General features: G+C 43.5%; 3 protein-coding genes across 3 annotated transcripts; 2 read left to right on the top strand and 1 right to left on the bottom strand.

The window, feature by feature from the left end:
- The first annotated feature begins 6855 nt into the window (after positions 1 to 6855).
- On the top strand, positions 6856 to 27064 carry RSPH1 (radial spoke head component 1). Its single transcript, XM_074983413.1, has 9 exons — positions 6856 to 6913; positions 8816 to 8929; positions 9050 to 9155; positions 11153 to 11243; positions 14260 to 14395; positions 14675 to 14746; positions 21649 to 21805; positions 26303 to 26449; positions 26901 to 27064. Exons 1-9 carry the CDS (start codon positions 6860 to 6862, stop codon positions 26972 to 26974), a joined length of 951 nt encoding a protein of 316 aa, XP_074839514.1. The 5' UTR covers positions 6856 to 6859; the 3' UTR covers positions 26975 to 27064.
- An 11867-nt stretch (positions 27065 to 38931) lies between these two features.
- Positions 38932 to 80436, bottom strand: UBASH3A (ubiquitin associated and SH3 domain containing A). The gene is made up of 14 exons (XM_074983414.1): positions 80324 to 80436; positions 76568 to 76621; positions 74236 to 74422; positions 71590 to 71788; positions 69222 to 69391; positions 68440 to 68648; positions 55908 to 56031; positions 53616 to 53724; positions 50342 to 50464; positions 48808 to 48900; positions 46677 to 46821; positions 41593 to 41699; positions 40866 to 40975; positions 38932 to 39584 (listed from the first exon to the last, which is right to left on the bottom strand). Exons 1-14 carry the CDS (start codon positions 80434 to 80436, stop codon positions 39447 to 39449), a joined length of 1881 nt encoding a protein of 626 aa, XP_074839515.1. The 3' UTR covers positions 38932 to 39446.
- Positions 80437 to 82936: 2500 nt separating this feature from the next.
- TMPRSS3 (transmembrane serine protease 3) lies at positions 82937 to 111740 on the top strand. The gene is made up of 14 exons (XM_074988651.1): positions 82937 to 82954; positions 84331 to 84475; positions 86357 to 86467; positions 87629 to 87745; positions 89371 to 89494; positions 91015 to 91140; positions 91675 to 91718; positions 94285 to 94450; positions 95635 to 95804; positions 100269 to 100364; positions 103101 to 103243; positions 105807 to 105959; positions 109538 to 109637; positions 111727 to 111740. Exons 1-14 carry the CDS (start codon positions 82937 to 82939, stop codon positions 111738 to 111740), a joined length of 1527 nt encoding a protein of 508 aa, XP_074844752.1.
- The last annotated feature ends 5905 nt before the right edge of the window (positions 111741 to 117645 follow it).

The raw sequence follows: 117645 nt of genomic DNA on the forward strand, positions 1-117645 counted from the left end.
AAAATAAAGATTTACACTCTTTGCAGCAAAAAGGTCAGACACCCTAAAGTAGCAGTTGTTTATATGCAAAACTATACAACATACATTCTATTCTTATCACTACATGCACATCTTCTTGTCACTTTTAAGTCTGTTTCAACCTGGTTATATTATCCCATGCCTATGATCTTAAAGCACATAAGCTTGATTGGATAATATCCAATCCCTGAATACAAACAGCTCCTTAAAATAAACAAATAAAAACAATTTATCCTCTTAAAGCGGCAAGTGCTGTTTTTGTTAAGAAAAAATAAAAATCTCCTCCAGTTTGTTACTCTCCCTAACAACACCACAGACCACTGCCACATTTAGCACAGCTGCCCTTACTCCTGTACCACCAAGGGGTTGCCAGCAGCTAAATGTGCCAAAAGCCGCCAAATAAGCAAGAACACATACAAGGAATGACAAGAATCTGTGCCCGCCAGTTAGTTACGGAGGAGAACAATGACAGGGAGAGTCAGAAGGCCAGCCTATAGCCTGAGATACAGACAGTGATATGGCCAGGAGTACAAAATTTTTTTAATACTATTGTTTTTAAAAAGCGAGGAGCCTACATAATCCATAGCACTGTGCAAAATGAGTAGGTTCTGCTGAGGTTATCTTTATAGAAGGAAGTACATGTGAGGACTGTGACATGTTGCTAGATAGATAACTCAGGCCATTTCCTTTCTTGCCAATTCTGTAGCAACATTTAGGTTGCTAAAAACTAAAAAAGGTGTGTACTTTTCTTCAGAATTAAACAATAATTACGCTCTGTGTGTTGACATATCCTTGACTACATCTCTGCTGACATCACAGCCTGAAAAAGTAATCCAGTTTCCTGGGTCAAAAAGTCAGTTTGATTTGTACACAACTAAGGTTAACTATTAACTTCTTAAGGCCCTGATTCAGCAAAGTACTAAAGTATGTAACTAGAAGTCAATTGGAGTTATGCGTGTTTTTAGGAGGGCTTTACTGAATGGGTTGCTTTTTTTGAATTGGGGATTTACAACAGGTAATAGGGGATTTACTACAGGCCTGGGATTACATATGCCCTCGAACAGGGTAATCTCTTGGCGGGCCATGAAACAATTTGTTTGTGCCAAACATCCACAGGTATGGCCACCCATAACCCCCACTGGCCGCAGTGCACCTCTTTTCATTTACTCTCACTAAAATAACTAACTTGAATATTGTTTCTTGGGAAATTAGGAAGACCTGAGCAGAGCAGCTCCATTTTATCCTTTCTACTAGCACCCACAGTACCTCCTGCAACTATCTCACAGAGCTGGAAGGGACCTTCACAGGTCATCCAGTCCAGTCCCTTGCCCTCACAGCAGGGCCTATCACCATCCCTAACATATTTTTTTTTATGTCTATTTGCCCCAGATCTCTAAATGCCCCTCCTCAAGGATTGAGTTCACAACCACGGGTTTAGCAGGCCAATGCTCAAACCACTAAGTTACCCCTCCCCCATAAAGTGAGTATTGGGGGGCATGTGTCTCCTGCAGATCCCAGATTTGACTCACAAGTAATTCCACAATGGGAAAAAACCTTATCTCCTTTTTGAAACATTCTGAGGAGAATTCCATAAAGGAATACATGAGGAATTGTTTTCTCCTTTAGTCCTCTCATATGTTTTCTCACCCTGGGATGATAGAACTAGTCTGATTCAATGAATACTGCCATGCTGCAGGAGGTCCCTCACAACCCAAATACTGTTTAATAACATTTCTTACCCCTTGTCACCTTTTACCTTGTGGAATAAAAGCATATATCTACATGCTACATAATAATAATACATCACTTATGTCACACTTTTAATCAGCAGATTCAAAGTCTTTACAAAGGGAGATCGCAAGTATTGTTTAACTAATGGGGGCACAGGGAGGGGAAGTGAGTTGCTTAAGGTCACCCAGTAGTTCAGTGGCACAGCACTAGTAAGTACCATGTTTCTATATACTGAGGATATAAACTGTGTGAACTAATCCGAAAAACATCCCTTTGCATGTGTTGCTGTCCACACATTTGAAATTGATTTTAAAAATTGACGTGCTCTCCATATTGAGTATCATAAGTAGCTGATGTGACACACTGTTATGATTAGCTACTGTCCTCAGTGCTCTAGTTCTTTATACCCGCAGGCAATGCAATTCTCTGTTACCAGCTCATTTTTAGCTTTCTTAGTATGAGCCCATTATCTTTCTTTCTCTTTGAAGGCAGGAATCCTGTACACACCCTGCATTGATTTGACATTGATAGTGAGGTGAGAGTGACCTAACAGTTAAAAGCTGGAGTGTTTGTGCTTGTTTTAGTTACATAAGGCCAATACCTAAATATAACAGAGGGGTTTAGAACAGCAAATCAGAATAGCAAAATTTCCATTACCTATTACTGAGATAAGGTTTACTCTATGGTACGCTATCAGAATCTACTCCAAAATGTAGCTCCCACTGATGTATCTTGCCTGCAATCCTGACTTCATAGCTCTACCTAAATGAGTAATGTAGCACCTAGGCTGATATAATTATTTCAGTGAAGTGTCAGCATAGACCCCTGCATGGCTCACAAGCTTTTTGCTGTTCCATAATGCCCCACAGTGACAGCCAAACTGGGCCAAGCATTCCCGATGAAGATGCACATGGCTGACAAAAGGAGTATAGTGTGGCCATACATGTAATTACTTCTGTGGCTCTATAGTCATGTAACTAAAGTCAACTTACTTTTATAGGTGTTGTGGGGCTAGTGTGCCTGTTCTTTCTTGGGATGGGGTGAGGATAATGATGGCCCCACAGCTTAGTCTATACAACCATCCATTACCTTGGAATAGCTTGTCCTTGGAGTAAAATTTGGCATAGCTGCCCTGGTCAGTGTGGCAGCTGAAGCACTAAAACAGGAGTTTTAATTGCCAATTCTTTTTCTTCTTTCTTTATCCTCCAACACCTTCAGATTCATAGGGCATCCATCGGTTCTACCAGTTATGCTGGTCTTTTGCTGGTCTGTTCAGGCTTCCGAATATTCTTCTGATTGATTTAGATTCTTCCTCTACTGTCCTCTGTAAAGCTTCTCTAATGTACCCTCTTCTTCTCTTTTTAGGTAGAAAAAGTGCTATGAAAGTAATGTTGATGGTATCCTTTAAAGTGTGTCCTAAAAATGTCCATTGACATCTTCTTAAAGAAGCAGCTAACAGAAGACAGTCAAGTAGCACTTTAAAGAGTAGCAAAATAATTTATTAGGCTAGTCTTTAAAGTGCTACTTGACTGCTTTTTGTTTTGATAGTATATAGACTAGCACAGCTCCCTCTCTGTTACTAGCTAACAGAAGGTTTGCCATGGAGTTTACAAGATGAGTTTGAGGAAGCAGCTAGAGACACTTAAAATTCTTTAAACTGAAATCCATCTAAAAAAAACCAAAACAAAACAGGGGGAATGCGGGGGCGGGTGGGGTGGTGAGAACGAAAAAGTCAACAAAGAAACATGCTGCAGGAATAAAAAGATAATGGAGGCAGAGTCCAGCAACTGGCAAGTGCAGAGAAGCATGTGGTTTGGTCAAAGACAATCCTTTAAGGAAGGATTTATTAATGCAGATTCTCTCTATCTTATAAGGAGGATAGAATGGTAATGACAAAATTGGGTGGGATCTAATGGAAAAACAGTTAAATGAAAAAGGATCCCATTCAATTACATCATGTAATCGCAAACAGCTAAAAGTGACAAGTTTTTAAAGTGCTTATATACAAATTTTAGAAGTCTAAATAATGAATGAGTCATGGGAGTCCCATGCTTTATGAATATTGGCTTATGAATATGAATATGCATAACTCAAAGATGCTTTATGTGAAGTACATCATTTGACATGTCATGTTAAAAGTTGTAACCTATTGTATATTCTACTTGTGCATCTTATTTGTATACAAAGTTAGAAATATTAAGTGGGAACCTTTTTTTGTTCATCCAGGTATTTTAGTAAAGGCCACTAGTGACATAATTAGGAACTTAACGGCTTTGGTGATCAAGTCAGTGACCTCTGAATGCATTTGTTTTTCCTGTAAGACCAAACTATGATTGGCTCTACAAAGACAGGCGACCAGGCCACCTGATGCTCGAACCTATTTTAGGTCTGCTACTTTTTCCACTCAAGATGAGAAAAATTTGAACTAAACCCAAAAAATCCCACCTTGGGCAAAAGGGACATAACTGGGGGGTGAGGGGGACCAAAAATAAGGGGAGTGGCCAGGTGTCAGGGGACCCCCTCCCCACTTACCACCCATGATGTCTGCTGGAAGAATCTAAGACTACAAAGAGGGGAAAGACTGGGCCCAAGCTAGGAGGCTATGAAATAGATGATTAGAACAAATATTAGGGTAAGAATTTGCATGTAACAAGTTTCTTAATGTATTAAGATAAGCTGGTGTGTTTTATTTTTGTTTAGTAATTTACTTTGTCTGTTTTCACTTGCAATAACCTAAATCCTTTTTTTATACCAAATAAAACACTTTTGTTTATTATCAAGCCCAGTGTAAATAATTGTTAACTGTTGGGGGAGGAACCATTGTGCATATTTCTTTCATTAATAAAATGGGTGAACTTATAAGTTTTCTTTGTGTAAAAAATTGTGTACAGTCAGATGGATTTATTTGTGGGTTTGGTCCTCTGTGGGGCTGAGTTCATAGGTGCTGTCAATGGCCTTATAGCTCAGCCCTCCCAGAGTTACGGGGGGGGGGCGGTGCTTTTATACCAAATCTGTACCTTGGCTAGGGTAGACCAGAGCAAGACAGCACTTTAGTCCAGCAAGACAGGGCGGTGGGGTGCCCCAGAAGGCAGGCAGGGGGTCTCTGTGGCACCACTAAGATACTAGCAAGATCTTTTGGAAAAACTGGTGTTCTTTTGAAAGATCCCATGGAGTGTCTAAACACAAAATGTGTTCTTTCGAAAGTAAATCAAAAGAATGTGGTACTTCTTTCGGAGGTGCTCTTCCATTCCCAGATCAGGAAGAATGCCTCTTTTTTTTTGAAAGAATCTTTCAGAAAAAAGTATATGTAGATGCCCCGGGTCCCCCCATTTTTTTTTCCCAAAAGAGCAGTCCTCATGGCAACAGATTTTTCAGTTCCTGGACCGTTCTTTTGAAAGAGCCAGGGCCATGTGGATGCTCTCTATTGAAAGAGCGGCTTGATTTTTTTTTTTTAATCTGCTTTTTTTGTGAGTGGATGTGCTATTTTGAAAGAAGTTTTTTTGGAAGCGCTCTTCCAGAAGAACTTCTTTCGAAGGATCGCTGTAGTGTAGACATAGCTTAGGTGATAATCCCAAGGGATCCACCTGTCACATGGTGCGCTAAAGTGCCTCATTTTCATGATAGGCATCACAGAAACTTGGTGGAAGGAGGATGGTCAATGGAACAGTGTAATACTAGGGTACAAAATATATCAGAAGAAGAGAACAGGTCATGCTGATGGAGGAGCGGCAACGTATGTGAAAGAATGTGTAGAATCAAATGAAGTTAAAATCTTAAATGAACTAAACTTTGCCAGAGAATCTCTAAGAATAGAAATTTCTTGCTCTAATAAGCATATGGTAGAAGGGATATTTACAGACTATCTGACCAGGATAATGATAGTGACCATGAAATATTCTGGGAATTAGAGAGGCTCTAAAAATTAAAACAAAAACAAAACAAAAACCAAACCAAACACCTCAGTAATAATCAGGGATTTCATCTATATTGGCTGGGTACTTGTAAGCCCAGGATAGGATGCAAAGATAAAGTTTCTTGATGCCTTAAATGACTGCTTCTCAGAGCAGCTAGCCCTAGAACCCACAGGAGAAAATGCCATTCTTGATTTTAAGTGGAGCACAACATTTCCATGGAGGACTTCAGTCATCGCAAGAATTATGCCAAGGCCCAACAAGCCTTTAAAGAAATTCAAAGAGGAAAAAAACCCCCACAAAACAATTGAAAACAAACAAAAAGGTATGGGGAAAGAGATTTCTATTTATTGGGAAATGATCAGCTTCATGCCACAGCTCCCACACCTATCATGTCAGTAAGAGCTATCTTCTCTGTGCCTCTGGTCCTGCCCCAGAGGCATGGGAAGTAGGAGGGCAGGGGATGCTGCAGCACCCCCAGATTTTTCACTTAGCTTCACAGTACCCAGGGGTTGGTCCTGTTGCACACCCACCCGCTTAGGATCCTGGCCTCCAGGCAGCGCCTCCCAGGTCACACTGCCTCCAGCGGCTCGGCATCCCACCACCGGCTGTCTCCGCAGCCTGCAGTCCCTAGTGTCCAGGCCCCCAGCCTGGCACTCATGGTCCTGCTGCTGGCCCTGGGCGCCACCGCTGGCCCTAGCTATGGCTAGGCTGCCAACTCTCCCCGACCTGCGCGCCTGGGCACCATTTGTGGCAATGGCGCCTGGTCGGGGAAAGTTGACAACCTAAGTTGTGACCCCCGCCTGGGGCGGTGCGGGGCGCGACCAGGTGTAGGAGGCACCGCTCAGCGGCCCCACCCTCAAAGCAGTTCCAGCGCCGCCGCCCTGTGCCCTACCCTGCCCTGCCCGCCTCGGGTGCCCCGGGACCCTGCGTGCCGGGTCCTGCCCCCTCCCTCGCCCGCGCCCAGGGTGACAGGTGGGCGGGGCGCGACGCTCTCAGCACCCGGGACAGCGGCGCGCGCCCGCCGGGGTGCGGGGGGGAGGGGGAGAGAGAGAGGGAGAGAGAGTGTGTGTGTGTGTGTGTGGAGCGGCGGGAAGGAGGCGGGGTCCGTGCGTGTGGCTAGGGCGGCAGCGCGCGCCCGCCTCCTGCGTGGCCGGCGGTTGCCACGGAGACGGGGACGCGGCGGGCCCGGCCGCGGCATGTCGGACCTGGGCTCGGAGGAGTTCGAGGAGGAGGCGGAGAACGACTTGGGGGTCAGTGCGGGCCGCGGCCCCCGTCCGCTCCACACCCAGGGACCCCTCCGCCCGCCCGCCCGGCTGCGCCCCCCGCCACCCTCTCCCCCCACGCCGGGCGCTGCCCGGTGTCACCCGCGCCTCGGCCCCGTGCCTGGGCCTTGGCCGTCCTCCCCCCAGAGCCCGCGCGGCTGGCCCCGCCCCCGGCACCCCCAGCTGTCAGCCTTGCGGGGCGTGGGGGGAGGTTCAGGCCTGACTTGGTTTCAGTGCGTGGGCACGACCGCACGCACCCCAAGATCCGCGCCCTGGCGGTTGATCTTCTGGGGTTCGACTGAGCGCCGGGCGGACCCTGGTACTCCTCGCGCGCGCCGGGGTCAGGGAGTCAACGCGTTCCCCCCACCGACCTCCCACCGTGGGGACAGCAGGAAAAGTCGGGTTAGGATTCGTCCACTCCAGCTATGCAATTCAGGTAGCTGTCTATCTTACATCCATTTCCTCCGCCGTGGAGACTCGGCCTGTGTCAGCAGCCTCCTGGGAAACATTGAATAACAGGTTCTTAAGTCTAGCAGAGGAAGGATCCAATGGTTGGAAACTGTACTAAGACTCATTCAGACTGGCAATAAGACACTTTTTTTTTTTAAGAGAGAGGAATTAACCGTTGGAACAACTTGCAAAGGGTCCTGATAGATTCTCTATCAATGGCAATTTTTAAATCAAGCCAGAATGTTTTTCTCAAAGATCTGCTCTAGGCATTATTTAGGAGAAGCCCTGTTGGCTTGTGTTGTAGAGGGCTCAGACTAGAGGGTCAGAATAGTCCTTTTAAATCTACAGTAAACTCTTTCATATCTAGCAGCCTGGGACCAGGAGGCTGCTGGACATGTGAATATTCTGGAGAACAGAGGTAGACCTAGCAATGCATAGCACTAAAGAAAACCAAGATTAGCTATTAAGAAACAAACAAAAGGTATGCAGAGTACTTTATTTACCAACAACAGTAGTATTGTGGACTGTAAACTTACGCTGCATTCGCTCTATTTATTTATATTTCCTTTCACTATACTGTAACTTACGGAAAATGTAACTAAAATTTACTTACGGTTAAAATGCTGATTATTTGAGAGTTCTGAATGATAGAATGCCAGATATGAAGAATTTACTGTACAAAGTCTCTCTTTTCCTAGCACAGCTCCAGTCCATAACTATGTGGCATACTAATAAGAAAGGACCAATTAGACATTATTACACTAACATATTTTTAGTTTTGTCACCTCCCAAAAGAATTAAATTTATAGTTACTCACTGTTACATATTTTAAGGATCAGGCATGTTCCAATCAAAGTTAATAGAGACATGGACTAGGATCACACAGGATATTGGATTTATAGTATTAAACTATGGGGGAACTAAAAAATATCCCTGTTATGCTGGGATTATCAGAGCCTTGAGATATATATTTCAAACAAAATATTTTTTAAAATAACAAATAGCCTTATAAATACAATATCCTGAGTTGCTGTATTCTTTTGGAGCATATGTATGTACTATTCAAGTACAGTCTTGAAGAGTTGCTAAACTATTGGATTCAATAGAAATTGTAGAAATAAAAAGGACTTGCATGAAGTTCTAGCAATTTTCTATAGTATTTACTGTCTGCTTGAACTTGCTGCATTTATGCAGCAAGAATCTAGATCCCAACAAATCTCAGTAATTTGCGGACAGAAGACAACTTTGATCATCAGGGAGGATTTGGCGGGTTGGTGAAACATACCAATTAACAGTAGATTTCCGAGTGCCTTCTTGGGACTCCTGGAGAAAAGGAGATGTTCAGGACAGAAATTTGGCTTTCTCTTTAAACTCCTATTATTGGATTCAGTTTAGAACCCTTGCCTTTTAACTGCTGATTGGCTTATTCCATTTAACCAGGAATATGAAGGTGAACGCAACGCAGCTGGTGAACGACATGGACATGGACGAGCACGATTACCCAATGGTGATACATATGAAGGAGAGTATGCAAATGGTCTGAGAAATGGGCAGGTAAGATAATTATATAGGATTATTTTGAATGCCATGCATGTGTTTCAGCAGTTCCATTTGTTTAGGCACTTGATTATCATTTTAATTCAAAGTACTATATCTACACCAAATATATTGCAGGGGACCTACAGATTCAAAAATGGTGCTCGCTATATTGGAGAATTCTTTGAGAACAAAAAGCATGGTCAAGGTATTTTTATGTATCCAGATGGATCAAAATATGAAGGTAAAATATTCATCTTTTGCTGATAAATAGAATTATGAAGATGTAAATATTTGAGAATATGAGGTGCTTCAGCAGAATTATGAGAAACAACGAACCAGGTGGCATATTATTGTCTTAAAACTGTCACCATTTTTTTTCCACTTTTCATTCCTGCCTCACCACAAATGTTAGAAGAGTGGGTTAAACTTTTTGGCAAGAGTTTATTCTTGCGAAATCATCTGACCAAGTGGAATGCTTCATTACATTTAGAGTTGAACTAATTCTTCACAGCCTGAATTAGAATCAGAGTACAAGAGAGTATAAATTAGGTTAAAAAAAAACACCCCAAGAACAGCATTACAAAACTATTGGGTTATGTGTAGTGATTATGATGACAGACAGTCAACCTCAGTGCTGAACATTTTCAGATCCTTTCAAAGAGCTTTAGGTTCTAAACATCATAAAAATATATGATTCACTTCACCACTGCATCCAAGCAAATAGCAGAGAGTGCAGGCTAAGGAGGAGATAATCACAGCTCACCATTTCTCAGCCATTAAGGCTACAGTTACACCGGCAAGTTTTGCTGGGAAAACCCAACTTTTCTTGACAAAACTCGTGGCATGTGCACACACAAAATACGTTTTATTAACAGTATCTGGACAAAACACAGCACTTTCACTGGAAGCATTCTGCCCCAAAGCTGTGTCTACACAGCTTTTTGTCAACAGTTTCTGTGCCATCAAGGACCCCATGGATACCTTGGAGGGCACAGAGGCAGTACAAGGAAGAAGTAACCCAGAGGATGAAATTGTGGATGAAGAAATTGAGGCAGATGAGGAACTGGGGCTCCCCTTGGGATCATTGAGTGTGTCTGGCATCCAGGAACTGCTCTCCACGGAACAGGGAGCTGGGACACGGGGTGTGGATACAGAGAATGGAAGTTTGGTTCTGAGAGGTGGCTCAGGGTTGAAAGAGGAGATTGGGATACAGGAGGCGGTGCAGGTTTCTTACCTCAGGCAGCTCCTGTTTGGTGGTGAAATGGGGCTAAGGCAGGCTGCCCACCTGCCTGGGTCTCATGCTGCCACTCCTGGAAGTGGCTGTGGCCGGCACATCCCAATGGCCATGGGAATGATGAGGGAGGGGCCAGCGGGTGGCTACTCAGTCTACTTTCACCTGCGGACACCACCCCCACAGCTCCTATTGGCTGTGGATCCTGGCCAAGGAGAGTCTTCGGGGCCATGCCTGCAGGCAGAGTGCTGAGCTTCCCTGATTGCCGCAAGCCGGCAGCAGCCCTCACAGCTCCAGTTCCATGTTGGGGGAGGGTGGAAGGAAACGAAGGCTCAGGTATTCTGACACAGGCCAGACAAATTAAGCAGGGATCCGAATCCAGCCTGCTGGTTGGAAGTCTCCCATCCCTGGTATAAGATGCAGAAATGGTCGTGCCCTCTCCTTCCATTTGATATGTGTAAATTCTCTCAGATCTTAATGGTGACATGGAAAGGAAAATAATTTGCCTTGTGCTGCCTTTTTTGCTATTTTATGATGTGCAAAGAAGGCCTGAAAGGAAGGGGATTTTGTCCTGTTTTAGAAATTGAAATCTTGGGAAGGCCAGAAAGAACACAGGCCAGCTTCTTACAATAAGGGACAGTTTGAGGAAATGAGCAAAATTCAGTTTTTACTGTGATTGAAATCTTTTGGCTCCAGCTTAAATTTCCCTGTAAAAGGCAGGCAAATAATTCCTCAGTTCCTCCTGTTCCTTGAGTAAGAAAAAGACAAATGAAGCTATGACCTGTTCCCATTTTGTGGGTCTCTGATGTCTATCTAGCTACAGACATCAGCCCTTCCCTCCAAGTTTGTCAGCTCAGGTGGTCTTTAAACTATGTCTCCATTTTCTTTTTTTAATTCTGTATATTCTTCATGCACATAAAAATGACTGGATGTCTAGATGACAATTCTAAAGGCTGACTTGGGTGGCTCTTTATCACATCTCACTGTTTTTATCACATCCATTACAGGAGAATGGGTGGAAGACCAAAGACATGGCAATGGGGTTTACTACTATGTGAATGGAGACACCTATACTGGAGAATGGCTTAACCACTATCGGTTTGTTTCATTACAGTGGTGAACTTTCAAATTTCTTGATGACGTTGAAAAATATTGGGGTTGTCCTCTTGAAAGAGAGAGTTGTGGGAAGGTCTTGATCCACAGGAACAAGAGTTACAGCATCTATAAGCAGTGCTTTCCTCACTGGAAAGGACTGAGTCTGGAATGTCTGGCCACTGGGCATTGAAAGAAGGATCCATGAATGTGAGAGGCTATAGCCCTGAAGAGGTGATCAGAAAGCCAAAGCGTCTGTGGCTATGATGGCATGACTTTGGGTGGCGTCTGAAGCAAGTAGGGAGGAGGCTAGAAAGAAAGGGTTGTGAGATTATGAAGCTGTTTATCAGTTTGTTGTTGGGCATGGGAGGAGCTTTGTAACCCCAAAGGCATCCTTCTGGGCAAGCACCTGACAGGAAGGAGAGGGCTGTAGGTGCATGCAGCCAAAAGGTTTTGTAAGGAAAAGCAAGGAAGCAGCATTATTGCCCAGTGGGGCTTGTGGTGTGTGGTGCTCAAGTCTAGCTGATCTCTCAGAGTTGTGTGCAGGGCTTAGCCCTCACTGGTTCCTCATAAGTATAGTGGTGAGTTTGCAGACCTGCTTTGCCTCTCTGATACTCTGAGTGCAGAAATTGGGGGCCCACAAAAATCTCAAAAATGCCTTGACTCTATAGGCTCTGCCTAAAAGAAGCTCCACAAGGTCACAGATTCCCTGACCCTGGGTTGGTAGGCTTCCATCACTCAAGTGAGAAGAAACTGCTTTAACCTAGACATACATACTTGGGATGTTTCCCTATGGGGTAAACTCCAAACTCTTAACCCTCCCTGGGGAGAGAGCTTGGAAACAAGAAGCTGTAATCTGATAGCTGTACTTTCAGTCCAAGGAATGGATATACACAGACCCTTCTCTAGGACGTAGATATCAAATCATTGCCTTAAAAATTATTTATTCACAAAAACAAATGATGGAAAAATACCAAGAAAGTAAATAAGCCTACTTAGTTGCTAGATGTAATAAAACAGCTCAGAAACATTCTGGTTGCAGCACAAAGAATTACTTTCCTGGGATTCATCTTAAAAGTTAAAGAGTGCAGGGGAACGAATCAACCATTAACAAGAGAAACTCCACACCAAGTCCCGAAATAAAAATAACTTGATTGCGTCTAACTAAACATTTCCTTTCTACTTACATATCTATGTGCTGATTATGACACGGCCAAGAAACTTACTGGATTCATTCAAGTATTTTTGGTCTCTACCTGCTCCATTCGCAGACCCAGACAAAGACCCCTCAGACTGCAATTGTCCTTAGTTTAAAAAAAATTCTCTTCCTCCCATTGGCTTACCTGACCACCCCCCACAACGAGATGCCTCTAAAGGTTAACCCTTTACTGGCTGTCAGTCCGTGACTAAGACCGCATGATTTTGAGCAGCTTCTGGAGCCAGGAGGATAGAAAGAAAGGATTGTGAGAGGAAGAAGGTGTTTGTCAGTTTGTTGATGGGTGTGGGAGCAGCTTTGTGCCCCAAAAGGTATCCTGCTGGGCAAGCACCTGGTAGGAAAGAATGGGCTGTAGGTACATGCAGCCAAAGGTTTTGGAAGGAAAAGCAAGGAAGCAGCATTGTTTCTCAGTGGGGCTTGGGGTGTATGGTGCACAGGTGTAGCTGATCTCTCAGAGGTGTGCGCAGGGCTTAGTCCTTACTAGTTCCTCTTTAGTATAGTGGTGCATGTTCCTTCCTGCCCCATGGGAGACTGGGCTCCGATTCCCGTACAAGGCAGTTGATGCCCTTTAGCATGGAGAGAAAGAAATGTAGTCTTACCCAGCTAGCAATTTCCTCACCTCACCCTTGTATGGCAGCTTGTGTACCCCTCCTTCCCAGTGTTGATTTTCACCTCTAGGGAGGCAAAGCCACTCCTGCCAGCTTGCCCTAGTGAAAGACTCTATGGCAACTTCCACCACTGGGCTCAGCTTTAGAACCTGCCCAGTAGGACATGCTGCAGAGTCACAAAGGGAAATACTCTGGCCAAGGGCAGGTGGACAATGGCCTTGCCAAATATGGTGGCCAGGGACAGAGAAAAGCAGTTTGACCTCCTGTTCTTTTTTCCTTTTGTTACAATGTTAAGTGTGACTGTCATGGGATAAAATGGGTGGCTGCCTCAAGAGTGCAGAGCTGAGCATTTTCTGGTCAGCTGTCATGGCACCTATGGGCTGGCTATTATCATAGATCACATAATACTCTGTGCTATGGCTGCAACTACCTGGACTGGAATTTGAGTCATGGCATCGCTTTTTAGTGAGGGATCTCCTAACCAGCACCTACTGGCTCAGCTTGATTGTGTCCATGTGCAAAAAGAGCCAGCAGATGGTCCCCCATTTTGGCTTGGCAAGAGAAAGTGGCTACGTCTACACGTGCCCCAAACTTCGAAAAGGCCATTCAAATGGCCATTTCGAAGTTTACTAATGAAGCGCTGAAATGCATATTCAGCACTTCGTTAGCATGCGGGCGGCTGCGGCGCTTCGAAATTGACGCAGCTTGCCGCCGCGCGTCTCATCCAGATGGGGCTCCTTTTCGAAAGGACTGGGGAATAAGGGGACTTCAAAGTAGGCGGGGTCCTTTCGAAAAGGAGCCCCGTCTGGACGAGACGCGCGGCGGCAAGCTGCGTCAATTTCGAAGTGCCACTGCCGCCTGCATGCTAACGAAGCGCTGAATATACATTTCAGCGCTTCATTAGTAAACTTCGAAATGGCCATTTGAATGGCCATTTCGAAGATTGGGGCACGTGTAGACACAGCCAGTGAGTGAGGTAGGCAACCAAGCCAGTTTGTAATGAGAGGGGAGTCTGCAGCAAGAATCAGCTTTTGTAAATAGAACCAGACACAGAAGGCAAGAAAGCATGAAGACAATGTCCTTGGGATTGGAAATAAGGATTAATGGGGTATTTCTTTTAGTCATATTTAACACAATAAAATTGCAAAGAAATCCTGCAATTTAAATTTACGGTAATATATTATTATTTGCCTCTTAGGCACGGACAAGGCACATACATGTATGCAGAGACTGGCTCTAAATATGTTGGTGGCTGGGTAAAGGGGCAACAGGAAGGAGCTGCTGAACTTATTCATTTAAACCACAGATACCAGGGCAAGTTTGTGAATGGAAATGTGAGTATGTAGCTGTTCTGATATGCACTGTCTATATAGAAAAATTAACCCTTGGTTCCCCATTTTGCCCAGTATTCTTTGAACTATAAATGTAACAGATATGAATGAATCAAGGAGGATGTAAGGTTTCTCCAAAGATTAGTTGTCACATTGTGTTTTTTACTGAATATTCTGCAAATTACATAGGGCAGTGTTAAGCAATCTTTTTTATTTTTTGTTTATTCTGTTAGAGTTTGCTAACTTTAAAAACTTGCTAACTTCTTGTTTCTCTTTGCATAGCCAATAGGTCATGGAAAGTATGTCTTTGATATTGGCTGTGAACAGCATGGTGAATACACACATGTAGACCAGGTAAACAATATCCTGCTGCGTATACTAAATGTTAGAAAACTCATTGTCAGGTCAGCATTTTCAGGTCTGTTTAGCTCATTACAGGTTCTGTAAATTTAAAGTTTAACAGCCTTAGAAATGTGTGCATTTCTAAACTCCAGAGTCAATAAAATACTTGTCTGGCTACTGTGCTGTTCAAGCCCTGACACATGAAGGCCTTACTGCTGTTCTCATTGTAGACACTAGAAGTTTTACCATTACTTTCAAAGAAAGCAGGATCATATTTTGAAGGTGCTAGCCTTCTGCAATAGAAAAAGCCAGACCAAATTTTGATTAACTTTGGCTTTTATTCTGAAGATGTCATGTCTCTATACCACATATGGGCTACGTCTACACGTGCCCCAAACTTCGAAATGGCCATGCAAATGGCCATTTTGAAGTTTACTAATGAAGCACTGAAATGCATATTCAGCGCTTCATTAGCATGCGGGCGGCAGAGATGCTTCGAAATTGACGCGCGTTGCCGCCGTGCGGCGCGTCCAGACGGGGCTCCTTTTTGAAAGGGCCCCGCCTACTTCGAAGTCCCCTTTTTCCCATGAGCTCACGGGAATAAGGGGACTTCGAAGTAGGTGGCGTGCTTTCGAAAAGGAGCCCCATCTGGATGCACTGCGCGGCGGCAAGGAGCGTCAATTTCGAAGCGCGGCTGCCGCCCGCATGCTAATGAAGCGCTGAATATGCATTTCAGCGCTTCATTAGTAAACTTCAAAATGGCCATTTGCATGGCCATTTCGAAGTTTGGGGCACGTGTAGACACAGCCACGGACTGGCTACAGAGCTTGCTTATCTATACCTATGTGGTCATCATGAGATAATTTAATTGTGTTCTCAGTATAGTTGAGGTTAGGGCTGTGAAGCAATTAAAATTAATCATGATTAATTGTGCTGTTAAACAATAATGAAAAGCCATCTGTTTAAATATTTCAATGTTTTTATATTTTAAAATATTTTTATTTCAATTACCACCCAGTACAGTGCTCACTTTATATTAATTTTTGTTTACAAATATTTGCATTCTAAAAACAAGAGTATTTTTCAATCCACCTCATACAAGTACTGCTGTGCATTCTCTTTATCATGAAAGTTGAACTTACAAGTGTAGGATAATGTATACAAATATAAGACAAAGTAAAACTTTAGAACCTAGAAAGTCCACTCAGCGTAACTTCTTATACAGCCTGTCACTCAGACAAACAAGTTTACAGTTGTAGGAAATAATCCTGCCTGCTCCTTGTTTACAATGTCACCTGAAAGTGAGAACAGGCTTTCGTATTGCACTGTTACATTTGGCAGTGCAAGATTTTTATATTCTGGATATGCTAAAGTTTCAGGGCTGCTGAAGGGGGTGGGTGGGGAGAGATGCTTTGGGGCTCAGCTATTTAAAAGGCCTGGAGCTCTGAGCTGCTGCCACTGCTATGACATCAGCAGCAGCAGCAGCTGGAACCCTGGGCCCTTTAAATCACTGCTGGAGCTCTGTGGGGCACAGTCCAAACAGCACTGAGGACTGGCTGAGAGAGGCTAGCTCCTAACCACATTCCTTCTGCCTGAAGCCTCACCCCTTCACGGGGCACCCAGTGCCGTGCCCCCCCACCCATCCTCACCCCGAGCAAGGTCTGGAAAAGTCAGTCACCAGCCCTGCAAAGATTCATGTTTCTTTTCATGCTTTCACCACCATTCCAAAGAACATGCATCCAACATTGATGATGGGTTCTGCTTGATAATGATCAAAAGCAGCGCTGACCATCATCTGAGTCAGATGCTGTCTGCAGGTTGATTTTCCTTTTTGATGGTTCAAGTTCTGTGATTTCTGAATCAAAGTGTCGTGCTTTTAAAAGATTTCTGAAAGCATGCTCCATGTCATCCCTCTCAGATTTTGGAAGGCATTTCAGATTCTTAAATCTTTGGTCAGATGCTGTAACTCTTTAGAAAATTAATATTGGTCCCTTCATTGCATTTTGTCAGATCTTCAATTAAACCATTCTTGAAATGATCAGCATATGCTGGCTCATCATCTGAGACTGGTATGTAATACGAAATATATGTCAGAATGCAGCTTCAAAAGCAGGAAACACACAGTTCTCTCCAAGGAGTTCAGTCATAAATTCAGCTAATGCATTAATTTTTTAAGGAGAGTTGCCAGCATGGAAGCATGTCCTCTGATACCGTGCCTGAAGCATGAAGGGGCATACAAACATTTAGCACATCTGCTATGTAAATGCCTCGCTATGTCAAATACAAAAGTGCCATAAGAATGCCTATTCTCACTTTCAGGTGACATTGTAGATAAGAACCATGCAGCGTTAACTTCCATAAATGCAAACAAACTTAATTTTCTTAAGCTGGGTCTACACTTGCCCCCAACTTCAAAGGGGCCATGTTAATGAGGGTGACAGGAATTTACTAATGAAGTGCTGCAGTGAATATGCAGCACTTCATTAGGCTAATTCTCCCCTGTGGCAACTTCAAAGCTTCAGACTTCCAAGTGCCAGCATGCGTGTAGCTGCGGGCACTTCGAAGTGCCTGCACTAATTCAAAGTCCCTTTACTCCTCAAAATTTTGAGCAAAGGGACTTCGAAGTACCCACAGGTACCCGTGTGCCGGCATTGCGAAGTTTGAAGCTTCAAAGTTGCCACAGAAGAGAATTAGCCTAATGAAGTGCTGCATATTCACCATAGCACTTCATTAGTAATTTCTCATTGCCCTGATTAACATGCCTCCTTTGAAGATGGGGGAAAATGTAGACAAGCCCTTAGTGATTGGCAGAACAAGAATTAGGCCTGAGTGGACTTGTAGGCTCTAAAGTTTTACATTGTTTTGTTTTTGAGTACAGTTATGTAGATTATAAATCTACATTTGAAGTTGCACTTTCACAATAAAGAGATTTATACTACAGAACTTGTATGAGGTGAACTGAAAAATACTATTTCTTTTGTTTATTTCTAATAAAAATAACAATATAAAGTGAGCAACATACACTTTGATTTTTGAGTTGCAGTTGCAATCAATATATTGGAAAATGTAGAAAAACATCCAGAAATATTTAGTAAATTTCAATTGGGATTCTATTGTTTAACAGCACAATTAAAACTACAAAAATGAGTTACTAATGTGAGTTAATTGCAATTAACCAACAACCCTAGCTGGGGCTCATTTAAATAAGGCAATAGTTGTTAAACTTTAGCAACCCAAGAACCCGCATTTTGATTTAAAAATATTTTGGGACTTCCAAGCTGCATCTCATCCTGCTCAGCCTCTGCCCCGCCCTCTTCCCTGAAACCACACCCCATCCCACCACTCTGAGGCCACACTTCCTGCTCACTCCCATTTCCCCTCCCTCCATTGTTTGCTGTCCCCTACATGCACTCAGTTTCACAAGGTTGGCACAGGAAGTTGGGATGTGGAAGTGGGTATGCTGTGCAGGTTCTGGGAGGGAGTTTGATTGGAGACGTGTGCTCTAGGAGGAAGTTTGCATGGAGATGCAGGGTCTGGGAGGGAGTTTGAGTGTGAGAGAGGGTGCAGATGGGGGTAGGCACTGTGGGATGCAGTTTGGATGTGGGCTCTGGGCTGGGGCAATGTGAGGGTGGGGCAGGGCATTGAGTAGCTCCCTCAGCAGTGGCTCCTGGCTGCGGGGGTTGGGCAGGGAGGTCCCTGCATGCTACTGCCCTTGCAGCTCCCATTTCCCACAGTTCCTGGCAAATGGTAGCTATGGAGTCAGTGCTCAGGGCAGGGGTAGTATGTGGAGAACCCTTGCCACAGAGATGCAGCTGCTTCTGAGAGTGGCACGGAGCCAGGAGAGGTAGGAAGCCTGCCTTAGCCCTGCGGAACTTTTAGCATGTAAGAGGTGCTGGGAAGGTGGGGAAGAAATTGATCAGCAGGGCACATGGGCCCTCTGGGGTATCCTTGGGGACCCCAGGTTCTGCAGACCCAATTTTGATAAATGTTGAAATGAGTATTTTACGCACCATATCACTTCGAGGCTGAACAGAATAATACATTTTAGCATTTCACTACAGAAGACTGGAAAATAATATAGTAGTAATTAATTGTAACATTTAATGAAAAATTACAGGTGCAGTTTTAGAGCCACAGTTGTGACTACGTTTGAAAATACGGCCTGCTGTTGTCCTGATCCAATGAGGCACTAGGTACCCATGACTTCTATTGATTTCCATGAGAGTTATGGGTGAATAGTGTTTGGGAATTATTTTTTTTCTTTTAAATGTGATCTTTCAGATCTGTGTCTGACTTCCTGTCATACGTACTCTAGTTATGTAATAACAATAATAATTCCTAGCCATTGAGAGCAAGACCGATATTTCAAAGGAAGAAATAGAAAGAGCAGTGAAACCACTAAAGAAGAAGAGACCTTGAAATGATAAGATTACAGGAGAGATGATTAAATATGGAGGAGAAAGTATGATTCAGGAAATACACCAACTATGTAATACAGCATGGAAAGAAAGGAAGGCGCCTAAGGAATGGAAAAGATCCTGACTCTTGCCACCCCAACAGGCGTGGTTTCCTGGTTCCTGGAGTGGCGGGGAGCTGGGAACCAGGCGGACACTTGGCTCCTGTCTCCCTGCCACTTGCAAAGCCAGGAAACTGACCAGGGCAGCAGCCTTGGTCAGTTTCCTGGCTCCAGCCAGTGGAGGGGAGCCCAGGCTACTGCCTGGTTCCCAGCTCCACAGGGCTTGCAGGACTTGGATAACTGACCAAGGCTGCTGCTCTGGTCAGTTTTCTGGGTTCTGCAAATAGAGGGGAGCCAGGACCCAGGCTTCTGCTTGCTTCCTAGCTCCCTGCCACAGCCAGGACCTGGCAAGTGCTCCTGTCAGGGTGGGAAGAGTCAGGGTACCACCCCTGACAGGAGCAGGTTCCTGTTCCTGTCAGGGGCGGCAGTCGTGTTAGTGTGAGACACGCATAACTCAGTTGCATGTATCTCAGGGGGTTTACTGTATGAGGAAATGTATGTGTTTATAATGGAAGATTTATGTATGGGATGACATGATGAAACCTTCAGCCACCCAAGAAGCGTGAGCAATATCCATTTATTCAGGCCAGTGCTCTCAGATTTCTGTAACCAAGGAACAACTTGAAGCACCACATCAGATCTCTAAACAACAGTGAGTGGTGATGAGTATACCAGAGACAATCTCTGATGTTAGAGGTCTGTGGTGGAAGAACTCGGGGATCTTGCAGCCAATAACTTTACAGCTCCCCATTGCGTTTGCATCTTCCCAGCACCTGGTCTGGCTACTTTGTGTGTGCCAAGATTTGCCTCTTAGTATATGTCTTTACTGGACCTGGATCTGTAATTTCTAGCTCAGATAGACTTTCCTCTGGTAGCTCTGATCAACCAGTGTAGCCGCAGTGGTGCAAGCAATAGGAAGGACTGGCTGAGCTATGTATAAACCTAGCATTTCAGATGTGATTTTATTTTGAAGGCTGCCCTGATGCCACTTGTGCTTCTGTGGCTACATTACTTTTAGCATCATAGCTTGATCAGCACTCATGCAGCTGTATCTGTCTGAGCTAAGAAATAGATCTCGAGCTCCAGTGTAGACACGCCCTCATTTCTTACATCTGGCTGGGACAGATTGAGATGCATTGAAAATTAGGCTTGGTTATGTCCTGTAAGAGCCTGAACCATATTTGATAAGTGAAGAGGTGCACTGATGGGGTTACCTGAGGACATTATACTTTTGTAAAATGAGCACTTAAAATTAGGCACTTTACTCCATATTTAGCTACCTGGATTTTTACAAGTGCTGGGCACCTAGCAGCTCCCACTGACTTCAGCAGGAGCTTGATGCGTGCTTGAGAACTTTTCAAAATTAGGCCATTTATGTAGGTGTTTAAATGTTCATTCAGAAGCCTAATTTTAAGCTCTCACGTTGGACAATTTTAGCCTTTAACTATAGCAATTACTCTCAAGTGAATCTTGTGATTGTTATTTACTGTAGGCCACGGTGCTACACTCTCCTTCCAGTAATAAGAATAAACAATCAAAACTTTACTTGTTTTCTGTAGTTGAAATAGACATAATAAGATTCATTTTCAAATAGAATTTGTTCAAGAGAAGTTAGCTTTCAGTACAGTTAGCTACTCTATTACGTCAACTCACCCACTTTTGTATAAAATCAGTCATTTTTATTTGCAAAGAAAATAACAGAAGGTCTGACATGGAGAGACCAAAAGCTCATGTACAATACATTCTTCATAGTTCCACGGCTCTTACCTGAGTGCAGACTGCACAAACTTGGGAAGCAAAGAGCAATTTTTTATTGCATCCACACTCTTGCCTGTCCATTTCTGGATGTGATTGGGGCAGAGCTGTATAACATCACTGGGAAAAGCAGGATGCATTCTGGGGTACACAGTGCCTCTCTGAGTTCCCTATGGGTCAGACATCAGGTGTAGGCAGCTGTGGAAGTGAAGTGGGTAAAAATTCTGCTTTCTCTCCTTTCCATCCCCTTTGTGGCATCAGGAAGAGGAAACAGCCCAGTCCCTGTAGGTACTGCGTTAGGTCCAACCCTTCTATAGGTTGCAAAATAGTTAAGGAAGAAGGCTCTTTGTGCCCTTGTAGCACTGCCTGTGTTTCTGCCAGACAGAATCTGAGTGTGAGGAAAAAAAGGAAACTAGAGAGCATTATTTTTGAGACCAACATTTTAACTGACTGCATCAGAGTTTTCTAGCTAGGAATGGTTTCCTGTCTCTTCTAAAGTTAGCAATTATTAATTTTGTTAATGTGTCATTATGAGGTTGGCAAATCAGTTTAAAGGACTGTATTTGGTAAAGAGAATTCAATACATGCAAAGAGGATCCTAGTCATTAACTGGATTGTTTGTTTGTTTGTTTGTTTTTGTTAGGATAAAGGAGAGGAAGAGGAAGAGGAGGAATCTGTGTCAATTATACCAAAATGGAAAGCAAAAAATATTACTACATTAACCCTGTGGACACCAGCAGTTCAAGAACCACCACCTCCTGTAGAGCCTCCAGCAGAAGAAGAGGTGCCAGCAGCTGCAGGTTTGTTCTGAGGATCTGTTGGACACCCCAGGCTCCTTCCCACACCCACCAAAAATGCCCCTAACTGTTTCTGCCTGATTAGTTTGTGTAGTTTATAATAAAAGAGTTGTACTTTTTGCTACCGTACAAGCTGCTGGATATTAATGACAGCTAAAAGTTTGAAGGTTCAGCTTACTACATCACATTCATGTGCTGTACAGTGCATTCTATACGTCCATAATGTGCTATTAGCTACGTCTACACTGGTACGCTACATCGAAATAGCTTATTTCGATGTAGCGAAATCGAAATAAGCTATTTCGATGAATAGCGTCTACACATCCGCCAGGGCTGGTGCCGTCGATGCCAACGTTGACATTGGACAGCACTACATAGAAGTAGGCACTGCAGGGGAGCATCTACACACCAAAGTGGCCCAAATCGAAATAAGGGTGCCAGGAACAGCTGCAGATAGGGTCACAGGGCGGACTAGCACTTCCGGGGCAACAGCAAGCCGCTCCCTTAAAGGGCCCCTCCCAGACACACACAGCCTGCACAGCACACGGTCTGCAGAGCCACAGGCACACACACCCTGTGGAAGCAGTAGGGACCCCCAGCAGCAGCAGCAGCAGCAGCAGCCAGAGGCCCACACACCCGCCCCTGTAGGAGCAGTGGTTGCCCTGCTCAGTGCTATGCAGGAGGCAGCTGACCATCTTTTATTTCAGGAAGATGAGCTGTCCTTGGGGGATGAGGAAGCAGCCCCAGACCTTGCTGCCCTCCCAGCCCGCCCCCCTCCGCCGCACACGCCACTGGCTGTGGAGCTACCCCACGAGCATGGACTGGTGGGAGCGGCTGGTGCTCGGCGAGTGGGAGAATGACCGCTGGCTCCGGAACTTGAGAATGAGCTGGCAGACATTCCTGGAGCTCTGCCAGTGGCTCCCCCCTGCCTTACGTCACCAGGACACCTCCATGCGACGTGCCTTCACCATAGAGAAACGGGTCGGCATCGCTATCTGGAAGCTGGCCGCTCCAGACAGCTACCGATCCGTAGGGCAGCAGTTCGGCGTGGGCAAGGCCACCGTCGGGGCTGTCCTCATGGAGGTAAGAGGACCCAGGGGGAGCGGGGGAGTCCGGGGGGGGAGCCCTGGAGGGTGGGGGGGAAGCCTTGGGGGAGGGCCAGACACACCCTGCACACCCCTCACCGGTGCTCTCTCATGTCCTTCCCTTGCAGGTTGTCCGTGCAATCAATGCCCTGCTCCTCCACAGGCTCGTGCGGCTTGGGGACCCGGATGCTGCCATCGCAGGGTTTGACAGCCTGGGCTTCACAAATTGCTTTGGGGCTCTGGATGGGACCCATATCCCCAACCGTGCCCCGGAGCACAGCGGAGGACGCTTCTTCAATAGGAAGGGATACCATTCCGTGGTCCTCCAGGCCTTGGTGGACAGCCAGGGCCGCCTCTTGGACATTTATGTTAGCTGGCCTGGCAGCACCCACGACGCCCAGGTGTTCAGAAATTCGGGCCTGTGCCGCTGGCTGGAGGCGGGGACCTACATCCCCCAGCGGGAGATCCCTGTGGGGGACACCACCGTGCCCCTCTGCCTCGTCGCAGACGCAGCGTACCCCCTCCAACCCTGGCTCATGCACCCGTACACGGGCCATGTCACAGCCAGCCAGGAGCAGTTCAACACGCGCTTGAACCATGCGCCCCAGGTGGTCGAGCGCACTTTTGTCCGCCTCAAAGGGCGCTGGAGGTGTCTCCTCACCTGCCTGGATGCAGGCCTCACCAACATCCCCCAGCTTGTGGGTGCGTGCAGTGTACTCCACAACCTGGTGGAGAGCAAGGGAGAGGCCTTCTTCCAGGGCTGGGCTGTGGAGGCTGGCAGGGCCGACATCCAGCCACCCGCTGCCCCCAGTCGCCAGGTCGGCCCTGAGGGGATCCGGGTCCGGGAGGCCCTGCGGGCCCATTTTGACCAGGCTGTGGGGTGAACACTGGCAGGGCCAGCTGTGGGCAAGCCACCCACTGCACCACCCCCCCATCCTCCACAACACTCCCTGCCCCCATGCCCACACCACAGAGAACCCGAGAGCACCCCCCCCCACACCTCTGTACAATAAAAAAAAGGAATTTTTTTTAAACAAAACCCTGCAACCCTTTGTATTATTAATATAAAAACAGAAAATAAGGGGGGAACTATGTACATGGGGGGCAGGTACAAAACAGGGGTAGAACAAAAACTATTTACACAAACATGGGGGGAATGAGTCCAAAGGAGGGGGTCTTGGGGGGCAATGTCCTCAGCCACACACCCCTATTGTCCTGCGCCTGTTGGGGGGGGGGGCGCGACCCACGTCTCGGACAGAGGCCTGGTCGAGGCTGTGCGAGGGCCGGGAGAACCGGCAGATACGGCCGGGCGGTGTCCGGAGGCCCATGGTCCCCCTCGGTGGCAGGCCCCAGGACGGCCGATGGTGGAGGGACGGCAGGTGGAGTGGCGGGCAGAGTGGCTGGGGAGGGGAGCCAAGTGCCGTGCAAAGTCCTGGAAGATGCACATGAAGGCCCCTCAAGCCTCCTGGCGCCAGGCCAGCGCTCGCTTCTGGAGGTGGAACCACCACTCCTCCACCTGCAGGCGCCACTCGGACACCTCCAGCTGATGCCAGAGGGTGGCGAGCAGCTGGGGGTCCGTGGACACCCGCAGATGGCCCCGCCGCTGTTGGGCTCGTCCTGGGGCTGGTCTGTGCTCTGCCGAGGGGCTGGCCTGGTGGGATGGCCACGGTGGGCTCTCCGGGACCACTGATGCCACGCCGGTACTCTCCGGGCCCTCCAATGGTGCACCTGCAGAACAGAGGGGGGAAGAAGAGTGGAGACAGCCGTTAGTCTGGGCCCTGACCCATGGCTCTTGTCCCCCCCACCCCTCTGCTGCTGGTTCCCCATCCCCCGCAGATGCTGCTGCTGCTGATGGGTGTCCAACCCCCCCCCCCCCCCGAGGGACCCTAGGTTCCGCTCCCCCCATCCCCAGGGATGGGGCATGGCACTGTCCTGCTGGGGGGGCAGGGGCTGATGGACGCTTCTGAGGGACATGCCACTGCTGTCCTCGGGGGCCATGGTCATCTGGGTGTGTGTGGAGGGCCCTGGTCATGTCTCTTGTCCGCGCCCCTTAACCCCGGGGGTTGTGCACCGGGGGGCGGGGGGGCGGGGTACATACCTGACGCTCCGCTCCCACGGTCAGGGGACAGCCATTGGGCGGATGCCCTGTGGGAAGGGAGGGCAATCTGGAGGCCCCCCCCCCCCCGTCCCTGGAGGCCCCCTGCTCCTCCTCCTCCGGTGTCCCGGGGTGGGCTTCTGGGGGGGGAGGCCCTGGGGTGCAGGGCTGGCCTCCGGGGCAGACTCTGTCTCCGGGGCCTGCTGGGGTTTGTCAGCCGATGTGTCAAGGGTGGCTGGGGGGGAGGAGGTGTACCGGGGGCGCAGGATTTCCCTGAGCTCCCTGTAAAAGGGGCAAGCGGCGGGGGTCAGCCCCAGATCAGCTGGCTGTGTCCTGGGCCCGGGTGTAACCCTGCCGCAGCTCCTTTACCTTACTCCTGACATGGTCAGGAGTGTGGGCAGGGTGACCCCAAGCAGCCAGGCCCTCGGCCAGCCGAGCGAAAGCATCCTTGTTCCGCCTCTTGCTCCCCATTACCTGGAGCACCTCCTCCTCTCCCCAGAGCCCCAGCAGGTCCCAGATCTCGGCCTTTGTCCAGGAGGGGCCCCGCTGCCTCTTCCCCCGCTGGCTGGCAGGCTGGGAGCCCTGGGTCCCTTTGGGGGGGGTGCCCTGTGGGCACTTGGGGGGGGCTGGCTGGATGCCATGGGGTGCAGGGTGCTGGCTTGAGGCTGTGGAGGGACGTGCAGGCTGGGCACGTGGCTGTGCTGCTGCCTGCACGAGCTCTCAGCTTCCTGCACAGGAAATAAGGGGGCGGGGCACTTTAAGGGGCTGCTGCATGCAGCGACCATAGAGCTCAGGGGCTGGAGAGAGTGTCTCTCTCAACCCCTCAGCTGATGGCTGCCATGGAGGACCCCGCTATTTTGATGTTGCAGGACACGGATTGTCTACCCGTACCCTACTTCGATGTTCAACGTCGAAGTAGGGCGCTATTCCCATCTCCTCATGAGGATAGCAACTTCGACGTCTCGCCGCCTTCCGTCGATTTCAACTTCAAAATAGCGCTTACCGCATGTAGACGCGGCGGGCGCTATTTCGAAGTTGGCACGGCTACTTCGAAATAGCCAGCTAGTGTAGACACGGCTATAGTGTGCTAGAAAGCCAGTAACATTAGATAAATTATAATAATCTGATTCAGGGCTTGATAGTTCAATCCTTCTATAAGCATTACCCATGAAATCAGTGGGACTACGCGCATGAGCAAAGGCTACAGGATTGGGTCTAAGATGTTAGCTGTTAAGAATAAAAATAATGGCATTGAGCATATCTATAAAGTTCTTCTTCTCCCTCATAGCTTGGTATGTATCTCCTTGTCTGTCATTTCAGTTGCTGAGGAACCTGCTGAGGTTGTGGAACCTCCTGCTGAGGTTGTGGAACCTCCTGTCGAAGCTACAGAGACCCTTGAAGATGTGTCCCCACCTAAGGATGGAGAAGAGGAGGAAGAAGGGGGCAAAGAAGATCAAGTGGATCAGGGTGAGAAGGAAAGAGAGGAATGAGTGATTATGGTTGGTCATCTGAAATGGTGGAGGTAAACTAACTGTGTAAGGAACAGAATCAGTTCATGCATGTCCAGTAGCATTCTGTTGATGAGCCTAGGACTAAGAGGAGAAGTACATGTTTATGTCTTTATTTACCACAGGGTCCTTACTTTGGTAATGTGAATCCAGTAAGTGGTTCAAAACAGTTGAAATAGTAATGTAGATTTTGTTATATTCCATATATACCTCTTTTCTAACAAGAGTAGGATTTTCCAAAGCAGTCAGCTTAGCCCCACTCTTAATAACTAACTAGACAGTATATGAAAGAAGCATGTATTATGTTTTCTGGGCTAAAGTATTACTACAATGAATGAATGAATGAAAAAAAGATTTCAACTCTATTATTTCATTAAATTTATCCTAAATTTCATACTCTTCCCCAACAGTAAATACTAGTTTAGAAGAGAAAGAGGAAGAATCAAAGGAGTCAGAGGAGGCAGAAGCAAATAAAGAAGAATAAAACTAAATAAGAAAAAAATATCTGGGTACCATAACCCTGGATTATTCTTATTTAATTAAAACCTCTGCTACATTATTTTGAATAAACATATTTTCTGGGTACTTTGTGTAGAAAAAGCCTTTTTTTGAAAGTTTTTCTGAACTCAGAGTTTGAGATTTCCAGCTCCAAGTCCATTTTATTTTATTTGCTACTTACAGCAGGTGTAGCTACTGGTTGAACTCAGTGGGACTTCCCAAATGGATAAAAAAAAACAAGAAGTCCTGTGGAAACTTATAGACTAACAGATGATTCTGAAGTGGGTCTTTGCCCATGAAAGCTTATGCTCCTAATTATCTGTTAGTCTATAAGGTGCCATAGTACTTCTTGTTGTTTTTGAAGATACAGACTAACTTGGCTACCTCTCTGATACTTGTCACCAAATGGATGTTATTCATGTGTAAGTGGTTACAAGATCAGGACATATCATTATTACTTTAAAATGGAGCATACACAAATGAGAAGAAAAATTCTCAGTAATTTCATGTAACTGATCACCCCATTGTTCGCTGAAGTCTATATCTTAAGTGTGGCACTGGTCTATACCTAATTTTTCACAGGAAAGTGAACCCTGGGTCCTGTACTCCTCAAGTTCGTATAAGACCATTCCAAAAAAACCAGGATCTTATGTTGGAAACTAAATCACACCATCAATAATATTTTGGAAACAATGTGTAGGCCCTGATTGTGCAAATACTTCAAGGCTTGCTTAACTTAAAGCATGTGAGCTGTCTTATTGAATTCAAATAGGACTAGTCATGTACTTCAGCCAAGTGTGAAAGTGTAGGCAGGTTTGTACCTAAGAGATTTTACAGGTTTCTTTGCTAACAGTAACAGAGAGGTAGCTGTGTTAGTCTGTATTCTAACAAAACAAACCAGTAGTCATGTAACATTTCAAAGACTAACAAAAGAATTTGTTAGGTGATGAGCTTTTGTGGGACAGACCCACTTCTTCAGTTCAATAGTGTTTCCACTACAAACTGATAGTTATATAGCACAGAGGTTAAAAACAAAATAAAATAAAAACTGACAGCTACATGGAACTGAAGAGCGGGGTGAGATACTAATTGTCTTGCCTGAGATCATTATGAATAGCAAAGGAAGGGAAACAGTCCTTGTAATATGTGAGATAATTGCTTTCTCTATTGAGACCAAGTGGTAATGTATAAACTTTGAGCATGAACTCCAGTTCACACATCTCCTTTTGTAACCTGCTGTTAAAGTCTCTTCGTTGTAGGATGCATATTCTCAAGTCTTTAACAGAATGGCCTTCTCTATTGAAATGCTCACTGACAGGTTTATGTGTATTAAGATTCCTAATATCTGCTCTGTGCCCATTCATTCTTTGGCAAAGTGTTTTCCCATTTTGTCCAAAGTACATAGTAGAGGGGCATTGTTTGCACATGATGGCTTATATATAACATTAGTTGAGGTACAAGAGAATGAGCCCCTGCTCTTGTAATTAACATGGTTAGGTCCAGTGATGGTATCTCCAAAATAAATATGTGGACAAAATTGGCAACGGGGTTTGTTGCAAGAAAATTTCCAGGATAAGTATCAGTGTGGTATGGCCTGTGGTTGCTAGTGAGAGTGTTCATTAGGTTAGGAGGTTGTCTATGGGAAAAAATAGGCCTCTCACCTAGGACTTTCTGGAGTGTAGCATCATGTTCTAGCATAGGTTGTAGGTTTCTGATGATGCACTGCAGGAATTTGAGCTGGGGAATACAGGTGTTCTGTTATTGACCTTCTTGGGCCTATCTTTAAATAGGTGGTTTCTGGGTATTCGTCTGGCCCTGCCAATCTGGTTTTTTACTTCTCCCAGTGGGTAATTAAGTTTTATGAATGCTTGGTAGAGACCTTGAAGTTTTGGGTCCCTGTCGGTAGGATCAGAGCAGATGCGATTGTATCTAAAGGCTTGACTATAAACAATGGATTGTGTAGTGTGTGCTGGATAGAAGCTGGAGTCATACAGGTAAGTGTAGTGGTCAGTGGGTTTCCAGCAGAGAGTGGTATTGATCCGGACATCAGTCATTTGAACTGTGGTGTTCAGAAAATGTCTCTCTCATTGCTATGGTCAAGGCTGAGACTGATGATGTGTTGTTGCAGGTTGAGATAGATGCAGGTTGTTAAAATCTCTATGGAAGTCTTCCAGAGTCTCTTTACCGTGGGTCCAAATGATAAAGATGTCATTGATGTAGCGTAAGTAAAGGAGGGGTGATAGGAGATGAGAGCTGAGGAAACGTTCTAAGTCAGCCATAAAAATGTTAGCATACCGTTGGGCCATGCAAGTGCCCATAGCAGTGCTGCTAATCTGGAGGTATGGTTGTCTCCACATTGGAAATAATTGTGGGTGAGAACAAAGTTACATAGGTCAGCCACCAGATTTGCCATGGTAACATCGGGGATCATGTTCCTGATTGCTTGTAGTCCATCTTCATGTGGAATATTGGTGTGGAGAGCCATTGGTGGCAAGGATGGTGTTGTCAGGAAGGTTTTTGATGTTAGCAGTTTCTAGACATGGTGCATCATGAGATATCAGTGTTACTGAAACAGGATTAAATATTTTAGTCCTAGATTTAAAACCAGGATAATTTGAGTAACTTTCCACATTAAGGGGAAAAGGAGTAAACATTTTAGTGTCAGGTTCTTTTGGTTGTAACAGAGAAGCTATTTGAAGTTGTTGTAGAGGTTTGGAAATTAATAGCAGAGTTTGTTAAAGGAAGGAAGTGATAGGTGTGAAATAAATACAGTATATCACTTTGCAATTTTTCTCCTGCCTACAATTTCTTATTAAGGAGATGCTCATATAATTTTTCCCCTAACCTGCATGGAATTTTGTTTGCAATTTATTACTACATTTTAAGCTGAAATTCTTATATGATTGTCTTGTTTAGTTATTGAATATTCTACCCTCTCCTAACATGACTTCCTAGGCAAATGAAGGTATTATATTTCCTTTGCTTTCTCTGCTAAATTAAGAAAAGCTTGTATTACTAATGCAAATCTTTCTCTTTTAGAAAACTTACATATATTAGAATTCTATTACATATTTAGATTTTAATAGTGTGATGTAAATTTGATGAACAACTGTACAACATATTTAATCAGTCCCTACTATCTCAAGTTTGTCTTCAGTTCAGTTTTATGAGCATATTTTCTGGTGCATTTGGATTGCATTCCTGTTTCTGTAATCCTTGCTGGAGAGTATGGTACAATCTCTATGTGAAGAGCAAACTATAAAGCCTGCACTCAGCCAGAACAAATAAGTATATAGCAACCAAAGTTCAATCCACAGACTTATTTTATATTGCTTTGTTCCCCTTTTCTTCCTCCTGTTGCTATAGAATCATGAGAATCGCATGACCTCTAGTGGTATGACAACAAGCTTCACATCCTCATATGTATAGTGCAGCCAAGACAGCTCAGAACCTTTCCCAGCTTCCTCAGAGACCTGAAGTTATATGATCTTTGTTGTTTCAACATCTTTCAGCAGTGTGTTTCAGTTTGCTTGCAGCTAATGACTAATAAGAGCTTTGACCCTGAGTAAAAACTACACGATTAGGCCTCACAAATACTCAAATAAGATTCTCATTTATTATCAGGTACACGTGGAAAAAAAATTGCTTAGGGAGTTACCCCGGCCCCCCCATCTTCCTCTCCTGTCACTGCCACTGTGCTAGGGAAAGCTCATTTTAGAGTGGTGAGATTGTGACAACCAGTGCTTTTTTTGCGCTGGTACAAATATTTTCTGTTTTAACTATGTTGTAGTACCCAGGTCTTCATCCAGCATTAAAATATTTTTCAATGTTTCCTGAAGCCTCTGTCCTCCATTTACCAGTTCCATCTTTAGTATCGCACATTGAGATCCCATGGCCAAGAGCACCAGTTCAGCCAAATCTAAGATGACCTCTTCCTAGATTTCTAGTCACTGAATAGCCGTGTCTACACGTGCACGCTACTTCGAAGTAGCGGCACTAACTTCGAAATAGCGCCCATCACGGCTACACGTGTTGGGTGCTATTTCGATGTTAACATCGACATTAGGTGGCGAGACGTCGAAGCCGCTAACCCCATGAGGGGATGGGAATAGCGCCTTACTTCAACGTTCAACGTCGAAGTAGGGACCGTGTAGTCATTGCGCGTCCCGCAACATCGAAATAGCGGGGTCCTCCATGGCGGCCATCAGCTGAGGGGTTGAGAGACACTCTCTCTCCAGCCCCTGCAGGGCTCTATGGTCACTGTGTGCAGCAGCCCTTAGCCCAGGGCTTCTGGCTGCTGCTGCTGCAGCTGGGGATCCATGCTGCATGCACAGGATCTGCAACCAGTTGTCGGCTCTGTGGATCTTGTGTTGTTTAGTGCAAGTGTGTCTGGGAGGGGCCCTTTAAGGGAGCGGCTTGCTGTTGAGTCCACCCTGTGACCCTGTCTGCAGCTGTGCCTGGCACCCTTATTTCGATGTGTGCTACTGTGGTGTGTAGACGTTCCCTCGCAGCGCCTATTTCGATGTGGTGCTGCGCAACGTCGATGTTGAACGTTGATGTTGCCAGCCCTGGAGGACGTGTAGACGTTATTCATCGAAATAGCCTATTTTGATGTTGCTACATCGAAATAGGCTACTTCGATGTAGGCTTCACCTGTAGACGTAGCTAAAGTCTGACAGTGTGATAACTACTATCTTTGGTCTCCAGACATCGTAAATATCCTCCTTGGGTTCTTTATACTGTGTTCATCACCATGGCATCTGAGTGTCTTACTTCTGAAACCAATGGGGGCTGTGAATGATATTTTTTTGTTTGTCTGGAGAGCAACCAGGCAATTAGTAGTTGCCCACTTATTTTAAGCTAGCCAATATACATGAATTTTTGAAGTCTTGATTCAATATTCCAAATACGGATCAAATATGAATCTACTTAATAAACAATCATATTCTATAAGTTAAAAACTCACTGTGGGGTCAGAGAATTCTGCCATTTTTAATTTGAATAATTGAACTTTATGCCTTTCCATTATGGAGGAAAGGCATGGCTGCAAGAGCATGAGGCCTCCCCTCATAAGACAAACCCACACAGGCAAGGGAAAGTTACTGCTTCCTGGGTCCACCATTTGACTAGAGATCCCTCAAGACGTCAAGATCAGTGATCTCATGGAAAGCCACCTTTGTCCAGACCAAACTTCCTGCCTTAAATATGAGTTTTGTATCACTGACGGGGATGCAGCACAAAACAATATTGACAGAATGGGTATTTCCCTGCATGTTTGAGCTTCTGTAGAGCTGTTTCCCCTTTTCAGACACTTCCTGACCAGACTGAGACACATACAGGCAGGAAATGCCACTTCCTAACTGCCACACTTTAGCCCAGTGTGCTGATAAACCTTCTTTCCCAGCCCTGTGCATATCTCGATTGATCCCACCCTTGCTTTGTTCTTCTAAAAAGACTTTGCAGGCAACAAAACTTGAATGGGCATCTTTCTTGCTGCTTTCCTAGCAGGATTATGCTATAAAAGCTCCTATAGCCAGTTTCAGGCTTCTATAGAAAGTGTGGGTCTTCCAAGTTAGAAGAATCTTTTCTTTACATGTTCATAAATAACACAAAACTGTGGATCTTCAACACAAATGTGAAGCGTGTGCTCTTGTACGCATGTGAGACCTGGCATACTAAAAAGTCTCAGAAACAGAATCTTGAGGTACATCCTTCACATCAAATGGCAAGACTTTGTCACAAATGAGGAGCTTGGGAACAGAGCAGAACAAGAGTCACTTGACGTTCAAATCTAGAGGTGAAAGTGGGAATGGCTAGGCCACACTCCCAGAAAACCATCATCCAGCATAGTCCCTCAAGCTCTCACATGGAACCCGCAAGTAAAATGCAAAAGAGGAAGATCTTGGACAACGTGGAGAAGATCTACTGAGAGGACAACAACTGGGGTACTCCTGGAGTCACCTAGTAGTTTTGTCTGAAGACAGAGTGAAGTGGGGGAAACTTGTAAGAGACCTATGCTCCACTCGAAGTACAAGGGGTTGATTAGATAAATAGGGCCCTATCAAATTCATGGTTCATTTCAGTCATAGGATATTAACATTTTTAAATTTCATTTTAACTATTTAAACTTGAAGTTTCATGATTTTGTAATTGTAGGGGGCCTGACCCAAAAAGAGTTGTTGGGGAGGAGGGCCACAGGGTTATTGTAGGGGGTGGGTTGCAGTACTGCTACTCTTGTTTCTGCACTACTGCTGCTGACAGTAGCACTGCCTTCAGAGGTGGGCAGCCAGAGAGCAGCGGCGGCTGACTAGGAACCCAACTCTGAAAGCAGAGCAACTGCAGTAACAGCATAAAAGTAAGGACAGCATGGAATGGTATTGCCACCTTTACTTCTGCTCTGCTGCCTGCAGAGCTGAATCCTCAGTAAGCAGTTGCCATGGTCTGGCCGCCGAGCTCTGAAGGCAGCAGTGCATAGTATGGTATTGTCACCTTCACTTCTGCACTGCTCCTGGCAGGACATTCTCTTCAAAGATGAACACCTGGCCAATAGCTGCATCTTTCTGGCCACCAACTACTGCTCTTCTGCCTCCAATGAGGGTAAGGCAGAAGTAAGGCTGGCCCCCCTAAAATAACCTTGTGACCTTCCTGTAACTTCCTTTTGGATGAGGACCCCCACTTTGAGAAACAATGGTTTCCTCTCTGAAATCTTTATTGTCTAGGGGACAAGCATACAAAAAGCAATATTTCACAATGGTAGATCAGATTTTATGGTCCGTGACACATTTGTAAATTTGGTCGGGCCCTGAAGGTTGAAAATAAGGGAAAGATACCAATAATAACACTATTTAAAAGGCTTCAGAGATCAGACATTAAGGGGAAGAAAATGGAATAACGAACCATGAAGCTGCTTTCTGGATTTTATACACATACTTGTGTATATAGGAGCCCATACAGACAGAATCTGTTTTTGAGTTAATTTCCTCAGCTCCAATTTTTTTCATCCTGTTTGCTTCACAAACCGCTCTTCGGAGATTCAAAGGGAAAGAGATTTTTTCAATAAACTGTTAAAAATGAACAGAGTTGGAATTATTGAACACATTTAGTTTCAATGACTAGCATTTTGGAGAAAGGAAGCCTTACTTAAGATCCAGCAGCCTCCCCCTTTTATAAAAATGAAAGTACGACCAATATACGTTCTTTCTTTCAGACGTCCCATCAAGAAAAGCAGTCTGCTGGTTCTAATATTTCCAAAATAGAAAGAGCAACCAGAATGGTAATATAAAAAAAAATTCAGTTTTTTTCTATACATTATACTAAAACCTCAAGAAAGTATGGAAAGCTGTTGAAAAAAATCCCTTTGTAGGTTTCCTTAAAGTAGCTAAACAGAGAAAGATTAAACCAAATTAAAACATGTCTATTTTTAGAGTTTCATAAGAATGAAGAAGTTGGAAAAGGCTTTTTACATTTTATCTACTCACAATAATCAATCTTAAAGCTTTTGAGAAAAGTCCTGGGCTTGGTGAGTACTCAGCAGTTGGTTTCACATTGATGAATGCGTCAAACTGAACAGAGATATTATCACATTGTCATGCAATTCAATTACCTAGTTAAATTCCAGTGAATATCTTCTTACTACAGAGACAGTTGTCAGGCTTAAACGGATACTGGAATATTAATAATGTTGGTTAAAGTTTTTCAAACCTGGGCCGCAACCTGGGTCCATATTTTAGGCACCTAAGTAAAAGAACACTTGATTGTCAAAGGTGCTGCTGCAAGTGTTCAGAAACTTTTAAAGTAGGTGATGCTTATTTTTTAAGTTAGAAAATGTAGGCCACTAAAAAAATTCTTGCAATTTTAGGCAATAACAAGCTATTCTTTGTGAGTTGGCCCCAGTGACCACACAGAGCCCTACTAAAAACCAATGGGGATCAGTGTGGGGGGTCCTCACAAATTGAGCAGCTTGTCCATATCCTTAAATGGGTAAAACTGGAAGATGTTTAATTTTTCATCAATTATATTGTTTCTCTTTCACTTCATTTGTTATGGATAACAGTTGCGGTGACCATCTGTCCGGTATTTGGCGGGACGGCCCCGTGTTTGGGATGCCAAAAAGGTGTCCCTACTTATTTTTTAAAAGGGCCTAATTGTCCTGTATTTGGGTCCCCCCACCACACCCACTGACATTTGTGCGCCTGCAGCTGCTTGCCGAAGAGCACTTGGCTGCTGCGTCCATGCTGCTTCCCCCCGGCGATTTGGCAGGGAGCGCTGGTGGCTGCCGCTTCCCCAGGGCAGGGCTGGAGGCGAGCACCCGTGGCTGCCACCTCCTTACAGGCTCCCTGGGGCTTGGTGGAGCTGGCTCCCTTGGTGGAGCCGCCCCTGCCGCCATATCTCCCTGTCCTGTATTTGAGACAGGGAGGACATGGTTGCCCTAATAAAAGGAAACTGGACAGTTTCACATTGCATGTCTCAAAAATTAGCACAATGCTGAAAGGTTTGTTTTCAAAAAAATCAAAGAGAAATATTTAAATCCAGAAGAGCCTTCTCTTTTCATTTGCATTAAATAAGTTAATGTTCAGGTCTGCACTGAACAATGCATAGGTATAACCCTTCTGCCAGAAGAAGTCAGCAGCAACCAAGGCCGGGTTCAACATCTAGGGGTTCCTCTTCATCCATCTCACACAGAACTGGCTCAAGTCCCCACCCAGTAGCCTGGGAAGTTCACACACCCCTGGGCCCCTTGGAGAGGCAATGCTTCCCCACTCGCAAGCACAGAGTCTGAGTGGAGAAAAGAAACTTTTAATGAAAGAGGCAGAAAAGTCATATGGTGTAAGCTTGGGAAAATACCACACCCAGAGTTCATAACCAATCCTCAAGTAACTGTCCCAGCTCAAATGGATTGAGGAGTGTCCTTTGCCTTTCAGGCTCACCAGCCCAATACAGTAACCAGCCAATCCACACACCCAAACTTTCTTCATACCCCCTTTTCAAATGCCCCACTTACAACTCTGTTCAGTCTGTGCTGGCCCTGACACATCACCCTGATGCATTCCCTCATTGACCCTGAGGCAATGCCACCTTTGTAGCGGTCCAGCATTCCGCTTGCTCCCTGCCAGCTGCCCCACCGGCTGCCTGCCAATTGCTCCTGTTGGCTGCCTGCTGCTTCTCCTACCAGCCATCTGCGTACTGCTCCTCCTACTAACTGGCTGCTAGTTGCTCCTACCAGCTATTCCCTGGTCACCTGCTGCGGTCTCATGTGCTTTGCTGAAGGTAAAGCCCTGTGATTTCAGCTCATAGTGGTAGTCAGCTCTGAGCCTAGTTACAACATCTTAGTATCCCCCAAGGTGGATTTTCACAGAATAAACATAGACTTATCTTTTGGCCTAACTTTGAACAGTGGGGCAGGGTTAGGAGAGGAGGAGGACTAGTCAAACCAGTCTTATAGCTGTATAGCTAAAAGGCTTCCAGCCAGCTAGTTCACCCACTAACCCTGCCCCTTCTTTCACCTCACAATGCTTAGATGTAGGGAGCCCTCTGCAATCCATATCTTATGCAGTAGTGATGACTGTCCTGTAACCCCACAACAACCTCAAGCATTGGTGAGACTCCACAATTCTTACAGCGGGTGGTAGCATAAATTGTGACTTTACAACATGTTGTTTACCATAGATAAAAGCTCATTGCTTCGCCTGCTCTCATCAGACTCTGTTTACAAGGCATAGGCATGCCTTTGCATTTTCATACAAATGAACTCTGAAGGACACATTCCCCAAATCCTTCAGCAGTACTGAGCTCCCGTTGGCACATTCCTTACATATGAAACTGGCAAACTGTGGGATTCCATGTTTAATGTCCCCATGGTTTCCATATCAAGTATATGGTGGTTTACAGATAGCACAATAATTTATAAAAGTGCCAGCCCAACAACCACAAGCTGGAAACTGAGATTCAAAGGAGCTTCATTCTTTCTTACACATCATCCATTACCTGTAAGAAAGGTTTGATAGACATGTCCTTTAGCTACACCTGTGCTCATTCATTAGCTTTAAACTGTGTTCCTCATGACACATGTGTAGTATCCAGAGGCACTGAGCCCTCACGCTCCAGTGAGTGAACTCTCTGCCCTACAGCCTTGGCTGAAAGCTGGCTCATGCAATAGAGCACAGGCCTTTAGCCCCTATGATCACAGGTTTAATCCCTGGTGCCGGCAACCTGGGTCTGTTGGCATTACACCTGTGAACGCTGAGTCCTCTCCTGTCAAGCAATTTGTACAGGTGTAACTGATTGAAATTTAGTGGACAATTGTGTTACTGCTGAGGAGGCAGGAGTAGATTTCAACTCAGTGTCTCTAAGCTCCATTAGCTGTGTACAGGTAACAGAAATAAAATATGGTAGTCTTTATTTCGCTGTTGCAGTCACCAGCTGCAGCTGAAAGAGCAGTTTGGTAGAGTTAGAAGATGGTATTTTTAAATCAGAGCTGGAAGACTTTTAATTATTTCTATGCTTTTTAAGCAAAACCAATTTATGAGTCCATACTACCTGACAATGTGTGTATTATAGGTTCAACCTCCCTAGTCCACCACCCTTGGGACCTAAGCACTCCTGGACCAGGGATTTTGCTGGACCAGGGGAAGTCAGTTCTGCCCCTCTGCTGGCCTTACCCTCTGCTCCTGGGCTCCTCTTCTCCCTGTCACCCATGGTTCCCCAACTCCCTTCACCTCTCTGCATGATCCACAGCTGCTAGCTCCCTGCCCCAGCCGTGGCTTCCCACCCAGTTCCAGCCACAGCTTCCTGGGGATGCGGCTTCTTGCCCAGTCCCAGAGATGAGGTCTGTTAGCCATTGCTTTGTCCAGCCCTGGCCGTGGCTTCCCCAGGCAGCAGCTTCCCACCCAGCCAGCCCTGGCCACTACTCCCAACCCGGGTCGAGGATCTCTCACTGCAGTTTCAGGGCCCAGAGCTCCCTGGCTGCTGCCGCCCCAACACCCCTTGCCACCAGACCAGCTGTGGCTTCTCTGCCTGGGCTCCTGCTGCTGGCCTCGCTGGTCCCCCATCTTCCCAGCCCCAGGACTCTGGCTACATCTACACTAGTGAGCTCTTTTGAAAAAGCCAGGGTTCTTTTGAAAAATCCTGTGGCATGTCCACATACAATGTGATCTTTCAATATCGAATTGGAATACGCAGCACTTTTTCCAGCAGCCCTCTTCCTCTCCCAGATGAGGAGGAGCTCCTATTTCCGAAAGATTCTTTTGGGAAAAAATCATGTGTAGATACCACGGGGGCCCTTTTCTTGAAAGAACAGTCCTCATGGTGCCCGATTTTTCACTCCCTGGCCCATTCTTCCAAAAGAGCAGGGAGCTGTGCGGACACTTTCCATTGAAAGAGCAGATCGATTCTTTCAATCTGCTTGTTTGTGTGTGGAAACGCTCTTTTAAAAGAAGTTTTTTCAGAAGAGATCTTGCAGAAGAACTTCCTTCAAAGGGTCGCTGTAGTGGCGATGTGGCCTCTGGCACTACAAGATTTGTGGTCCTGCTGGACAACGGATGTTGCTGGAGAGAATGCTGCTTTTGGGAGTATCAACCTGTCTGTCCTGAAATCTTTGCATGAGAGACGCTATAGAGGGGTGAGGCATAATTATTTCAAAACAGGTAAAGGGCAATTTCCTGTGTTTTGTAGAGAACAGACCATATTAATACAGAAGTATGTATTTTAAAATTTAAAAAATTCAGATACTGAGGAAGTTTCTCTGTCTCCACGGCTGTTAGTTCCGATAGTATGTCCTGCAGGCAGGAGCCCCACACCCTCTGTGAGCCACTCACATACACACACATATGCCCCACTACATCACAACATGCCTTTTTAGCAGCAGTAAGGCAATACTTTTTTTCTGCTAGTCATTTATTAACAATGGCACAGTATTTTCCTTGCTCAATGGAAAAGCTCCTGTGATGGAACACGCCTATGCATCCAGAGGCAAATCAATAGTCTGTGTTATAGACCATCTCTTCTCATACTCTGGATAAGCTAGAAACAATCAATAAGAAAACAAAATGTCCAAAATAAAATGTCTAATTCTTTACTGATGATGTTTTGCTCTTAAAGATGCAACCCCATGTTTTCATGACTGCGTTAAGCAACAAGGCCTGTATTCATGTATATCAAACATTACAGATGATAGTCTAAATAAAGAGTTTTAAAAATTCATCCTTCAGCACTGGATGAATTATTGCTTACTTTTATGTCAGTTAATTGATTCTTTTTTTCTCAGTCACTGTAACAAAAACAGAACTCAGGCACAAAACCTCCAAAAGTGCTTTTGTGCATTGACAAATCATATAAGTAGTAAAGGAAAATTCCCCCCAAGTTCTAAGCATTTTGGACAGACCACGGACCTGTCTTGAGCCAGGAGGAAAAATGTTCGTCTCCTCTTCTTTTTTGAAATATACAATACATGAGTATAGCTTCTAACTGTCCATTAGGCTATTTCTCCAATTAAATGATGCATTTGATCCATGGGTTAATGTCTTAACTGGAGGGTTAATCATCTGCCATCTATCCTCCTCTTTAATCTCTTCACAGAAACACATGCCCAGTGAAGGTATCTGGAAAAACAGAGATATTGCAACAGGACTTTTTATTAGGACTTCCCTGAAGACACTGGAAATGGAGAAGACGTAGCCTTGGTAGCACAGTGTAATAAAATAGCTTTTCCTGGTGGAAGAGGAGTGTATACCTTGAAAACATTTTAGGAATACAGATCAGGATAGTATCCCACTTGGCCTAACATGAATTGGTAGCACAAGGGAGTCCTAGCTGTTGGACACAAGTGGAGCTTGTGTCAGCTCCACAAGCTCTTCTAGAGAACTAATGACCAAGTTCTGTTCTTTCTATCTCACATAACATCACTAGCAGTAAACACACTACTGACCAAATTCTCCCTTCCCTAACAGCAGCACAAGTATAAGAGAAGGGAAAATTCAGCCTGCAGAATTGTTACCAGTGATTCTGTGCAAACCAGAAGGCACACAGCTTGGTCATCAGATCCCAGGAAGAGCTTGTAGTACTGGCAACACAGCTTTTTTATTCATAAACTGAGCAAATATGATTTGGGCTCACTGAGACACAGATTACATCTATACTAGCCCAGAAGATCAACTTGCTCATGATCAAGATTCTGGGGTTTGATTTTGTGTGTCTAGTAGGGATGCACAAAACTGACCTCTCAGGGGTCGTCACATTCAACCCCTGTACTCCTCGCAAGATGTGAGGAGTTAAAGAAGTCGATAGGAGAACCTCTCTAGTCAACCTTGTTCAGTATGGACGGCCAAGTAAGCTGAATGCAGATAAGTCAATTCTATTTATGCAATTGCCATAGCTAGAAGTGCGTATCTGCGATTGACTTACTTTGTCTAGTGTAGACATTGCCACAGTGAACATGGCACACTGCTGAACTGCTTTACAGACTGACACTTCCAAATGGGAGCCGTGCTTTCCTGAGGTAGGTCACAAAAAATCTTGTGGGTTTGGGGGGGGAGGGACATTGGTACCCATTTTAGTGACAGACAAACTGAGCCACAGATTTTCAAAGGCACATCTGGCAGTGAGGTGTGTTCTTTCAATGGGAACTGAATGCCATGGTTCCTTTGAAAATGGTCACCAAGGTTATGACTTGCCCAAGGTTATATGGCAATGCACTGGTAGAACTCACATCTCTTGATGATCAGCTGTGCGCTAGAACTAATGAACAGAGTTCCCTTCAGAGTCACGGAGTCACTCTTGTATTGAAAAAATAAACAGCCCATTGCCTGAGTAGTCTCCTTATGAGAAAATATACCCAAGAAAAAATGGTGAGCAAGAACTTGCTGTTGGAAAAAAATTCTTACCTTTCTAACCAGTGAGGCAAAATCATTGCTATCTCTGGCTGGGAGTCCTAGTATAGGTCTAGTGAAAGAATCCAGAGATGAGCCATGACCCACTATCAGGATGAGACCTGCTGTGCCAAAATAATTAAAGAAAGGAAGAAAGAAAATTGCAACTTTACTAGTAACTGTGTAATAGTCGTTTATTGGCTATTTTTGTGTGGTTCATCTTTGCAGAGCTGTGTGACATATAGGCTCGGGCAGGTGTACGTAAATATCCTGCTTGGTATGTTACATTCAATTCAGCTGATCAAAGAAAGCATGTTTTTTGCAGTGGTGGCCAAGGTCAGCGAGTGGGGCAGTAAGGAACCTTTCAAAAAAGAAAAAAAAAAGAAAAACACCAACGAAAAAGAAAAGAAGCTTCATTACATCGTCAATGGCCTATTCTCCAAGATGTAGGAGTGTAAGAGGCTTATTGCTACTTACATTGTCAAGTCACATCCTGACAAACTAAGACTCCCACTGCATATAATATGATTTAACAGCGGAGTATTTTATTGCCTTATATTTAGTTTTGTATTTATTTATTTATTTATAAATTTAGTATGATGTTTAATAATCCACCTCAAAGAGAGGGCAAAACCAAGCACCCACACTAAATGTACTTGACATGGCAAAGCTCTGCTTCTGATCCAGCCAGCAAACAAGAGGCACACGAGAACATGAGACCATGAGAATGTGAAATATTTACCGTCGCTTGTACAGTCACTGACAATCTGTTTTACAGCTGTAGAACATCTGCTTATATACTCTTCATAACTTTCCGATGGCACCAGGGAGGAAAGTGGGAAAGTACATCTGATAATGAAAACCAGAGAGGAGTTGTTCATCTAGATATAACATTGTGTGTGTGTGGGTCGGTGGGTGGGTGGGTCGGTGGGTGTGTAAAAGGACATTGTCAACATTATCAAAGCTCTGTAAACAAACTGGCACCTACACAACATCTCTGCCAGAGAGACTGCACTGATCTGAAGCGTGGTGCCTCAGCTCACACCAAACAGTAGTTTCCTCCGCAAGTACTCTCACTTAAGCCAGTAGAGGAACTTACAGAATAAGCTACTGCCACCATGAATAAGGATAGCAGAAACTGTCCTGTAAAAATCTCGCAGTGGATCATGCAGTTTATACAGAATACACTCTAGAAATGCTTGTGTTTGAAAGAAAAACGGCCTACGCCACACAAGAAAAAAAACTCACTGACCAGGTAAGACGAATTTTAAGTTTGAAAACTGAGCCAAATCCTGAAGTCCTTATTCATTTCTTACCTATACAGAACTCCCTTTGACACCAATGATATGACTGATTCTAGGATTTGACCCCCGGCTCTAGTGTCTCTTTAAAAATGCCCACCTGTGCCTGCTTGACAAAATAAATTAAACGATAAAACAAAATCCTTCTTTGCTTTTTACTTTAAAATAAATTTTGTGTAAAGACTAGTATGAATATTTAATGGTATTGAGCCTGTTTTATGCTTTGCCTCTAAGATCTGACCTTATCATGTCTTTCACTTATAGGTGCACCCTGCCTGTAAAAGACAGCGTTTAAAAATTAAGGGCCAGATCTTCAGCTGCTAAATCAGCATATCTCTATTGAAGAGTTGAAGATTTGGCTTGAAAGATTTAGGGTTCTGCCATCCAGTCTGGAATAAAAGAACAAAAAAACCTTTTTATTTCCTTCATTATTTCTTCCTTTGAAGTCATATTTCGTGTTCACTGGAGACCTGCACTGCTGCATGTTGCTCTGTCATGTGCAATGATTATATTCTACAAAACGATACCAGTCAAATTCTTTCAACCACACAGAAGATGAAAATCTTATCAATTTATCTCACCCCTTTAAAACCAGCATGCAAAATGAGCAGCAAACAGGCAGAAAGTAGATTGATGTGTTCTTGATTATTGTACTGTTCCTATTATTCAGTACGAATGTCTTATTGTGTAAGTGAATTTCAGACTGTCATCAGACCTTTTACCCCATGGGAGCATCACTGAATAAGAGATTCAATAAACAGGCAGAGGGTTAAGCATGGCTAGTGTACTTTTACAAGCACTCACTCAACAGCGTATCTAAGCACCAATTCAGAAAGTTCAACCTCTCTAATCTGGTAAGTGATGGAGTAAAAAAAGCAGAGTTTAGTCCTCAATTGGCCTGGACATAAATACAGAAAAGAAACAAATGAAAGACTTGTGAGGATGCTGAAGATCAGGGAAGCAAAAGGAGTTGGAAGGGATGATCTTATAGAATATAGTAATACTAGCAAATGGAATCAGTGGATTTTGATCTTGGTCATGTGCCAGGAACTAATCTTTTTAGTACTGATTTTCCTACTGGGGCTAGGAAAAAATAATCTCTTCCCTGCACACAGCAGCCTTTAAAGCACCATGAACCCAGATTTCCTGTGGCAGGAAGCTGAGAGCGTGCAGGAAGCAGCACACGCACATGCTAGCCCTGCACGCTTTCCAGAGGCCCCGATCTGCACTGCCACCACCCATGGCCTCGAGCCAGCCCCCCAAGCGCCCGCAGGGATTCCCTCCTGAGAGGACCCAGGCACCCCCAGCAGCCAAGCAAGGGGCCAAAAAGAGGTGGGGCCCCTCCTGGTCGGAGGCTGAGCTCTGAGACCTGCTGGGGTGAAGAGGAGGTGCTCCACATGATGGGGAGCAAGCGGCGACACACAGAAGCATTCGCCCGACTGGCCGAGGGCCTGGCCGCCTGGGGTCACCCTGCCCACACTCCGGATCACATCCGGAGTAAGGTGAAGGAGTTGTGGCAGGGGTACGCCCAGGCCTGGGACTCGGCCAGATGGTCTGGGGCCGCCCCATCCACTTGCCCCTATTACAGGGAGCACAGGGCCATCCTGGGCCACCAGGACACCTCCTCCCCCCCGGCCACCCTTGACACCACAGCCGACGAGCCCCAGCAGGCCTCGGAGCCAGAGTCCAGCCCCGCACTCTGGGGCCCACCCGAGGAGCGCCCCCCTTGGGACAGCGGAGGAGGGGTCCAGCAGCGAGGAGGGGGGGCTCCCCATCAACCTCCCCTCCCGGAGCACCAGCTGGGCATCTGCCCAGCGGGGTTCCCCCAACCGTGGCAATGGACGGTCAGGTACGTACCCCACAAAGCACACACCCATGGGCCACAGGGCGTGGGCACCAGACACAACCGGGAGCCTCACACACCCCCAGCGGACCCCAGCCTGCCAATGCCCACCCACAGTATGGTCCCAGGATGGTGGCATGGCCATCAGCGCCCATCAGCACCCGCACCCATGGACAGCACTCAGCCTTAACCCCGGGGGCAGGGGGACAGTGCTATGGCAACAGCCAACAGGGACATCACACCCACCAACAGGGACGGAGACCCAGCACCCAAGGGCGGGGGGCGGGGAGAATGGGCCATGGGCCAGGGCACGGTACTAACAGCCTTCCCCTCCCTCTCTCCCTCTCTCCAGCTGCACCATCCGACACCCCCGGCAGCCAGGTACCCTCCGTCGTCCCTGACAGCCCCCCGGAGGTCAGCCACCACCAGCGCCCAGAGACACCCCCAAGGCCAGCGGGACGGTTCCACCACCACCGGACTCTGGGGATGGCCTCTGTGGACTCCCAGCTCCTGGCAGCTCTCTGGCGGCAGAGGGAGGTGGCAGAGGAGAGACTCTGCTTTGACCAGGAGGAGTCCACCTGGCAGTGGGTGGCATGAGAGGACTTCATGGGGGTCTTTTGGGACATAGCCAGGTCGATCCAGGAGGCCGTCGACTGGCTCCCACCCCCCGCTGCCCCCCAGCCTGCCCTCCCTGCTGTTCCACCCAAGGTCCCCCATGCCACACTGCCGCCACACCACCTGCCTCGCCACCTGCTGCCCCACCCGCTGCCCCACCCGCCTTGTCGCCTGCCGCCCCACCCGCCTCACCGCCTGCAAGCTCCACAGAGCCCACTGGAGCTAAAGAACAGCCAGTGGAGGCATCCCAGCCCTACTTGCTAGTCCTCCTGGCCCCCAGCCAGCCACACCAGGGACTGCAGACATGTGGGGGGTCACGAGCCATACCCGCCAGGGGTCGCGCCCCCCTACCCCCACCCCAGACTGACGGGCCAACGGCCGAGCCGTCCGCCGGGCCCCCATGTATATAGTTGTCCCCCTTTTTGTATATTGGTTGCAGTTTCTGTTGTGAACAAAACAAGTTATCAGGTTTCAGGAAAAAAGAAGGTTTTATTTTCCAAAAAGCTGGAGGCGTGTGCTTGTTGGGGGGGTGGCGTGGGCTGTGGGCTGTGTGTGTGTGGGGGGGTCTTCTGGGGAAGGCCAGGGAGGCCCTCGGGGTCTCCCTGATCGAAGTGGGCCCAGTGGGTGCATGCCCAGGCTCCTTACTTCCATGACGACGGCCCTGACCGTGGCCTTTCCCACTCCAAACAGGTGTCCCACAGAGCGATAGCTGGCTGGAGTGGCCAGCTTCCACATGGCTATTGCGACCCTCCTCTCGATGGGGAGGGCGTGCCGCATCCGGGTGTCCTGGTGCCTCAGTGCAGGGGTGAGCCACTGGCAGAGCTCGAGAAAGGTCTGCCGGCGCATGCGGAAGTTCTGCAGCCACATATTGTCGCCCCACTCCTGCATGACCAGCCACTCCTACCACTCGGAGCTGCTGGAGTAGCTCCAGAGGCAGGGGAGCAGCCAGTGGGGGAGGAAGAGGGGAGCCCGGTGCTCGGGGTGTCCCTGTCTGCCCCCGGGGAGGGGTCCTCTGGCAGAAACCACTGGGCGGCCTCCTGGGCAGCACCTAGCAGGGCACTTGCCCCCTGGATGACTACCTGGAGGGCTTCCTCTTCTTGCTGCTGCTGCTGGGTGTCCATATCTGCTGTGCGTTGGCCTGCAAGAGAGTGGCTACTGCTCTGCAGACCTCATGCTGTGCAGGCCGGGTGTGTCTGGCAGGGGCCTTTAAAGGAGCGGCTTGCTGTTGCCCCGGAAGGGCTAGTCCAGCATGTGACCCGGTCCGTGGGCTTTCCTGGCCCCTTATTTCGAAAGAGAGCACTTGTGTGTGTGGACACTCCACGTTTCCTTCCAGGGCGGCTCTTTTCGACGTTCTCCATCGCTACTTCGACATTGAACGTCGACGGCACCAGCCCTGGAGGACGTGTAGATGATACGCGTCGAAGTAGCCTATTTCGATGTTCTTACTTCAAAATAGTCTACCTCGACGTAGTGTGCTAGTGTAGACGTAGCCCCCAGGGGACAAATTCTAAAGTCCTCACTCTATTTTGAGCTGTGCACCAACGAAAAGATGTGACCTCCCCTCATCACAACACAATTCTTTCAAGGCTGAAATGTGCCAAGATGGGGGAAATTTTCACACTGAACAAAACATGGCTCCTGTAGTTTTTAGTTAAAAGTAAAAAGAAAAATATGGATGCTGATTAAGAGAATCTAAATGATTTGGGTATTCAACCATAGGCCTCCATCTTGCTAAGTTGATATCAATGCTATTCATTTTAACAGGAGCAGGATTCAGACTTCTGCACACATTCACCCATCGATGTACAAGAATGATTTGCCTGTTAGTGTGTCATACTGCCCAAAAGCATTGAATTATGTAGTGCAAGAATGAACTATACATCTGTACATCCTATCTTGGGACCAAATAACACAGACTTTACTCACCCCCTGCTCTGTCTGTTAAAATCAATGGCCTAGATCCGGAATCATCCGTTTTTGCAACTCTCTCTTACGGGATGTAAGAACTTCCAAACCCAGGAGAGCTACCAGAAACACATATGAACATATTGTATGTGCAGCATTTACCTGTAACTGGTATCTACACTGTAAGTAGCTTCTGTCAGTTCTGTCAGTGCCATAAAGGAGGGAATTATTTTGCTGGCCTCCCATTTGGTCCATTCAAAGAGTCCAGGTTCTACCCTGATTTTAATTTTTTTTTCCAGTTTTAGCCCTGCAATAAATAAGATATTAAAAAAAAAAAAAAGGGAAAAAGTCACTAAGAGCTCTAAGCTTTGACTGCACATGGCACCGAATTCCTGGTAATAATTTCATCTACATAATTAATATATCAGTAAAACAATGACCATGATGTACAAATAATGTGGGCTCTCAAGAGTTTCAGTCCTTTTAAACATACTACTCCACATGCATAAACAATACTCTGTAAAGTTCAGATACTAGCAACACCGGGGAGCGGAGTGGGAGGAAGAAGAAAGCATATTATATTCTTGCCAGAACAAATGTAAGTGTAAATTCACAAACTTAGTATTATTTGTGGAGTGATGGTATTGTGTTCTATGGAATACAGAACAAAATGGACAAGGTAACTAACTATCAAGAAGAAAATTGTTTTATGCTGTTTGTATATACAACGTAGCTCACTGGTTCTAAGTGTAGCAGGAAATCCAAACTTATGAACACAGTGTTAAAGAAAAATCTCCTTTTCAAGAGAGGCCGCCTGAGTTTTACGTAGATGCTCAGGAAACTATTTTGGAATAGCAGCTGTTATTGTGAAATAACTTCACTATGTAGACACAACAGACTCATATCACCCATGGTTGTGATTTTAAAAGAAATTCTTGAGGGAACTGTCATGCAGGATTCTTCATTTAAAAACACTAGGACCATGTCTACACTTAGAAAAAACTTCAAAATGGCCATGCTAATGGCCAACTCAAAGAATACAAGTGAGGCACTGAAATTAATATTCAGCTCCTCAATAGCATGCCGCCAGCCGCAGCACTTCAAAGGTGCTGCATTTCGCTCACCCATGGCTTGTCCGCACGGGGGTCTTTTAGAAAGGAACCCGTGGACATCGAAATCCCCTTATTCCTGTCAGCAGAAACACACTATGGCTGTGTCTACACTAGCACTGCACTTTTGAAAGAGGCATGCAAATGAGGAAATTGAAAATACAAATGAAATACAGATTTACAAATCAGCAGATAGGAATAAGGGGATTTCGAAGTCCACAGGGTCCTTTTGAAAAGGACCCCCATGTGTATGAGCTGTGGGCAAGTGAAATGCAGCACTTTCAAAGTGTCAGAGCCGGTGGCATGCTATTGAGGTGGTAAATATTAATTTCAGCGCCTCATTAGTATTTTTCGATCTGGTCATTTCAAAGTTTTTTCTAAGTGTAGATGTAGCCTAGCTGTTAATAGTGAGGAGACCACAAACCTCGTTAGCAAAGGCAAACTCCCAGGAGAAAGTCCCAGGTTTCTTTCTCCAAGTATATGTCCCTCAGTGTAATGGAAGCACTTTATTTTTGAACCAAAATCATTCATGGAAGAGAGAACTATAACAATCTGAGTCTATTCAATAAGTTAAATTCTCCTTACTGAATGTCTTCATCTTATACAATGTTAGAGTCCATTTTAACGTTAGTAGACATGATTCAATGTGATTATACAGGTTGAAACTCTCTAATCTACCACCCTTGGGCTCTGACTGGTGCTGGATGAAAGAATTTGCCACACTACAAGAGGTCAGTATTGTCTAGCAGCATTACCAACACTTCCACTGCTTACTGAGCTCTTAGAAGACATTAAGGGCTAAATTACAGCTAAAATAACAGCACAAAACAGTGAGAGCCAGGACTGGTGGCTGTAAACAAACTTTATGGGACCATGAGAAAGTTGGCCACGTTCATGGTAAGTAGTCACCCAACTAAGTAGAATCATGTTGGATTAGGGATGTTACCGGCCAAGAGAGTTCCAGATTAGAGATGTTTGACCTATACTGTCATAGTGGAGAAACTTTATTACTTCCCCACAGTATCACATAGTCTTTACTCCAGACTTCAGAACTGATTAAAGGCAGAAATAAATCTTCAAAAAGCCATGCAGCATTTTAGCTGGTTGTTTGTCATTGGCTTAGAAAAGGGTTGACTCAAAAATATCCAGTTCGGCAAAAGAACATAATCATTCTGCTAACCTACCTTCTAGCAGGTGTTGAGCTGTCTGTATGCAGCGAAGTGCTGGGGAACAATACACGTGGCGAACTACCTCTTCTTTCTCCAGCAGAGCCTCTCCTGCAATACACATGAGAGTTGCTCTTTACAATCATTGTACAACTACAAAATATTCCCACAGACATTAGCTTGAACTTTACAATAACCTGATCTTGAATGCACTCATGCCTCTCTTTAATTCACTTTCCACAAATATTTAAGTTTACCAGCAGGACTATTTGTTGGAAGAAGAAACATTAACTGAATACTAGAAAAAACAGCTACAGAAAGTAAATATTAAATTATTGACTGGCACTTAGACACACTTGTGGGAGACAAAGAAATATAAGTATTTGCACCACAATGCAATTTCTGAGAGCTATGCTCCCCAGAGCAGGGAGCAGAAACACACTATGGCTGTGTCTACACTAGCATTGCACTTTTGAAAGAGGCATGCAAATGAGGAAATTGAAAATGCAAATGAAGTACACATTTACATATCTGGCACCTGATTTGCCCATTCTTCTTTTGAAAGAAGAAAAACAGTGTAGACGTGGCTCTTTCTAAAGTAATCCCCATCTTCAAAAGAACCCTCCTTCCCACGAAAAAAGGGAAGAAGGGTTCTTTCAAAGATGGGGCTTACTTTCGAAAGATCTGCATCTACACTGCTTTTCTTCTTTCAAAAGAAGCTCTTTCGAAAGAAGAACATGCAAATGAGATGCCAGATATCTAAATCTGCACCTCATTTGCATTTTTGATTTCCTCATGTGCATGCCTCTTTCAAAACTGCAATGCTAGTGTAGACACAGCCTGTGTGACAGACGTATTCAGTCTGACTAATCAATAAGGCCCAACTGTCAAATAGTCACAAAGAACCACTCACACATAACCTATTGATGATGAATCTGTATGCCCTACCCCTGCTCTAGCCAGCCAACAGACACGCTACACTTCACTGCTCCAGTTTCAGTCTACAGGTCGAACCTGTCTAGTTCAATGCCCTCAGGAGCTGACCAGTACTGAATAAGTGAGTTTGCTGGACCACAGGAGGTCGATATTGTCTAGCAGCATCACCAACACTTTCACTGCTTACTGGGCTCTTAGAAGACATTCGGGGTAAATTACAGCTGAATAACAGCACAGAACATCACGAGTCAGGACTGGTGGGCGGAAACAAATTTTATGAAACCACAGGACTCTTGGCCATGCCCATGATAAGTGTCATCCAGCTATCTAAATCATGCCAGATTACGGATGTTGTTGGATGAGGGAGTGCCAGACTAGAGAGGTTCAACCTGTAGAAGCAAAATGTAGTGTTGTGGCACACTGTCCTGATCCTTTCCTACCATAAGATGGCAGGCTGGCTCCTGCACTATGCAAACAACTGGCCCTGCTCCCCACCCTGTCATATAGCTCCCATGCGGAAGCGCAAGCTCCTTTCCCTGTTGTCCATAAAGGAACTCTACCAACTATGCTGCCAGGAAGCTTTCCTATGGCAAAGCCAAAATAACATCTAACTTACCTACAAGTCTAGATTGGAAAATACCACAGGATGATAAAGGAGGATCATATTCAAAGGATTTGATGCCATCTTTTCGTTTTGGCAGACTGACAGGGAAGTTCAGATCTGCTCTGTGGTATTTTCCTGAAAAAAACCAGAATGTTTCATTTCCATATAAAAGGCAGTAGTAGTACATACATACATACACATTTTTTTATTCATGCAAAATTTTTTTCTTCCACATTTTAGGCAGACTTTTTTTTAAAAAATTGACCCAAAGTGTCCCCCTGGTGAAAAAAGAGAGTGAGTGATTCCACCTTAGGGATACTGCACTTTGCATTCACCAAATCAAATCAGGGAAATTCTTGATTCACTACGGCCCAGTCTCATGGGGTTCTGGGAAAGACCACAAGGGAGAGAACTTTCTGACAGAATGACGCATTTCCTCCGACTTGCTGAGTAGCAGAACACCAGAGAAAACAAATGACTGAAAACTGCTTTTTTAAATTCACCAAAGACATATACTTACATCAAAGCCATGGAAACTCTTTTTTTACCACTGCCAAAGTTATAAAAAATACCAATGTTTTCATAGCAATAATAATAATGTTCAGGCCAGATGTGGCCATTATGATAATCTTGTCTGCTTTCTAGCTGAACCCAGGAGACCATCAGGAAAGCAGAATTCCTCTCTACCCTCACCTCCAAATATATATATGCAATTTTTTTCAACTTGGAACTATGCTTTGAAAACCAAAAAACATTCTAACTTGATTTTACATCTATGCCAGTGTTCACACTTTGTCATTTCCCCACAAAATTTCATCGTTTGTCCCAGTTATTCTTGACTGAGTTTGACCAGCAAAGTGTTATGATTTTGATCAACACTGCAATGTTGAAAACCCATATCTATGCACACAAAAGAGGGAATTTGGCCACTGAACAGTTTTTAAATTTTTGTAAATTTTTGCTAAAGAAAAACTCATTTTTTGCACATCATCTTGAGACAAAAATGTAAAGTTTCACATGGCTCTATTTTGGCAGTCTAGCTTGTTTAGGGTGCATGCATAGGAAATACAGTGACTAATAGATCATAAATTGACCGTGCATATGTCAAATACTATAGAACTTCAGAGTTAAAAACACCTTGAGAATGGAGGTTTTCACAACCCTGGAATGTTTTCATAACTGTGAACAAAACATGATGGCTATTCTTTCAAAAATTTACCACTGAACATTGATTTAATACAGCTTTGAAACTTTAATCTGCAGAAGAATAATACTGCTTTTCACCATCTTAATTTAAATGAAAAAAGCCCAGAAAATTTCCCTACCTCAATAATCCTTCTATTTAAGCTTTACGTTTAATTTTTTAGCACAGGTTGAAACTCTCTAATCAAGCATGCTTGGGACCTGACTCCTGCTGAACAAGAGAATTTGCTGGAGCACAGGAGGTCAATATTGTTTGGCACATTACTAACACTTCCACTGCTTACTGGGCTGTTAGAAGACTTTTAAAGTTAAATTACTGCTAAATAACGGCACAGAACACTGAAAGCCAGAACTGGTGGCTGTACACAAACTTTATGGAACAATGGGAAACTCATCCACACCCATGGTAACCGGACATTCCACTAACCAAAATCATGCCAGACCACGGATACTGCCAGACCAGGGAGTGCTGTATTAGAGAGGTTCACCTTATAATCTACGTTTAATACAGTACTGTCCTATATTTGCCCTTTTATTTTTCCTCTGCTGCTGCTGCCTGACTGTGTACTTCTGGCTTCAAATGAGCGGCATGGTTAACCCGTCAGTTCACAACTGTTATTTGTAACTCTAAGGCAACGTCTACACTACCGTGAACTGTTGTCAGAAGTTGCTGTTGGAAGATAACTTCCGACAAAATTTCTGCCAACAGATTCCAGCCACACAAAAAGCGGATCTCTCTGTCAATCCATTCTGTCGACAGAGCTCATCCAGACTGCCTGCCCGCTTTCTTGACAGAACAGCCAACTGGAAGCACAGCACACTGGGCTGCCTGGTGATCCAGAAGCCCTGTGGGTCAACAGAGGGGCCCCCGGAGCGCCACACGGCCTTTTTTCTTGACAGATTCTGTCGAGAAAGGTGTTTTGCCTCATGGGAGAGAGGCAGAAAACTGTCGATGAAAGTGCTGAGTTCTGTTGACATCGTGCATTTTTAGTGTGAGTGCTCTGCGTGTTTTGTCAACAAAACTCTCTAGTGTAGATGTAGCTTATGGCTTTGGCTCCACTTCTAAGTGTTAATGCAGCTCTGCGTAAACCACCTCCATAAGAGGAGTAGCTACCAGCATGGGGAGCCTGTTTTCACTGGCACTTTACAGCACTGTAGCTTGCTGTGCTGACTGAGTGTGTGTGTTTTTTACACCACTGAGCAAACTAACAGTCATGTAGCACTTTAATGACTAACAAATCTCACCACCTAATAAGCACATCACTTAATAAATTATTTTGTTAGCTTTTAAAGTGCTACATGACTGCTGGTTTGTTTCGTTACCACAGAGCAAGAATGTTACAGTGCCATAGCTTACCAGTGTCGACAAACCTAGGACTGCCATATCTCCCTGCCCCAAATACAGGACAAGGAGATCTGGGGGGGAAGGGCAGCTCCTCCCAGCTCAACCAAGCCCCCGGGAGCTAGGAAGGGGGCAGCAGAACCAGCCCTTCCCAGGAACCCGGGGAAGCAGCAGCCATCCAGTGCTCCCGGGGAGCTCAGGGAAGAGGCAGCTGCCGGCACTCCCTGAGCCCCAGGGAAGCAGCAGGCCCCAACGCTCCCTGGTGGCCCTGGGGAAGTGGCAGCCGCTGGCACTCCCCAAGCCCCAGGGAAGCAGCAGGGACATGGCAACTGCCCACACTCCCCCGAGTCTTGAGGAAGTGACTCCCAGCAGCAGCTGTGCCTGCGCATCTGCTGGTGGAGGAGGCAGTGGGGGAGGGCCCAAATATGGGACAACTAGTCCCTTTCAAAAAATAAGCAGGGACGCCTTTTTGGCATCCCAGCTATGGGACCATCCTACCTAATGCGGGAGGGATGGTCACCCTAGACAAACCCTAAGGTTCTACTATATGGGTCTGACTGTCTGCTGTTACTAGGTTTTCTGAATAGCTGCTTTCTTCAGCTCTAAAATTTCAGTCTGACATCCACAGACATCTACAAGTAATAATTTCGACATTACATTTTACACACACTGGCATCAACGTACATTATTTTCTTATCAGTCTGGCAAGCCACGGGCCCATCCTCCCATTCTTTTACTTACCATCCGCAGTTAAGCATTGCTGAATCCAGGACTTCCCAAAAACCTGATCCACTCTTTCCCCATGGCGCATCACCAACAGGCCTCTTCTGACAGCAACAGTCTGAGAAAGCTGGATTAAGTGACTCATTTACACATTTGTATTAATTTTATGGCGGTAGCCTCTAGAACCTGCAATTAAGATCTGGGTTCTGTAGTGCAATGGGCTATACACACATATTAAAGGAAAGTCCCTTTCCTGAAAGGCTTACAATCCTTGGAATTAACTAGATGGACAAAGGGTGGGAGACAAGAAGTACTATTCCCACTTTACAGATGAAGTACTTAGACATGCAGAAAAATAAGGCCTCTTCTACAGTCCACCAAAATAGGGAGTGTTATGACTATGATTAGTTTTCAAGACCATGTTTCCACTTGGAAAGGGGTATTTTAACTAACATGTTAAAATCCTAGCATAGACAAGAGCAGATAGATGAGGAGAATTGGAATCCTTAGAATAAGACCAGATTTTGTATTCAAACTTTCCACTGTACACTGCATATCTTATTCTAGGTCTGTAGCGACAGATTTTCTTTTTCTTTTTGAGTCTGAGGATGAAGCTATGCCGCAAATGGAGGAGACACACCCATGTTAGCTTTAATCTAGCTAGCACAAGGTAACAATAGCATTGAAAATGCGGTCATACAGATTCCACCATGGGTCGACAACAAAAGTATGGACTCAGGGTCCCCAGTGCAGTGGCAGCTAATCTGAGTGGAAATCCACGCCAGTATGTCCATGTTATGATTGCTACCCACACTAGCTAGATTAAAACTAGCATAGGTGTGCCTGCCTGTGCTACAGTCACACCTCCTTTTGCTTTATACACATATCCTCAGGAAGCGCTAATGATAAACTACAGTGGGAGGATTATGATTCCGGGTTTTGCAGCCTCACTCTTCTGTTTCGAGGGAAATTGAATGCTGGAGCAGCTTCCAGCTGTGATGAGGTTCTGGGTTCCCAGGCACTGCACCCCATCCGCAGGCAGGAGTGACTCTCACTCAGCAGGAGAACAGTTGGTTCATTAGCTAACAGGGCACAGTGTTGTACAGAGGAGTTAGTACAGCAATCAGAGACAGCCAGTCCAATCCATGCTGGGGAAAGGAGGCCCCAAGGGGCTCCTGGAGCCGGGGCCTTGCCCCCTCCTTTGTCTCTCTCTCTCCCAGCCCAGACCAACGGCTTTCCAACTCCCAGTTCCAACTCTAACCCCTCAGGCCCCACCTCCTTCTTTGTCTGCAGTACAAAGGTGTCACCTGGTTGCCAAGGTTACCCTCAGCAGGAGCCCCACACCCTCTGAGAGACACACACGTACACACAGGTATCCCCCACAACATCACATCAGTGTAGGGGTTCTCAGAACGAACATGTGAACCTCTGCAAGAAACATACTACAGGTCAAATTATAGCTCCAACACAGAGCTGGGCTGGGTGAGAGAACGGAAGAGCACACAAGCAGTGGTGTCAAGTGTCAAGGCAGTGTTATACCTATGAAAGGAAGGAAATGTAATGGGGTCTGGTTTTGAGCTGAATACTCTCTACATTCTGGCTGCTAGCTGCTTTCTCCTGGGGATTAATATTCTGAAGAACCGTTGTGTCTAGTGTGTTGGGTTCCTGCAACTTTCAGGCCCCACCAGGTCAGAGGAGAAGAGCGACTGACAGCATGTACTAATGGTGCCATGCACACCAGTGCATCCAAGTCACATGAGCATTGGAGCCCAGGCACCCAAACAACCCAGCGTGTGCCATGGCTCACCGGGGGCAGCCCATCGGAGAAGCTGAGATTTAGTCAAATTCTTGCTCTTTGCTAGGAGACCTGTTGATAAAATCTGGGGATACATTGTACAATTCCATTGAAATCAGTGGTATTACGCTGGCTTCAGACTGGCATGAGAGAAGAATTAGGCCTGACACCTACTTTCAGTAACATCTCCCCATTGCTCCCCAGGCTGTATCTCCATAGTGGGATACAAACTTTGTTTTGGCTCAAGGGTCTGTTTTACTCCTTGCACGTAAAGAAGGCTGGCATTTGAAAACTATGATTTTTTTTTCATTTGCCTTGCGATTTTTTTCCTGGCAGAAGAAGAGGATTATTAAGAAATGTAAAAAACAATTTCTCTATGGAAAATATGGTAATGAAACTAAGAGGTGATATTAAAGGTTCATTTAAAAATGTGTTTGTCTAAGCATGATGTATTTGTATAAGCATGCCTTAATATTTATGCACCTGTCAAAGAGTAAGAAACAAAGAATTATTACCTGGAAAACAAGTGTTTCGGTTATATTCCTTGTCATTGGGTTATGGACTTCACCATTCAGATTAAGAGAAGGTCCATTCTCATTCTTGGAGACCTGTCCTGCAGCTGGAGTGAAAGTGTATTCTCTGTGGGAAAAGTAGAAGCAACAGATAGACACATAAAGAGGTGGGATTTTTAAGGCCTGATCTGCTATCCAGGGAAATAAAATGCAAGAGTCCTATACACTCCAGTGGGAACAGAACCATGAAATTTTGCTGGGCGTTGTAAAACAGTTTATGAGAAAGTCTCATCCTACAGTTCTAATCTAAGTGACAGATTATTGCCACATTCGGGTTAATAAATAATGTTGCCTCTTTTCATATGAGTGGTTAGTCAAAATTTGGTGACTCTGAAGATGTGCCAGTTGGAAGCAGAAATGGATGGAGTCTGGTATTATCTCTGATACGGTTTTATTCACACACAAGGAATGTACAAAGTCCTGCTTCTCTGAATGCCTGATAAACCAACCACAAAGGAGCAGTTTCTTAGTTCATATCACCAAGCCCCTTTAGCCAATAGACCCACAAGATCACTCTGCTTTTTTTTTCCCTAGACTCACTCTACTCTTACTGGCTGTTGCTTAGCTTTCTTGCTATTTGTCTCTGCCACTCTGTGTTCTGAGTTTCCATTTTCTGCCTCCGCTCATTCAAACTCACACACAGACACCAAAGGCATTCTCAGCAAATCCCCTCTGCCCACTCAGTCTCAATTCTGGGGCAGGTTCACCGTCCCTGATTGCCTTCGATTGGGATCACCTATTCATTGAAAGAGCTGTTCAAGTCCAATCTCAAAGAGGTTCATTATTGATGCGATCCCAAGTACCTTTCAGTGTAACATTCCTCCTGTTTTAGCTCTGCCTGTAATTCTGATAGTACTCAAAATGACAAGACCCTGAATGATCCAGGCCAAAGAGAAAGTAAATAAAAAATTTAGCAAACTAAAAATGATACAGGGTTAACGAGCCATGTATGTGCACTGTTCTTCTGTCAACATGTTTTCACATCACCAACCCAAATTAACTTAATCCCTGTTCAGACCTCTTTGAGGATTGTTTATTCCCTGACTTTCTTACAACCACCTGGGGAATCCTGATTATTTCTGTGGAATCTGGGGATACAAGCAGATCCTGCCCAATTGGTTTGAATGGAGGTTGCAGGGTTGACCTCCATAACAACTTTTCAAGCCATATCTACACAATGACAACTACACCAACAAAACCAGGGCCAGATTTAGGGGCAGATGATCCAGGTAACTGCCTAGAATGTCAGGCCTGGGAAGCTTCTGGGTGTGTGTGGGGCCAGGGGGATGTTAGTTACAAAAAAGGAAATAAGATTTTTGAAGTTAAATGTCTCGGGTGTTTTCTATGTGGATTCATTTTTCACTAGCCTCCTGGATCGTACTTTGTAGAATCTTGTGGAACCTTCCAGATTTTCTGAGAAATACATTTTTTTTCTTGAGCCTCCTAAAGTGCTGTCAGCTATGACATTGCAAATACATAAGAGGCGAGGTGTCACCAGTCAGTGAGTGTGTGAGATATAAGAACAAACTGAAGTGAAGCAAGAGCCCAGCCACCATATTGTGAATCTTGTTTTATTATGGAATTATACATGTGTATTAAGACCTGAAGAGTGTAAGTAGTAATTAAAAAAGGACATATTTAACGAGATGACAGAGATATCTATCAAAACCATATCTATGCTACAATGTACTTGTTTTGCCGTGCTTTACACACAACGTTTGATGACTAATTAAGTTTGCGAAATATAGACTTTTGCTCACCCTGTAGAAAATAAAGGATGTCCATGAAGAAGGCTTCAAGAGCTCAGTATAGGAAGTGAAATCCTCAGCTTCAATATAGTGTGAAGTAAGGGACAAATCTGACAGGGAAATATATGAAACAGAACAACACAGACCAGGCTTTAGGCAGTTGTGATCATCACAGTGCAGAAGAAATTATGGAGCAAACCATAAATGATGAAAGTCTTATTACTAAGAAATTAACAGTTTTACAAGAAAATAAGGAATGGAAATGTGAGGAAAGCGATGATGAAGCACCCAGTTTCATGGAAGTGTAAAGGAGAGTGATGATAAAGAAGAATGTGGCTCACAGGTAAAGGAGAGTAAGGACAAAGAAAAATCTGGTTTATGTGAAAAGGAGAGACATGATAAAAGAGAATCAGTCTCATATGATGACAGAAACAGCAGTGAGAAAAATTGCACACTACAAATTGATACATCAGATCCCGCTTTATGTCTGACAATCCTAAACTCTGTTGATATTGATCATACAATTTTGAATGGGTCAAGCAAAATTAAGGATATGACATCTCAAGCAAATGAGCAGAAGTAACGCTTTATCAAAGTCATCCTGTGAATCAGGGCTCAAGAACTGTGAGAAATGGCATGGAATTGGCTAGTTCACTCAAAATTAACCGAATAAGTGTTCTGTTTTTGTTGCAAAATATTTGATAAAAATGCCAAATGCTTGACCTTTCCAGGTACAATTCCTGGCATAATTTAGCTGATGCTCTGAAATGACATTAAAAGTCAACTGACCATTTTGTGGCCTACACTAAATGAATGGAAGTAAAGTCCAGGCTCAAGCTGAATTAATGCATAGACACAGAAAACCAGCACATTATTAATGTAGAAACCCAGCATGGGAGGAAAGTGCTTGAGCATCTGATCTCAATTATCCTTTTCCTCACAAAGAATAATTTGACTTTTTAGGGCTTGCCAGATAAGTTGTTCACTGAACATACCTGTAATTTCTGGTAGAGATCCTTGGCAAATATGACTGTCATGCATGAGGACTTACCTCTAGTAGTTCATAAAAAAGCAATGAATCATTTTGCAGCAAAACAATTTAAAACAAACTGATTGACCTTATGCCAGGGAAGGTGCTTGATACATATATTGAAGCAGCTTGGCAAAGTGTAGTACCACCCCATAACAATGGACTATGCTCCTGACTTTAGTTGCTGTAAAAAGATGTTTTTTGTGGTAAGACTTGTTGATCATGGCTATATCCAAAAAAAAAAACCCAACACTTTATCTGTTTCTGGTCTGTCGATGACTACCAGAAGAGGCCTAACAGAACTCTTTATGAATGTGTGGGATGAGAATAAGATAAAACTTCAGAACTCCTACAGTCAAAGCTATGGCAGCAATGTGAACATGAAGGGAAGAAACTGTGGTGTCCAGATCAGGCTCTTTCTGCTGAATCCAAGTGCTTTCTTCTTATCTTGTGGCCACCGTTTCCTCCGTCTGGTTGGGCTGGATATATCATCATCTTCCTTAGATTACATTAAATATTATACTCTCTTTGGGGTACTGCAAAGAATATATATCCTATTTTCAGCATCAGTAGCAAGTGGAAGACCCTTATGAACCTTATCTAACCATGACACTACAAAGTGGTACTCTCTGGAAGTGGCACATTGACAGCATCAGTCCAGTGAGGTACCAAGCAACTGAGGTTTATAATACTGATGGACCTGGAGCAGATGAGTAAAACTGAGGCTTGAAGGCAACATGAGACAGAAAGCCTGGAAAATCTGATCACTGACTTCCAATTTCTGAACTCAACTATGGCTTGGCACTATATCCTGTTCCAAGCAAAAGTTAAAAGGAAAGCATTATAAACTCAGTTGATGGACATTGTGACCACTGCTATTTCAATGAGACACTGCCTTGATTTTGTTGTGGCCTATGGAGACAATGGGTCTGAAGATGACATCATTACTGCCAAAGAAATGTCATTAATTTAGAAGTTGACCCTGTCTTCAAGGAAACTTGTTTTCATCAGAAGAAGATACAGTTTGGTTACAAGGGCAGAGATGAAGCGATAGGAAGCTTGGAAGAAAAATTCTCAGAGAAGGCTTTTTGCTCACTGGTACTCAGAAGACCATTGACAAAAGCGTCAGACAAATGAAGTACAATGAAAAAAGCTCAGAGTTTTTGTAGCTGCCAGTGGACAAGAAAACACTCTTGAGCAATTGTATAGACCTTCACTGCACACTGACACATGGGGAATGTTCATCTATCAATGACTAACTTGAAGAGTAACAAGAAGGGTTTCTACAGGCATGTGAACAATAAACGGGTTATCAGAGAAGGTGTGGGGCCCTTACCGGATGAGGGAGGTAACCTAGTGACAGATGATGCAGGAAAAGCTGAAGTACTCAATGCTTTTTTTGCCTCAGTCTTCACAGACAAAGTCAACTTCCCAATGATGGTCCTAGATGATGCAGTACGGGAAGGTGGAGGGCAGCCATCTGTGGGGAAGGAACAAGTTCTGAGCTATCTAGAAAAACTAGATGTGCACAAGTCCATGGGTCTGGATTTAATGCACCCCAGGGTACTGAGGGAATTCGCAGAGGTCATTGCTGAACCTTTGGCCATTATCCTTGAAGACTCTTGGAAATCGGGGGAGATACCAGATGACTGGAAGAAGGCAAACGTAGTGACCATCTTTAAAAAAGGAGAGAAGGACAATCCAGGGAACTATAGACCCGTCAGCCTTACCTCAATCCCTGGGAAAATAATGGAGGAAATCCTCAAGGAATCCATTTTGAAGCACTTGGAAGAGGGGAAAGTGATCAAAAGTAGCCAACATGGATTCACCAGGGGCAAGTCCTGCCTCACCAATCTGATCAGCTTCTATGACGACGTAACAAGCTCTGTGGACATGAGGAAATCAGTGGATGTGATATACCTTGACTTCAGCAAGGCTTTTGATATGGTCTCCCACAACATTCTTGTCCATAAGTTAAGGAAATATGGATTGGATCCCTGGACTATAAGATGGATAGAAAGCTGGCTTGATGGTCAGGCCCAATGGGTAGTGGTCAATGGCTCAATATCTGGATGGTGGTCTGTTTCAAGTGGAGTGCTGCAAGGCTCGGTTCTGGGGCCGGTGTTATTCAACATCTTTATCAATGACCTGGATGAGGGACTGGGTTGCATCCTCAGCAAGCTTGCGGATGACACAAAACTAGGGGGAGAGGTAGATACATTGGAGGGTAGAGAGAGAATCCAGAGGGACCTGGATAAATTGGACGACTGGGCCAAAAGAAATCTGATGTGGTTCAATAAAGAGAAGTGTAGAGTCCTGCACCTGGGGCAGAAGAATTCCAAACATTGTTACAGGCTGGGAACCGACTGGCTCAGCAGCAGTACGATGGAAGGGGACCTAGGGGTTATGGTGGGTGAAAGGCTGGATATGAGTAAACAGTGTGCCCTTGTAGCCAAGAAAGCTAATGGCATACTGGGGTGCATTAGGAGGAGCATTTCAAGCAGATCTAGGGAAGTAGTTATTCCTCTTTATTCGGCACTGGTGAGGCCACATCTGGAATATTGTGTCCAGTTTTGGGCCCCCTAGTATAAACAGGATGTGGATTTGCTAGAGCAGGTTCAGCGAAGGGCAACAAAAATGATTAAGGGTCTGGAGCACAAGACCTATGAGGATAGGCTGAGGGATTTGGGCTTGTTTAGTTTACAGAAGAGAAGACTTAGAGGTGATTTAATAGCAGCCTTCAACTTCCTGAAGGGGAGCTCTAAAGAGGAGAGTGAGAAATTGTTCTCAGTGGTGTCAGATGGCAGAACAAGGAGTAATGGTCAGAAGTTGAAGAGGGAAAGGTGTAGGTTAGATCCTAGGAAAAACTTCACCAGGTGGGTGGTGAAGCATTGGAATGCGTTGCCTAGAGAGGTGGTGGATTCTCCATCCCTTGAGGTTTTTAAGTCCCGGCTGGACAAGGTCCTGGCTGGGATGACTTAGTTGGGGTTGATGCTGCTTGAAGCAGGGGGCTGGACTAGATGACCTCCTGAGGTCCCTTCCAGCCCTATGATTCTGTGATTCTGCGACTAAAGACTTCTATGTTGCATTAGACAACACTCATATTTTGCTACTTGGGAAACAATTTTCATTCAAAGTTCTCCAAGTCATTCATGATGCAAAGCTAAAGAACACCTTTCCTAATATGCAGATAGCTTCGAGGAGTCTGATCACCCTGCTGATCACAATCACAAGGGGTGAGTGTAACTTTCAGATGCTCGGGCTCATCAAAACATATTTTTGTGTGACAGAGGCCGATGACAGACTGACATCACTTGCTGTTTTATTACTTTCAAATGGTCTTCTGTCAGATCCACAGTAGTGTTAGCAGCTAAGATTCCCTCAAGGTCCTGGTTTCGAAATAGATTTCAACAACTCCCTGTCTTTCCTGTGTTGAAAAGCTACCGCAGTGTGCAGCTAATATAACAGTTTCTCACCCCTGTAGCAGGTCAATTTGTTCATTGTGAACAAACAGTCTATGAACCATTTGTCCCTTGTCTACACTAACAAGTTTTTTCAGAAAATCTGGCCCTTTTTTAAAAGAACATGTGGAGCATCTACAATCAAAACATGCTCTTTTAATCGGAAATCAAAAATGCTGCTCTTCTTCCGGAAGCCCTTTTCTGCTCTCAGATCAGGAAGATCACCTTCTTTTGAAAGCTTCTTTTGAAAAAAAAAAAAAGCATGCGTAGATGGTCCGCGGGCCCTTTTTTCAAAAATGCAGTCCTCGTGGTACCAGATTTTTCAATCCCTGGCTCATTCTTTCGAAAGAAGGGAGACTTTGTGGACGCTCGCTATCGAAAGAGCAGATCTGCTGTTTTGTGTGGCTAAGGTTATGCTGACTTGAACTGCTGGCAGCAGTATGCAAATAGTGGGGGGTCTTGAAAATGCAAATTACCATTCATTTGCATATTCACTTGGGAGCAGAGGCTACTACTGCAGAAAAAAAGCGTTGTACACATGGCTCTCCCAGCAAAACACCCCATCCTTCCCCATTTTGTCAGCTGCAGAACTACTTTTGCACTGCTTTTTTTCTGCCAGCAGCAGCCTCTGCCAGGGAGTGAATATGCAAATGAGCAGTCGTGCATTTTTGAAACCTCCTATTTGCATACTGCTGCTGACAGCTCTGGTCAGTGTAACTGTAGCCTCTGTGGACGTGCTCTTTTGAAAGGAGTTTTTTTCGGAAGAGATCTTCAAAAAGAACTTCTTTTGAAAGATCTTTGTAGTGTAGACATAGCCTTGGTGTCATATAATTAAAGGGAACGCTCACAGAGTGAATTTGCCAGACACTTTTCATGGCACTGATTACAGTTATTAGGCATAATCAAATCCAAGCTGTGCCTTAGCTCAGCCACTATTTCAGCCACCCAGACTTCTGGTTCAAATTCCAGGGATCCAATCTTGCAGCTAGTTTCCCCCATTTTTGGATTGGATTCATTGCCTCAGTCTCTGTCTCTATTTGAGATTAAGTAAGGGATTCAGTTATCAATCTCCTGCTCCCTAGCTTTTTTTAACAGGCCTGGTTTAGTAACTGTTATATTTGAGCCATCATCATTTTACATATTATTACATGTTCACGTGCCAATCCCCCATGTTTGTTCAACTGCAGATTGAAACTGAAACTGTAGAGTTGATGCTTGCGCCTGCACCAGCTTTTACCCCTTCAGCTTAATGTTGTACCGTGTCCTGAACTGAGAGAGAGGCTTTCACTACGCACTGGTGGCAGTCTGTCTTGGGCATGTTTTTAATTTATGAAGTCCTTCTTTTGGGTAGCTATTCTTGTCACAGTCTAAGCATGTAGCCAAACTATTTTCTTTCATTTTTGATTATTGCAAATTTCCCTTCTTTACAAACCAAATGTATCATTGATGCAGTCACCAGTACTTCTTAGCATAAGAGTAACACTGTTGTACCATAGGTATTCAAGGAAGGTTAAAGTCGTAGCTTCCCCATGTCCAGCTTTGTGACCTCATGAACTAGTGCAAGCCAGTGGTGAGTGGGAAGACAGCGCATTCTGTCCCTCCTCCAGACAATGAGAAAACTTCCACTGATTTCAGTACTGGATCAGGCGCTCTACGGTTCTAAGGCTCACCCCACTATCTGGCCGTAAGTTGCAGTTTTGCCCCATGGAAGGAACGTGATAATGTGCCCACCCAGGAGATTGCAAAAGATGGAGTCTGGAGCTTTTCTAATACTTGAAATCCCCCAAACACATATTGTTTATAACCATCTGCTCCCTTGACTAAACAGACCAAGAGACTGCGGCAATGTGACGATCTGGAAGGTCTGTATATAGTTTTTAACTTTCATCTCAGTGCAAGGAATCAGTGATCAAAAGGTCTGACTCACAAATGACAGGGAAACCAGATCTGTACCAAAACTTCCATTTGGCTAATCTGCGATTTAGGCAACTACCTGGGCATTCAGTCAGGCTGAACTGCTCTGGGCCTTCAGTGCACGAGGGCAGTGTCCACACAGCACAATACTGCACAGAGAGCTAGTGCTCTGTGGAGTCACACCATGACGTGCCTGCAGTAACTTGCCATCTAGCCAAGCCCTAAGCTGCACATCTCAGGAACCACTTCAGAAGGACTGCGCTTCCAAGACATCCATTTAACACGAAAATCTCCTCCTACTTCCCCTTTGCTCCTGCAAGGTAGTCAGTTAGTGATGGTCTACGCCAATGCCAAATTACTACAGCTCATGTCCCCCTCCCCCTCACCAATGCTGGTGTGTTGCTACTCAGCCACTGAGTGGTGGAACTAAGGCTTCATCCTCCCCCTGCCCACCCCACACACACTCATTGGTGGGACAAGTAGGCAAGTCCACCTGCTTCTGCTACATGGTTTGATCTAAGGACTGTATAGCTCCAGGAGGGGGATACCCGAGTTCTTAATCCATGGGTGTGTGTGCCAAATTATTTTATACACTTACATATCATGCCGTTTCTTACCTATGAACTGTCCTGTATAATGTTAAATGGATATCAAGTAATGGTAAGGAGAGCACATAAACCCACTGAAATGTGTCAAACAGGAAATGATATATAGTTAGCTCCCTCCCTTCAAGGATACAGCAAGGACTTCTTTGCAGCTTTTTATGTAGAAAGCTAAGCTCTTTATCTGTAATTACCATCTGCAGAGTTTGCAACTACAGAGCAAAGTGCAGCACAGAGACTGCTGCATTTGAAATGATGTAAAACCATCAAGATCAAGGTGGGACCCATGTGAGGAAGCAGCCTCCACATTTCCTCATTTCTAATTATCGCTGTAACTGGTAACAATGAAAAACAAGAGGAATGAAGATGCAATGAACAGAGCATATGCCAAAGGGTCAGTCTGTATAGCAGAAGCTTTTCTTCTGAAATTCATGAAGATTTTTAAGTTACACAGGGAACAAAAAGCCTCTGCTGCCACAATCCTTTTATTTGAATGATCCTTAGCACTCTAAAAACAGCTCACAACAAGTTTGATATAAAAAACATGTCCCTGGGCTGAGGCAGTGCAGACTGACTACACCTGAGTCAGATTCACTTATGTATAAGCCACAAATTGGCCTCTGAACTCACAAAAGAATTCATGTAGTCTTGAAATGATAGGACAGCCACACTGCTTCTGTGAACAGGTGCAGGGGAACAAACTGGTGAGTAAATGCAACAGGGAACATGGAGGTAGGCGACATTCTCATTCCAGTCCCCTGCCTTGAAGTCCATGGACACGCTCATGCAAAAACTGCATGCTAGGAACCACGTAGTTTGAAGGATCATATGATTGCAGCTGGCAGGTACAGAACTAGGCTGTGTCTACACTAGCTCCCAGTTTCAAAGGGAGCATGGTAAGTAGGGTGTCGGGAGATTATTAATGAAGCGCTGTGGTGCATGTGCAGCACTTCACTAAGCTAATTCTCCCATGCGGCAACTTCCAAGTGTTAAACTTCAAAGTGCCGGCTTGCATGTAGCCATGTTTCACCCGCGGGTACTTCAAAATGCCCAGGCTACTTCGAAGTCCCTTTACTCCTTCAGGCACTCTGAAGTACTCGCAGGTTAATAGTCTCCTGACACCCTACTTACCATGCTCTCTTTGAAGTTGGGAGCTAGTGTAGACACAGCCCTGGTGAGCATTCTTCAGGTTGTATTATCCCTCCTACCTAAGAAGATCTGCTAACAGAAATCCCTGAAAGATTAACCTAGTCTATACTTTCAATAGCTCCAAAAGATATGTTCACACAAGATCTTCAGCTATAGAGCCTCTGGCTTTTTTCTACGTAGGGTCTCTATCGTTTCTCCATCTTACAACTGGCATTTGGGCCATGTCACGAAAGCAAGTTCTATGGTAGCTTGTCAGACCTTCCTATGCAATAACATTTTGAATATCCTATAGGTTCATTTGAAATCAATAATTTAAAGTCATTTATGCAGATTCAATTTGGTACCTAAATTATTGTTATTATGGAGATATAACTGTCACCTTGGTTAGAGGGTTTTTTTTTCCCACTTAAAGCAGCAATTCCTTAGTTTTATATGAAGAATACAGGGCACCTTCCCCAAATCTCCTATACACAACCTGTTCATGGTCTGAAGAATTTACACATCTTCTAGAACTGGAAGGGATGTCTGGAGGTGATCTAGTCCAGTCTCCTGCCCTCTTGGCAGGACCCAGCACCATCCCTGACATCTATTTGCCTTAATTAGCCTCCACAAGGATTGAACTCACAACCCAAAGTTTAGCAGGCTAATGCCCAAGCCACTGAGCTATCCCTCCCCTGCAGTGGCTCTGGCCCACGAAAGCTCGTCTAATAAACTATTTTGCTAGTCTTTAAAGTGCTACTTGACTGCTTTTTGTTTTGATAGTGTATAGACTAGCACGGCTTCCTCTCTGTTACTTATAATCTGTTCAATGATATTAAGATTTCTAGGACTTTGGAAGTGTTTATGAGTATGAGCTATCATTAATCAAATATCAGCTGTTTTTAAAAGTTTAGATTTTGTGTCTCATTTTTTCAGATTGCTCTTGGCAAACTGATGACTGAGTTTTGACACCTGAACATTGACCCTCTTGTACATGAAAGCAGCATTGAAGAAAGTGGCTGTATTTAAAGTTTCTTATTTATTTTTGATTTATCAAAATATTCATCATAATGTTTTTCTCCATCACAATGTTGACACATTTTTTTTTACTTCAAAGGAAATCCCTTGAATCTCAGTTTTCATTTTCTGAAAACAAACTGTTCTTATTTCCTCTGTTAATAAAATCTTAAGGACACAAAGTAGTGTTTTACTCACTGGCTAGCAACATTACATCTTATATTCACCATCCCCCAGTGGCTCCTTTTCCTGAAAAATAGGATCTCATTAAAAATGCCCAGGAGGTACTTCTAATATTAAAAACCCAGGGAAACTCATACACAAGAACACCATGATGTGCATCCGTACAGGCTCTGTTTATGTGCTTTCACTAAACTCTAGAAGTGGTACTGGTATATGTACGTGTAGGTTGGAATCTAATGTTTTTGTATGTTATGGCATGTTTAAGAAAGGGGAACTAGAAGTTTGACATATTATGGGGCAGAGCTAAAACAGTCTTGCAAGACTGCACAATGGTTATTCTAGAAGAGAGGTGTCTCCCCTTGGATGGAATAGTTGAAGGTATGTGTTGTCAGCTGTCTTAAAGTTTCATGTCTTTCCTTATGAGATCTTGGGTCATGTATATTAACCAATGTACAGTGTCCCTTCTTTTCATGCACCTGCCTCTGGAATTTGCACTCCATGCATCTCACAAAGCGGGTCTTTGCCCACGAAAGCTTATGGTCTAATAAATCTGTTAGTCTATAAGATGCGACAGGACTGCTCATTGGTTTTGCCGATATAGACTAACTTGACTACCCCTCTGATAAAGGGTACAGTTACGTATGAATTTTCTTGGGGGTAGTAACCAAAATAGTCTATATATTTTTCAAACGTGTAAAACAACATCGTGCTTTTTCTTACAAACTTAAATATCAAAAAGAAGATGAAATGCAGCACTCCCATCACACACAACAGGAGGGTAGGCTTGGCCTTCAGTTCTGTTGGTTTGCCGGTTTGCCTTTGTTTTGTTAAGTTATGGAGGCAGAGGTGGGTACAGGGAATGATCTTAGAAAGCAAGAACTAAGAGAAAACAATAATTGAAAAAGGAAGGGAAGGAATAAAGAGCTCCACAACTCATCCACGCACTCCCACAGAGTCAAAATCAAGCTTCCCGCAGTCACTTAATTACAAATAAACTAGTGACAGCATGACACAAAGTCCAAACTCAACCCTCCCCCTGCCTGCCCCACCCCAGTTTGGCTGCTCCTAGGTTTTGTCCTTGAGGACTGCTGAACACTCGCTGGCTTTGTGTCCCCACAGTGTCATCTGTATGTGCTATGTTGTGTATCAGACCCTAGACCCTCTCTGCCAAGAGTACCACTCTCACCTCCTCAGCTCCCAAGTAGTGTTAAGAGGCCCACTTCCTGTACTGGGTCAGCAAGAACCAATCAGCATCCTGGCAGAGTTCCAATACCTACCAGTAGGACGGCTTAAAACACGTCTAACACTGTGTTATAGTATAGAAGGGAGCTAATATAGAACAGTACCAATGGCCATGCATGGCTGGCAGTTATGGAGAGGAGCTTTACTAACCTGTGTTTAACCCAGGTATCTGACTCAATGGCTTTTTCAGTGTAATTTTCAGGCAGAAATCCTCTGCAGCCAGTCCGGTGCGAGGTACCAATCACCCAGCCATCACTAACGTCAGATTGTTGTGATCGGTCAACATATATCAGATCCCCAGTATTCAGCATTAGTTCATCAATGTTCTGAGGCTTGTACTGGAAGAGTGCTCGCAAGACCTGGCATGGGGGGATTAAAAGAGAAATGACTTTACATGCATGTCAGGTCTCATTTCCAGAATAGTAATGGTATAACTGGTGGAACATTTCAGAGACTAGCTCCTTAATTACATACCATAAATTGTTTCTCTGCTGTTGTATACAATAGCTGACTCTTTCTTCATCAGATAGAAAAAGAGTATAGTGGAACCCGAAAATAGACATTCGTTGTTCATGAAAACAGTATTTTTGTAACAAGTGTAGCATAGTTTAAAGAGTGTCAGTACTTGCAAAAATACTTCTTACTTATTTTCGTACTCCAAAATAGACAGAAATAACATTTTTCTGTTTAAGTTTGGAATTAGTTTTCTGACAGGTCTGCACATCAAACATCCATCGAGTGCAGCACTATTATTTTCCACGGATTTGAGAATATAAATTTTCAGCCTAAAGAAACTCCTTGCTTCTTAATTTATAGTGGAACTATGAATTATGCACACACACATTTTTTCATAAGAAAAAAAACCAAATCTGCTTTTGGAAGGCTTTTAAATACATGACTACAGAGGACTTCAGTAATGTTGAACACCATACCTGGTAATTTACAAAGCGCATGTCTCTTGAATACAGAGCAGCTGTCCACTGGCAGCTCTGTGCAGGGTTGATAGATTTGGCCAATTGTTCCAAAGTCTTTTGGTGGTGAGGATAAAACTTATGAGCCAGAGTAAGGTGCAGGTGCTTTGTACAGGGTTTCACCTGGCAATCTAGGAATAATGTTAGAATCCAATAAGGTCACAAAATGAAATGGTGTTTATCTAAGCTGTTTCTTTAGCCCATGAGGTATAATTTTCTACCACAGGCTTCTGCACAGCAATGCAGCAATCAAAGGCAATCTTTCTGACTATTGTTCTGTTTTCAAGTGAATATTTAAGTGGTGACATGTGCAGTTCACCTTTGCTGTTAAAAAAATAGTATTTCATTTCTTTCTGGTTCACCCAATAAACGCTCCCTTATTTTTGTTTATAAATATTACTTCTCTAAAATGAAAGTACCACCAACCAAACCCTAGTGCTAAGCCATCAGCTGGTGTACAGTGCACTTGAGCTCTGCAGTGGTATGTAACTCCATGGAGCCTGAGAGAAGTACTACCTCTCTCTGATGCAGCTGCATAGTGCCCATACTCATGGCCTTCCCACAATCTCCTTTGCACACTTGACCTGGCCTGATTGCCATACATACAAATGAGAGTGCTGGTGGATGACATCTGGGGCAGCAGTGCCTCCCAAATGGAGCGGCGAGCTGACTGCATGGGAGGAGCAGGTGGCATTATGGCTTAGGGAGAATGAATGGGACATATGATCAAGAAGAAGGTGCTTAGATAACAGCTTTGGAACAGCCTCCTCATCCTCCCACCCACAGTCCAAGTTTATCCCTTCCAAGAGGAGATAGCATTGGGGTTAAGGGTTCCAGCCACCACAATCCCTCCACCCCACACACAGGAGCAGCACCCGGTAGTGACAGCCCTAGACTCCTAGTAAACACAGTAAGCCCACGGCAGAGGAGAGGAAGTCATTCTCTCTGGAAATTGTTTGGTAGGAAATCCATGGCTCCCATCTGCAGGCACGTGAATGCTGATGTGACGAGTGCTGAGGAAAACGCTCTGATAAACAAATACAAAGATTGATCCCCCACCTCCAACCTCTTTTGTATCATGCCTTATTACACCAATTACTATCTCTAGCACTCATTAGAGGAGCAGCTATACACATCCCAGAGCTGCATAGCAAAGTCCTAAGTGGACTTCACAGAGTCTTTGGTTCTTCTCCCTTCTCCAGCATTAGAAACCTTGCTTAGAATAGACTCGTCTTTACCTCCTACTGCAGCATCAGATGGACCCCACTCTTGCAAATGCTTAAATGTTATTTTTGCCATTCTTAGCCATATTTATCAATTTGATCTGTGACATAAATGTTTATCTCAATAATCCACATTTCAGACAAGCTGTTGTCAAGGATCACCTGAAACACAGGTCCCTGAAGGGAAATATGTAACTTGGTAACAGTAAGAGATGACTAGTCTATGTGGGCATTGCTGGAATTCCCGACACATACAGATGTTTGGCTGCCTCTTGTTCTTCCTCCTTCCTTTCTTCAGAGCATGACCTTAGTCACCATAACATCACCAAAAGCAAAAGGGGCTCCTCGTCTGCCCAGAGCTGGAACTAAAATATAGAACCAGAGGATCTGATGCAATAGGAGTTTGGTTGTTATCTTTCTTCTGGGCTCATCTGTTTTCTCTTGAGTTCCCTTCCTTCCTCAGCCATGACCATAAAAGTCACCATTGTTCTAATCTCTGTTGCCAGGCATCAAATTTAGGGATAGTGATGTTTTATATGCTCGGTCCCTTTCCATTTTGGAGGCTAAGTACCTTAATACTTCACATTATGCTTCTAATGTATGCATGACTTTATTTAAAAAAAAAAAAAAGACTTGCCTAGAAACTTGTGTTTGTCAAGGCAACACAGAACAGACATCAAGCCAACCTCAGAAACCATGGAGATGACCACAGTTAAGTGCCTAATAGATACATATACATAGTATGTGGATTTTACAGATAATTCTACTCAGTAAATGCCTCAAATTGTCACTAAGTGAAGTCTTTGCTTAGATTTCTCCAAGATAATCAGAACATCGTGAGTTATTTTTATTAACTGCAATTTTATACGGCTGGTTTTCAGGAATAGATATCTTAGGCTGATATATTATGTCTGTTGTGTCAAATAAGTGAGAAGGCAGAGCTGAACTCTCCTGTCCTCCACCCCTCACTTTCCCCAGAGGTGATTGTCTCAAAACTTTGAGGGCAGAATGGTTTCATGAAGCTAATAACAAAATCTGATCCTAGTTCCATCAGAAATTTAGGAGATTCTTAAACTACCATAGTTTACAGCTGACATGGATGGTACCTGCCAAGATCGAAGCCTCGGTAGCAAAAGCCACAGCAAACTCTTTGATGACATTTGCCTGGGTATCATTAATGAAGAAACCAAGGTAGCTGATGGACGCATGTAGTGATATAGAAATGACTGGTGGGAACCAGTTTAAAAACCTGTCACCAACTTTCTTTAGGGCTTCATGTAAGAATTCCACTTTCTGGTCTTCACACTAAAAGAAAACATATGGGAAGCATTCATTACCAACCACTAGGACACCCACTGCCTCATAAACATTTCCTGCTGCACAGGTATCCAAGCCATAAAACCACTACTATAATTTGGTATTAGGTGGCACTGGCTGTCAGTAATGGTCGTACAGAGCAAGTACTGAATATTCACAGAGAGTAAATTACCTGAAATATTCCAACCTACAATAGGATTGAAGTATATTGAAGCTTGAAAATGCTGCTGTCTCTGCAAGTTTCTGTGGCTAATTCACACTTTTACACTTGACACCTTTCAAGAGCATTACATTCATTTCAAATTTATAAATGTTTATTTCCCAATAATGTCATTAATGACCACCTAGTATCACAGTGCTTGATATTTTGCTATGCAATTTGCTCTCTTTAGAGTCTCAGCAGCTTTAGAGGGTATGAACGTTTCATGAATATAATTTGTTTGTCCAGATGCTCCGCCACTGCACTTTCCACATTGCTTCTACAAATAGGTGATGAAGTTAATATTTAAGTTCTGCAAGGACATTAATGTATGACTTTGCCAGCAATGAGGGTAGCTTTCAAATTTCTCTAAACTTTTTATAGATCAGCATAGTTTTAATGACACCCATACCATCTTTCTTTTGAAGTGTACACATTTGTCCTTTTTGGAGTGGAGTGGGGTTGGGGGAAAGGCAGCACCTCACTATGCTGTTTAAATCTCTTTCAGAAAAATAAAAAACAGATTAGAGGTCAAATTTTCACAAGTGCCTAAGCTATTCTGGAGGCTAAGCTCTATTTTCAAAACTGACTTAAGGTCCTTACAATCTTACATTCCATTGATCTTCATTTAGGCGTATGTTCCTAACAGTCATTGGGCAAGTCATGCTGTAAGTACTGTAGATACAATAAACAAATACAGGTTGAACCTCTCTAGTCAGGCACCCTCAGGACCTGACCAGTGCCGAACTACAGAATTTGCGGGACTGCAGGAGGTCACTATTGTCTAACATCATTACCAACACTTCCATGGCTTACTGGACGCTTAGAAGACATTTAAGGGTAAATTACAGCTAAATAACGGCACAGAACCCTGAGAGCCGGGATTGGTGGCTGGAAACAAAATTTATGGGACCACAGGAAACTTGGCCACACCCTTGATAAAGGAACATCCAGTTAACTAAAATCATGCTGGACCACAGATGTTGCCAGATGAGAGAGTGCCAGCCTAGAGAGGCTCTACCTGTTGCACTGAATTATATTGAAGCAGAAAACAGTTGAGTGTGTATATGTAATTACTGCAATGCAAACACAGCATTATTTGCATAAGAACTCCATGCAAAATAATCCTCCAGTGTAGACAAAATTCTAAAAAGGTACTTAGGTGCCCCAATCATTTAGGCAACTTTCTTGCTTAGGACCTTTTGATGCCCCACCCTGCTCCTGGCACCTCTCTGCATTTATGCACCTAAATATGGAATTCTGGCTCTCAAGTACTTTTGAAAATAGGATTTAGGTTCCTAAATCACTTGCTCACTTTTGACTATTTTACCCCATGGCTATATAAGGTATAGAATGTGAGCTGTGGTGAGCAGGGCCGCAAATGCAGCACCAGACAACGCAGGAAGGAAAAATAAAGAAAACCAGCTTCATTTCCATAGCTATTTTTAGTATGTAGAACTTTCTCAACAGTAAACTGAGAGCAACTCCTGTTCTCCCAATCAGCACCCAAAACCATTGAGAAATTAATGCAGAGGATGTTGTGTTGATGATCTGTCTGAGGGTTTGCTTTTCTGTGCACTCTGCATATGCAACCTCTTGCCTAATCTGCATCCTCAGAAGGCAAAATGAGATACTGTTGACTGCTGCCCATGCAAAGAGATGATTTTCAAGCACAGATATGTCAGCTGCATGTATACCTTAGGTATGCAGTTACACTGACCTATTTGTACAGAGTTCAAATGATCAGACCTCAAAAAGCCTATATCCAGCCACTCTGCTCTCATGAAACTTGAAAACCTCCCTCTAATCCCTGCTTCTAGTCCATTGCATTTGTTGCCCTCATCAAACCTCAATGTCCATCATCTGAACCATTGATATTTTAAAGGTAGAGGGAAATCAACACAATCACCTTAGCCTGTGACCCAGCGTACTCTGTGATGGTTTATTCTTGCTGGGTTTTCAAAACATTTTTGAACACATTGAATTTTGCATAATCTCTTGTCCAAGTACATGTTGCATGTTATCATTTGTGCATACAAGTGTGTAAGCATACATTCTACGTGCAGACAGAAAACAATCACACCTTAATGTCTAAAAATTATAAGAGGAATTATTAGTGCAAAATAATTCTGAGAGCAAGTGAAAATACGTGATGAGAACCCAGATTTTCATCATAATTTTCTCTTAGCATGTTTTTTTTTTTTGTGCTCAATGGAATTGTTAAAGGCTTTCTTACCGTAAAGAAATCACAAAGTGTTATGTGAGGAAAAATCTCATGGGCTCTGTTCCTTGCACATTGGTCCTTGCTGTCTTTCCAAAATTCCTGCAATTTGTCATGCAAGGGGCCGGAGGGACACAAATAGAGAGCATACTCCTGAGGGATTGGATCATCCAAAGATGGATCATTACAATGAGAGTGCAACCTGAAATTGAGAGTGCATTGTACAGGGAAAGTTAGAGCGCAAATGTATACACATTCCTCCATCACGCCGACGAAGACATCCAGAATAGAAGTAAAGAAAGAAAAATTGAAACAGTTATTACATGAGCAGAAACACAATGCAATAAGAACAAATTAAAACCAGAGCTGGTAATTTTTTTCCTTAAAATATTTATTGATGGGATAAGGTCTTCCAGTTTTTTAAATGAAAATTTTCATGTATTTTTAAGGTTTAAAACAAAAACGTAATTTCCACTGTTTGAAAACAGAAAATTCATAGTATTATTTGTTTGATTTCCTCACCCCCCATTTTCTATTTTGCCACTGGAAAAGTGAGGAAAGTGCATAAGCAGCAGGAAGTGGGGGAACCAAACCACCCAAAAACTGAAAAAAAATTGGAGGCAATTTTGAAAAAAAAAATAGGTTTACAAAAATCTTCCAAAAATCAGCTGGCATTTTTCTCCACATCTAATTAAAACAACAATAGCAAAACAAAGCACCCTCCTCAAAGAAAGCCACAAATATTCAAAAACAAAAATCAAAACAGAGAAAGTATCGACTAAAAAGTCAGGCTCCAAACTGAACCAACAGTCATTTTGCTTAGGGAATTGCACTGTGATCTTCTGCCAAATTTTTCATCCCACAGTATGAAGTAATATCTGAAGGAGCTTGTTCTATAGCATGTGCTGGGATGAACATGTCATCCACTGCTTGATCTCCACTCTGGGTGTTAGAGGCAAATACATATCAGCATATTTTACACCACATGTACCCAGATCCAAAAACTCCAGAACCACCTTCTTTGTAGCATAAAGTCTAAATAAAAGTCATAACTTGTGTCAGCTCTTCCTTGCTGGAAACCACAGCAAAGAGATATATACAAAAATACTTATTTCAGCTCTGCAGTGTTCTGATTTTAAGCCCTTGTATCTGGGTGATTAAGGGTATTTGCCCAACATTTGGACCAACATCAGTTAGCTTTGTAGGAGGCATTGTTGCTGCTGCGTGCTCTTTTATCTCTCTTTGTCTCACAAATATCAGCAGAGTGTTGGTTTGAGATTTGACTCTGGCCTGGTCTGCTTTTAAAAATTAGATCAGCCCGTGAAAAAATTTGTAGCCTGAATGCCATGGCAGGGTCCAACCGAGCTCTGACGTAGACATGGCAAGGTCAAAAGAAGGCTTCATCTGTCAATTTAATTAGTGCCTCTCAGAGAGGCGGAATAACTACATTGGCGGAAACCCCCTTTTCCCTTAAAATAGGAAGCAGCTACGCTACGACTCTCCAGTGGCACAGCTGCAGTGTCAGAACTGTGACACTGTGGCAGTCAGAGTGTGAATATACTCTGAGATTTGTAATTAAAATAAATAAAATTAACAAAATAAATCAGCATCAGCAACATCTCAGTATTCTGTCATCAGCACGCGAGGTGGAGGAAAAACTTAGATGACCCAAAATTAGCAACTGACATTACCCATGGACATGCCTATCTTGGATTCTTCTTTTTAAAACTGCAAACTCTTAGTCATTCAGCTAGATTTTATAGCCTTTTCCCACCAGAGGTAGTGGTCTGTCCAATCAGTGCCTATTAACCTAATCCGTTCCAAATTCCTTTACAATTGTAATCTTTCAGCTGTTTAGTATCACCTTTTTTAGCTTTGCCTTCATATCTTCATGGGCTGAATTCTTAACCTGTCACTCTGATCTATAGTAATCATCCAGCTCTATGGGAGTGGGAGTTTTTCCATGTATGAGTGGAGAGATGAGAAGTTGGACACATTTATTACACAACGATTACTGACAATCCCCCCTTCTTTGACTGTGTCAATATTAGGGGATCATGACAGTGTCCATCCCTGACAACCAAGTAGAACCATCTGTTTTAGGAAGCAGGAGCTCTGCCCCTACTTTACTTTGCACTTTTTGCAAATAATTTTATTCCTACAAGAAACATGATCAAATAAGACTAATCCCATAAAGGAAAATAATGAGCTCAGGTCTGGTTTCATTTTTACCATGAAGTCTACTCAACTCATAGCCTGTGGGGAACCAGCCCATAAGCCAACACATTTAATTCAGTTTCTTGTGAAAGTATTCTATGAGGTACGGTAAATGATATATCATTCTTACCACTTCAAAGCTTCTTCTACTGTCTTGTGTCCTGTAGCAGCTAAAGCTTTTTGCCTAAGAAAAATGAAATGGATTCACCATGAGAAAAAAATGGATTTAGTAAGACAAAAGGTAAGAAATTCTCCTTTGATGTGCGGGCACTTTTCTTAAATACACTCTATCAACATGACTCATACAGGCCCACATTATTAGTAGATGTGGGGCCAAATAAAACCCAGGTCTAAACACTATATTGGCAAAACCAGAACTTTAAATCCAAACATTCTTTTACTTGGGATCTGGATCCAAATTTTCCTAACAGATTCAGTGTTTCAATGTTGCCCATTAGAGAGATAGACCTGAGCTACAATTTCACAGATATTGGCGCAGGTCTCTTTGTAATGTGTAATTACTGTTGTATTGGAACCAAATTATACCAAATTCAGTTTTGAGGGAAGTATGTTCCTATATGTACATGTCTTTGGGACCAAGAGTTGAGTTTCTTTGGAGATGGTTGAGGTTGGGAGAAGTCCAGCAGAGGAAGTGGAAGGTGGATGTTGCAGTCTGGCCACAGTCCTAGAACTCACTATGACTCATCTGTTTCTTTTGCTACACTCAAGAGACAACATTTGCTCCACTTGGAACAATTTTGTCTGCTTGTTGGGGGTCTTGAAGCCAAACGTATGGTATCACATTGCCTTCTGTTCAGTTCTCATACTGCATCGATCCCTGTGGTACCTGTGCATCTTCTGGCAGTGCATTAAATAATGTGGCTTGTACTTGCTCACATGCTTCTGTCCTCCTCTCCCCAGGGAGAAAATTGTATGTGGATTGGTAAATAAATAAATAACTAATTTACATAGGTATAACATGCTGTGTCTTTTTATGACTGAAGGTCAACATGGCCAAAAATATAACTTTTCCCTCATGCTCTCCCTGCTACTTTCATTCTTGAGCACTGTGGGCATGACCACAGCTCTTCCTGTCACTCAGACCATTAACCTAGTTGTCAGGTTTGACTCAGACCACTCCTTCTGTCTTGAATATATGCAAATCTTACTGATTCTTTCTGTCTAATCTCTCCAAGGTATGTCCCTTCTCATCCATCCTCACTCCTAAAACACTCACCCAGGTTCTCATCATGGCACACTTTGATTCCTGCAACATCCTTGTCCCTGGCCTTGCCAAATGCACTCTGACCTCACTCAGAACCATTCAGAATGCTGCTGTCAAGATCATTTCCCTATCTGGTTGCTTTAACCATCTCACTTCTCTCTTTGCCTTCCTCCACTGGCTTTCCTTTCTCCATAGCATCACACAAAAGCAGCTTGTTTTCACTTCCAAGGCCTCTTACAAACAATCTCTACCCTACCTACAATCTCCCGTGCACTATTCAGAGGTCAATTCTTGCCTTCTCTTTGTTAATGCCAGCCTCCATCATCCATATGTTAAATCTTCAGAAGAGCTTTTGTGCTTTCTCCCATGCAACCCCCAACCCTTAGAAAGATCTCCTGGTCAACACGTTCAAAGCCACAACTTGGCTCTCCTTTACTTCCCTCCGTAAAACTCGTCTCTGCCATTAGGCTTATAAATAAAAATGAGGCAATGGGTAGGCAGCTGGGGTACTGAGACCTCTACTTATCATACTTATCAGCATTGTCTCATTATTTACTTGTGTCAGTCTGTAGCTACCTGCTAATTCTGCTTCTATTCAGACTGTAAGCTTTTCAAGACGATGACTAGGTTTTGATGTGTCTCTGTTGTGCCTTGCACAGTGATATCCTACCCTATGACTGGGATTGCTATGAGCTCCCACCAAGCAAATACTGTAATAGACAATAAGTCAACATAATGCAAAAATGTATGCTATGTCTTCAAAGAGCTCTCAAGCAGAAAACAGAAGAGTTTGTGATTTATGCTACACAAAATAGACAATATTTGCTACACTTGGAACAATTAAAGGACTGTTTTAGAAGGAGAACAAACTAGCAGATTCCCACCAGCAAACGCTAATAACAATTACTACGGTGCAAGCTTGGAGTTGCAGGCAAGGGGTTAATGTGTTGCTGAGATACTCCGTGAATCCTATTTAGACTAGAGTACCTTTTAAACTGCTCAGATGTAATGGGGTCTTCATGTAAAAAGAAGCTCTGGCACTGCCACTCTAACTCATGCAAGATCAAGCTACCTTAAGTTATTTCCAACACAGGCTGGTTTTTGCCAGGCCAGGACTCAGTCATGGCTGAAACCAGGAATTGCAAACACATGAAAAAAAAATTAAAAATAATGGCCAAAGTTTCTAAGCTCAGAAGGTTGTTCAGTTCCAGTTTTAGGCAAAAATCCAGGCTACTGTTTAAATTATCCAGAGGTTCTGAACAGTCCAATGGTCTCCTTTACATTAGAAAGCACAAAAACGCCCCATCAGTAAAGCAATGTGTTTTAAAGATTTGAAGAATTTATGCTGCAGACCTAAATTATCAAAAACTAGCCCCTCATTTGGGGTGTCTCAATTTTTGGATGTCTGATGAGCCAGACCCTCAGACAGATTTTCAGAAGAGCTGTGCTCACAAAATTTGTAGTGACATTAAAGGTAGCACCAGGAGCTCAGAACCTCTGAAGTCAGGCCCAAGCTATCTATAGTCAGAACACAAAAAAAAGAGGGCTTTTTAATTAACTTAATACTTCTGATACCAAACCTGTTCAGACATAGTTGGTTGACACGTTGGTTTTATTTTCAATAGGAAGCCAAGGATATATATAGTAAAAAGCAGGTCATGAAGCTGTATTATCCTCAGTTTTAAATTCACTTTGGTGGATGTTTATTTCACTTTCGGTCTCTCCCCCCACAGCTCCGCTCCCTCTCACTCTCAGAAACACACACTCAAACACATGCACGCACGTGTTAATTAATTTGCAGGAAAGGGAATCAATTTTTAAAGGATGAGCTTTTCAAAAGCACATAGGAGAATTAAGCTGTTCATCTCCCTCTGAGTTGAGGCCCTAGATTCACCTACTGACCCTTTGAAAATTTCACATAAAATATGCTTATTCCACCTGAACACACTTGGGAAAAGAGTAATCTTAATACTGAGTTTTTCTTTAAGGCAGAGTCAAATCCTACCCTCTGTTATACCACTCCATCCAGGAATTCCCAGTATAACTGAGCACACCATTTGGTGCTTTTTTATTATTTTTCATGCCAATACAATTTTTGCCTCCCCTCTTCGGTGTTTAATATTTTAACATGATCTTAAACTGAGAGAAAGTACTTATGGGAGATAAAAGTTAAAATGACAGTGATGTTGAATAGGTTCATATTATATTTATAAGCAGGGAAATTATGGCATGTGAAAAGTAAACTCCGTCTCCGATGTCCTGCATATGTTAAGATGTCTTTGGTGAGTCAAAGAATCCAGCAGAGACTGAAAGGGCTCAAACTTAATTGCATTACTGCAAAAGTTCTGAATGAAAAATATGACTTGTTTGCATTAGTACTGTGGGAGATAACTGTGCATGTCAACTATTTAACACTTTGTACAATCTCTCAACCCAAAAAGTGGTTAATTATTAGATCTTAGATATTAAAAAAATGGATACACTATAGGTTTTTTAGGATGAAATCAATACTCCAACAAAATGCTATAAATGAAGCACAGAACAGGAAATCTTACCCAAATACAGAAACTATGCTGTCAACCCTGTTTTCTCAGTTTAACATGCAAGCTTTGTTCACAATTTTTGAGAAAATTCTTTTAGTATATTGAGGTAGCTACTCACGCTGTATGTGCAGGGAATCCCATAGATAAGAGAGATTCCAGTAAAGAGCAGGTGCTTCTATTTCTGACTTTGTTCAAGACCTTTGAATATAGTTGTGTTTCAGCCACTGCCATCTCTTCCACTTCACCTGTGAACGTATGTTCAGCAGAGGCAGAAAGAGAGGGAGGGAGAGGCAGCTCAGACAAAAAACCTCAAACCCCTTGTGATCTTTTTGACAAAAGCTGATATCCTGTTTGTACAGCACGTTAGGCTTTGCCTTTTTATTTTAGGGTGGTTGAAAGGCAAGAAATATGTGCAATCGTACGCCTGCAGTAGTCTGTTGCAAAGTAGGACTAACTTAGTAGAGTTCATAGTACAAATTGCTAATATCAGGGAACTGAATCTCTCACTTTCAGGTTACCATTTTAAATGTGCCCCAAAGCAGTGAGTGAGTGAGTGTGAGCTCTTGCCATCATTGATCATTCAGTGGCATAGGGGAAATGAATTCAGGCTCTGACCCTGGTTCTTAGTGGATAGATTTCCACCTCAGCACAACCGGCAGCACAGTTGGGCCCCTTGTTGTCATCCCATCACAGAGGCCAAGAATGTAATGAGCACAGAGGATGAAATATCATTTCTTTTAAAGGTGGCAGGTTTGAAGCAGGTAGATTAGTTAGGATGACCTTGATGACCTGGCAGCAGGGAGATACAGGTGTCAGTGTTCTGTGAAGCAAGTTTAAAATGGCCAGTGATGGCTCAGAAAAATTCCGCATGTGAGGGAACTCTCTACTGAATCTCTTCTGCCTCCTGTGCAGCTCTGTCCCTCCCAGCAGAAGGGGCCGGGGGAGAGGAAAGGGTATCAAGGAACAGGACAGGGTACTGCAGAGTATTCCTTTGCTATGCCTGACTCTCCACTGCTGTACAGTCCCTGAAGGTCTTTGCTCGAGTGATGTACCTTCTACATGTCTCCACACCTCATTGTAAGGTGGGAACCAGGTCCTAGAAGCTGAGAATCAAGGAACTGAGACTAGTTTCCTAACAGCCTCCTCTTAGGCATAGTGGGGACATCACATCCAGGCCTTCTGAGGCTTCACTCAGGGCAGCTGAAGACCAGACCCATGACCTCTCACAGTACATCAGGAAAAAACTAGGGGAAAAAGGAAATACAGGTTGAACTTCTCTGGTCCAGCACCCTCAGGACCTGACCAATGCTAAATGAGACAATTTGCCAAACTACAGAGGGTCAGCATTGTCTAGCACATTACTAAGACTCCCACTGCTTACTGGGCTCTCAGAAGACATTTAGGGATAAATTACAGCTAAATGACTGCACAGAACACTGTGAGCCAGGATTGGTGGCTATAAAACAAATCTTATGGAACCACGGGAAACACGGCCACACTGATGATAAGCTGACATCCAGCTAACTAAAATCATGCCATATGTTACCAGACCAGACAGTATTGGACTAGAGCGGTTCAATCTGTGTGTGTCATTTACATGCATAGGGAAGCCAATTCTGATTTCAACCACTGTTACTTCTAACTGAACCCAAACTGAACTGAGCATTTTTATCAGCTTGCTTGCTCATTTGCTTTCTTCCTAAAATGCCTCTGCTTCCTAATTCCAGCGTTGATCAGCAGCAGAACTGTCAAAATAAAGTAATAAAAATATCAGGAAATATCAGAAACGTTGTACAGTACAACTTCTTTTTCTCTTAAGGGTTCAACTCCCATCTTGCAAAGTGTGACTAACGTTTCTCTGAAACTTTTGCGATTTTTCCATCATTAGTAAATTCCACTAACTGACTAAGATATTAGCCGTCTCACTGGGGAAGTCACTTTCTCTCAGTAGCCCCAGCTTTACTTGTATCCACCCGCATTGTTCTGCACCTTGTTTCACAACCTCCTGTCTCCCCTTCAGAAAACCAGAACAAGATCAAGACTATACTGTTGTACTGACCACAGTTTTTCATTTCAGATGCTCTGGGAACTTATGAGCTGAGAGCAGGTGACATTTTCCTATTAACTCAAGTGCACAATTTTCAATATTACAGAGGTGGAATTCTTTTCAGAATTAAAATGGAGATCCTCTCTGGGGACTAGCTTTTGGTTTGATCTTTGCCTCATGCCCAGTGGGTGCATTTAGCAAAGAATACACCAAACTCACAAGGAGCAATAGAACCAGATAAAGTGTCCGGTTTGCCAAACTAGCTAGCTTTGTGAGGCCCGTTTGCCACAGCCCAGAATTCTGGCACATGCTTTTCTCCAAACACTTTATTCAGGATAGATGGAACAAGCAAGCACACCCGGGACTTAATCTTCTGAGAGTTTCCCTCTCAGACAGGTTCATGAAAAGAACCACAATATTGTCTTACCTGATTACACTGAGTAAAAGGGTTGCTGAGTCTTTGCCTTCCTTTCATGTGTAGCCATGTCATCCTAGGCTACCTGAGATCTATGACCAGATTGAATTACACAGACCACAGCAACCATGTCATTTGCTACAGTGGTTGAGCTGGCAATGCTGGGTGGTTTGATGAAAATATTTCCTGAGCAGGCTGGTTTAACAATGGCTAGACTTCCATCTGACTTATTACTATACTGAAAAGAGAACGTATTTTTGTTTTTAACCATGGCTTATCAAGAAGAGGTGAGTAACCCCTTAGGCCAAAGTAAACGATTCTCTAACATTTTGTAACTGCGTGTCATGCTTCTTAATGCTGATTTATGTTGAGAGCATGTAAAATGAAGGTATTCTTTATGTTCAGCAACCATTTGCCCTAAGATGCTTCTTCCATATTTCCCCCCTAAAAACAGTATTTTGTATAACAACACTTGATATGTTTAGTAACCAGTAATGTATACTGTAGCTGATAGAATGAGAAAAAGATTTTATTTTGATAGGTAACGCTAGCTGGTTGGTGAAAAGATATTCTGCATTCCCTAAAAATTGGTGTCAAAGCTCTGAAGTATTCTCTGTCTAAGGCAAACATTGCCTGGGCCTGATTCTAGATTTACAGCATACTACCTCCTTTGACTTCAGTGCAGTTGCTCCTGATTACACCACTGTGACTCACTATGTCATTGATTTTACAGATCCTCCAGCAGCAGATACCTTGGTTTTCTGTACCCTATACCTTCATGTGAATTATAAAATGTAAGGTTTATGTACCCAGAATTACATATTAGCCTTTTATTTTTAGTCTGTGATCTGCAAACATTTTTCAGCATAAGCTAAATGGGAAGTCAGATCAGAGCAGGCTCTGCACAGTTCATAACTCATGCTTTTACACTTACAGTAGCAATTAAAAAGCACTCTGTAGAAAGTGCTTTGACATTTAAGAAGGAACTTGTCAGAATTTTTTTTATGTGGTGAATGAATTGCTCTAAATTACTGTGGTTATAGGCAGACTTGAGCAGCATTTTAGTTTCAGTAAATTGTTGGTTAATGTTTGCTAATTAGAGAGTCATTTGTGCAAGTTTCTGAGTGCCCACACACTCACGAAAGTCAATGGGAATTAATTGCATGAGCTCCTCAAATAGCAAGCAGTCCTGTAGCACCTTAAAAACTAACAAATCTATCAGGTCATGAGCTTTCGTGGGTAAGAGCCACTTCCTCAGATTTTATAATAGATGATTGTCTGCTTCAAATTGAAGAAGTAGGTCTAACTCACAAAAGTTCATGACCTAATAAATGCATTAGTCTTTAAGGTGCTACAGGACTGCTTGTTATTTGTGTAGCTACAGACAAACACAGATGCCCCTCTGAGACTATGAGCTCCTCATTGATGCACAGAAGTAATCAGCATTTTGCAGGATGACTCCATTTTTAGGCAGAGAGCAAGCCTGAAAACTGTTCCAGGATTTGCTTGGTATCAACTGTTCATTCCGAAAGCGTGCTCAAAGCAGAGGCCCTCCGCAAAAAACAAAAGAAAACAAAATCACCACCAATAAAAAGCTGTTGGAGTGGTTTGGTCAGAAAGACTAGTTGGTTTTAAAACTGACTTCTGTTCTTTGTGGATCCAGGTACCGGAGACAAATCCCAACACCGGAAATCTTGAAATCACCTCTATTACAGAAGACATATTGCCAGTAGCTGATGTTAATTTTTTCTACAAAAGATTTTTCAGCATACAACAAGCAAAAGTAGATCCCAGTGCAAATGGACAGGGTAGGGATTCTGCATACCTTTGTAATATGTACATACTTACACAAACACAGAATACCTTTTTTTTTAATTATTGAGAAAAGTAGCATTTATTTTTCACTAGCTTCATCAGGTAAGGGTAGGCAAGGACGTTTTTTCCCTGGGCAGATGTGTTTCTACGATACTTTTGCAAGGCTGCATCATTCATATAACTTCATCCTGCTAGTTGTCGATTTAGTTCTTACTTCAGATATGACCTATTTTTGAATGTTCTGGAACCTTCCATAGCTGGAAATCACTATCATTAGAAAAAGGCAATGCAATAGAGTCGGTCGGGGATAGGACAGTTGTTGGTTACATTCTATGGCCATATATTGCTCTCATTGAAACCCGTGACAAAATGCACATTAGTTCCAATGACAGCAGAATCAGCCCCAAGGTCAGATAAAGAGATGTTCATTTATACAGACTGTTGAACTACTGTCACTCTGCAAAATATTCATCATGACACCTGAGGCCAGATAACATTTACTTAATTTCGTATTTTGTCTGTTTAAGAGATTAGCTCAGTTTTCGCTGAACGGGATTGAGTGAAACTAGATTTGTTTGTGATTTTACATGAAATGAGATGAAGTTCAGCAGTTTTGTATGAGCTTTAAATTCAAAGGGAAGATTAGTGGTAGAGTGGCCACAGCAGCACAGGTCAAGACCAAAGACCTCCCAGGTAGGTAAATGGCTAAGTTTCACACTCAATTTACACTGGATTTGGCGTAGTACCTCAAACCAGATTTTTTTTCCACAAAACCATCCATTATTTTCAGTGGAAACTGCTGTCTTTCTTGTTGAACCACTGCTGTGGATTCCTGCTCTTTAATCCATTTCACAGAAGTACCTCAACCATTGATTTGCTGTGTTATTTTCACCAAGTCAGTTAGTTCCAAGCTCACAAAAAATCACCCCTAAGTTTGGCCTTTGGTTTTCTAAATCTATAGTTCCACTTTTATGGCTTCAATTAGTCTTGCGGCAAAAGCCAGAAATCTATTACTTTATTCTTGCCCCTGAATTTATGCTTTCTGCTATTGTCTTTATATATGGGCCAGCTGTTCCAAAACATTGGCCAATTTTCTCCTTCCTTGACTTGGCCCTGCCTCTCTTTTAATCTTCAGGATCTCTCATTAACTTTCAGTCTCTCATGCTACAACCTAATTTTCAGACTTTAGGGAATGCAATATGCTGCAGCTAGACTTACTTCCTCACTGTCATAAGTGGACCTATAGCCCCTCCTTCCTCTTCACTGGATTTCAGTTGTCCTGAATACGGCGCACAATGTAGCATGCAGCCAGAGATGATGAGCATCAGAAGTATTGAGCTCATACAGAGAGATTCAGAAGACATTTGTTGGCAGTAGTTTTCTTAAGAGTGACACTCACCCATTAGGTCTTTGGCGAGATTTTTTTTTTTTGGTTCATTTCAGAGCTTTATAATCTATTTGAAAATTCTCTGTAGATCCTGCACGTATTTCAGATTTGGTTATATTAATAAGTTATAAATTTTCTTTTCTCAATGTCATTAATTTTTAGAGAGACATGTACTTTTTAATGTTTTCCTGCTTAGAAGTCACATTTGGAGCTCACTGGGGCTGAGCCTATCCAGCCTCTCACTAACAGCCCGATCCTAATTCCTCAGATCAAAGGGAGTCTTTCCTTGGATTTCAATGGTCTATGTCCCAATCCTAAAGTGCAGACCATTCCTCACAAGGTTCTGAATGCTCTCAACTCCTTTAAACAAATGAATGGAGCTGTTACATCTTGAGTCTATTTTAAAATGTGACTGTTTTCACTGAAAATGTAAGCTGGTGTTTATTTCATGGAATCTGCTGTTTCTAACTTTTTGTTTGGTTTCTAGGAGCCATCCAGCCATCTTCGAAGTGCCATGTTTTATTCTCACTAAGGTTTCTTCCGTTTATCCTTGTTTTATTACTTGTAGTAATCCTAGCCGTTGCCATTGGGCTGGGTGGTGAGTACAATTAGTTATTTATTAGGTTCTCAATTAACCATTCAGCCACTTAATTTTTCATGAGCCCCTTGCTGAAAATGGAATTAAACTGCCAGCAAAATTGTTTACTGAAATAAAAAATCCTTGTGGTGTGCTGACTTTAAATTTTATTTACCTGTATGAACAAAATGGCTCTGGCACACAAGGTGGAAGGCTGGCACAGCCTACACTCATAACACTGGGAAACCTGAAACGGTAATAATCTTTCAAGGCAAATACTGTAACTGAAGACATAACTGACCGAAACACTGATGTCAGTGATTCGACACAATGATCCCCATTAAAAACAAAAACATTGAAACAGCTTTTGTGCTTGAGGAATAAAGCCTGGATGTGGTTTCGGGCAAAGTATGCCATTTTTTCCTGTATTTTTTTTATATATACTTACAAAAGATTGACATTGCTGTGCTTGAGTGCTCTAAAGTCCTTTCCCCCAATCCAAAAAGATAAGAACAGGAAAAAAGAAGGAGCTTACTTGCACCTAGGAAGTTGCCTATGGTCATAAGTACAGACACAGAATTATTAGTGTTAGCACACATCCAGAAAATTCACAGATTTACAAGGCTGAGATATGCATTGGAGGAAACAACTCTGCACTACATCCTTGTGGAGGTTCTCCTTTCTGTCTTTGCTGATGAGGAGCCAGTCATATGTACCATACCCAGAAGCTCTCCCTAGAATGAAATGCAGACTGGGGATTAGAGAGGGTGCAAAGAAGCCATAATCAACAACAATGCTATTTCATTATAGTTGCCACTGCAAATGGATACATTTAGCAGCCCAGTGTACCAACCTCCAGACTGTGTTTCAACATTCAGCGAATGCAGGAGTTATCTTTTCATTAACACCACAGACGTGGGGCTATATAATCAAAATAAGCAAAATTATGGGTGGGTAGAAAAGGTGTCGCTAGCCTCTGTAAGATGCTGGAAATGGGTGCCGGAGAGGGATGACTTGATGATTGCCTGTTCTGTTCATTCCCCTGGGACACCTGGCATTGGCCACTGTCAGAAGACAGGATACTGGGGTAGATGGACTTTTGGTCTGTCCCAGTACGGCCATTCTCATGGTCTTAGTATCTTGTTGCATTCCTGTTAGCATGTTCTGTTTAATTCCCGGCAGTCCAGTACAACTGTATTGGGAAGTTTCGATGCAGATCGTCTTTTCAGTGTATCCAGCAATCAGCGAGGTGTGATGGTGTCTTTAACTGTAAAGGAGGAGAGGATGAGTACAGCTGTGGTAATTTTTCTTCTCTTATGGCTCACTTCTAACTGTTCTTGGTAGCCAAACATTTGGAATGCCATAGCAAAATGCGCGCTATCAAACCTGTAGGGGAGAGATGGACGGAGAGACATGAAAGCTGAGTGCGCACAATGAGATGACATGAGAGCTCAGTACAGTGACTGACCTTGCTGCCACCTGTGTGATGCGTGTTCAGGATTCCGACTCAACCCTGTAGCAACTCCCGGCGCCTCACCATCACTTTCAATGAGTCCTTCCTGTGTTGTTTTATAGTAGCTGATTGTGATGTTTTCAACAGCTGAGGGGACCATATGAACCCTAATTTTAGTGTTAGGTAGCTAGGGAAAGATGGCTTAATTTTCAAATAAGTGGATTTGTGATTTGATATTATTTACACGGTGTTTGTTTTAACAACAATTTGGAACCCTAAGCTGTGAACACAATTTTAGAAAAGGTTTGCCCTTTCCCTATTTCAACCTGCCCACCATGAATGAAACTCTTATCTTAACATTTTGGAGCTAGACAGCCACATGCAAATCCTGGCCTGGATCTCTTCCTTTCGTTTAGGAGGGTCAGGGTATGTTGTCACTCCTCACCATTCCCCATGTAAATTCTCCACAACTGGAGCTTTACAGACCACAGGGCAGAACTGTGCTTTGGAATTAGGGGAAATGTTATGTCCCACAGCATTATTCCCTAACTGTAATGCCAACAGATCAGAGAGTGAACCTGCAATCATAGGGGCCAAAGCCCTGTGCTCTACCACATGAGCTAAAGGCCAGCTGGCTCTCAGTAGAGGCTGTAGAGCACAGACTTCACTCACCCTAGTATGAGGTCTCTGTGCTTCTGGGTACTACATAATCTATTAGGCTCATAGATACCCACGGCAAAAAGGGACTAGAGTGGTCATCAACATCTGACCTCCTGCACAGTGCAGGCCACAGAACCTCCCCACCTACTCCGGGAATAGACTCCAAACTGTGGCCAAGTTACTGGGATTGTAACTTCAAGTTACAGAGAATTCATCATTCACAATAATTTTAATATCCCTGGGGCTTGTGCCCTAGCCTGCAAAGGAAGGTAACACCTCCACCCCCACGGTCTCTGCCAATCTGAGCTGAGGAAAAATTTCTTCATGATTTCCTGGTCGTGTTGGCAAGACACACCTGCAAAAGTAATTGCTAATGTAGTGACAATTACTTTTAACTGATTTATTCAAAGTCACTTGTCTAGGGCTTGAGTTTCAGAGCATCTGAAGCTCTCACTGATTCCAAATGGCAGGCACTTGCCAAGAAACTCCAAAAGTCAGACCATGAATCTCTCCATTACTACTAGAATTCTGGCAAACTTTCTGAATACTTGTCCATTTATATAGGGACTGGCCAGGTACATCAGGCTGCACTGTTGAAGCTGCATTTGCTGGGTGTCCCTTAGTATATTGTCAAGTAGTGAAGAAGGTAAAGGAAATCAGTTTTCCATTTGGGAAAAGATACAGGGGAATTATCTCAAAGAAACTAGTGTTCAGAAGAGACAAGTAGTGCAGCCAGGATAAAGCAAGAGCTACAGAAGCTACTTTGATTAGTATCTTACTGGTGCTTTTCTTGTTATTCTGCCTCCCTCAGTCAGGCTGAGTGGAAAGAAAGCAGTGCTTCAGCTGTTCATTTTTGGTTCCTGGAGGACAGTCTGCTCGGATGACTGGAATGATGAAAAGGGAAATGCTACATGTAAACGCCTGGGTTTCCCAAGGTACTGAATAATAATGAGAGAATCTCTAAATGACATTTTAAATACATTTCCCTAGTGATAAGTTCCTGCAGGAAGGCTGGCCAGGTTTGGACTCAACCCCTATCAAGCTCTATCTGCTGCATAGACCAACTTTATTCTCACAGTACTAAGATTTTAATGGCATTCCCTGTACTCTGACTAGAGTACCTGAAATTCTCTTGTATAGTGAATCTCCTCTGATTTTTATATGGTGTTAATATGACTGTACAGGTTACTAAAACAAATGATCCCTGTAATTAGGATAAAATATGATGTGACTGGCTGTGCTCCAGCCACGGGGTCACCGATGGGAGGGGGGGTGCAGAGAGACCCGCAGCCCTATGGGGTCCCCAACAGGGGCGGAGCGGAGAAACTGGCAGCCCCGTGGCTGGCTCCATTCGAGTTGGAGGGTCCCTGGTGGGGGCGGGTGGGGACGGCAGCGGCAAGAGTGGCAGCCCCACAGCTGGCTCCACTCCAGCCATGGGGTCCCTGGTGGGGGGCGGGGAGACCAGCAGGCCCCCCCCCCGTCCCAACATTCCCTCAGGCCACAGCTCCCAGTACAACCCCCCCAGCCTGCTCCCAGCACCCACCCCATCTTGTTCCCTTCCAAACCCCTTGGCTCCCCCCCCTGCACCCCCTCCCCAGTACCTCTCGTGCAGCCAGGAGGAACAAGCCACCACCTCTTCCACTTGAGCCACCTACAGGTTTTAATCTACCCTCCCTCCTGCTCATGGCCCCAAACTGCCCCAAGCCTTTAACTCCCTCCCAACTCCAGGTTCACTTACTTTTCTAAAGCAGCACCACCTGCTGCCACTCCGAACACTTGGAACCAATCAGAGACTTTTACAAGTATTTTAGTAGGAATTTAGTGTCCCTTTTACGAGTTTTCGCCTATGAGCAAAACGTTAGGAATCAATTGTGCTCCTATAGTCAGGGATGAGTGTAAAGTGACTCTGTACAATTAAGTGTGGCCAATACAGGCACAGTAGACAATTTTAAAACTTAACATTTATTAAATTTCACTAACAACTATTCAAAATGAGCTACCCACAGACCAACAATTATATGAATACATTTGAAAAAAATTCACACTGTTCTCTTGGAAAATTTGTAAAATGAAAGAAAAACAAAATATGCTAAATAAAAATAATTACATATTTTTAGTTCTACAATAAAAATTGTTTTATTCTAGCATGGGAAGAAGAAATTATGGTAATATGGCAAAAATTCTGAGCAATGAAAAATAAAAAGTTAGAACTTAGAAAATTAGCAAAGGAAAATGTATTTTCTCTGCCAAATTAAGAAGTCTCTTCTCTTCTCAGTTCTATAAAGGCATCACAAGGCATCCTTTTAGAATGATGACTGTACATTGCTTTATATACTGCTAGCATGAGACTTGTATATTTACTGCTTTGAATCTTTTAGTAATAGTCCCACTAAGTTACTTAAAAGTATTATTGGAAATTCTGAATAAGCAAACTAAGTTTATGATTTATTTGCAGTTACGTGAATTCAGATTATATGCCTGTGTCTGCAATTGAAGAAGAGTTCCAAAGACATTTTGTTTCTGACAGTCACTGGTTATCAGCCAGTCGATTGACTTCCTTATACAATGCATCACTTTTAAGGTATGTTTCAGATTGCTTGATGAAATGAAGGAAGGTTACTAAACAAATCAGTATATATGGTGATAGAAACAGTTTAAATAATGGATAAAATTGTTAATAGATTATGGTGGCTTATTTTCTCAAGAAGTTACATATTTTCTCAGGCAAGTAGGTCTTCATAAGTATAGCAGAGACCTGCCCAAGTACATACACAGCTTGTTTACTCATTACCCAAAGAATGAGCGTTCATGTGTTTTAGGAGCTTGATCCAAAGCCCACTAAAATTGAACTAAGGACTTCCTTTGACTTCTGTGGACTTTGGATCAGGCCCTCTGAATCTGTAGATATATTCTGAGTTGTATTGTATATAAACAAAGAAATGCACATACCTACACACAGGGTATTTATGCATATTATATCTAGAAAGATGCACAACACTTATTAGTATCTATTCTTTTAACTAGACCCTAAAAACAAAACCAAATATATACTGCAGAAATTTGAGAAAATGAAAGAGCATGCTTAAAAACTAACACCCCTGTCTTTTCATCTTAGAGAAGAGTGTACTTCAGGCAATGTAATCATCCTAAAGTGTTTGGGTAAGTGTTTGTGAAAATTGAAAGTAACAGGTCAAAAACTATCATCAGTTACATACACTGCAGTTGGCTAACATGGGGAAAGAATCTAAGGAAAAGCCTGGAGTACATTGCCATGTTGTAAACAGTGAGCAGTCTTTTTTTTGTTTTTTTTTTGTGATGTTCAGGAAGAACTGCCACCTGTCAGTAAAGTTTCAAGAAATTATAGTAACAGAGAGTAAGCCGCACTAGTCTATACACTATCAAAACACAAAGCAGTCAAGTAGCACTTTAAAGACTAGCAAAATAGTTTATTAGGTGAGTCTGTTCTGGTCTGGCTATGGTCTGAAGAAGTGGGTCTGTCCCACGAAAGCTCACCTAATAAACTATTTTGCTAGTCTTTAAAGTGCTACTTGACTGCTTTTTGTTTTGATAAGAAATTATAGAATGTCAGAGAAAGATGTGGGGTGAGCAGGCAATGGGGACTGGAAGCATCCATGGGGAGGATTTATATACAAGTGAGGAAGCAAATGTTTAGGGGTACTGAATGATTTCTGTCAGTGAATGGATAGTATAACTCCAGCTAATTATCACTGGGGAGGAAAAAGGGAAATTTTTGTCTCACCTATGAATTTTTATTCTGGGACCTTCCATGTCAGAGAGTGTTTAGAGTGGGACCGTCTCCATTTGCATGGCAAATAGAAGCAGATCAGATCTCAGCTCTAAGCCTGGGTATTATTCCCGGCTAGGGTCTACTCACATCTAACTTCTCTCCTTCCTTAAGAGGTTTGGATTTAACCAGAAGGACAGCAATAACCACTTTCTATTATGGGTTTCTTACAGTGCAATATAATGGCAGTCGCTGACTTGTTTTTTCCAAAAAATCATTGTTCTCGAGCCTCCTGGTCAGGCCATCCTGTAAAAAGACTAGAAGGTTCTTTGTTTCAGCTGGATTTGTCCTGATGTGGGTCCCTTCTAACATTAACATCTAAGTCCCAAGTGATACATAAACATCATAGACAGAAATTCCACCAAGACAGTAGAAGGGTGTTTGTTACCTTCTTAGAATGACTGTAGCTCCCTCCTGTCAGATGGTGTGTTTGGCAGGACTGGATTTTAGTTTAGGCTAGGCCCTGCTTGCACTGTGTTTTGTTTGTGTGAGCGTTGACAGTCTGAGAAGAAATTCCAGTTACATTTAAATCGGGTCTGAATCAGGACATGAGGCTGGAAGAGGTGGTGATTATTTTCACAGTGGCTTATACCTATACAATTGCCTTTAGCCATGTTTATTTTCATTTGTGAGGGTAGGGTGTGGGTATGAGAAGACATAAATGAGGCCTTTTAGCCTCCTTCTGAGATAAAGGGACCGCAGCCTCTGGTTGTGAATGTCTCTTCCTCATGTCATACTTCTTTTGGTTTTCCAGCTGGACTTGGATACAAATAGGTTCATCATTCATCTTCAGACCTGGCCTATGGCACACCACAAGGACAGAGAGTATAGACTGCACTCCATTGGGTTTCAGTGTGTCTTGTCAAGACAGTCAACCCTGACTTTCCTTCTTGACATAGAATTCTGAGAAAGATAGACAAAACTCCTCCCCAAGACAAGAACAAACCTATTTCTCTCAATAATGCTGAAAGTTCTCTGCCATTTTAGCAGTTATAGATATACCGCATGTTCCTGAGGAACCGTCTGCTACCAGTGAAGGAGGTAGTGTTATGATCCACAGCATAAGAAATATCTCCTCCCTCAGCCACATACTACCAAGTCATATAGGAGATGAGACAACATATCCCCTCTTCTCCAGATGGATAGCATCAGGCTGCCATTCAGTCATTTCCAAGCTTGCTGGTCTAACTCTCATTCCATCTTTACTGAATCCTCCTGTACAGTGTTTCAGCCATTTTCTTGGATCTTCTCCCGTTTTCTACCAATGAACTCTAGTCTCAGGTATCTCCCCACTGAAATTCCCTTCATCCATCCTTCATTCATACCATACCATTTCAGAGTCCTCTCTCACAGCTTCTCTGTGATAGCACAAACCTTGGTCTCATACCTAATGACATAGTTTTGTACATGATCCAGCAATATCCCCCTCTTACTGCCCTCAAACATCTCATTTCAGTGGTTTCATGTCCTCTTTGGTCATCCGTTTCTCTGGTCTGTAGAGAAGAACTGCTTTCCCCCTGGTTTTGTATAGATGTACCTCAAGTAGTCTGAGCATCCATTTATCATAAATCACTTAACTTATCTTACATCAGACTTACCCCACATTCAGCAGCCTTGCTCACAGTTCTCTGTTAATTTCTTCATTTGCTGTTAAACAGAATAGAAATCTGATTTAGGCCTGGGCCCTTGATGTTGACATTCATCTGTCCTGGTTCTCTACAAGCCACTCACATTACTTCAGTCTTTTCTTCGCTCAATTTTAGGCCACATTTTGTTGGTTTCCTCATCCAGGCATCAGTGACTTTGACCAAATTTTCTTCACTGCTGGCCACTAGCACAATATTGTTTGTGTAAATCAATTTTGTACCACCTTCCTTTTGGATTTGCTTACTTATGAAGTACATCTCCCCATCCACACAGAGTGTGGTACTAGGTCCAGGTACGGCTCCCGAATAGTTGGTGGAAATGCATCATCACCCAAGCAATGGCCCTGGCAGGTCAGCCTTCAATTTCAAGGATTCCACTTGTGTGGAGGATCCATTATCACCCCATCATGGATTGTCACAGCAGCCCACTGTGTTTATGAGTAAGTAACTATTTATTTGTTTTGCCTCCATATACCTGGCTGAGTCAACTTGAGGGGCAGATGCTTTTAGGCAGGAGATGAATAACGGAAAAAGAGCGACAAATGACTTTGAAGAAAAGTTCTGCACAGGAGAGAAGCATTATCCTTTTTTACTGATTTATTCCATATTATTTTATCATGTTGCATGCCAGTATCGGAAGGCTCTTCTCTTCGCTTCGAGGAACTCACAGTTTAAGGATCTGTGACTTGGCCAGTACTCATTAGAGAATCAGTAGTACAGCCAGTAGTAGGACACACATCGCTTGAGTCCCAATCCAGCACATTAGCTAACCCATAATTAGCATCACAGGCTAAATCCTAGGAGAGATTGGAATTACTGCCTGCCTTGAAGGCCAACAGACCTGGATAGTGGTGAACAAGTGAGTTCCAGAATGAGGGTCCTGCTCCAGAAAATGCCCTGCTACCAGCCACCTTAAATAAATCCAGTGACTTGAGTACCGAACTGGTCTCAACCAGTCTGGTGTCACACCGGGAGAGAGGTGGTTTTTCAAGTAGGCAGGATGCAAAACCACATAAGTCTTTGTAGAAAGAATCAACACTTTACTCGGCGCCAGAAAGAGAGCGAGTACAGCTTTTGGCGCATTAGCGTAATTTGCTAGATATGTACTCAGCTAGTCACTGTACACCATCTCTCTAAGTTGCTAGGGGGTGCTTGACTCCCACTCCACCCCAGGCTGTACCCCTACTCCTCCCCTCTCCTCCAGCCCCCACACCATCACCCCTCTCCATCCCTGCCGGGCTCCATTCTGCCCTTTCCCTTGAGACTGACCTGCCCTTGCTAATCCACCCCCACCCCAGTGCCTCCTGCATGCAGCTGAAGGCAGGAGACACTGGAGGAAGGAGAAGGAGCTCATCAGGGGGCTGCTGGTGGGTGCTGAGCACCCACTATTATTTTTCTTCATTGTACCAGAGATGGAGCACCCACAGAATCAGAGCCTATTCCTGTGTGTATGTTTGTGTATGAAGTGAAGTTTAAAACACGGCTGATTCGTGTTTGAATATTTGATAAGTAGGATAGATTACAAGCATTCTGATTCCTGTTAATTTTGCATGCAGGCTCAGTAGACAACTTTCAAACTTAACATGTTAAAGTTTTCTCCTTCTCTCTCACCTCTTTGTTTCAGTTTGTACTTGCCTAGCTCATGGAGTGTGCAGGTGGGTTTTGTGACTCAACAAGACACTTCAGTTAATCCATATTCAGTGGAAAAAATTATATACCACAGAAATTATAAACCGAAGACAATGGGGAATGATATAGCACTGATGAAGCTGGCAGCGCCACTTGCTCTCAATGGTAATTTTTCCTCTTTCTTTGTTCCTTTTTTTTAAATTAAAAGTTAGAGGGAATTTCTAATAATGCAGCCTAGTGAAGCCTCTGAAACAGAAATGTGCCTGAATCAGAATACTGGGGAGAAATCCTGGCTCCTTGGAAGTCAGTGCAAAACTCCTGTTCTCTTTAGTGGGGAACCGCTAATGAATTCTGGGGAAGCTGAGATCCAATCCACATGTCTATATTTGGCCTTATAACAGGAACATCCCCCACCCCACCACTGTCAAACTGCTGCAGAAGTTTGGATTTGGATCCAAACTGTATCTGAACTTTGAAGGGCAGGCTCCTTTCTGCTTCAAAGCAGGGACAAGACAGAGCTGTTTGCTCAGATGTTATCATCTCAAAAGCCATGACTCAATGCCTATTGAAATTAATAGAGAAAGTCCCACTGATTTCCATGGGTGTTGGATTAGGCTTACAGTGAGATGGAGTAGTCCCAAAATATCTAATACTAGGATATATCCGACGCTTAATATAGCTAATTCACATGGAAATGAATATTAAGTGACACAAACTAGTTTTTAAAAATATTGCCAGTCCATTTATATACTGTTTACAGGGGGTTACCATTTTAATGCATGAATATCAGAGCCATGTGGGATGCTGGAAATCACGCAAAGGGAGGAAGGTACTTAACCTGAACCATTTACTGTTACTCTTCCCAACTTGTTTTCTTATCACTGATAGAGCAAGCTAGCCTCTCCCCCGGCTTCCATCTCACAGCTAAAATTGCCTGGAGCTCCCCCATAAACTCAGAGTATTAACATTTCAGAGAAGAGTCAAGACAATTAAAGAGATGGGTTAAAAATAAAAACAAAACAAACATCACTGTTACTTCAAATCAGGGTGCCAACTTCAGTTGACACAGCTGGTGAACCAAAATACAGCGACCTTGGTAGAAAGAGCCCATTCTGCTGTTCTCACCTAATCTCCCCTTCAAAGATGGTGCCTTTCTTCCTGAGGGAAAAGCTACAAATGTTGTCAGGTCTCAAATCCACGTTTTCTAGCTCCCCAAATGGCTTTTCTTTATAAGTTATTTCTACTCTATGGTTATATGAAAATAATGCGTCGGTTCTTCCCTCAAAAATCTCAACTACCATATTTGTTAAAAAATAGGTTAGAATTACCATCAACTTTATAAAATGTCTGCAGTACATGACACTCTCTGAATTTTACTCACAATATGACTACAACAACTGGAAGGTAGACAGGCCTGCTGACAGGGGCAAAGTACGGAGGGGATGTAAAGAGGGCATTTGCTGTGGGGCCTGGAGCTCTGGTCACCACTGCTAGTGATAGTTTGGCTTTAAGGGTGTATAGCGGGGAGTGGTGCCGTAATCTGAGCAGTACTAAGGGCTAACTGCCTTAGATCCCGCCCCTTCTGGGGCACAGAACCAGGCCCCCCTCCCACCTTGCCCCGAGGCTCGTGGTGGCTGTCAGCCCCTCTGCATGTAGAGAACTTGGAAGGCTCCATATTGTGACCAGATGCTTAGCATGAGACAATTTCAGGGTGGAAAACTGAACTGTTTATGAGCTCTGAAGTGATACTGGTACTTTTACAGTGAAAAATTCCCCTTAGTGACAGTTCATGTAAAAATGCTGCGGTCTCCAGCTGCAGACATACAGTGGTACCGCAGTCAGCAGTAAAGTGCATCAAATAAATAGCACAGCATTTAAGGTCCCACATCCTAAACTGCCTGAAGGAAGATAAAATCACTTGCAGAGCCATGAGAATTTAGTCAGTAGAGGGCAGTGATGTGCTCCCATGACATATATGTTACTAAAAAGGTCTGGCTATTGATCTGAAGAAGCGGGTCTGTCCCACGAAAGCTCATCACCTAATAAATTAATTTGTTAGTCTTTAAAGTGCTACTTGGCTGCTTTTTTGTTTTGATAGTATATAGACTAGCACAGCGACCTCTCTGATACTGCTACTAAATAGGTACTTTAGCAGGTGAGGTGGTATCATAGTTTTATGAGATGCTGATGTGGATTTTATTTGCGGTAGAAGACAATTCTAATTTCTAGATTGTTTTTCGTTACGTGTGCAACCCTTCGGCCAGAGGGAGCTGGTAACAACTGGGGCCATGTTCAGCATGCAGGGGGTCCTTTTAAACAGGGCAACATGGAAAGCTCAGGCAACACTGAGCCCCCATACAATAACCTGGGAAAATTACACACTACCCTGGAGGCCTCTGAGGGGCAGTACTTCCCCATGGGCAAGCACTGAGCCTGAAGGGAGAAAGGAAAGGAGAGAAGTCACTCCACATTAATTAGGGAAGAGACTGCAAGCAGGATTCCCACCTCAGAGTGGAGGAGCAGTCTTCTTTTCTGTCTCTCTCTCTGCTGCCCCACTACAAGCCACTCACAATGGCTGCCTTTGGTGTGAGAGAGGACTTAGGGCTGAGAGCAGTAGCTGTGTGAGTTCACCTCCCAGCCAGGGAAGAAGGCATCTGGCTTGGTCTGTATTTTGAGCACTTGCTCTGGTCGGCCATCTTGCCAGCTGCTGTTCCTTGCTGCCTGGTCGCTCCCACTAGCCAACAACTCATCACTTTCGCTGGCGGCTCATCAGTCACTTTCTCCTGCCACCTGCCTTCCTGCTGTGACCTCAGGTCAGTCTCGGTGATTTTTAGCTCATAGCAGTCACAGCACAGACACTGCTCTGCCACAAATCTTTTCAGCTCTTACTGGGTATGTAAAATATCAAAAGGCTCCTAAAGAAGCTTCTTCAGCTCTGTCTTTGAAGAGCAGGGAGCAATGGGTTCAACTAGTCCAGGGAACTCCCGGGAGAGTCCACCCCTCCTAGCTGGGCACCTCCCCCACCCCACACCTGTCTGCTTTCACAGGGATCTGGCCTTTGAGCCCCTGGCTTAGACTGGTCTTTCCAGTTCAGGGTGACCCCTTCATTTGGGGCTTGCTAAACTAGTTGTGCTTCTCTTCACTCAGACAATACCCGCAACATTGATACCAACATTTCACTACCCCGGCGGTCAGTACCAAAGTGTTTGGTAACCCAACAGCTGTCAAAGTGGATCACTTGGCATTACACAGCTCCTGTCTGTAAGAAACATGTTCAGAATAAGTGCGTTCATGTAAATGCAGTTTGCTCCTGAAGTCTCTCCTTCTCCCCAGCTACCTGTCAGAGGAGTTCAGGCACATCCTCTTTATACATGTTTACCTCAAGGCAAATATTGAAGCCCTTACACATCCCATAAAATTCTCCTTGAAGTAAAGACTGAGTAATTATAATCATAATGACAAACCCTTGCAGATTTGGAATTATAAAAGCTTTATGAGTTGTTCCTATCAAATACCCGTTTAGTGCAGCTTCAGCCTTTCTGAAGTCACGCTTTCTTGTTGTAAATGTGGCAAGACATATCTTCCGCCGGTGTAAACTGATTTATGCCAGTCGAGGACCTGAGCCAATTATATACTAGCAAACTGACCCTACAGTACTCGGGTATTTAAGTGAAGTAAGGTTTTTTTCCCCTGCCTTTCTCTTCCCCTGGTTCCTTCTGGGCTAAGGAAAAAAGCCATGGCCCCATTCCTGGCTCTGGCCCTGGCTTTTTTCCCTGGCTGAGCAGAAGCAGGGGGTGGGCAGGGACATGGCTGTGCCTTTTTGCCATGGCCTGCTGGTAACAGGGAGAGGGAAGGGGTTGGGGCCATGGGTTTTTCCTCAAACCTGGCATAGCAGCAGTGTGGGGGCTGGGGCTGGGCTCTTTCTTTCTGGCCCCAGCATGAACTGCAGTGGGTGGAGGCAGGACCCATATGGCTATGGCATATTGGGAGAGGGGGGTGCTAATTGTGCGGGGAAGTTGCAGGGGGCAGAAGGGCTCTCCCTGAAGAGAGCTGTAGCTGAGTGCTGAATGGGGGTAGGGTTGAGGTAGAGGAGCACTTACCTTTCCTGGCAGGGTGAAAAGCCCTGGCTCTACATGACCACAGTTTTCCTGCTGCGGCTGCCCCCAGTGGTCACTCTGCAGTACAGCTGTTCCCTGCGCTCACCCACCGTGTTGAGTCTGAAGTATGTTGTCCCCTCCTGTCTGTCCTCTTCCTTTTCCCTGTTCTGGGAAATCCTAAGATTTCAGGCATTTCTCACTTTCCAGGCACAACCAAACACTACGCTTGGTTTCAGTGAGGGTAAGAGGAAGCTGCATAGCAAATGTCATGGTCATAACTCTTATGGTTTAAGAGAATTTCTTGAACACACATAGCACAGATGAACAGACACTCTTAAATACATAGTAAATGTAATAATAGCAACAATGGCACAGAGCTCTTACATAGCATTTTTTATCAGTAGATCTAAAAGCATTTTACAAAGGAGGTCAGTATCGGATATATGGGATTAAACATATGCACTTAAGTCCCCACATCTGCATGTAGGTCTCTCTCTTTGTGTTTCAAGAGCAATTGTTTCTTTTCTAATAGGCCTGACAGAGCCGATTTGTCTGCCTAATTTTGGTGAACATTTTCCAGATGGGAAAATGTGCTGGATATCTGGATGGGGAGCTACAGCAGAAGGAAGTAAGTATTTTTAATGTCCATTATAAATATTATGCACTAAAAATATCATTTGCAGTAAGCACTGTGTTTGGCAGTTGCAGTATGCAACATTAAATCTTCTGAAAAATCTTGAAAACAAAGCTAATTCTAAGTATAGCAACAATCTTGGATAAATTTCACTCACATGCAGAAGATCCAAACAAGTCACATGCAACACTTGAAACCTCCAATTAGGTCTACACATTTCATTTCTAGCAAATACCACCCAGAATAGCATTATTTTATCTAATTTGATTGTCTTCATTGTTTATAACCTCAAGCAGAGAAGTACAGCATGATTCCAAGAACCAAACGTAGATTGTCTGCATAGATGTACGTTATTGCTGGCTGAATGATAAAACATATACCTGTGAATGGGAGTTCACTTTACTATGAATGATGGAGATCATCATTTTTATTAACCACATCATAAAAGTGAAAGTTTTTGAATAGTCTCTCACACTGGAAGAGCAATTAATCACTGTTCATTAGTTTAAAGTTTAAAATGTTTCAATCATTCAGTCAGAGAGCAGCCGAGCTGTGGAACCAAGTTAAAGTCAGGGTAATAGAAGTCCTAGAAAAAGCAGTAGAAGAGAGAGAGGCAACCAACCACGCAGTGTGAACAGCAGACAGCCAAACAAACCAAAAAGTTTGTTAACAATCCAAACTGTGGAAACAATTTATCCAAACAATTTGGTCCATGGTTACAAATTATGAATCTACTAAAAAAATAATCTGATTTAGTTTGCAAACAATTTGCATATTAAACAAGGGGCTGAATTACCACATAGTGCACACAATAAATAAAAAGCAGTCAAGTAGCACTTTAAAGACTAGCAAAATGGTTTATTAGGTGAGCTTTCGTGGGAGAGACCCACTTCTTCAGACCATAGCCAGACCAGAACAGGCTCAATATTTAAGACACAGAGAACCAAAAACAGTAAGCAAGGAGGACAAATCAGAAAAAGATAATCAAGGTGAGCAAATCAGAGAGTGGAGGGGTGAGGGGGGGGAAGGTCAAGAATTAGACTGAGCCAAGTAAGCAGACAAGCCCCTATAGTGACTCAGAAAGTTCCCATCACGATTTAAACCATGTGTTAATGTGCCGAATTTGAATATAAAAGCCAGCTCGGCTGTTTCTCTTTCCAAAACGGTGCGATAATTCCTTTTCAGTAACACACATACCTTTAGGTCATTGACAGAATGCCCCATTCCATTAAAATATTGACTAACTGGTTTGTGGCTCTGGAGCGTTTTGATTTCTGTTTTGTGCCCATTGACCCTTTGTCTAAGGGAGTTAGAAGTCTGTCCAATATACAAAGCATCTGGGCATTGTTGGCACATGATGGCATATATGATGTTAGTAGAGGAGCATGAGAAAGTGCCTGTGACTCTGTGAGTAACCTGGTTAGGTCCAGTGATGGTATTTCCAGAGAAGATATGTGGACAAAGCTGGCAGCGGGCTTTGTTGCAGGGAAAGGTTTCAGGACTGGTATTCCTGGGGTAATATGCTAATATATTTATGGCTGACCTGGAACAATGATTCCTCAGCTCTCGTCCCCTATTACCACTCCTCTACTTAAGATACATTGATGACATCTTTATGATTTGGACCCATGGTACAGAGGCTCTAGAGGAATTCCACAGAGACTTTAACAATCTACACCCCACCATCAACTTATGCCTTGATTACAACATGCAAGAGATACATTTCCTGGACACTACAGTACTAATCAAGGATGGCCTGATCGGTACCACACTGTACCGAAAACCTACTGATCGCTATACTCATCTACACCCTTCTAGTTTCCATCCTGCACACGTGACTAGATCCATTGTTTACAGTCAAGCTCTTAGGTACAATTGCATTTGCTCTGATCCAACTGACAGAGACCAAAACCTGCAAGAACTTTACCAAATATTCATAAACCTGAATTACCCACCAGGAGAAGTAAAAAAACAAATCGACAGGGCCAGACGAATATCCAGAGACCAGCTACTCCAAGATTGGCCCAAAAAAGCCAAGAACAGAACACCACTGGTCATCACCTACAGCCCCCAACTCAGACTACTGCAATGAATTATTAAAGACCTACAACCTCTCTATAGGGGCTTGTCTGCATACTTGGCTCAATCTAATTCTTGACCTTCCCCCCCACCCACTCTCTGATTTGCTCACCTTGATTATCTTTTTCTGATTTGTCCTCCTTGCTCACTGTTTTTGGTTCTCTGTGCCTTAAATAGTGAGTCTGTTCTGGTCTGGCTATGGTCTGAAGAAGTGGGTCTGTCCCACGAAAGCTCACCTAATAAACCATTTTGCGAGTCTTTAAAGTGCTACTTGACTGCTTTTTGTTTTGATAGTGTATAGACTAGCACGACTTCCTATTTGTTACTATTCATCACACAATGAATAGTTTGACTAGCTCTAGAGTTCATTATATCATCAGTTGTTAAGCTGTAGGATCAAACAATGTACAACTTTCACAGCTGTATGTTTGTAGCTCATGATTGGGTAATGTAGGCAAGTGAACCAATGTTTAGATTTCCTGTTTGTGTATTATCAAGTTAAGGTTAAATCACAGTCATATATCCTTACCTTCCTGATACTTCATATCCTGTAACCTTTGCTCTTTACTAAAGGCCATGGGTTTCAAGGAAATAATAGCACTGTAAAAAATGTAGAACTCTAAAAAGAGAATTATCTATATTTTTAAACAGGTGATACGTCAGAGACCATGAATTTTGCCGGTGTTCCTTTGATTTCTAATAAGGTTTGCAATCACAGGGATGTCTATGGGGGAATTGTAACTTCTTCGATGCTTTGTGCAGGTTTTTTAAAGGGAGGTGTGGACACCTGCCAGGTATGGATGATTTTTAACTACAGTTGCATTGGTTAACACTGTTTGTAAAAATAAGAGTAATACATTATCAGGAGACAACTCCCAGCCTAACTCTCAGCAAACCTTTGCAAATATTTACTATGTGCATATATGAGATACTGTGACTGCTTGCATTCATAATGTACACCTCCCTTTCTTCTTTTAATGTGTGCACTTTATCAGCAGCTACAGAAGGTAAATTTACAGTTCTCTAAAGAAAAATGTACTTCACATATTTCCAGACTTTTCTTAGTGTTCTTAAGTGTGGTGCCAAGCACTCTAACCTGCTCACAACCACTGGCAAGATAAAGAGTTCTAATTTACACCAGCTCATAAGACTTGCAAAGGCAGAAACCCCATCATTAACATACAGCAACCAGAGCATTTCACTTGCTGACTGACTAGTGGGAAATGTGTAAACCGGGAAGAGAACTTGATCAGGTAAAAACTAAAAAGAGAAATTTCAGAGGATTGGTAATGAACTATGGAGTATTTCACAATACCTATCAATCACTGATTCAAATTCAGCCCAGGTTAGTGACCAAAAGTCATTAGTTATTTGTATTATGGGAGCAACCACAGGAGCAATGAATTATGAAGTGTGTTTGACAAAGAGTCCTGCTATATGGCCAGTGATCACAGAGTTACTAAAAATTTTGATGGCACAGTAAGATCTCCAGTAATGGACATACACTGAAAACCCAACCAGGCCATCATAAAGACTAGCTAGTGTTTGACCTAGCTGGCCTTTGATCTGAAAGGAGGTAATCTTTTTGATATGATCATGAAGATGAACACCCACAATGTACTATGTGTTGTCTAAATATAGAGTAAAACCAGTAATATTACCCTGTTCTCAGAAGCTCTCAAATGAAGGGCAATGGAAAAAGATGAAATATACCAGTTTACTAGCCTTGCTGTTTGCATTGAATAGTTATGCTTGGATGCAGCATCCCCAGACACAAAGAGCTCCTTCTGGAACTGCTCACAGTGTTGAGTTACATAGCAAAAGAAATGGGCTTAAAAGATGTGGGATAGTTAGAGTGCCTTCAAGTATTGTCACCATCATTGAATCATGGACATACTAGTAGCACTGTAGATCAAGAATTTGACTATTTGAATCTATTATTTGGTGTTCATAGCAGAACGGGAATGCCCATATAGTTTTAGTTGGTTCCTAGACAGTGTCATAATAAACAAAGGGCACACTACCAGGAAAAGAAGCAGCACTTTAGACTCACCGAGTCAGGGAACCCTAATTTGCAATTTCATAGCTGGCATTTCCAGTAGTGAATCATTCTTGATGGGTCCTCTTGGGCCACAACCTACCTACATGTAAATTGATATTTGTGGATTTCCCAAGGCTCCCAAGAGCAGTTAGGAAAAGCAGGTACCCAGTACTCATGCATCTCTAAATAGACTCTATATCCACATAACCAAGAGAATCCTGAAGTAATATTTGTTCCAACATCAAAAAGACCCAATATGTGGATTTAAATTCAGGGCTCCGATCTCTCAAACTGTTAAACAATGAGCAAATCATAGGCAAAAAGTACCCCACAATTATAAGAACACTGAACACTACTAGTGCATACTCTGGAAGATTTTCATTTGACTAATTGCATGTGTGTGATGGGTGAATAGAGCAGAACAAAAAAAAATGAGCATTGCCATCCCATGAGAAAATATTTGATTTGGAACTTTCAGGATTTTACATCAAAACAAAACATTGCAGTGTTTCTGAATAGAAATGTTGTAGTTTCATTTGTTGAATTGACCCAGAATACTTGACTTCAAGTCAGTTCAACATTAAACTACATTTCCCTAGTACAGTGCCTTTTCTTATGGGAGCTATAGTTCAAGTTGCCAGATGACTCCATTCATCTCTATGGACCTGGACTACATTTCTCGTATGGCTCAGATCGTCAAGTGACTTCTGTCATGCAATATGTCACTCTGTGAGAATACTGTTGCATCATAGGCGATGTGGTCCAGCCATGGAGCACAGTCTATAAAACAGAATGGGGAGCTAAATGACCACTCTCATCAGGCAATGCAACAAAGTAGGGAAATGCAGTTGAAAGTTGAACTGACTCTAAATAAAAATTGTTAGACATTCGGTTTATTCAACAACTCAAAATATGCTAATTCAAGTTGAACAAATCCAAAACAAAATATTTCATATTGACTTTGCTACTTTAAAGAAAATAAAAATGTTGATTTTGTGGAAACTGTGCTGTCACAAAATCATTCCCATTGATAATTAACTACCAGTTGTTAACACCTACAACACCTTTGTATGCATGAATAAGAATTGGCAGAGCACACTTTGTCACAGCAAAGAGGAGAAGTTATTTCATGGATACCTGTCTACCCCATAGAAAAACCACTAGTTTGTGAAAGTCCAAGTCTCCAAATTTGTTTCCTTCATAATATTCAGAAGAGAGAGAGACATCAAGAAACTATTTTAACCAGTAGTATTTGCTGCACTCCAAAGTAAATAGCCACTCTAACTGTTTGTGTTTTATTTATTTTGGTCTTTCAGGGAGATAGCGGGGGACCCTTGGCATGTAAAGATATGAACGTCTGGAAGCTAGTGGGAACTACCAGCTTTGGGATGGGCTGTGCAGAAGTAAATAAACCAGGAGTCTACAGTCGTACCACCTCATTTCTTGACTGGATACATGAACAAATGGAGGTTTGTTTTTTTCCACCTGTTTTGTGTCCGGTAATGAAATTTTGCTCTTACTTCAAGTAGGTATGGCACTAGACAATGCAGTATGGGAAGGAGGTGTGCAGCCTTGGGTGGAGAAAGAACAGGTTAAGAACTACTTAGAAAAGCTAGTGTTACACAGCTCCATGGGTCTGGATTTAATGCATCCAAGGGTACTGAGGGAATTGGCAGATGTCATTGCAGAGTCTTTGGCCATTAACTTTGAAAACTCATGGAGATCAGGAGATATCCTAGATGACTGAAAAAAGGCAAATGTAATGCCTATCTTTTAAAAAGAAAAGAAGGCCAATGCAGGAAACTATAGATCAGCCCTATCTCAGTCCCTGGAAAAATCATGGAGGGGATCCTAAAGGAATCCATTTTGGAGCACTTGGAAGAGGGACAGTGATCAAGAGTAGTCTGAATGGATTCACCAAGGGCAAGTCATGCCTGACCAATCTGATTAGCTTCTATGATGAGGTAACTGACTCTATGGACATGGGGAAGTCAGTGGATGTTATATAACTTGACTTTAGCAAGGCTTTTGATACAGTCTCCAACAACATTTTTGTCCATAAGTTGAGGAAGTATGGATTGGATCCATGGACTGTAAGAGGGATAGAAAGCTGGTTTGACAGACAGGCCCAACGGGTAGTAATCAATGGCTCAATGTCTGGTTGGCAGTTGGGTTCACGTGGAGTGCCCCAAGCATCAGTTCCAGGGCCAGTACTGTTCAACATCTTCATTAATGACCCGGACGAAGGGATGGACTGCACCCTCCGCAAATTTGCAGATGTCACTAAGCTCGGGGGTCAGGTAGATACATTGGAGGGTAAGGATAGCGTCCATAGGGTCCAGAGTGACCTAGACAAATTGGAGGATTGGGCCAAGATAAATTTGATGACATTCATCAAGGAGACGTGCAGAGTCATGCACTTGAGACGGAAGAATTCCAAGCAGTGTTACAGGCTGGGGACCCACTGGCTAAGTAGCAGTGCAGCAGAGAAGGATCTGGGGATTATGATGGATGAAAGTCCGGATATGAGTCAACAGGGTGCCCTTGTAGCCAAAAAGGCTAATGGCATATTTGGAGTTCATTAGGAGAAGCTTTTCCAGCAGACCTACAGAAGTTGTTATTCCCCTCTTCTCAGCACTGGTGAGGCCACATCTGGAGTATTGCATCCAGTTCTGGCACTCCCCCCCACACCCCGCCCCCGCAATATAGAAAAGCTGTTGACACACTGGAGAGGGTTCAGCAGAGGGCAACAAAAATGATTAAGGGGCTGGAGCATGTGAACTATGAGGAGAGGCTGCAGGATTTGGGCTTATTTAGTTTGCAGAAGAGAAGGCTGGGGGGCAATTTGATAGCAACCTTTAACTTCCTGAAAGGGGGTTCTACAGAGGATGGAGAGAGACTGTTCTCAGTAGTGGCAGATGGCAGAACAAGGAGCAATGGTCTGAAGTTACAGAGGGAGAGGTGTATGTTGGATATTAGGAAAAACTATTTCACCAGGAGGGTAGTAAAGTACTAGAATGTGTTACCAAGAGAGGTCATGGAATCTCTATCCCTAGAGGTTTTTAAGTCCCATCTTGACAAAGTCCTGACTGGGATGATTTAGTTGGGGTTGATCCTGCTTTCGGCAAGAGGCTGGACTAGATGACCTCCTGAGGTCCCTTCCAGCTCTAGAATTCTATGAATCTATGAAGTCTATTGATCAGAACAGGACGGCTCCAATAATGCCTGAAAAGGCAATGCAGCTCCCTACTGGAGCAGTCAACAAGTTAGTTGTGGCTGGAGACACAAAGAAAATAGAAGGGATGAACACATGGGATAACTAGCAGGCAATGTCAGGAGGCTGCTTTGTTTCTCTAAGGCTACGTCTACACATGAAGCCAACATCGAAATAGTCTATTTCGATGAATAACGTCTACACGTCCTCCAGGGCTGGCAACGTCGACGTTCAACTTCGACGTTGCGCGGCACCACATCGAAATAGGCGCTGCGAGGGAACGTCTACACGTCAAAGTAGCACACATCGAAATAAGGGAGCCAGGCACAGCTGCAGACAGGGTCACGGGGCGGACTCAACAGCAAGTCGCTCCCTTAAAGGGCCCCTCCCAGACACACTTTCATTAAACAGTGCAAGATACACAGAGCCAACAACTAGTTGCAGACCCTGTATATGCAGCACGGACCCCCAGCTGCAGCAGCAGCAGCCAGAAGCCCTGGGCTAAGGGCTGCTGCCCACGGTGACCACAGAGCCCCGCAAGGGCTGGAGAGAGAGTATCTCTCAACCCCCCAGCTGATGGCCGCCATGGAGGACCCCGCTATTTCGATGTTGCGGGACGCGGATCGTCTACACGTCCCTACTTCGATGTTGAACGTCGAAGTAGGGCGCTATTCCCATCCCCTCATGGGGTTAGCGACTTCGACGTCTCACCGCCTAACGTCGATTTCAACTTCGAAATAGCGCCCAACACGTGTAGACGTGACGGGCGCTATTTCGAAGTTACTGCCGCTACTTCGAAGTAGCGTGCACGTGTAGACGCAGCTTTAAAGAAAGATGAGCTTCAGCAATGAAGTATATATTTCATTTTTATAATTTCTTACGAAGGGGTTACCAGTTTCCAGACTTTGTTTAATTCTGATATAATTGTGCCCCTGGCAATAGCTTGATAGATAATTGATGGGGTTAGTAGCACTGCCTACTATTAAGGTTGCCCAACACTTCCCAGTATAAATCCCTATTTATCAGTCATCTCTAACTTATCAATCCCTAATAATTTGAGCTGAAGTTTTCCTGTCTAGGTGTCTTCCTCAGACTGATTTTTATTTTATATTTTATTTTATTTTTTAAATTTAAGCCAAAACAGTTCAGCAATTTCTGAGAATAGGGCTAGGGGGGAAATCGTTTTACCCAAATTAAAACATTTTGGTGGCCTGTCCTTTGAACAGCTTGATCACCCATATGTTTCAGAGAAGGTATATGAAAATTTCATAAAATCAGCTTGAATTAGTAACTTGCACATATATTCTCCAAGTATTCACAAAGATAATAACTTTAAAGGGATAAATATGGTAAGGCAGGAAGCAATTCACTATCCAGAGATGTACTTTCCATTTTCTAATGTAAAACTTTGTTTAGACACAACCAAACTCAATCTCAGGCTTCTAGAAGCAGACAAATGCTTTCCTAAACCACTGTGTCTGCTGCAGGCATAATGACATTACTTTTTATAATCCCATACCACCTGAGGAACCTGACTCCTGCCTCATGCTTTGTTTTGTTCCATGACCAAATGACTTCACAAGCACACATCTCCAATGCTGTCAAGTGCATCTCTGCCAGTTGATATCGTATGGTATCTCTCCATCGCCTTTCGAAGCTGCTGTCACTTTCCAGTTGCCCATGGTATTCGGATGTTCCATGTTCCAGTTGATAGTATATGTGTTAGTTGTAATTTTCTTTCAGTAGCAAACTTATTAACCCAACCTTAATCACTCGATTGGTGCCACAGACCTTGCTTATCCAAGTGACATCCGAGCTGTTATCTTTTATCAGTTGGTTTACGACGAGCAGAAGTATGAGACAAGGAGATCCAATATTGCTGAGTATCTTCCTCACACACTTAGAGAGCGCGATGGACAAAATCAAGGAAGAGGTAGAAGGGATATCTGTGCATGGGATAAGAATTAACAACCTGAGGTTTGCAGATGAGGTAGTTATAATTGAAGAAGATGAAGAGAAGCTAGCAAGAATGGTGCAGGTGCTAAACGAAGAAGGGAAGCAGTACAGACCATTATGAACATTGATAAAACAAAAACAATGGTATGTAGAGATAAGAAAATAGGAAGGAAGATCAGTGTAGATAGGATTGAACTCAAGAATGTTCACGTGTTTGGAGAGCAACATAACGTATGATCTAGACTGTAAGAAGGAAATAGCAACTAGAACAGCGAAAGCAAGAATGAGTTTGAAGGTGATGAGTAAGATCTGGAAAACCAGATCTGGAAAAAAGTGATTAGCCTAGGGACGAAGCTGAACATGTTGAAAATGTGTGTACTCAGCAGCATGTTGTACGGAGGTAAGACCTGGGTGAAAATGAATGATTCAAAGAGAAGAATATTGGCATTCGAGAGGAGTTGTTATAGAAAGATCTAGAGAATAGGATGGGTGCAGAAGGTCACCAGTGAGGAATTATACAGGAAAATACAGCTGAAAAAGAACCTATTGCAGAAGGTTATATGACACAAGTTACAGCAATTCAGGCATACCTGAAGAATGAATGACAAACAAAAAATCAAGACCCTGGTATTCGGCATAATGGCTGGTTCGAATAAGAGAGGCAGACCGCACAGAGAATGGCTAGATGATATAGTAGATTGGTGTGGAGCTAGTCTACAGAAACTAAGCCACTCTGCAGGGGATAGGGAAAGATGGAAGGAAATAGTGAGGGAGGCATTGGACACGAGGGGGCGCTGAGCCCATGGTTGTTGATGATGATGATGACTACCTGAGGAGAGTCAGATGGTGTTTTTCCAACATAAAGACTAGGTTTTCTGCTTTGCACCATCACTCCTATTAATAACCTCTCTGTGGAGAAAATGAAGCCACATCAGGCCTTGCCAGAGTGCAGCTGATATATGAGATTAAAAAACAATGAGGAATCATGTAGCACTTCACAGACTAACAGGCTTATTAGGGTATAAGCTTCTGTGGGCAAAACCCACTTCATCAGGTGATCTGGAGTGGAAATAAAAAGACAAGTGTATATGTAAGAATATTACTGCAAAAAAAAGTTACTATCCATTTTAAATTAGGGTGATCAGTCAGAGTGATTGTGGCCATTCAATGCAGTAATTGTCTCACATATATACCTGCCTTTCAGTTTCCACTCTAGTTCATCCGATGATGTGGGTTTTACCCACAAAAGCTTATGCCCTCAGAAATCCGTTAGTCTCTAAGGTGCTACAGGACTCTTCATTATTTTTACAGATACAGACTAACATGGCTACCCCTCTGATAAGTTACTAGCCAGAATGAGTTAGTTACACCCTGAGGAATATTACACATTGCCAATTTAACTTAAATTAATGAAAAGTGTCCCCACCCCAGCAAGAAAACCAGATTCTCAATAAGTAGAATGTGAGTCAGTCTATACCTTATTTTAATGCAGGGCATATTTTTCTGAGGAGTTCTCTTTGTAAGATGTAGAATTACAGGTAATTTTGGCAATCATTTACTGTCCCATGTGGATATAAGAAATTATGTGACTTGAGAATCACTTCATGAAGCAATGAGATATTTTAAAAGCTGTATATATTTTTTTTAATTTTATTTTAGAGAGAAGAATTGGGAACCTGAAGAGAACATTGATTCCCTGAACTTTTGAAACTTGATTTCAAATTCCGTCTCCACAGAATCATGTACCTCATCCCACAAACTCTTATATTTTACATTAATAGCAATTACTTTCTATCGTATCTTCACTGGTGCTCATAACTTACTTTATTTGCTGAAAAGAACAACGGTCTTTTCTGATTGCATTTAGTCCCTTGCAGATGTAAAAGGCAAGATATAAAAGGGATGACATGCACATATCCTTTTTGACACCAATATGTAAAGGAAATGCAGCAAGAAGACTGATAATACAGAGTGCTACAGGAATTAAATACTGACTTGGGTGATACTAGCTAAAGATTACAGAGGAGGAAATTCAAATAGTGACTATTTTTACACTTCCTTTCCAGGGATCCGAGTATAAGAAGTTTACACCCCTCCTAGATCTGTGCACATTCAAGACATTCCACTACACAGCTATCATCAGACTTTTTTGTTCACTAAATTGATAGAAACATATCTGGTGATTTTTTATAGTATGCTCTGTTCTCATTATTAAGACAGATTTAGCCTAGATTCACATGCATCTTGCTGAAAATACACCTGAAGGATCTGTCTATATCTACCAGGAGATCGACCTGGTCAGGGTTGATCTTCTGGGGTTCAATTTCGCACACCTAGTGGAGACGCATGAAGTCGAACTATCAGGGCTCAACAGCTAATCCCTGTACTCCTCATTATCATGAGAAGTAAGGGAGGTCTGCAGGAGAGTTTCTCCCATCAATCTCCCTTTGTGAGGACAGCCAGATAAGTCAATTATAGGTATGTTGATTCCAGCAACACAGTTCTCATAAATGGAGTTATGTACTGAGGATTGACCTTCAGGTCTAGCATAGACCTGGCCTTAGTTTAACTTAGAGATTTCATAGTGTTGTAAATGATTGGCTCTGAAATCAGCAAAACATAGATAGCTTTCAATTTTGCATTTTATTTCTGAGACTGGCTTGAAGATAGTTTATCAGATTCTCCTTTATTGCTTTCTGATGAGTTATAAAATGAAACCCATGTTACGACAACTAAACCATGCCATACAGCACAATAGCATTGCATATGCTGTGACACAGTATGGTATAGAACCACAGAAACGTATGGCCCGAAGGGACCTTGAGAGATCATCTATGTCCGGCCTCATGCACTGAGGCAGGCCCAAGCAGACCTAGACCATCTATAAATATATCCAATGTTTCAAAGTTGCAACATATAAAAATTACACAATATAGTCCAGAAAAGCTATCTCCAGAGAGAGGAGCAGGTTTTTGCATTGTTTGTGCCTCTCATTCAAAATAACATTCTGCATAAACTGATCTCACAAATACAACCAGCTTCTGGTGGGGAGAGGCATCGTGAATGATGCTGTGGTTTCCTGATTTACAGTTTATGAATATAGCTGCCTCTTGTGGTTACGTTACAAAATACTCAGTATTTTATATTTGCTCTTTGTGAAATGAAAGCAAATGAGGTATTTCGTACTTTGGAAAGCAGCCGTGGGGTAGCTGGATAGCGCAAGTAATTGATATAAACTAGGAAAATAGAACTTTTGGTCACAGCTGATTAAAGCTGGTCCAAGCTGATATCACCATTTGCTGGCTGACCACAGGATGATATGTTTGCAATGAGGTCTAGACGCAATGCAGTGGATAGATACCCATATCACAAAAACCCTCCCTGTCCATCTCAGCAGGGAACCACCCTGTCACCTGCGGAGATCAGGTCAAATTTGAGAGACAATGGTAAAACAATGTGAGGAAGTTTGAACTGTCACTGCCTCTGTTGTGCTGTGAACATGCAGAATCCTTTGGATTCAAAGGTGGCTATTCAAATACCTTTCACCACGATTAATAAAAGAAAACTGCAGTGCAATAGAAATGGTATTTCTAAGGACTATTTGGTTACAAAGGACAATCAATTATCCAATTAAATATTAAGTGTCAAATATAAAAACAACAGATAGCCACCAATTTGATACTTAGTGGCAAATTAAGACCGAAAGAATTCAGACTTCATAGTGAATCAGCCTTTCAAATTCCTTTGAGTTTAATTGTTTATTAATTTCTCATCTGGTTATTCCAAAAGACTTAGTCTCAAATATTATTAAAATGGCAAACACCAAGACACATACCAGTACCATTTACTGAACCGAGACAGTTGTCTATTTCTAGAAACTCTTTGAAATTCCTTTTAAACTAAACTATAGTATTCTCATTTCCTTAGTAAGGTTAGATAGTAAATAATCACTACAGTTTTCCAGAACAGTAACAAGTGAGCATTAGAGTAATTTTACATCACTAAAACATTATACATTTACTGGTTGTACAACATTGTAATAGTAAACTAGAAATGTTAGTGGAACCCCAGGTAAATACCTCAGAGACAAATTTTTCCCCAGTGTTGTAGCTGATGTAAAGCATTCAGGTCTCACCTCACACTGAAGTAAACTGAGAGTAACTGCAATGACATCTGTGGAGATACATTTGTGTAATATCCCAATGAAAAGTTGAGAGCAGACTGGCAAAGACTAATGTAGAAATGCAAAAGTGAGAAATGGTTTCTTATATTGAGTACTTTTTCTAAGTCATCTAAAAATACCACAGATGTAAAAAATTGTCTTCCTGTTTCTTTAAAATTGTTTTCTTGCTACTTTACTTAGTGGGAGTGGTGTGTTCACCAAACTTCGGATCTGAAATACCCAAATCTCTGGAGAGTTGAATCCTGACATAATCCTCTCACTTTCTGTACAGCAAATTGCTAGTAGCAGAAATCTTGTCTGTGTTCAGGTTTTGTAAGGCATGGGGTACTTATAAGTATTTAAGACACACAACTTGGTTCTTAAGGGCTGGCCCCTTTTGGGAGCAGGGTTGACTTCTGTGGGTGGGCAGGGTCCATCATGGTTTATGGAGACGAATAGGCACAACCTGGTTCAGCAGCTCCTAAGGCCAGATATTGCCCACTGAAGTCAATGAAATTTGCCATTTACTGTAACGGGAGCACGATCAGGGCATTAGGAAAAGATTTCTGAGGTTTGCATAGTAAAGATTTTGCAATACTGTGTCTTATAAATGCATATATTAACATTCCTTGTCCCGTGTGAAACTCTCTTCTCTGGGACTCTGTGGTCCAACACCATATGGCAGCAGACAGCCAGGCAGCCTGCAGGGCCAGCGGCCTGGGGACAGGGAGCCCTGCCAGTCGAGAGCTTAGAGCCACTGGCTGCACAGGTGTGGAGCTGCTGGTTGTCGCCTTACATAGGCTCTTTGCTTTTAAATTAGCGCCCAAAGATAGACAGGGCTGAGAATCCCCTTAGAGGGACCAGCAACCCTAGAACTCCTCTGTACTGATCGTCATTCATCTGTACAGCTCATGGGAGCTATTTAGCTAGGATTTTAATTTGGTGACCCTCTCTCAAAAAGGTACCCGAAGGCCAAGTATTTGAGGATCATTTGTCTGGAGGGGAGGCGACTTCCACTCCCCCTTCGACAAAACAGCCTGACTCTTCTGTTTTATTTTAATCTCAAAGTGCACGAGTGCTGGTGCGTGGGGAGTTGTCTGCGCCACACCGTTGTGCTGGATGAGCTCCCCTAGTCTAGCTGAAAGGATACAATCTCTCTCATGTGGACATAGTCAAAGCAGTCTGAAGCTGCTTTATACCAGACTAATGAGGGGACTAAGGTCTGTCCGTGTAAGGCACTTTTATGAAGATATTAGCAGAGGTACCCGGCATTGCTCGGCTCTTTAACTGAAGTAATTTTTTTGAAAAATAAATGAAAAATGTACATTTTTTCCAACTATAGTATATTTTCACAGATGAAAATGGAGGCTGGAGTGAGGGTTCAAGGGTGAGGAGGGGGTAGGGGGCAAGTGGCTTAAGGCATAGGGTTGGTTAGGGGGGCTCAGAACAGGGGGTTGGGGAGGTGGGGGTGTTTACTGGGGCTGTAAGGATGATGCTGGTATGGGGGAAGCTCCTCCCAGGGGGTCAGGCCAGTGCTCCCCACCCAGCAGCTCCTCCTGGGAGGGAGGGATCTGGGACTGTGTGCATGTTGGGTGGGAGCTGGGGCTCTGCGGTCTGGGCCTGGCCTCCAGTGTCCCTCCCCTGGCCTGTAGTCTGATGGGAGACAGCACCTGGAGGCAAACCCTAATCTACAGCCGCCCCCACCCAGGGTGCAGCCTCTCCAGGGGGTCTTTGCTTGGGGTACTGGCTGCCCCATCCTGCAGCCTGTTGGGGGTGGGCAGCACACTACAGGCTGCCTCTGGCCTCCAGCTGCCCCCTGTGCCCCAGCTCTGCACTGGTCTTGGGGCATGGGGTGGTGGTTCTGGGGCTATCCCCAGCTTCCAGTGGCCTCCTCCATCTTGCGGCCTGTTTGGTGGGATGCTCCAGGGGCTGGCCAGGCTCTGGGGGCTGTCCCCCTTGAGCTTTTGCCCCCCCCTCCCTGCCTTTCACAGCCTGCAGGCTGTCTGGAGATGGTTAGGGTTCTGGGGGCTGTCCCCAGCCTCCAGCATCCCCTCCCACAGCCTGAAGGCTGCCTGGGGGCTGTCCCCTCCAGCAGTCACTTCTGTGGCCTGTAGGCTCTCTTTAGGGGCAGGCTCTGGGTTTGGGTTAGGGGAGCTACTCTGCCCAGTCTCTGTGGCAGGAAAGATAGCAGAGCCCCTGTCCTGCTGGCCTTTCTCGGTGCTGCAGCAGCCTCCCAGCGGCCATTCTCAGTATTGTGTCTGTCCTGTCTGTATCTCTCCCTCCTCCTTCTGTCCCCTCGCTTTCCGTATTCTGGGAAACCCTGGGATTCAGGCACTTCCCATTTCCCAGGCACAACCAACCCCTGATCTTGGTTTAAGTAAGGGTAAGAAGAAGGGGCATATCAAAGGCTGTGTCTACACTAGCTCCCTACTTAGAAGAGAGCATGGTAAGCAGGGTGTCAGGAGATTATTAATGAAGTGCTGCATATGCACTACAGCACTTCATTAATAATCTCCCAATACCCTCCTTACCATGCTCCCTTCAAAGCTGGGAGCTAGTGTAGACACAGCCAAATTGTGTAGTCATAGCTCTTACGGCTTAAGAGGGGTTCTTGAACAAACATACACTCTTAAATACACAGTTATAGTTGAATATATAGATTTTTTTCAGGAAGAAGGGTGCTTTCGAAAGTGCGGTTTCCTTTCCAATGAACCCCATCTACATGGCGGTTTTGGCTTTCGAAAACAGGTCTTGCAGAAGCGAGATCCCACACAATTATGCAAATGAAGCATGAGATTTGAAAATCTGCGCTTCATTTGCATTTCCGATTGGTTGCATTTACATTCCCCTTTTGAAAGAGGAATGTAGTGTAGTGTAGCCTTATAAGAAGGGGCAGAGCCGGAACCGTAAGGAATTTCTGCATAGAGCTTTTGAACTTCAAGACTCAGATGTGGTTTCAGGGAAACTCGGCTGCAATCCATCCACTCAGGAATCACACCAGGGGAGTGCAGCAGACTGAGAAAATATTTTAAAATAGGTATTGTCACATGATTAAAGGAAGAGTACTTCACAGCTGGACAAATAATGGATTGCTTGTTTATGATTTTATTCACGGGCAGTTTTGAAAACAATCCAAAAAGGTTAATTTTGCCTCAAACCAAAGGGACATTTATCTGAAGTTTGTTGCCACGTTAAAATTTGTGTGTCAAAATCTTTTTGATAACATAAAATGTTTCACTTCTAGCTGCAACAAAAAAAAAAAAAAAAAAAAAAAGAACAGTAAACTCTCATATCCCGCATTCTATCATCCTGAACTCTCAGATAAATGCCTCAACTCACAGGAGTGTGCAGTGATCCCTTTTCTCTCTCTAACTGCTTGCTGCAGAGCATCTTAAAGAGATAAACAAATAGATAAATTCAGTCTTGATCTACAAACCCACAGCCATGCCACCACCTAGTGGAACTGGAGAGGTACAGCTATTTATTTATAACCCTTGCTTAATTACATTTTTGAAGTGGTTTCAGCTAGGTTTTGAATGAACACTTGAAGTGTACTGGAAGAAAGGAAAAAATCATTGACTTGCAGCTATTACTGTTTTTCAGAAATGTTCACTGTTAACAGGAGACAAAAGCTTAGATTTGCCAGTAACTACAAAACGGTTATAGTCTGGTTTATTGTTGTTGTTGTTGTTGTGGGTTTTTTGGTTTGTTTTTTTGTAGGAACAGCTAATGATTTCTCCTGACCTGTGTAGTTATTGGAAATGGCCAGCACAGCTGACTAATCCAGGAAAGCTTCCAAGACTGTTATTCCAACTATGCTGCC

This window comes from Carettochelys insculpta, chromosome 1 (assembly GCF_033958435.1).
Source record: "Carettochelys insculpta isolate YL-2023 chromosome 1, ASM3395843v1, whole genome shotgun sequence".
In the NCBI taxonomy this organism is placed as follows: Eukaryota; Metazoa; Chordata; order Testudines; family Carettochelyidae; genus Carettochelys; species Carettochelys insculpta.

Coding starts and splice junctions, on each gene's coding strand:
- TMPRSS3 (XM_074988651.1), top strand. Junction 86,468..87,628: donor CGTTGCCATTGGGCTGGGTG/GTGAGTACAATT, acceptor AATTCCCGGCAG/TCCAGTACAACTGTATTGGG. Junction 91,141..91,674: donor TACAATGCATCACTTTTAAG/GTATGTTTCAGA, acceptor TTTTCATCTTAG/AGAAGAGTGTACTTCAGGCA.
- RSPH1 (XM_074983413.1), top strand. CDS start 6,860: ATGTCGGACCTGGGCTCGGAGGAGTTCGAGGAGGAGGCGGAGAACGAC. Junction 21,806..26,302: donor AGAGGTGCCAGCAGCTGCAG/GTTTGTTCTGAG, acceptor CTGTCATTTCAG/TTGCTGAGGAACCTGCTGAG. Junction 26,450..26,900: donor AGAAGATCAAGTGGATCAGG/GTGAGAAGGAAA, acceptor CTTCCCCAACAG/TAAATACTAGTTTAGAAGAG.
- UBASH3A (XM_074983414.1), bottom strand. CDS start 80,436: ATGGCAGTGGCTGAAACACAACTATATTCAAAGGTCTTGAACAAAGTC. Junction 56,032..68,439: donor GATACCTGGGTTAAACACAG/GTTAGTAAAGCT, acceptor CTTTTCCCACAG/AGAATACACTTTCACTCCAG. Junction 48,901..50,341: donor TTTCCAATCTAGACTTGTAG/GTAAGTTAGATG, acceptor TGTGTATTGCAG/GAGAGGCTCTGCTGGAGAAA.